This window comes from Perna viridis, chromosome 9 (assembly GCF_037379345.1).
Source record: "Perna viridis isolate PV_CMFRI_1.1 ecotype Kerala chromosome 9, ASM3737934v1, whole genome shotgun sequence".
In the NCBI taxonomy this organism is placed as follows: Eukaryota; Metazoa; Mollusca; class Bivalvia; order Mytilida; family Mytilidae; genus Perna; species Perna viridis.
The window spans coordinates 39,678,281-39,822,459 of NC_142453.1; the positions used below are offsets into that span (position 1 = coordinate 39,678,281).

Consider the following 144,179-nt stretch of genomic DNA (forward strand, 5'->3'; position numbering starts at 1 on the left):
AATATGAGCTCGTCGTGTAAATCGTCAGTATTTGAAACATTTTCTGTAAACGTTACATTAAATTTCATTTAGTAGTGTAGAAGGAGATAAGTTAAAGGCACCCAATATCATCAATGGTAAAGGTCAGGCTTTTCTGCGGAACCCTAAACAATATATATATTCATTCAGATAAGAATTTGAAATAAGAGGTGCCCATCTTCAATCTGTGAAAGTGTCATTGAATTCCAGTGTTGTAGGAGGTTTTGGGGATACAAGATACCAGATAGGTACCCTATAATCATTATAGATAAAACAGATCCCCTTGAAAACAACAATATTCATATCAAAATCTGAGACGAAAGTTCTCATCTTCAACATTTGATTTATAATCTGTAAATGTGCCATACAATTCCATTCAGTATTGAATAAAGAGTATGGATTACGAGTTTGGTACCCCAATCATCAAAAGTTTTGTCCATATTTTAAGTCCAGAAAATAATCGATATATAAAAGTGGGAAACTTATACGAAATTAAGAAAATATGATGACTAAACCCACCATTTTTATTAGGAACATAGTTAAGTATCTCAATATATAAAATATTACATTTGTTTCGAATTCTTTATTAAAATAACAAATACAAATAGGCAATAAAACTACTTATCATAGAAAAGTGCCATCAGCTGTTCTTGAATCAAATGTATAATTCTGCTTACCACAATGGAGATTTTGGTTCTTCATTTCCTCTGAAATTATAATATAAAATCATCTTTGACGATAACACAAACTAAAGAAGCTTTTCTGACAAGGCCAGTTGAATTGTTTGTTTTACTTCCAGCAAACGATTTTGCTCACAATAATGTAGAGCTGTTTTTCCAATTGAATCCTTTCCTTTGGGATTAGCTCCCATTGTTACAAGATCATAAACAAAAGATACAGCGTCAACCTGACTGTCAACAGAACATGATTTACAGGCGGAAATCAGAAGCCTCGTTTTTTCCTCATCTGTCATCCAGTCATTACCAGCCTTTGTTATTTTAAGGAGATAATCGGTCGCAGATTTGTAGTCTTCAAGTTGAATACAAGATAAAATTTCTGACTGACGCTTGTCTTTCTGTATTTTACTGTCTGTCAGAAACACAACAAGTTCTTTAATAGATGACATTGTCAGACTTTATATTCTCTCCTTATTGTTTCTGCTTTGATATGAATTAGGATGAGCTTTTATTTATAGATGTAATTTTAGCCATATGGCTACCGACTAAATAGGAAAGGTCAGTAACTGTCATTCACATTCCATTTAGTATGACGCAAACAAAAAATATTAAATGCCAGCATAGGACTGCGTTTTTTTTTGCACATTTTTGTCAGTTATTTAATAGTAAACAAAGTGTTCCTATAATTGTAAAAAAGTTAATTTACAATAATCAAATTAATATATTGTTTAAAATAAAGAAAAAGCTTATATAAAAATGGCACAATGGGAACCCATATATATTGGAAATCTGCAAATATTTCAGTATTTAAAAAAAAAATAACTGCATCTCAGAAGGCGAGTTCGTTTCCTTTTTTTCGAATATTTTACATACGTTTTAACACATGTTACTATTCAACATAAGTTTATAATGAACAGCAACAAGAATTCAAGGAGAAAGACAAGAGAAACAAACCAAAAAAATACACAGTTTGTATAACATGGTATAACATGGTATATGAAAATGGCAAACCGGTCTTATTGCTAGAATTACATTTTAGTGGTAATTTGGAAGAAAATTTGTTTAGGTTTCTACTCTCTGTCATTTCACCAAAAGTTAACCATCAACGTTACGGCTAGGTTATTTTTTTTACATACTTTGAACGCTGCATTTTGTCAGAAATACAAAAATACTATCTTTATTTTAATTGTTTGTTATTATACTTGAAAACACGTCACTCTTTTGATGTTTAAAAACATATACAAATCATTAAACTATAAGCACATGGCACTTAACTTTGTTTTTAAGATTAAGTTTGTCTGTCGTCTAAACTCCTAGTGACGACGATTCCTTTTAAAAAGATAATCCATGGCACTATATTATGTTTCATATCAACCTCTGTGTATCAAATTATAGGTCAGAGAAATTGAGAAATAAATAACACTTTCTATTTCTATCTGTGAATAACGTTTTCAACTACTAAGAAGACAACCTTAAACTGGTTCAGCCCCATCCTTTGTTTTGTCCTTATTTTTCTTTTTCCATCGAAAGTCACATAGAAGTAATCAGGGGTTTACTCTATACTATTCAAAATATGTATTATATTTCTATATCAATGTGTTTTTGTATATGTTCCAGTATCTTCTGTGTTGATTTCGTGACGGTTTATTTTATTGCTTCGTTTAAGTTCTGTTAACTGAGTTTTTACTTCCCATTTATTGGTGTTACCCTTGATTTTCATTTTTCATGCATTTGTACATGTAGTTTAATTTTGTAAGAGTAAACACAGTAACCACGATTCTAGCAGAAATCAAAAGAATATTATCCAGGGCCAAATACCAGACATGGAAAACAGACAGAAACAACAAAGAAATATACAATATAGGTACATTGTCGAAAATTATTGAAGATATGTGATGAGGCGACGAAACGGGTAGGAAATGAGAGGCTCCGCCGAGCTATTTCCCCCGTTCCAAGCCGAATACACATATCTTCAATAATTTTCGACAATGTACCTATATTGTTTTTATCCTGTTATATTAATAGTTTTGTGCGTGTGTACATTTTTAAAATAAAATTTTAAAATGCATATCCCCTGAGGAGCCCCGATCGTTAAACCCAAAGAAAAAAATTAATACGCATGGCGCATGACTCAGTAAACATTGAAATTCAATCCGCACCATATAATCCGTCAAAGCTGTTTGAAGAAAATAAGCAATGTATCAAAATTTATTTAATTCCAAGAGACAAATAAGTAAAATGAACAATAAATACAAATATTTTGAATGTTGTAAAGTCGATTCTAAGAACATTAAAGTTTTGAATTTTGCGAGGAATGTGGAAGCTGACTTGTTTCTGTTTGGTATATGGCAGTAGAGTTCAGGGATAAAATTTGTGCACTAGTTTCTTTGGGATTTGAAATATTTGTTGAGATTTTTGAAGAAGAGGAGGCAGTTGTATGGGCAGATCTATAATGTAGTGTTCCCCGGATTCATTATCTTGGGGTTTAGGCAGTAATAAATCCAAGACCATAACAGTTTCCTGGTCATTTGTCTCTTCAAGAGTTTTATCATATTGTAATGCTTCAATTTCTTTAAGTGGGGACCAGTTTATGTTAAATTGTGACGGACACTCTGGCTCCGAGTCCGACATGACTGAAATGACAGGGGAAGTCGTCTGCAAACTGATAATGAATCAAATCTGAACGAGATTTGGGATTTGCCATATATATGACGGGGGAAAAATACAAACAAAATCATTATTTGGTTTTAATAAAATCTTTTATTTCATTCAGGTGAAAACGAAACAAAACAGCAAAAAAAAAGATTCACCGGATATGCAATCGCAATTAGTGATGACGTCAATCTTGTAGTAACATAACCCTGTTCCAGAAGCTTATTAGTTAGAGTTCTAGCGCGATACAAAAAGTCTGCGTAGTTTCGGCAAGCTCTGGCATAACGTATGAGTTGTGATATGAATACTCCATACGCAGGAGCCGAAGGGATGTTGCCATAGATGAAAGGAAAGTTGACAATTCTAAATGAAAAGTGATCACTTTTGTCGTAAAGTTTGGTTAATAGTTTTCAACATTCGACATGTTGCATATATGTTGAATTACCGTTTCAAAATTGCAGTGAAACGTGAAAAACAGCTAAGGGTATTTGAACAAAAATAATTCATTACAAAGTGTAAATACCATTGTAACAAAATATATAAGGGTGAGTGGCAAATTACAGTTTCGAAAGTAATTGAATTTGCTTGAGTTAATGTTCAAATGTAAGAAACGAAATTACCACATACCTCGATCAAATATATAATTTTAAATCTTATTTTTTATAATTAATATGCAGTCTTTTCTAGCTAAATATTTATTTATTATCCACCTTTGTAACATTGTTTTTGCAGATGTATAAAGATTTCAACAGAAGAGTACCAAGGTCGAATGTGATGTTGAACAAGATGGTTCAAATTGGAATTCCGCTTTACGGGCAGTAAATCCTTGGACAAAATCACATAATTTACTTGTAATGAAATGCTAATCCTTTAAATATCGGCTTTTATCAAAAGTCAAAATACAGGTACAAAAAACAGACATACTACACATAACATAAACTAACCAAATTCATACATACAAAGACAAAAAGTAAATGAACAACTCGGACAACAAAAACAAAGAAATGTGAATCATCTTCTGATGATAGCAACCATGTATCACCATACGAGAAGGATAAATATTGGTCTTCAATTGAAGATAAATGATTCACTTTTTTACTTGTGAGGTTACGGAAAAGTGCATTTAAAATAAGTAAATGGAAACATTTAATTGTATCCGAGCGATGAGCGTGGCAAACAAGTGATAATCTTCACAAAAACCTTCATTAGCGAGATATATTGTACTACAAGTATTTTCACCTGAGAAGTGTCAATAATCTCATTAGGTGTCTCATTTCTGATTTCTGCACATTTTCATAAAAGGAGTTTGTACGCTAAGGTCCGTTTTTGGCCCCCCCCCATTTCAGAAAATATAATTTATGACCAACATAGAGATTAAAAGAAGAAAACGATGGCCAAATATTTCAATTTTGTCATATGCCTTGTATTTTAATCGTAGGATCACCTAAGTCCATCTTATTAGACGTCAAAACACCATAGAAACGGAAAAAGAGGATAAATATGCGATTTTCGTCACAAACTTCTTCTTTTTTAAATGCCTCCGCCAACGTGACCCACAGAAAACAAAATTACTTTGGACACTTCTCGTAACGCACAATCATATTCAAAAGACATTATCGTGGGTCACGTTGGCGGGGACCCTCGAAAGTTTAAAAAACGTAGCTGAAAAATGGACTTTGTTTACTATCATAATAATATCGGAACGTAATCGGTGACGGGACGGCACTTTTCCGAAGCGATGTCAACATACACGTCTGATTGGTAAGTGACTACAATATTAACTGATTAAGGATTTTCACCGCCAGAATTGATTAATATTTTATGGAATCCATATTCAGGTAGTTTTTAGCATGTTATAATCAAACACGACATAGAAAATGGGGTGAACTAATATTTTTATGGGGAATTAATGTGGGGACAAAAACACGGTCTTTCGTTTTTTCTTGCAAGATCTTTTATTTTCTGAAAAGATCCTGATCATGTATTACTCAGCTTCTTTGAAAATTTTATGGAGGTTATTTCAACCGAAAAGACCTTTTATTTTTTTTTATGTTAGAGTTGGGGGTCTGTTTTGCAGACGACAAATTTGCGACCGGAATCATGATTGCAAGTTGTTCGTCCCTGGGGTGTAGTGTGTCCGAGAGTTACAGAATCGCTAAATATTATTTCCTACAAGCGGCCGTAGTTTGAATATACATATAAGATATCATAAAATGTTTATATTTATGTTTATATTTACCGAAAGTATAAATAGTAGATATATCGTACTGAGTTGTTAATAAGACGCAATGGCGTAGTGGTTAGCGTGTACGTCTGTGAAGCAGACAATGTCGGTTCGAATCTCAATGTTGGCATTTTTTTTTACTACGTATTTACTATGTATTTGTATTTGATATAAAATAATATCTATCGACATTTTTCATGAAATAATTGCAGCAGTGACTCGCTAATTGCAGTGAAAAAAAAATTCGACTTTTAATATATGATGCTTGTAAATATTCTGTCTTGCAGAATACATAAATGCGACAAGATTCGATAATGCATTTTTTTCGTCCCATGGGTGTACATTTTTAAGTGAAATCTGAAAATTATTTATTTCTGCAAATGATTACAAGAGATGTTATGTACCGAAAGTACGGATAAGTACATATTCTTCACGTATAATTGGTTAGTTCGTCGTGGCGATGTGGTTTAGTGTGACCAACTACAAAGCGAGCGATAGCGGTTCGAGTCTCGATGCCGGATGTTTTTTCCATATTCAACTGTGGACATATTTTTACTATTTATATATTGTATTATAGATTATACGAATTTAACTGGAATCAACATGGTGAAATAAAGAGATCAATATTTGCTGTTGTTCTGTTTGAGGATGTCTGGTTTACCTTATATGACATCGATGGTAACTAATTAATATAAGATGCTTTTCTTATAGGGACTGACCATGTTGTACATTATATTTGAGGGGTGTTGAGAGGGTGGGAACCCGGGAATTAGGGGGTGTCGGAACCGGGAGTTAAGGGAACGGGAAAAAATGGGGAGGTCGAGAACCGGGAAGTAAAATGGAAGGGAACTGCTGACCCCCTGTGCACCACTTAAGTGTTATTTTAAAGAGGTGTTTAGGGGACGGGAACCGGGATGGGCGGAGCGAACAAGGAGATGGAACCTGGAAATAAGGGGACAGGAAACGAGAGTGAAGGTGGCAAGAACTGCTGACCCCGTGTCCACTTCCTGAATTCATTTTCTTGATGAAAATCACTGAGTTTTTAAGAGTTTGCAAGATCGAAGCCTGTATAAAAAAATTGATATTTAAACAAAACAAACAAAAAACATACCGTCATTTATTAATTACTGTATAGTATACAAAATATCATTGCAATAAATCATAGACTTACTACAAAGTATTACATATACATTGTAATTTCAACAAAAAGTATGCATAAGATAGGATACGATTTAATAAATGTCTCATGTAAGTAGATTGATTTTGAAGGACCTAACCAACATGGAATTCATGGGGAGCTAAAGTAATTGTTTACATGAACTGCTTTAAAACTGGAAACCCCTAAGAAGGGAAAATTGCTTTATTGTCAGTGGGTCATTCTTTTTTGTCTAGACCTACATGTACGCGTTTGATATTAATTGCTATGTAGGTACAATGTACATGTGGATGACATACAGACAGAATCTGATATTCGGGTTTAACCATGAAAATTTGCCACACTTTAGAAATCCGTCTGTCCGTCCATCCGTAACAAAATCTTGTATTATAAAATAGCCTTTTCATATTTAGCATGCGGGTATATCACATTAAGACGATGTTTACATGGGTATGTGGTTATATCATAAGACCAAAATACATTGTATGTTGCATACCATAGCCTTCGACCTTGCACTTTGAACTGATGGTCAAATCATTAGTTTATATGGAATTTACGCGTCCGGAATGAAACTTCTTTGCCTTATAAGATATCCTTTTGATATTTGGCATGTTGATAGATCACATTATGGCGATATTTTCCGTAATATGGATGTTTCCTGTCAACCCTTTAATGACCTTATGATTAAATATTCGATTTTTGCACACAAAAACATAGAGACATGTGTTACTAGCCTTAAAGAATTTCTAGTTATGTGTTTTGGTTTCGAAAAATTAAATACAATATTAAAAAAATACTGCTTTAATAGAGTGCTTTGTTTCTTTATAGTTCATCCTGACATGCCAATTTAACGAAACTATAGCTGTGTCATATGTTTAAAACACATCTGAAGGAAAAAGATCGACACGCTGTATCAAATTCTAATCTAAGATCCCATTTAGAGACAATTCTGAATAAACGTATTATGATGGAGATAGAATTTATTCCAAATGCAGAACTAGAGTTCGTCGCGAAATCAAGGCAAATTCGGTCGAAGATATGATTTTTGCGAATGATAGTTTTGAAAATGAAGATTCGGGAACTAAAACAGCAGAATCTGATATAAGTCCTAAAACGATTCAACTACAGATAGCCTCAACTGCAAAATCACATCGCAGATGTATAGTGTGCAAAAAGCAAAATACCAGCAGACACCACTTGACTGTAGTGGCAAACGAGGCTAAAACTCAAGCGTTTATTGATAAAGGATATTTTATTGCCACAAATAGCAGATGTTGCTCGAATCATTTAATAGGAAAATATTTTAAGCAAGATGCTTTAAATGTCTTGAAGGAAACATCACAGACAACATTTCTAAATAGAACTGACATAAATGATTTGCTCACAAGAACACGCTCGATGTTAAAAGATGTCGGAAAGTTGAATTTTGACGTCCAACTAGCATTATCAGATGAGGATTTCGTCAATTTAACTGCTTTGACTAGAAGTCAGTTTGACGTTGTTGCCTTGCATGTTAAAGACTTGAGGAATTCCGGTGTACGTTCAGTGCGTACGTGCCTGGGCATTTTGTTGGTGAAGCTTCGAACTGGCTTATCAAATGCAATCTTGGAAACTCTCTTCAGCCTGAAATCACATCAAATTCGTAGAGCTGTTCATTCTGCACAGGAATCTCTTATCAAAAACTTTGTGCCATTATTTCTAGGATTCAACCACGTGAGCCATGCTGAGTTTGTGGAAAAACACACAACACCCACAGCAAAAACATTATTTGCTGGTAATCAAGATGATGAGGCTGTATTGGTCCTAGACGGAACTTACATTTATATACAAAAAAGTTCCTATCACCAGTTCCAGAAACGTACCTACATTTTGCATAAGAACAGACCTCTGGTAAAGCCCATGCTAATAGTTGGTTCCGATGGTTATATTTTGAGTGTGCATGGCCCGTATTTTGCAGACGGTCATAACAATGATGCATCAATTACGAAACACATGTTTCAAACTAATGCAGAAGACATAAAGCAGTGGATTAAAGACGGAATTGTCTTAGTCGTAGACAGAGGTTTTAGTCATGCTCAAACCTTTCTTGAAAATATGAACTTAAATGTTGAGATGCCATGTTACATCAAAAAAAGGGGAGAAGCAACACTCTACAGAGGATGCTAATTCATCCCGTCTTATCACTAAAGTAAGATGGGTCGTTGGGCGAATTAAACAATGGCGCTTTTTAGACATGTTGTATCGAACCATTTCGTCCCTCACATAGGAGACTTTGTAAGGATTTGTGCAGCTTTGATAAACAGCTTCCGTGCTCCTTTGATTAATGACTTCGGAAATGATGAACTGGGGCAAATAATGGTAGAAAGAGCACAACAAACAAACCGTATACAACAAATTGTAGAAGAGAACAGTCTTATCTATACAGAGGTTAACGGAACTGAAATGTGCTAGATTTTCCTAGGCTAAGCTAATCAGAGACATAACTATGGGTGTATACCAACTCAAGCTAGCGCCAAGGTATACAGAGAGTCATCTGTCTGATGATAACTTTGTTCTCCAAACATGCAAGGATAGACCAAACTTGCTTAGAGTTAAATTGTCATCGAGATATTCCTCGTCTAAGGTCTATAGTTTGTGGATCGAGTTCAGCGATGACGACATCACAGGCTGGTATTGTACCTGCAAAGTCGGTGCACGAGTTGTTGGGTGCTGTGCGCACATTTCTTCCACTATCTGGTATCTAGGTTATAGTAGATGGCAACAACAACCAATTCCATCTTGTCGATTCTCGTACTTTATTATCAATGCTAGAGATATGCCACCGCTTGAAACAGAGTCAGATTCAGAGAGCGATGGACCAATCGAGGAATGACACGTCAGTGATATTGATAAAGAATGCAAATGTCAGTTTACATTAAAGCCCCTTTACACATATAGTGGAAATACATTTAAATTAACTTTTTAAAGTTCATGTATGATTAGAGGAGTTATTGCCTATATAAAGTTAATTGCTTTTCCTTGCGTCCCCGCTGTTGAGGACATAGAAATACCGGCGTTCATCCGTCCGTCAAAAAATAAAATACTTTGAGACCCGGAATGATGATACAAAGTAAGACGTATATTGGATTATCTTTGGTCTTTTGATATATTCAAAACAAATCACATTATTCCCGCAAAAGAACTTATGGAGGGTAATAGGATTCACCCGATCTGTCCGTATTGTGCTGTTTACTTCTGCTACATGTGGACTACAATGCTATAAAGATATTGTGAGGAGTTAATTTTCGGGCAAAACATTTTTTTGTCTGTCCGTCTGTTTGTTATGGGATAATTTAGTCATATTTCGTTATTATTTCCATACATGTATCTGTCTTTTTCAAGTATCCAACCTTCCTTTATCAAAAACATAAATTTATGTTATATACTGAATTGCTTTTTTTATTTCCCCCTACATTTAATAGTACTCTATGCTGATGATTCTGAATTCCAGACATTCCATGATTGTATCAAACTCTGAAAACACTCAGCATAAAATAAAAGAACACGGAAGCAAATCGTTTTTAATAATTCTGTATTCAACAAGAGATTTGTTATGTCTGTTAGTATCCCAAGAAATTAAAAATAGCAAAAAAGCTAACAAACAAAACATAAACTAAGCTAAACAAATACATGTAAATATGACGTTCCTTGATATGTTGTATAATTCTCGAGTATCACTGTATCGTGTACATGCACATTTATTCTATAACCTCCTTTTTCAAATAAGCAAAATACATAGTTGCAAACGTCAAGGGGATATATAACTCAGCCTTAAATATTGAGTCAATTTTAACATTTTTATGAACCATATACATTTAAGTGATTGACCGATACTTGTTATTATGAACATGATCAATGAGTTTTTAAAATGACGTTGGCCATTTAATGAAGCATATGCATTTTTCGGAAATCTACATACTATAAAATGCATATGATACATGTATTGCATGTCTCATAGCTCTAAAAAACAATATTCAAGAATTCGCAGTTTTTTAGTCCATGTGATATTATCTAACCCAATAAAAAGAATGTTTTCAGCATAGAATTAGATGTAACCATTATTGACATAATATACTCATGGTTGCTATGGAGATTTTTTTTCTAATCACCATGGAAACCAATGTTGCCTGGTTTAGTTCGGAATAATAGAATTATAAATTTAGATAGTGATCTTATAAAAATACATCATAAAGCTTTATTCATTTTAGAACATGCGAAACTAAATCATAATAATGGTTCGTTGCTATGATAATTAATGGTTGCTATGTAATCTTTTGGGTAACCATGGAAGACCTTGTTCCTAGGAATAGTTGTTTACAATATAAATTGAGTTTATATTATTGTAGTAAAACTGATGTAATAAAAATACATTGTTTAACACTCAATAAAAATATATAGGCAACATGAAAGAAATGATAGTTGGTTGCCATGAAAATGAATGGTTGCTATGCAAAACAAATGGGTTTTTTTGGGAAAAAGTTGATTCTCTGTTGTAAATGCCATTTACAAAATCCAAGTAATTACTCCACATTAAGGTAGTTATCATATATTCTCATAACATGACGTAATCCATTGATATTGGCCAATATCTGAAATTAAGAAGGGTTTTCCCCAAGTGTCAAGGTATACATTAAAATCCGTTGCTAGGCAACCAAAGATTTTCATAAACAAGAAAAAATTGTCACTTTGGAGGGCTACTATACCTTGCCTTTTAATATGGAATATTTGAAGTTATTTGAAGAGGGGGCCAAAAACGGTCCTTATTGTATTAAACTCAGACCGTCTTGCAGTTCACAGAACAACGTGAAATTACTAGCACGTGTCTCGTACGCCGACAGTACCGTTTTACACTTTAGAAAAAATATGTAAACCTCCTGCTAAATCTAGATTCTACAGTTTGCTACACTTTGTTAGGATGTCATGCACCACTATCAAAAGAAATCAAGCATGGATATGTGACCTGTATGATATTTACATGTATTTGTTAAAGATAGTGTCATGATTGCGAATGAGGCAGTCATCCACCATAAACCAAGCAACAAAAAATAAAACTTCTAAAAGATGTCACCCGTACAACGTTTTAATACCAGAAGTTATTCACCGAACAGAACGCCAAATTAAGTTTTTGGTCTTAAGGTGTCATTCCAAGGTCATCAATGTAACAAAACATTAAGACATGAAAGATGTACAAACAAAATTCATTGAAAAGGAATTTGAAATTCTTTGCATACTCTTTACCCTAAACCGACTTTGTCCAATGTAGGCCATGTATTATATATATACTACGCAAAATAGACGTATAAAATAAAAATTCATACTTAATAAAGCCTTAAAAAAGCAAACATCGTTGACAAAAATATATCTGAAAAAATAATAAAATCTATCCTTTACTTCAGAATTAAACCAAGGACACAATCCGATATTTATTGTAAATCCTAATGCACTAAAGTAGAAGGATGGAAATTGTATATGTTATCTCGAACTTTGTGATGTAATGTCATCGCTCAAGATAATGACAAACAATAATTGTATTTGAATAAGACAGAGAGATAGCAAACACACTAATAGTAGGAGAAAATGATACAAATACACATATGTCTTAAACTACATACGATTACGATTAAACCAATCATGGTTTTCGTTGTTTCACTTGTGTACATTAGCTATTAAAAGAATAGGCCTGCAGCAGCGCTAAGCTTGTCGTAAAAGGCGACTAAATAGTGCTCATAACCCTAGCTGAGGGCTAGGGCGCTCTGCCCACAGAGCAACTGGGATGTGTGCCCCAGGTGGTGGAATGGGGTACCTCTGGCGTGTTACATGCTGGGGTTGTCAGGCTATAATACGGAAAACCTGACCGCAAACCATAGTGGTGCACCGTGTTGGGAAAGATGCCACGTTCCTTGCACGTTAAAGAACCCTACTGTGGTATTCTCCCGGAGTAGGAACCATAGGGCTCCGCCACAGGATGCTAAATTGCCCGACCCTACCCACCTCTCCCTATTTCCAGTGGCAATCAAAATTTGTCGACCCCATTGTCCTTGTGTCTCATCCATTTTTCAACAAACAAACAAACAAACTTGTGTACATTAAAAGCAATTGTTTATACGTCAATTAGTGGATGAAAATTAGACACAACATACTGGACAGTTAAGTAACTGATTAAAGTAACATATGACGCACATTTAAAATTCTAATTATATTGTCATCAACAAAAGTCTTTTTTTTAAATAAAATAAAATATCATCCATAACTAGATTGAATGATATACACATACAATAAGATACAAGAGATAATACGAACACATTACTGTATACTGTATGATATACGACATCAACGAAACAAAGTGAAAAAAAAAAAAAAAAACAAAAAAAACAAAACAAAACAAAACAAAAAATAGCTGATCTGATCCAAAAGAAGGAACATCGTTTTGCCACATTCCAGTTCCGCTATAAAGATGACGTATTGTCTTGAAACTCGGGGATTTTATACATCGTGTCTTCTACCCTAAGGAACTAGAAATAAAGGACACTACAGACAATGTTAAGTAAGCATCACATCTGGACTTACACTGAAGGAAAACTCGTGCCCAAATTATACGACAAACGCGACAACTTCTCATTCCATATTGTTGACAGTCTTTCATCAGTGGAAACACCTGCGTATGGAGTTTATATATCACAACTTGTACATTAGGCCAGATTTATAACATATAGACTTCTGGAATAGTGTAATGTCACAAGATTCAAGCCATCACGACAGAAATTTTATGGTTGTCATCATCGTGAATATTTACGGTGTATCCATCTGAACTAATTTGTTTACTTTGTCATAGTTTTTCTTTCCTGTTTTGTTTGCCCAAGACACGACATTTTATGAGCTACTTATGAGCTAAAAGCAGAGGATGCTAAGCCCATCGGTGCACATAATCTATGCTCCCAAATTTCAGTGGAGCCCGGATTGCCTTTACCTTTGTTTCTTTGCACGTATAAATTTGTTTTTTTTGGTATTCTTTGTTGTGTGTTTCTGCTTTCCCTGCCTGGTTTTTATCTCTGGAATATATTCTTTGATTTCCACTCGAATCTTTTTTTTTATTACTATTTCAAGTTGAATATTAAAGACCATACATGGAAAACAGACATACACAAGAAAGAACATAAAGTAACTAAAATCATACATACAAAGTAACAAAAGCAAATGAGCAACTCTGACTCCACTAAAAGCTGGGAGCATGGACCAGGTGCACCGGTAGGGTAAGCGTCCTCTACTTTTCCGAGTTGCTCATAAAAAGTCAAGTTCGGGGTAGACAAACGAGGAAAGCAAAACTATGACCCGTAGAATACAAACTTCGAATAATAATACATAGAATAACTGGTGGTCAGAGAAGTCTGACTTCTGGCTTAGTGAATTCCATAGGGGAACTTTGGTCCACTAGCACTTACACTGACTCGGCCATTGCTTATTACATTCAAAAGTATTATTTATATTAGCATTGAAAATTTCAATATGCTTTCCATGTGTTTCGATGAGTAAACTCTCATCAGCACCTTAAGAATAAAATACAAACTCTGAATCCAAAATTTAATTGTAAACAATAAAATATCCAAATCCAGCAACAAGAGGTCTTATATAACACAAAAACAAAACCGACATTATAATATAACCCCTTAAAAGAGCAAAAAGCAAAACTAAAACAAACATACACCACCTCAAATATAAAGACGAATAAAAGAGCGATAAAATATCTTTCAATTAAAAAAATACATTAAATGAATAAATGACATTGAAACTGTACCAGCATTTAGGGGTGAAATTAATGTTGTTTGTTAAAGAATCAGTAAAAATTAGAATGTTACGATACCTTAACATGTGTTAACATATGCACTGATCAATATATAAACCTGATATAAACCCACGAGTTTTACAAACATGTTTAATAAATTTCTCACTCTTACAGTAAAAAGTGATAAAATGTGAGCAAAACGTGAAAAGGTGCTATTTACGTGGGCTTTGTAATTCTGTTTGTAAATACCAACCAACATGCAAATTGTCAGACATCGGACGAAACCTTTTTTCTTTATATCTTTACACTCCCAAGTTTTAGTTAATCCGATCAATCAGATTAAAAGCAGTCAGGTGCTTATCTTGTTAAATTCTCAGTATATAAAGCACCAACAGACAAGTACCAGCAAACACTTGAACCATTCTGTGAAAATGTCAACAATAGCAGCATTAGTAAGACTGGTTACAGAAAATAAAGCACACATCAAGAACTGCACGAAGAACATAGAAGACCACATCATTTCAGGTGATTATAACGTAGCAATGGATAATTTAAAACGAATATCGAAACTGGACAACACTAGGCTAACTAAGGACATGAAAACAAATTTTCTCATTATTATATGTAAAACGTGTCCAGTCAAGCGTCAAAATGATGCAGCATCACTAATTTACTATCTGCTGTCACATGGAGCAAATGCAGAGGCTGAAGACTTCACCGGGAAATCAGCTATTGAGTATTGCGAGGAAAAAGGACTAGGACAAATTAAGGCAATATTCACTTTAACACTTACAGAGGAACTTCTAAATACACTTTTCTTTGCGTAGGATTAAATGAAGAAAACACATATCATGTATGAAATTACCATTGTCGCCATTGATGCTTCCTAGTACCTAACTGAACAGATTACAAATCTATGAATAACATAAAGCATGACTGATTGTGTCATTTTTCACGAAAAAGATGCATTGGTTGGAAGTAAAGATTCTATTTCTGATAATCTGGAAGATGATGAACGGCAAAACTGTTGAGGCAAGGCATCACTTTTACACGATGATAACGTGTTTATTTGTTCTGTATCAGTGACATAATATCGTTTTTTCCATGATTTTTCATCAGTTTGTAAATAAAACTTATATCGTCATGTACTTACGTATCAATGATTCGTTTATTATTAGATTTACATTAACCAAATCAAAATGATTGAAAAAAAAAAAAAAATCCAAAGAAATACATTGTCTACCTGCATTGCAAATTGTTATATTATGACAAAAGGTATCATAATTAAACGTCAATTATGACAATCACATCACTCTGATTGTTCATGGAGGAGTTGCATATTTGATGTTTGTTTTTATTTGTTTTATTTTACTGTCGAACTAGGCGAGGAAAAAAACAAAAACAAAACAAAACAAAACGGAAAAACAAACACATAAAACACAAAAAAAAACAAAGACAAAGACATAAACCATAAACAAAACTTATGCAGAACAGTACAAAAAAAAATAAAAGTCAAAACAATAAAAAAAATGCAAAACTCAGGAAGAAAAAAAAATATGCAGATGATATTGTTACTTATTATGCGCTTATTGTTACTTATGTAACATTTTTGTTACATGAATTCTATCGGAATGACTTTTGTTTTCAAACAACAATTCCACATGAGAAATGCATATTAATTGTCCATACTGACATAACAACACATTTAACAAAGTCAAGTTTACAAAGTCCTTGCCAATTATGTTAATAGAATTTTTGATTTATTTGATATATGGCTTATACAAAAATTCTGAATGTTCTGGTTGTTAACAGGTATAACACTTTATTATTGGCACTGCAGCTTACAGCAACTTGAAGGGGATACTTACGAGATTAAAAATCCTGAAAATGTAGACCAACCGTTTGGAAACATATAGTACCCTAAACCAAGTGATTTTATACAAACTTGACCCCCTTTTTGCATATAAACAACGACAGTTTGACTTGCAGGCATGTTTTTGTAGTTGTCGCGTCCACCATGACTCTTTGCCATTTCCTTTCCATCATAATCGAGATAAGTATGAAAATATTTCCCTTTCCGAGTTAAAATTGTCCATGAAAATGAGAAGAGGCCTTTGACGGGTGCTGTAAAAAGTCCTTTACTCCTCTCATCGTATGCTTTGTAATTCTCTCTATAGACAAAAACATATTCTGTCTTTAGATAAAAGTTTTGAAATCTTATTTTACTAATAAATCAATGCAGTTGCTAGCTGTGGAATACCGCGCTATTGAAATAAACTTCTCTTTGTAGAAGAAGTCCTCTGATTATAAGTTTCGATTTAGGTTCTCTTGATGACACTATGCACGTCATGTAGGTATTTATTTCATTTACAAGTTTATCATTACGTTCCACTAGTTGTAGCTGATACTGCATACTTTTCACCAGGTCTGCATTTCTGTTGCATGTTCTCTGTCCATCTATTCGAAGAAAAACCCCAACCAATAGTACAATGTACATTATCTTAAAACCAGTAAACGAAGCAGAGAAAATGTATTTGATAAAATGCAAGTTATCGATCAATCAGTTTAACAACCATGACTTAAATAAATCAAGCAAGGAGGCAAGCAATCACACAATGCACCTAAACATAGATATTTACAGTGATTGGTTTTGTTATTTTAGGCATTCATAGAGTTGTTGTATTATCGAAAAGATCGAGTTGTCTTTCTTTTTGCTTAGTGAGTTTGTCTTATTATCAATTTCATCAAGCTAAATAGATTTCGGAAAAATGCTATAATTTCGATTTATTCATTTTTGAATGTTGTGAAAATGAATTTAAATTGAAATTCCATAGTTATCCACCAATTCCAGACCAATAATCTTACCTTTAAAATCAATTTATTTCTCGCCGGGCTTAGATTTTCGGTTGATTTCCATTCGGTAAAAATTGTGTTTTTCATTTGATATTTAAATGAAAATATGGATTTGTAATTATGATATCATGTTAACAATTGCATGTCAAATTTAACACAATGACATGTCTTTAATCATCATGTAATCATAAACTAGTGAATATTTTGACTATATAACGAAAATCAAGGCAATTTGGTCTGCAAACATATTTCAAACAAAAAAATCAAAATACATACAAGGTGTTGTTTCCTTGGGTAAAGAGTCCATTTTCATGGTTTAAAAATAGAGTATGTTTTAACACAACCAAATATATAATTATCCAGAGATAAGGCATCATAACAATAAAATAACTATATAATTGCTATATTCATTGAGTTAAGCAATAAAATTAAGAAAAATATATGGTGGTGGGAGAAAACATTTGCGAATAGAGATTTCAAATACCAATAATCGTAAAACAGTTTGCTTAACCCAATTGAAGGTTCTATTTGAATAAAACTAAAATGAATATCTATGATATTTATCCTTATATTACAACAAGGACTATTGTCAAATATTTAACAGATTGAATACTAAATTGATATGTCATACAATATTTACATAGAAAAAAAATTTCTTATGTTTTCTAATATATGAATTCACATGTTAAGAACAAATATGGAAATATGGAAATAAATTTCGTTAAATCATATTATTTACTCATTTTTTATGAAAAATGGAAGAAAGAACGGATATAGTGAAACGCAACAAATGCATCATTGTATAGGGTATATGAGTCTCCTCATGTGACTCAATGGTTTCATGAAAATGGGTCCTCGTCTACCATTCAAATGTATGGATTCGTCAATATCATAGCATTGAGTTCAATATAAAAAAGCAAAATATCTGTTTGTGTAAAAATACTGATAAAAATGACAAATAATTAGTTATTAAAAATAAAAAAAAATGTTAAGAAAAGCATAAAACAGATGATTTTACATTTTAATGGAGTATTTCGATTTCCCAGAAGTAACTCATAAAATTCAGAGCGATCTCCGGAAATTCAGGAAGGAAAACAGAACGAGACTTATAAACTCTATTGACTTTCTATAAATAGTAAATACGTAAGGAGATCACCAAAAAGGTTTTCAGTAAGTGTAAACACAACTTCAAATAAGCTCTTTGAGGCCTTCACAACAAAAAGTAAGATTAAGTAGTCCTAAACATCTTATTAATATATATAGTTTTTAATGGCGGTCTTTAGCATATGAAAAGTATATCACAAAAGCAGGTTTTTGAGATGCATTCCATTCCAAATAAAAATCATATGTTACAATTTGTACTGTGTATAGAAGGTATAATATCAACTCAATGAACAGGATCATCGGAGTTATCGTTCTTACGAATCTCTTATTAACTGGTACTTTGAACACTACACATATCAATTTTCACTTAACAGTTTGGTCATCTCATCAAAAGTTCCGAATCCTCTGAATGGGATAATTGTTGTTTGGATCCTGAACTTCATATTGTAAGTACTTAGTTCTAATACTCTAGTCAGAGGTTAATTTTCTAAGATTTTAAGATTTTAATTTTAATTCTTTATCATTTTTTTTCTTTTCTGTACCTTTGTATATTGCTTGTGGTTCAAGAGTTTTGTAGGATGTCTTGTTTTCTGTACCTTTGTATATTGCTTGTGGTTCAAGAAGTTTGTAGGATGTCTTGTTTCCTGTACCTTTGTATATTGCTTGTGGTTCAGGGATTTTGTGGGATGTCTTGTTTTCTGTATATTTGTATTTTGCGTTTAGTACAGGGATTTTGTGGGATGTCTTGTTTGCATTATCTTTAGTCTTTAAATATAACTATATTTTGTTCAGCACACTACATTTTGTATGTACACCGTTTCTTTTTTCATGTTTATACGTTTCGTGGAATTGTATTTTGTCCTGTTTTTCGGTTCTTTGGTATTTTTGTCGATTTATTGTGAACAAAATAAAATTAAATAAAACAGAATAAATAATAAAAGGCAATATTCATCAGGTTGTCATTAGTTTTGTTCTAATTATATGTTTCAATCACTTTTATTTTGATAAGAAGTTTATCAACTTTATTTTTATCAATACGTTTTTTTAAGTTGTTGAATTGAATGTGTTCTAACAGGCGTTTTCTTACAGTTTTAAGATGTATAAAACATAGATTATAAAAGTTAATTGTAGTTAAAACGTTTTGTAACAATCGTAAGGTGAATCATACATTCAAGTGTTTACGAGCAGATAGCTATATATTCATTTGATTTGAAGTATTTTTAATTAAAACCAACATACAATACATAAATAAAATATTTAATTAATTCAGGAAACAGTAAGTGCGTCAATCTGACACTCACTATGACCATGCCATGGCAACATACGCCTTATAACAGGTGGTACTTTCATTAAGACTGCAGTAGGTAGAGGGTCTGCGATAAAGTTACATTGCAGACCTGGTCCACATTCACAATGGCCATTCGTCTTAGCCCAATAACTGCAAGAATCTCCTTCCTTTTTATATTTCTCACACCATCCACCTACGACAGAAAATATGGAAATAAAAATAATGATCTCAAATTATGAATGATAAGATCCAAGCATTCGATTCTAATAATCGGGTTTTCAATACAAAAAGCCAAAAACAACACACTTGTCTGTAGAAAAAAAAAAAACGTTGAGCGGTCGTGAATCTATAGCACTTGCAGTTAATAAAAGACGATAGTAGATTGACCTTGTCTTATAGATTTTATTATTGTCAAAACATGAATTTTTTAATCTGAATCTACGTGTACCTTCTGTTATAAATAGAATTAGAAATACAAATAATTTTATCCCTGTCTATCGGTACTCTAATACGTTTCTAAAAATCGATTTCACAACGAGTTTTTTGTTGTTGTTGACAAACCTTGAAATATTTTATGCTCTTGAATCTGAGGAGGAATAAGAACATCAGTTCCGTCATCTCTCTTGCTGACGAGCAGAGGTCCTTCGTGATAATAACAACATTCATCAGCAGCACATTCCGTATTATGTCGACATTGCGTCTGGGTTAGATACAAGATTTATAAATATATTAACAAAACTAGAAAATGTATTTATAAATTCAGACGCTCCAAACTCTTGGTGGCTCTGATTTCTCTTTTCTATATTGTTTTGCTAATAAACATGACCGGCTATAACATGTACGTGTTTTGTTCAAATATATATTTTCTAGAATGAGTCTAGTTTGGCTGAACGAAATGATACTTTTAGGTTTAAAAATGAATGAATGTTGGATATCGCAGAATATTATCTTAGATTTTGTAGTTTTAATAACGTTGATTTTGAATTTGAATTACCCGGCTTGATATTTTGCAATATTCAAATTTAACGAGTTAAATTTTCTTTCTCTTTGATACCTTTGGACTATATGACCGCATCATATGCAGCATTTGCCATGGGGAACGACCGATCAAATTATGTCGACATAACGTCCCAATCAATCACCAACAAATTACAGCAGCGAATATTTCATATCATTAGTTCATATTACATCCTTTCTTGGTGTGATATCTAAAAATCATTACGGAGAAAGCTCTTAAACATATTTTCATTTAAAACATGAACCACCCCAACTCATATATAACCATTAATTTTGTTTGCTTAATTATTAATGAAATATCACACAAAATAGTATTATTCCGTCTCAACATTCAAATATATCCAACCACCATACGTTATCCCAATTACCATGATCACTGTAGTAACAACGGGAAGGTAAACTCAACAGTAACGTGTGAGTTACCAACACTTTGAAATAGCTCCAAGTGATAGTTTTGCGTTAGGGTAATGCGAAATAAACCGGGATCCACCGGAGCAAAAACAGAATATATAAATTGACACAATTGGGATCAATAAAAGAAAATAGATTTGTATCATTTTATCAATGAAAATAAACACTCATGAAAAAACCATGTTTGCTCTTCAATAACATTACCAGCCTCACAAAAATATAGCCACGGTGGTAGTATTAAAACTTAAGTACTTTTATTTTTTAAGATAAGAAAGAGAACCATTTTTAAAAATTTATGCAAAACTGTCATACGCGTCAATTTGATGTGCATTTTATTTGTTTACGTTACAGGTTAAGAGTTACATTTTCTTGGCATACGTTGAGAAATAATATATTTCAAGAGCTGCTCGCAACAGTAAAAATATAGAATTCAAGAATGTTTAACAACGGTTCTTTCTTTTAAAGGCAATACCTACTTCATATTATGAAATTGTTAAATAACACAGCAGAATGACTATAGCCGCAGTGAGTGTGATATGGAAGTCAATTTACTGTACAAGAGTAATCAAGGGAACCAAAGTTATAACATATCAAAAGAATGTATTCCAGGGACAAAGACCAGACATGGAAAACCGACATACGCAACAAAGAGCATAAAGTAAATAAAATCATACATACAAAGTAACAAAAGCAAATGAGTACCTCGGACTCCACTAAAAACATGGAGCATGGAACAGGAGCACCGGTAGGGTAAGCGTCCTCTGCTTTTTTAGAAACATCCGCCGATAATGCGAATACTATCAGCGTACACCATTGCTGTTAGTATTATTTGTGTATTTAAAACGAATGTAATATGAAAAAGAATGTTATGGGAGTTTAAATTTAAATATTAGGGAAGCTTTGGTGTGGTTTGTTCATGAATCTTAATGAATAAGAAGTAAACATTTTTTTAAATAGTATTTCATTGGCTGGGAGGGTCCATAGTGCACCCCAGTCATCAATATCCTAATGGTTTTCAAATACTTTTTAGTATTTTTTTTGTGACACAATTGTTCGAGCGTCTTAGTCTTCCAAGGATATCATGTGTAAAGAATGATACTTGAATATGTCGATTTACTTCGTTTTTAGAAAGTTAAAGTTAGAAGAATTAAAAGATTTAACACAAAATTGTTTTTTGACTCAATGAGGTATAAGATGTAACAAAAACAAATATATAAACAAATAACAAACAATCAAACAAACAAAATATAAATGCTAAATTTTGTTGTGACATAATGATTCATAAAGGGAATGCATAAGGGTACATGTACCAAAAATTATATTTTGGTCAAACAGGGGGACTGATGGTAAAATGTATAAAAGGCGATGATAAATATAAAGGGGGATATTTTTTAAAAGAGGTTAAGAAATAGCTTTAAAAACATATCGTAAGCTGAAGGTGTATGTGTGAGACCATTAGATGTTAACTCAAGTATAAATGATATGATAAGAAAACTATCCTACCCTAAAAGACATTTTAAAGAAACAATCGTGTATTTATCAGTACTTAGTAAAGTTTCCGTTCTTAAATATAGTGTTTGTTTAGGATTTTTCAGCTTTTTCAGCGTTTTTAATTAATGAATCGCTTACCTCTGACAACGCTAAGGCTATTACAGATACAAAAAGTAAAAACAGCTCTTTCCACATAGTGTTAGCTTGTTCGATCTGAGGAATCTAATCTTAACTTGGTTTAAATAGAGATTGGATGTTTAACGTTCCCCATGTTGTCACGTAATAGATAAGAATTAAGACAGAAAGTTGAAATATTGTAATGTCCCGTTCAGTTCATGGTTTTATGTCCTTCAAGTGTGCAAGTTACAACATTTTGAAGACACGGGACAGGAAAAGTATTGAATGATGAACACATTTCAGAGACTCTTTTTCACATTGTCTTAAAAACTTAACGCACAGAAACTGTACCACAATCTTCATGCTACCGCAATATGAAATCTCAAAACACGAAATGCTTTAATTTAAATATTCTTATCTTCATTGATTCCTATCTTTTACTCCTTATTCTGTTTAATATTTTTGTTAATTTTTATATAAGAATTATGATGTTGAATTGTTAAAATGTTGAATTACGACTTTATAAAAACACCCCATGACCCATGTTGGTGAAAAAAAAGATGCCTAGTGGAAATTACTAACTTCATACAGGCTAAATAGCTTTTTACATCTTAAAAGAACAAAACTGCAGACAATGTGTTTACATATATATGCATGCAGTGATCATGATGCATTACTGTATTATTATATGTTATGTTATATTTGTTAATCTTGAACACAAACGGCAATGTGATGTAAATAAGACATGTCAGTAAGATAGGAATGCCTGTAAAACGTTTTGTTATTGTAGCATTTCAACAGAAGGATGCAAATCTATAAAACTTAAAATTAGCTCATATAAAGTAAATGATCTTATTTTGGACTATAAAATTAGTAGTAAATACGCATTTCGAACTCGCGAATTCAGTAACCACCAAGCTATTACACTTTGTTTTGCATTTAAAAAAGACAAAATATATTATTTATCATAGTTAAAACAAATAATCAATATATATATAGTCATTATCCCCCAAAATGTAATACTAATTATCATACAGTTATTAAATGGGTTCGATGCAATAGACCAGAATATTTGTCCTGAGGTACTGAGAATGATCAAGTGTTTTGGTCTATTGCATCCAACCCATTTAATATCTGCCTTATTACCTAATTTAACTATGAGATATAATAAAAAATGGAAATGGGAAATATGTCAAAGAGACAACCATTCGACCAGGAATAGGAAATTTACCGCTCCATGTTCACGAATTGGCAGAGAGAGTCACATCTACGTTTTTACACACGAGTTTTTTTGTGTGTAAATTCCAATTCAATGAAGCGCTTAAGAAAAGTTCAACCAATCAAAAGGCTTAGATAAAGGTCATTATGGGGTCAGTGCAATAGACTCCTCAAGGAGACTATTGCACCATGCAATAGTACATTGACAGTGCAATAGATCGCCCTGTCCTGAATAAATTTTGAAAATAGAGAAAAATATGTGTATATTTAATAAACAAGATAAAACCTTATAATTAGGTTATAATCTTTGTTATAAAATGTCATAGGTTTGTTTCTTGTAATCTGCCTAGATTTTCATACTTTTCTTAGCATACCCAAAAAAGTATAAGCTTTTACCAAATTTGATTAGCATCGTCATATGTACTTCCAAAATGGTAAAGAACACTCCCCCAATATATAAATAATGTATTGCCTATTTCTAAGGTGCTACGATTTTTCTGTATTTATAACTTTCAGTTTTTTTTATGTTTTTTTTCTCGTACTTGTTCTTCATAATGGGGATAGGAAACAATATTACCAGAAGAATCCAGTTTACCGAGTTGATTCGTACATGTTACTATCTTGATTACTTATACCGAAAAAAAAAACACAGCTCACTGGTAGAACCTATAGAACGAACAACCCTGGTATGTTATAGAAAGTGTTATTGAGCTAAAATGGGAAGTATTCAACTATGTTGCATTCTTGTTACCCGAATAATGCCCACTGAAAGAGTCTAAATTTTACTTTAAACCATCTTTGTGTGTCAACTCATAAAAGTAGTTGACTTTGACTATTGTTTTCATTTAAGGATTAAAAAGGATGGGTCTGGACAATGGGTAGCTTTACATTGTTCTGTCTGAAATATAAGGTAATTTAGACGTAATTGTTTCATCTTTAAATGAAGGCGAAAAACATGTGCCTTTTAATATTTTTAATCGAATCAAGAACCACATAGAAAATTGCACTTTCAGTATTACTACAAAGTTCAAGGCTGTGTTTGCAATAAATATTACATATCCTTGTTGAACAAACCATCAAAAAATGTCTTAATCAAAGATTACAAATAAGAAGTTCGCATCCAATTGTCATCTCAAAATGTTATTTTCTTAAACGAATCTTTAATACTAAAATCATGCTATCGTACTATGTAACACCCATATTTTGTATTCTAATGAAGCCCTAGTTTCTAAGCAGTAAAAGTCCTGATTAAGTCATATTTCTTAAGTAATAAATATGTCTTAACTAAAAGAGAATGATAAAAAAGCATCTTTATTATAGCAGTTAGTTTAGAGATGCATAGTGGTAAATGTATATACGATATTAGACATATTAGCTAAATGGTGACATGTAACATGATGTAACAATGTGATACGATGGCACAAATATGGTTAGATTAAACTTTGCCCAGTGATGTTCCTTCCGACTTCATGTTCAAAGAATTAGATTATTGATTGCTCGTGTAAAAGGTCGAATGCATGTTTTGGGGTCGTATTTCATTCATAATAATGAATTTTATAAGATAACAGATACCGAACGTAAAACGTTAGCACATAATTTATTATGCAGGTGATGCTGAATGCTTTTGTAGAAAGAGTAATCAAGGGAACCAAGGTTATAGCGGTAATCAAAAGAATGTAATCCAGGGACAAAGACCAGACATGGAAAACGGACATACACAACAAAGAACATAAAGTAACTAAAATCATATATACAAAGTAACAAAAGTAAATGAGCACAACTCGGACTCCACTACAAACTGGGAGCATGGACCAGATGCACCGGTAGAGTGAGCGTCCTCTGCTTTTCTAGAAACACCCGCCGAGTTGCTCATAAAAAGTCAAGTCCGGGGTAGACAAACGAGGAAAGGTGAACTATGACCCGTTGAATAAATATTTCCAAAGAATTAGATTATTGATTGCTCGTGTTAAAGGTCGAATGCGTGTTTTGGGAACGTATTTCATTCATAATAATGAATTTTATAAGATAAGGGAAAGTATTATTAGCTTTTTAGTAAATAAACGAATAATATCTTTAAAATATGAATACGATATGATATTCCCTCATATTCATGAAAGAAGCTTCACAATTATGTTTAAAATGGCTTTTTGCAATGGATTTGATAGGGATAGTTTGATGTTTGATCGTATTATACGCTTACATTTGGTTGAAGTCTGTTTTTGATATGATACGCCTGACAATAATACATCTATACTTCTGTGAAATTGGAATAGTTCAGCTTTTTTAAATGTAGAAACACTGAATTTAAAAAAAAAATGTATAGTTTTGCAAATGGTTTACAATGTTATTTATATAGCATAATAGAAAAAAAAACAATATCTAAGGCAGAACATTGAACATATCTTATGGATGTATGGATACACTATACATCGTTATGGTGTATCAATCTGTACCATGAAAACTGATTTATTCAACGGGTCATAGTTTTCCTTTCCTCGTTTGTTTACCCCGGACTTGACTGTTTATGAGCAACTCGGCGGGTGTTTCTAGAAAAGTAGAGGACGCTTACCGTAGCGGTGTACCTGGTCCATATTCCAAGTTTTTTTTTGTGGATTCCGACTTGCTCATTTGCTTTTGTTACTTTGTATGTATGATTTTAGTTACTTTATGTTCTTTGTTGTGTATGTCTATTTTCCATGTCTGGTCTTTGTCCCTGGATTACATTCTTTTGATTACCGCATAACATTGGTTCTCTTGATTACTCTTTCATTAGAAACTCTTCAACACTCACTTGATTGAGTAACATCGAGTTGTATATGTTGTGTACAGTTTAGTGGCATCGTTTATGAATAATCTAGGATTATTGCTTGAATATTATTGCAATAACACTTATATTATATAATAATGTTTACACATTATTTTATTAGGAAAATTTTGTGATACTTCGTAGAGTGCGATTGGATCAACATTGACATAAAAAGGGAAGTGATAAAATACTTAATTAAAATTATTGACTTTCAGTTATGTACAAATTATAACAAACATGCCTTTGCTATTCTGAAAGCCATCAAAACAGGAAGATATTCAAAATAATGTGTTTTGTAAATTTAATTATTGTTCGCACGACTTTATAATAACAACTATCAAAACAATAATTAAACCATCTGGTTTAAATATGATATCCATATTTAAATTTAATATGGTTTGAACGTTTCTAAGCATATCGTGCAGCAGTTTACAGATTATTCTTCACACCTGGCTTTTTTAGGTCAACTTTTTTTCCCTCAACAACAATCATGCTTTCTTCTTAGTTCATGTGTATTGACAAGTTCATATTGAATACACAACGTGGATAGAAAACAGCGGTAATATATAAAAACAATCTGAAACATTTAAAGTAAACACGTGAAGCATGGTTAATGAATCTTTAAATAATGACATTGTTGCATTTGAGTCTATTTGTATTATGTATATTAGTACGGATCTCTTGATATAGTACGATATAAAATTCAAAATGTCCCTGAACAGAAATAATATGAAAAGGATAAACACGTTTTTTTTTTTTTTTTTTTAAAGAAAGAGTAATCAAGGGAACCAAGGTTATAGCGGTAATTAAAAGAATGTAATCCAGGGACAAAGACCAGACATGGAAAACAGACATACACAAGAAAGAACATAAAATAACTAAAATCATACATACAAAGTAACAAAAGCAAATGAGCAACTCGGACTCCACTAAAAACTGGAACATTGACCAGGTGCATCGGTAGGGTAAGCGTCCTCTGCTTTATAGAAACACCCGCCGAGTTCCTCATAAAAAGTCAAGTCCGGAGTAGACAAACGAGGAAAGGAAAACTATCGAAAAAAAACGTACTTTTTAGAAAACCTTTATGAAAATTAAATAACAATGAACTACATTCTACAATAGCTTTATTTAAGGAGAGGCTGATGTATCAATCTGGCATTCACTATGGCCACCCCAAATCATCATTCGTTTGACTATTGGTGGTAACTTCATTAGAACGGCAGTGGGTGGTGGTATGGTCGGGTCTTTGATAAAAGTACACTTCAGTCCTGGAGCACATTCACAATGACCGTTCATTTTACCAATACCACTGCAATATTCACCTTCCTTCTTGTATTTTTCACACCATCCACCTAAAACATACATACATGTACTTTTCACACCAACTACTTAAAAATATATACCTACCTTAAACATATCTACACGTATTTTTCCCACCATCCCCCTAAAGCATATACACATGTATTTTTCACACCATCCAGCTAAAACATAGCCACGTATTTTTCACACCATCCACCTAAAGCGCATATACACATGTATTTTTCACACCATCCAGCTAAAACATAGCCACGTATTTTTCACACCATTCACCTAAAGCGCATTCAAATGTATTTTTCACACCATCCAGATTAAACATGTATTCACATATTTCAAACACCTTCCACCCAAAGCATATAAACATGTTTTTTTTTTCACATCATCTACTTTAAACATATATATATATATATATATATACGCATTTTTCACACCACCATCCAACTTAAACATGTATGCATGTATTTTTCAAGATTGTTTTTAGCAAAAAGCAACGTTAATAAAATGTTAATATTTTTTTATTACTGTTGTTGAAATAAACATACAAAACATGAGAAAGGTTTAACTAAGACACAATAATCAGAAAAAAATAACAAACCTTGAACCATGCCAGAAAATACAGGCATCAGGACATCTCTTTTACTGACAACCATTGGTCCCTCATGGTAGTAACAGCATTCGTCTGAACCACATTCTGAATTGTGTCTGCATTGAGTCTACAATTATTGGAATAGTTGGTACATTGTACAACAACTAATGTGTAGGTTTCTCTTCGAACAACACACAAAGTAATCAATCTACATTTCATAAGAATTGGACATAGTCTAAGTACAAAACGCCTTTGTTTCATAAGTAACAGAGTCTTGTCTCAGTTGTTTTGATGCCAATCACTGAGTTCCCTGGTAATGCATAGTTAAAATTGTAATAAAGCATACGACCCAAGAGAAAATTAGAAAAAATAAAAACAAAACAAAAGCAAACAAATAAATAAACAAAACAAACAAAAAACAAAACAAAACAAAAACAAAACAAAAAAACCCAACAAAATAAAAATCAAAACAAAACCAAACCAAACAAAACAAACAAAACACAAAAATACAACAAAAGTACAAACGTTTGTTATTGAGTTATACGTCATAGAGACCAAATGGAATCTCCTTCTTGTCAATTTCCCGAGTAAGGCTAAAAGAATGAGTCAGACCTTAACGTATGTAACGTCTTCGGGTAAACTCTTTAGAAAAGACTTGATTAAGATAGTTTCCAAACCTATGCTTGTTTGGTGGTAAAATATCTCCTTTAAAGCGGAAGAAGGGACTGTGCAACTTGTGTTTTTTTGCTGGAATAAGTGTTGATAAGTCTTCATAAGCAATTCATTTTTGTGAAATAATATCGTTTCTTCATCTGCTATATTTCAAATAATAAAACAGTATATTTAATGTATGGTATTTGATTAACATCCTTGATTTTTCTGTATGTCTTTAGAGGAAATGAGTGGTGAAAATAAATAAAAAAGACCGAAATAAATGAAAGATATCCCTCTATAACCCTAAATTATAAATCATTGCTAGCATAAATTGGATCTAAATTTCTGAATTTTTAGGAGTAATCAAGAGAACCAAGATTTGAGCGAAAATCATAAGAATGCAATCAAGAAACGGAGACCACACATTGAAAACAGACACACACAACAAAGAACATAAATAACCATAATAATGCATACAAAGTAACAAAAGTAAATGAGCAACCCGGAATCCACTAAAAATTTGGACCAGGTGTTTTCGTAGGTCAGGGTAAGCGTCCTCTGCCTTTTTGGAGATACCTGTTGAGTTGCTCATAAAACCTAAATCCAGGATAGACGAAAGAGGGTAGGTAAACTATGACACGTTGAACTTTGAAATCTCGAATAAAAACATAATTAAAATTATTTAAGGTTTAAAAATGACATATGTTCTAGTTCAAAGTTAAAGCTCAAGAAAGCGTTTATGTGCTATCGAGTTAAAACAGCCTATATGTAAACCTCGAGTAGAATAAGGGTAATATCCAGCATAATATATCGTCTCTGTTTTCAAAGCTAGGCCAGATTTTTGGATTTTGACGTATTTGAACCATCCCATTATCGGTATTTTATAACCTATCCTTAAGTGGTTTTGCCTACCTATAAAGGTATTCATTGTTCACTTTAACTAAATTAGATGTCAAACCATTATGGAGAAGATAAAATATATTAAAGGTTATAAGGCCACATAGAATATAACAAGAATTGGTGAATATGCCAAACAGACAATCACCCAACCGCTATAAACAGCCTGCAAATGTCTCAAGAAAAAATGTTAATCATTCATTTCAAAAATTTTTTAAAGCAAAAAAATTGGCTTGTTTTGTCTTCTTATAATTGAAAAGTTCTACCTAATTTTAACGATTGCGTTAGAACGTCACAATATCAACAATCGATTATTAAATTTTGTTACCTTTTGAGCTGAAGTTATGGCTACTGCTGCCACGACAAGTACAATAAGTTCATGCCACATCTTGTTCCTTTGTTCGTTTAGTGTGGTACAAATAAAATCTTGATATAAATAGAGACCCAACGTACACCGCTCCTAAAGTACGTAATAGATAAGAATTTCAACATATCGTTCAAGTCGTGCCCATGGTCACTGTCCATTAACAGTTCCGAACAATAATATAATAGAAAGGCAGATGTGAAAATATATTTATTGTCCATGTCGCTTTTGAAATGTTCCTCTTTTAAGTACATTCTTTCATTTGTAAATTCGAGTCTGGTATATAATTTATTTAATATGTGAAGCTTTTTTTGTCACATAAATAATGTATACTTATTATTATGTAATAATGTATTAAAATCTTCTTACTTATTTGAAAATAAAATCTGTGGATGTGAGATTACTTCTTACAACATACATTTATCGAAATGTATGGTATTTCTATGATTGGTATGTTTTTATGTGTATTGCCTTTTTATGTTGATACATGTTTCAAGATCACGTGTTTAACTTGATATGTAAACTTTTAACTTAAATAGGACAATCATGGATCAATATGCTTCCATTTTGATACATAAAATAATCATGATACACAAGACTGTCATACAAAATGCCATAAAAGTAATTTACATTGTTACAAACGTGATGACTTTTCACTCAGAATTGTCAACTTTTCTTTCATCCGTGGCAACATCCCTTCGGCACCTGCGTATGGAGTGTTCATATCACAACTCGTACGTTATGCCAGAGCTTGACTCTTTGTATTGCGCTAGAACTCTAACAAATAGGCTTCTGAAACAGGGTTATGTTGCTACAAGATTGAAGTCATCACTGCAGAAGTTTTATAGTCGTCATCATGAATTCGTGGATCGATATGGTGTATCCATCTGCACCATGAAAACTGATTTATTCAACGGGTCATAGTTTTCCTTTCCTCGTTTGTCTACTCCGGACTTGACTTTTTATGAGCAACTCGGCGGGTGTTTCTAGAAAATCAGAGGACGCTTACCCTGCCAGTGTACCTGGTCCATGCTCCCAGTTTTTTGTGGAGTCCGAGTTGCTCATTATTTGCTTTTGTTACTTTGTATGTATGATTTTAGTTACTTTATGTTCTTTGTTGTGTATGTCTGTTTTCCATGTCTGGGCTTTGTCCCTGGATTACATTCTTTTGATTACCGCTATAACCTTGGTTCCCTTGATTACTCTTTCAATCGAACTACAATACGTTCGTGTTTCAGATCCGTACAATATTTAATCTTATTGAGTATGACCGTAACATGTATTAAGGCGTTGCTTTCTAGGGAAAAACAAAGGGTCGCACGTTCAAAGCTGGTAGTCCTTAGTCCAACTACATGTGTAAATATACAAATATAGATTGTTAAAAAACTTTTGTGAAAATGCATATAATTCAAACAAGTTCACTCTGATAGGATGCTATATTCAGCTGACCTCTTTGAAATTTCTGGATTAAGTGTTCCCCAGATGGCCGAATAGACCGAATGAGAAAACAAATTCAAATTAAGCTTGTTTCATTCAAAGAATTCAATAATTACTTAATGTATCTTTTTCTGTCTTCATTGTATCGTAAGTAGGCTGTGCAGGCTTTGATTAAAGAGGTCTTTGTACGAAGACTAGGTATATATCAAGTAACAGATATGTCTCCAATCTTGACAATGATAATATTAATGTCTTACGATTATGTCCATGGTTAATTTGGACATTTTGTATTATAAACACTGCAGTTAAAACTGAATATACGGAAGTTTAAAACATGATATAGAACAACTCGACCCATGCACAAATCATCCTACGTCTACTAGGACCAAGTACGTCATTGAACTTATACATTACTGACGCTCCAAACCTATACATTTAAGTAAAATGTTTTGAAAGTCTAGTATATATTCATAACGAGGATTAATATTGGAAGGATGCCGTGTGATATGACAACACGTTTTTATAGGCAATGGAAGTCAATACCAATCTAAAGTATATAGGTTTCTAATGAAAACGTAGTCATGAGGAAGATATCAGGTTATGAAGGATCAAATAAATTCATATGTGTAATCTGCAACGTTATTTACAAACGTACTTGACAGGTTTATATGACATATATTTTCTTATTGGCTAATAGATGACCAAGCCTAAAACATTTAGTATATGATGTGATGTTGACTGCTGTATTGCTCAGAGAAACATCATCCTATTCAAAATACACCTGTTTGTTACAAGATTAAATCGACTATTATTCTGAAGAAAATCTGAAAATATATGAAAATGTATTATATAAGAGAAAATCATTGAAATATTGTGTGAATATACATGTACATGTATCAAAACTTAGCCCTAGCATATTTAAACAAATATACATGTAGTAATGTACAGACATATATAAAGGCGAATAAAGCTAGTAATGTTCCTCATGTTCCTTATAACACAAATACGTTAGAGAGTTCAAATTTTACATGTACACTCATGCAGTGTGTCTTAAACATATCACATTTACCCCAAATACTAAGCTGCTACATACTTTAGTTTTCTTAAAAACCTTCTGTATTCATTTATGCAGATTTCGGAGATTGACAAGTCATAACAAATTTCTAATGTAAGGAAATATTACCACGAAATTGTTGGATATGGAATATTTTCTACGATACCATACAAAAAGGGGGTAACCATGTTTTGTTCAGCGGAAAAAGGAGACATCTTTAACACAATTATTAACTTTTCTGCAAGTTATGTTATAAATAACTACAATATTCCATGAAAAGTGTTTTTATTTTTCAAAAAATAAGAAACTTAAAGCGTAGTGTGCTATTGTAACTAAATCGGTTGTTCACACGTATCCGTCCCATGTCAACGTATCTGAGGTCGCCAGTGCGTTTGTTTCAATGTCGACGCTATGTGAAAAATTATATGGTTTAGAAAATGCAAAAGTGCAGTGGCATGCGCTATGTCGATTTAGCTGATTTATACTTCATTTGAAAGAGCTCATTTCATTTTACCAGAAAACTGCTGCGGGAATTTATCTTTTGGTAGCGTTTTGTTTTAATATTCGTTAAAATACAATGAATCGCCCAATACTTCATCTCGTGCAAGTTACGAGCCATTGTTTACTTCCGTGTAGATTTTTCAGACTTCCAGCAACACTTTTTTAAAAATGTACATATTCATTGGCCTACCATTAAAATTTGGGTATACAAATTTGTCATCTTCCCACTGCACTTTTGACATTTATGTGGTCTGACCAAGGTTTGATTAACCGATCACGTGACTCATTTGTATTGCGCATTTTGACATTTTGTTGATCTTTTTGTGTTTAGGAAGTTTCATTTTATGCACTTGTATACTTAAAATAGGAATATCGACGAAATTTCACGTATTAAAATGAGCTTAAAAGTATATAACAATTTAAGACATTTCTCATTAACACACCAGCGTCTACATCCGGTACGCTTATTTTTTGTTTTTTTTTTTTAAATGGACAACCGTTTACCTATCTTTTCTCGCCCCTTTTGGCCAAAGTGCAAAATAATAAAAATCATTACCTCTCTAACTAACATATGAATACAAAATATCTGCGAGAGATAAACAATCTAAGGCAAACATAGAGGTATGTACTTTTGTCATTTAATGAATCTGTTAATAAAATAATTGTATTATTTTTTTTTCTAATTTTATGTCAGCACAATAAACATGAGAAAAAAGGTGTTGCCTTCGACGGCACATTTAAATATATTTACGCTTTGTCTCATTTCTCATTTTTTAAGTAGAATTAAATACAATTTACCACAAAATATTATTGACGATATCTGGTTCTTATCTTTTTATAAAATGTATACGAATAGATTACGACTACAATGCATGCATGCATAAAACAGAATAATTAAATTACAATGTCAACAAAATTTTGCTATATTGGTTAAGCAATTCACGTACAAGTTTTCCAGTCTATCGAATAAGCATAGTGTTTATGATCTTTAATTTAACCGTAATAAGATATTGTTAGAAAACTTTAAACCGTCCTCATTTTAGGACAAATAATGCTTATCACTGGTTGTTTAAAAAAGCCTCGATTTAATAGTATGTCGCTTGACTTTTTAAAAACAAATTCATTGAATTTACTTTCGGTTTATTAGTGTAAATCTGTTAATATTGGTGCAATATTTGTATTTTAAGACCTTATGTAATAAAATGATGAGTGTACATAATAGATATTGATAAAAATGATTCAGTATTGGAGGTTTTTCGTCTTTTGCGTTATCTTGGGAAAAAATCGAAAAAATATTGTTCTTCAGATTTTAATTTTCAATATAATCAGTTCAATGCAGTTGCAATAGTACCACAGACAGAAGTAGATCGAGGAGATTTGAGATTCATTGTAGAACCAAGGAATACATTAGAACACCTTGTTTCAGGTAAGATATCGGACTCTGATAAATTCATATGTAAATATTCGTGCATAATATTAGAACGAACAGCAATTATTCTTAACCTAAAGGAACCAAATATTCATGGCGAAGCAAGGTTACTCGATCCTTATGGAGAGTTAAGAAGTAGACTTGGCCTACATCATCGATTATGCGCTCCAGACCCTATAAATATACTAGACCATATCAAATCACATTATTATCGACAGTTCAGCAGGCATGAACCATACTTTATCTTTCTGTTTTCTTTCTACATCCCATGCACTCTCAAGAACCATAACTGTGTCAAACTTGTCGATATGTTTACTACAGAACGAAATGATCACATCATTATTTCTCACGAAGACGTTTACTGGGACACAATGGAAAAGGAAGCTTTAAAAATATTATTTAACAGTCCAAATATTATTTACATAAACCCTCAATCGTTTATTCAAATGAAAATGGAGGACGACTTGGATACATATTTGATGCCTTTTGACGATGAAGAACCAACATTTTCGAGGAGAACTTTAATACGTCGACGGAAAATACGTAAGAGACTGATATATAACCTTGTGCATTCTGATGGTAAAAATAGAAAAACGAAATTAAGGCTACCAATATTCTACAATGAAGAACATAGGGAAAATTGTGACGTTGTTTTTAAAACCTTGTGTCCGTAGTAAATATAGTTTTGGGCCGATTATATACAATATATATTCAAACTAATAACATACTGGTTCTGATAGAGAACAACCGCATTTTGACATTATTCTACGTGTTTGTACTTATCAACGTATGACTGCCTACCGCCACATAACACATTCAAGCATTGCGCAAAGGGATCGTGTGTTGTGTGCTATCATACTTAGTTAGCATCCACGGAATAGAATTTTCACAACTATATTTTTAAACTATAATAGTATATTCAAAAGAATGATCATGGAATGATTGCTTCAAAATAGTAATTTAAAATAATAACTACATAGGTAATAAGTATTATTTGTGCTGATAGAAACGACTAATTATGCCCTACGTCACGAAATAGACTTGTATAAACCAATCTTGGAAAGGTGTTTTTATTTTATTTTTTTTCAGTTTACATTGAATAGATACCGGCGCTCTTAAAATTTTATATATTGCCACCAATTTTATAATAACATTTCGTTCTTCAAATCCGAGTGGCATTGAAGATCATAGCTTAGAATACACATCGTTTCAAAAATATTTTAAAAATGATCATGATGTATAAGGAACAACAAAAGAATTAGTCATTTAAAACATACACAACTGATTTTGTTTTGTATATCGAGATTCAACCATGTTCAGAGAAATGTATAATTATCAGGGCCTTTATTTCGAGGATTTTCTTCAATATTTAACTTGAAAATACTATTTTGTTGCAATTCATTGTCACATAAGAATATGAATAGTACACATATGTTTTAAAGAATATGCCATGTATACAGAATCGTGTGAACTTCCCATCTTGTGAATCTTTAAAAAAAGTTCTATTTGATTTACTTAACTAGCAGTCCATGTAAGAATCATGCAAAATAAGGGAAAATGATTCATGCATAAAAAGGCTACAATGGTGTTTCTTCTTAATTTGTTTATTTTGATCCTACAGTAATAAAAGCTTCCATTGATCATTTGAGTAATAATTTGACTGTTTATAAGGCGAAAAGTATGGGAAAGTCCTCCTGCAAGGGATCCATCCCTGATTTCACTCTGTTTTGTTTTTGTACAGTATACATAATTAAGGAATCACTTCAAATTTTTCAACTTTCACCATTTTCGAAAGAGTAATCAAGGGAACCAAGGTTATCGCGGTAATCAAAAGAATGTAATCCAAGGACAAAGACCAGACATGGAAAACTGACACACACAACAAAGAACATAAAGTAACTAAAATCATACATACAAAGTAACAAAAGTAAATGATCAACTCGGACTCCACTAAGTTTTTAAGATTAACACCCATCACAGATGTCATTTTAATACTATCAATAAGGAAAAAATTTCTATTTTTTTTTTAAATCAAACGAATCTAATGGGGATTACTTTCTTTTATATGTCATCATTTATGTGTCATCCGTCCGTTAATTGAACGGGGGAAAGCTGCTAGTTATGATGTAGTTCGAAATTGCTCTGAATTCCAACGGCTGATTTGGCCGTGGGCATCAAATCAAAAACACGAAATTTAGGTGCGCGCTTCGAATCTAAAATTCACTACTTTAAAGTTACAATTAGGTATGTGAAGAAAGTTATAATATCTACAATATTATGCACAAGCTTTTCTGCAGTAATTGGTGTTTTGAGAATGGCCATTTAAAAAAAAATAGCAAATTATCGAGATTTTGAACGTTTCGATGTTTCAGATTACGTAGTCGAATTGTGAAATTGTGTACAGTTTGAACGTGGCAATAGTGTTGTTTGATTTTAGTGCAATAACAAACAACTGTCTTTCGTTGAATTTACAGAATTTTGATTTTAATACTAGCAAAATCACGTGTTGTTTATGGCAAATTAGCCATTGGACGTCAGATCAATGTCGGAATGGGTAGCCTTGAAATCCAATCTCTGCACCTTCTTATTTAAAATGCAACTAATTCTGTCAGTATATCGATACATGTATAACTTTTATTTGATTTCTTTTCTCAGCAAAAAGAAACAGCAAAAAAAAAGAAATATCTTTGAACTTTCAGGATGTGGAATGGTTATTTAGAAAGGTAAATATATAATACTGCCTTCCAAGAAATTCATCCAATCCTGATATATTTTATTACCCTAAAACGCTTTTCATATATGTAAAGTTCTACTTACCTTCTCAATAACCACGACAGAAAATATGTATGTAGTTATCTCCCTTGATTAATATTCCGCGAAGCCTGGATGTTAATCACGTTCTGATTGGTCAATTTATACAATAGTGGCTAGACATAATTATTTTAGGCTCTGCATCCATTGTTTTGGCTAGGCATAACCCTATTTTTGACTAGGCATAAATACTTTTGGCTAGGAATAAATAGTTTTGACTAGGTATAACCAATAAATTGACGCATCGAATGTAATGAATAAATATTTGGACATTTCAAAATGTACCAGTACGCCACAAAATGTACTAGTACGTCACATTTTAGTTCTTTGACTTTGGGTTGAACGAGCAAACGCTGTATTTTCTCATGAAATAATGAGAACTTGACATAGTTGCTGCATATAAGTCTTTTATACGAGCAAACCCAACACAAATCTAAAAAAAATGAGAAAATATTTTTGAATAACGTATTAAGCTGCAATTTTACAACGCATACTTGATGCTGGAACTTGCCTAAACTACGCAGCATTTTTGTACCGCACTAGTCATCTTACAATTATGCTTCTGAAACGGGTTTATGTTGCTACCAGATTTCGGTCATTTCTACAAAAGTTTAACGGTCGCCATCCTGAACCAGTGAACTTGAATCAATATGCACCATGAGAAACTGGTACAGAAAACACATACACTTCTGGAAAACCTGATGTTACTCATGGCAATTTTTGGGAGTTAGGAATACTGCTTTTTTTATTGTTGAATAAAAGAGTTCTATTAAAGTTTTTTAATCGTCTTTCATTATTCTATTTAAGAATGGTATAAATATATATTTATTGTATTATAATCTATTTGTTTTTCATGTTTACATAGATGGTGAGACGTTAATAAACAATCTATCTATCTATTACATTACTAGTGGTTTAGTTACTTGTTGTGACTTCATTGATCTTAATCTTTTGATCTTGATAAAATAAATTACGATAAAAAAAGGTCACTTGACACAAATATCTGGGTTGACAATATTTGCTTTTCCACATTTAACCTCTGACAAAGTTCGTAATATGGGCTTCATTTTCCTTGTGTTTTATTTCTATTTAGATTCTTTTTGCCTTTTCAATGTGGCTGTCATTCACTTGTCAATTAATATCGCATAAAACATCGTACACCAGTATTAGATATTATGTGTAAATGTTCGAAAGAATCAAGCAAAATGGGAAAAACCAGAAACATTCAAGCCAAACCAAAACAATCTGGTAATGTCACTCAAGGATACTTTATCCATTTGAATAGACCATTATTTGATCTCTTCATCACTGGCTTTGCTCAGCAATCTTTCAATAGAATGTTAGAAAAATGAGGTTTTAGAACAGAGTTATTTGCCCTTGAAATGTTCATTTTCAGTGCATTTCCATGAAATTGTAATTCAATGATCCAGTATGATATGGCAAATCTTTTTTTTTTATTCTGATGGTGCAAATAGTCAAATTACATTATCAAAATGATGGGATTTTTCATACCATGTTTCATTTACTGCCTGATTCTTACAGGGACTAACACTTAATATTAGCAATAATTTAAGTTTATACAATGTAGTGACCGACATTGACCATAATTTTATTTTTATTTTTGGGTTGGGCGTTCGCTTTGTTTTTATTATTATTATTATTATTATTATTATTATTATTTCTTTGTGCAAACTCTTCTTCATTTAACAAAGTTAGAAAGTCACATGTATTATTGGTTCCCTGATGTAAAATAGTCATTTAAAGAAATTACAAAGTCTAGTTTTTACATAATTGATAATTGTATCTAAATACTTTAAAGAATTTAAGACTGATAATAGGTGTTTTTTAAAACATGTATGATGTTAGTGGTGAAATCGCTAGCTTCCTATTGCTTACCCTACCAGTGCACCTAATCCATGCTCCCAGTAATTAGTGGAGTCCGAGTTGCTCATTTACTTTTGTTACTTGGTATGTCTTATATTAGTTATTTTATCCTTTTTTTTTGTCGTGTGTGTCTGTTTTCGATGTCGGGTCTTTGCCCCTAGATTACATTCTTTTAATTTCCAATAGAATCTTGGTTCCATTGATTACTCCTCAAGAGAAAAAAAACAAGACGAAAGACTTGTAATGTATAACTACATGATTAATCTTTAATGAACAAGATATTTATATTTCCACCAACAAATTAATTGTGTACTTTAATCGACAACATATTTGTCCAGTGTGGTGGACGTGTTTTTCAACAAACGGTCGGAATTCCAATGGGAACAAATTGTGCTCCTTTACTTGTTGACCTATTCCGTCACTCTTATGAGGCTGACTTTATAAATGATTTGATCAGAAAGAAAGAATATCATTTGGCTAGATCCTTCAATCTCAGTTTACGCTATATAGATGACGTATTATCTTTAAACAATCCTAATTTCGGGGATTTGATACATCGCATCTACCCAAAAGAACTTGAGATAAAGGATACTACAGACACTGTGAAGTCAGCCTCATATCTTGACCTACACTTAGAAATCGATGGTAAAGGAAAACTATTGACCAAACTTTACGACAAACGTGATGACTTTTCATTCAGAATTGTCAACTTTCCTTTCATCTGTGGCAACATCCCTTCGGCTCCTGCGTATGGAGTGTTCATATCACAACTCAAACCTTATGTCAGAGCTTGCCGAAACTTCACAGACTTTTTGTATCGCGCTAGAACTCTAACAAATAGGCTTCTGGAACAGGGTTGTGTTGCTACAAGATTGAAGTCATCAGTGCAGAAGTTTTATGGTCGTCATCATGAACTCGTGGATCGTTATGGTGTATCCATCAGCACCATGAAAACTGATTTATTCAATGGGTCATAGTTTTCCTTTCCTCGTTTGTCTACCCCGGACTTGACTTTGTATGAGCAACTCGGTGGGTGTTTCTAGAAAAGCAGAGGACGCTTAACCTACCGGTGCACCTGGTCCATGCTCCCAGTTTTTAGTGGAGTCCAAGTTGCTCATTTACTTTTGTTACTTTGTATGTATGATTTTAGTTACTTTATATGTTCTTTGTTGTATGTGTCTGTTTTCCATGTCTGGTCTTTTCCCTGGATTACATTCTTTTGATTACTGCTATAACCTTGGTTCCCTTTATTAATCTTTTGCTTGCACAAGTTGGTTAACCTATAATTGAAAATTCATCCCATTATCTTTTAGAACGAACACAGAAATTACCTCCTGTTCCACACAACGCAGTGGAAACAGTTCTCATTTTATTACAAAAAGGGAAAAAACATGTCTGTACATTTTATAAGTGCACGTTTCTTCATTTGTTGTTTAACCTAATCTCCATAATGATTTCTAAAAATGCCCCTTTCTTAGGATTATACTGGAATTTCTCATGCATCTATAGACAATTTCACTTTCGGCGACCGGTGCTGCACTGGAGTCTGCTAACTCAGGATTGTTAGCTGACATATGTAGAATCTGCAATTTCGATCTTAATACGACCTTAGATGTCCTGATGGAAAGGTAGATCTTAATCCACCAGTTGAAATAAAGCCTAGAGAACATAGAGGACACCAGTTATTATTACATGTATAGAAAAACTAAAATACATGTCACAAACATAAACAATATCTCATATGCTCGATATGAAAAAATGTTACGTTAATATGTGATTAACCATAGATAAATCAATTATTACGTAAACATGAAACATGACACATTTTAACAAAAAAATTGCCAGTCAGAAAACACCGAATTAAAAGGGGTGGAAACCTGTATCATAATTCCACGCGAAAACCATCTGAAGAGAATTACTCTGAAAACATGTGAAAATTCATATAACAAAAAATAAAAAAATGACCGTAACAAGTTTGATATGTAAAATTAATTTGAAACGTCTGAACTGGTGTAGAGGCGGCAAGAAGTAAGCAATATACTATTTGGTTAATTCTTTCCCCAAATTAAAAAAAATCCCTCTATACGCTGTAACCCGGAAAATTACACTACGATGACGTATTGGAAAGTAGGATTTAAATTGCATAACTGAAAAAAAATACGTTCGAATGATGTGTTACCTTTAACATATGTATTGAGGCTCACAGTTTTCAACTATTTCATCATTATAGATGGTTGATGTTTTTACTCCTTTCTTTCTATTTTTTCTTTCCGTTTGGAAAGTTGATATTTTTTTCTTTTTCTGGCGTCTTTGAATTCTGTGCGAATAGTAGTCTTCATCAAAATCTGAATTAGTGTCATATTCCAGTTTTTGTCGAAAAAGGAGACTTGGCTGCACATAAAACATATTTTGGGTGTTTCGTAGTATTTGCAAGGCCTCATTTTTATTCGTGTCCCAGAAAACTTTGTCGTTGGAAACTAGAAGAAATTCGCTTTTGTTCCTTATAAACAGTTCAAGAAGGTTGACACATTTATGAATTTCTACGGTGCATGGAATATAAAAGGAAAACAAAAAGATAAAGTATGGTTCCCGTTTACCGAACTTCCTTAAGTAATGAAGTTTTAATCGTTCGAGAATGTTTATAGGGTCACAACGACATAAACCATAAGGTAGTTTCATTTGTTTCCTCAAGTCCCCATTTGGATCCAATAATCTTGCCTCGCCATGAATATTTGGATCTTTAAGATTAAGAATAATTGCATCTCGTTCAAATATGATGCTGGAACATTTGCAAATGAATTTTTCGGAGTCCCATAAATTGTCCTTTGCAATTAAATGTTCCAATACATTCCTTGGTTCTACGATAAATTGAAAATTTCTATGAGATATTTCTGCCTTAGAAATTACTGCTGCTGTGATGTACTGCTGGTTGCCGAATCCAAAGTCAGAGGAGTGATAGCTTTGGGCTTTGATTCCAAGGAAACGCAAAAGGCGAAAAATCTCTATGACGGAGTTAAGATCAGTGATGTCTAAACTTTCTCTAGCCATTGCTTCCTTTAACGTTTTTCACTGAGGATATGTTCGACAATTAAGCAATTCAAATACTTAATTGAGTTAATTTAATAGAAGTGTTTACAAAAGAGTAATCAAGGGATGACATCCTATTTAAACATGATGCTTTCTGGTTAAAGCGTTGTTTGCTTAATAATTTGAATGTAAAATATATATAAATGTCTGAGAAGGTTTGTAACATTCACATTTCAGTCCTTATATATGTCCGTTAACTCGGTAGTAGTAGTTTCGTTTCTAGTCATAACTTACTTTTTCTTTCGATTAGCCTTAAGTCTAAAATAAATATTGTTATATATTTAACTTTGGAATTTCCAAAAAACCTATTTACATTTTGAAACGAAAACAAAAATTAAACTGGTATTCGATTTTTGAAAAACATAAATTGTCCAACTTCAATAATTGTTTTCCAATTTAAATGGTTATCTGGGCCTGAAATAAACTTAATAAAAGGTAATAGAAAATTATGATATAAATTATATGAGGATATTGTTTACATTAAAGGGGAAAATTAAAAAAAAGTAACACAGAAGTCGGGTTTCCATGCCTGGTCTTTGTCCCTGGATTGCATTCTTTAGATTACCGCTGTAACCTTGGTTCCCTTGATTACTCTTTAAAGACAATTGAGACGTGTCATAAATTAAATACGGTATTTGAACTTGTTTAACTATTGAAAACAGAAAAAAATCGATCTTCAAATGCAAAGTCCTTTTTGAGAATTCCCTTACCCATTAATATCTCATAGCTTATTTGGTATATTACCAAATATTAAAAATCGCTTGTAATTTTATTAAAGTAGTAAAGAGTGTTCTGAAAACTTGACTTTTCAATTACCGACATAAAGAGGTAATTCTAACCTACTTGAAGCGCGTACGTTGATTAATTCAAAATTGAAAAAAAAATACGATCGTCTTCATCATCGATAATATACCTTTCCCCCTTAACTACAATGAAAAGGGACTGATAAGGTTCATGTAGTACACAATTTTTTCTACACCTGCTTTAGTTTTGGCGTGTCCAATATTGTGAAGACAAAGGATTTCTACTTGTTTGTATCTTCCAAATGGTACAAAAGTGTTTCACATGACGAGCGTGATAATTACCGTGTTACCTTTTCATGAAACCGTTAGATCTGGGCTAGACAGCCCCTGGGTCCATCTGAGTATGGTTTGGTTTTCCTCCGGTCTACTAATTACCATCCTGTGAAAATTTCATTTCGAGATTTTTCCAGTGGGTATTCAAATGGCTTTTGAAAGCTTCCACAGTTTTGGATTCAACCATGATTGTTAATAGGTTGTTTTATACATCCACAATTCTTTTTCAATTTTTTTCATGTGGGACATGGTCGATGATATTTATGATCTTGTAAGTTTCCACCGTATCTGCTTTTAATCTCCTGTGTTGAAGTGAGGGAAGTCCTAGGTATCTTAGGCGATCTGAGTAGCTTAAATGACTTATGTTTCTATCGAGTTTTGTGGCACGTCCTTGGACATTTTCTATTTGATCTTCCTCTTTTTGTAGACAATTGACCAAAATGCAATGATGAGGGCGTACTATACTTTTATACAGATTAAAAACATACCTTAGTCCATATAAGTAAAGCTTTGTTTTATCATCCTCACCCGTTGATTTGCCTTCTTTGTTTGTATATTAATTTGGCACTGAAATTTTGGCTTATCATCTATTACAATCCCCGTCTTTCTCTTTGTTCATTATTGTACGATCGCCTCTACCATTTTGAATTGGTAATTTGTATTCTGCCCCAAATGAACATGTTTGCATTTTGATTTATTGAATTTCAAGAGCCACTTGTCAGGAACAATTTACCAGGTTGTCACACTAGTAGGCCATATATTTTCTGAAACTGCTAAAATGCACTGAACATACACCGAATATACAGAACATAAAATTTCAAGTGAAATCAAGTTATTCAGTGCAAATTCAGTGCGTTTAACCTGGTTCGTGTTCGGTGTATCCAATATATCGTTCCGTGTGTTCATTAATCCTCTTCAAATTAAATTCAGTATGTTCAATATCTGTTCATTAATGTTCAGTAATTGAGTCCAGTACTAAACAAGAGTCTGTTCAGTGTGATACAGTATATGAAAATAGTATCTTTGGATCTCCAATTAAATAGTACATAATGTACATGCACGCAAAGTTACAAATACCAGGTACACAATCATCTTGTTTGTTAATATTTTGCTTGTTTTGCTTGCTTGTATTTGTTTTTTTTTTTTCGTTTTATTGTTGGTATTTTTTAATTGTGCATATTTTTGTTTTTGTTAAATTGTAATGCCGAGTAATCTTTAAAATATTCCGCGTGCATTCATTTAAGATATAATTAATTAAAGTTGATTACAATATCTATATCTGGGGCGCAGTATGTTGGTTTCGATTAAAAAAAATGCCAATTTAATTCAAACGATAACTAGACGAATTAAATCTGAACTGTACATATACATGTTCTGTTTTCAAAATGTCCAAATTAACTTATTTAGTGTCATTTTATTTTGCGTACTGTACTCAATTTATGGAGTCACGTCAGTTTTGTTTTTAACATGTGTCACGGATTGCCAAACCGTGCGAAGATAAAAGAAGCCGCCCACTCTATCAACAATAAAGCCTTACAGGTCTTTTTAAAATCTAACCAGATCTGCAATACAAAGGTTACAATATGACAGAAATGAAAAGTTATAATCTTAAATTTAAAATGATATGTTTATATATATATTTTTTTAATTTAAGGTTTTTTTTGTGTTTCTCAGAGAAACCTACCAAGCAAATAAGTGCGTTTTAGGTTTAAGTTACAAGAACTGATTCTATCAAGTATCTATTTAAGATACTGAATATCAAATTTTGTTTAAATATTTACACATGTAGATCTAATTGTCTAATTTTAAGTGAGTTTCTCACACCTTTTTTCACATTGAATTAGGACAAGAAAACTTTTTTAGACCTTTTTCTTGCATTAATTTTCTATATATGCAAAAAGGTCGATATCAAACATATAAATGTAACCTTATTATTCTTAATATTATATTTTCTATTATAATAATCCATTTCATGTATATTGAAATATGCTTCTTTCATTTAAACTTATAAATGTCTGGTATTACGCTTTCAAATGACTCAAAAATTAAGTTAAATTTAGATGTGGGTGCCTTCGCCTACAAATTGAGGCAGGAAGATGGCAAGATTTCTCAGACAATATCGTTTTTGTACACGGTGTACCTCACATGATATCAATGATGAGTACCATTAAGTTATAATATGTTTACTTACCAGTTTATTGCCATTCATATTCAAATACTTTTCAAATAATTTGCAATTTTTTTTTCTCACAGGATATTGCTGTACTTAGAAATATAGCTAAATTTGTGAAGATAATTTTAACGAAGGTCGTACCTCAAGGTTAATTTCATTACATGTACAATTGTTTACACATGCACTTTATGTAATATTATCAATGTTTGTAAATTTTCTCCGTAACTGTTTATAGTTTTTGAGAATAAAGTTAAAGTAAAAGTAAAGCTTCCGCCCGCCTACTAATCTGTTGGCATTTTCAAATTTTTAATTTATCTCATTTGTGTTTTTTCTCATAAATATTCTATATTATTCCCTAAATTAAAATTTTAATTATTTTATTAATAATAAATAATCATAAGTTTTCCTCCATTTATTAAATTTTAATTAATTACATAGTGTAATTATATCTAATTTAAGGGAGGTAACTCAATCTGATTAAATGTTTAGTTCTAGTATAAATATAATGTTAATCTGTCGTAATTGTGTGCACTTAACAATACTAGAAATATATTTTTTTTTCCTTGACAGAAAATAATGAACACTACTGAATTGATGGTGAGTGAAGCTACTGAATTTACTAAAGTTGCTTTTGACAATTTTGAAATTAAATTTATTCAGAATGTTCAGTAAATGTTAAATAGGAAATGGCCGATTCAGTACAAAAATGGGCTACTAGTGTCAACATCGTTTTGAAGGTTGAGTCGGTTTTTCTCTTTGTTGACTACTGCATAGACCTTAGTACCATCTGCAAAAGTATTGCGTAATTTTGTACCATGTCAGGTAGGTCGTTTATGTAATTGGTAAACAGTATGGGTCCTAAAACTCTACCTTGTGGGAATCCACTGGTAATTCCGCTATGCAATTTGTTTAATAATCTTTGATGATCCTAGATATTAGGTGACTTTGATTTCTTAAGATGTTTTTGGATTTCATTGTTTAAAATGTACTGTAGATACAGTTTTGTCTGTTGTCAGATCAAGATTGGGTGCATTTTCTTGGTCATTTTCTATAACAAATACATTCTGGAAAAATATTCATCATCTCAGGTTTTATCTTATCATCTGATAAATGTCCCGTCTTTACCTACTATACTAGGTATATTTTCCTTGGGTTTAGTCTTCCAATGAACTTCAAAAAAAATTACTGTCCTTCTTCATGTTGATGGTAATTGATCGTTCATATTCGTACTTGGCTATTCTCACATAATAGTTTGCTTCTCTCTTTACTAATTCTTATTGTATTTTGATTTGTGGATTTCTGCTGTAAATATTTGTCATAATTTCCTTTTCTTTCTGAGTGCAGTTCTGTTTTCAAGGGGTATCATACTTTCTTGGTATAACTTTGCTCACTGGTATATTTACTTAAGTTTTTGATAATAGATCGGCAACACTGTTCCAAAGATCATCTGGGGCTAACTTTAAAACCCAGTCTGCACTTCCAAGTTCTTGGTTGATGTTTGTATAGTATTCTTTAAAAAAACACAAACTTTGTTCAGAATGCTTTTCGTTCTTGCTTCCAAAGCTAAAATTAAGTATTCCAACATTTCATGATAACTGTTAACCTAACGGAGCGTTGTGATCGATACTGTTCATTGTGCCCTCCTCGTTTGTAAGAATGAGATTTGATAAGCTTGGTTGATCATCTGCCCTAAATCGTTTTAAAAAATCTAGTTGATACATGTATATTATTTGCTCCAACACTGGTATTATTATTTTCCCAATTCGGGGATATTGAAGTCGGTAATCATAGTTGATTTTGCCAATCTTTGTGATGGACAGGATTTCTTTTTTTTTCTTTTATACAGATTTAATCTACTGTACTTGGACTTCTTTAAACACGCAAAACTTACAGTTTATTTCTGTTTTTAAAGTATATTCCCATTTGAACATACTCTACATTTAAAAATGGAATTATATCCACTTTATAAGAGTATAAGTCCTCTCTTACATATAAAAAGTATTATCTTTCTGTTGCGATGCCCTTTTGTGCGACAAAAAAATGTAATTTTTCTATTTTCCATTCCAAATTGGAAATATCACTCTCATTTCCGATTTTTGGTATATCTAGGTGAGGGTAATGATATCATATAAAAATCTGATATTAAACTGATCAGCCCATCTTTCTCGTTCATAAAACTATTCACATTTGAGTATAAAACCTTGACCTGCTCATTTTTTACAGTGCTGGTCAAAATATTAAAAGTATTTGCTTAAGCATATGCCATTATTTTGAACCGTGTCAACATTTAGACCACCAACTACAGTCTCGTCTTCATTGTGTGATATTGATAGGTCTGTAGAAGCTAATTGATCATTCATTGCATCAACTTGTTGATCAAACCATGGGGCCAATATGTGCTGTGACTGTTGAGACATGGTAGTTTCCATGTTCTGATGTATTCATCTTTGGTTCATATGCTCTTTTCTGTTTATTGTGTTTTGGTTTTAACTGCTTCTTTTCTTTTTTTTTCTTGTCTCTGTTGAATGGTAAGATCTTTTGAAACTATAACCTTACATGTACATAATCTGTGTGATGAAGGAACATCTTTTAATTTTGTCGCATTATCTAATATGATCTTGCCGTGCTTTGTTGTTGTTGAAATTAATTTTGAGTGGTCTGATCTGATTTCCAGGTTTATCAGCAGGATGTCCTAATCTTAACAGTGCCTTTACATCTGGTGTTGGAAAATTAACCAGTTCACTTAGTTCTTTTACTACGTTTTCGTCAAAAGAATTTCGATTCACTCTTAAGCTATTTTCATCACTTTCCTGGACTTTAAAACATATAAAATTCATTGCCCTTGTTTTCTGATTCTCGACTTTTCTTTGTTCTTTCGCACATTTTCCTGTTTTCTTTTCCTCTAATTTTATCTCATCTACAAGTGATGGTTTGAATGAGGTAACTTCATCACTGACATTAGAATTAATACCTTTCTTCATAACAGGCATAACATCTTCAAGTTAAGCTAATCTCTAGTTAGTTGTGTCTTCAATAGATTTCAATTGAGATGATATCCCAATCAGACCCGGAAAGTTTATGTAACAGATGTTACATGTCCATTTCATACTTCAAGGCGTATCTTCAGATAGTGCAATAGCCATTGAATGTGGTGCTATGATGCACTTTAAACAAGAATTCAGTTCTTAGTAAGTAAGTAAGTGACACTTCACACTTAGGACATGCATTGCTACCCACACTGCTTCTCTTGTTATTTCTGATTGGTGCACAATACCCCAGTGATATACCGTATGGTAAATATGAATGTACAGTAAAATACTATATGATAATGTGTTTTTAGTATCAGTCACAAAGTGGAATACCGTATGAAAATTTAAATTGGTGTTTCCAGAGTACACACAGTGATTTACCGTATTGAACGTTTGATTTCGTTCTGCCACTTTGCACACAATGATATACCATACGATATACACTTGAACAAAAGATTGCATCTACCCCAAAGAGCTTACGAGATAAGGGATACTAGACACACTGTAAATTCAGCCTCATATCTTGAACTACACTTAGAAATCGATGGTAAGGAACACTATTGACAAATCTTAACGACAAACGTGATGAACATTTATTCAGAATTGTCAAATTTCCTTTAATATTTGACAATATTCCTTCAGCACCAGCGTATGGAGTTTCATATCACAACTCATACGTTATGCCAGAGCTTGCCGTATTTTTGCAGACTTTTTGCTAGACTTCATACAATTAGGCCTCTGAAACAGGGTTATGTTGCTACAAAAATGAAATCACTACAGAAGTTTTATGGTCGTCATCATGAACTCAGGGATCGTTACGGTGTATCCATCTGCACCATGAATACTGATTTGTGCAACGTGTCATATTTTTTTCCTCTTTCCTCGTTTGTCTACCCCGGATTTGACTTTTTTTTAGGAACTCTGCGGGTGTTTCCAGAAAAACAGAGAACGCTCAGTCTACAGGTGCACCTGGCCCATGCTCCCAGTTTTTAGTGGAGTCCGAGTTGCTCATTAACTTTTGTTAGAATGTAGTTCATTTGTATTATTTCAGTTACTTTATATTCTTTGTTGTGTTTGTTTGTTTCTCATGTCTGGTCTTTGTCCCTAGAATATTTTCTCTTGATTTCCGCTAGAATCTTTGTTCTCTCGATGTATTTTCGCAAGTCCGTATAGCATTTTAAAAGTCTTATTTCGGCATGAGTTTCATTGCATACTTGCAGAACTTTCCAGTTATATCCACTCATTCTTGCATGTATTTATTTAGATCCAATAGATTGTCATTCATAATTAGACGTTCTAAAGTATCCTTGGGTTCTAAAACACATATCAAATTCCCACTTATTATTTCTGTCTCTGACACTATTGTAGTTGTAATGATCTGTTGGGTCAAAGAGTAATCAAGGGAACCAAGGTTATAGCGGTAATCAAAAGAATGTATTCCAGGGACAAAGACCAGACATGGAAAACAGACATACACAACAAAGAACATAAAGTAACTAAAATAAAAAATGAATTCCAATGAATGAAATCGTTTTGCTGAGTCTCCGAGTTCTCGCAAAAAGTGAAAAATCTCACCAATGTCGTTTTTGTCGATGTTGTATAGCCATCTATTCATAATGCTAATAACTCCGTCAAAAACGTTTTTTCGAGAAAATATAGACATGAATATTTCGACACCTTATGCATTGCGATAGATAAAACATGGCTTCATGCTTCAGAAATACCAATTATACAATGATTTAAGTAAAAACATTGTGTTTCCCTATAAACAAAAAAAAAGCTTTAACTTAAAACAAAACAAACGCAAAACAAAACAAAAAAATTCAACAAATGAAATTATAAAATAAACAACATTATTTTGAATTATTCCCATCAAAATGGACATGAAAGTTAATTAATAGATACTTCAAGAATGATTTCTATCAACTATATACATAAATACAATATGTGGAAGATGTCATTGATATAAGCTAATGGAAACAAAATTATGTTTGACTTTAACTTATATCGTGCGTTTCACTGTCAAGACATACAAACGTCTCATCATAATTGATAGCCGGTATTCTTACTTTCATTCATATATTTATTATGTTCATTTGGTAAGTTAGTACTTTTTTTCTTTTTTGCAGTCTTGGAGTTCTTTGCGAAAAGTGTTCTTCTTCATCAAAATATGATTTGTTGTGGTCATATTCCGCTTTTGTCGAAACAGGTGCCTTTGATGTAAATATAACATATTTGGAGTATTTCGAAGTACTTGCAAAGCCTAACATTTATTCTTGTATCTGAAAACCTTTTCGTTAGAAACCATGAGAAACTTCTTTGTGCGTATTAACATTTTTTCATGAAGTTTGACACAATTTTGAATTTCTGCATGGGTATGTAGAAGGAAAATAAAAAGTTATAGTGCGGTTTCGTTTTACCGAATTTACGTAAACAATGAAGTTTAATTTGACCAAGAATGTCAACTGCGTCAAAACGACATAAACTATAAAGCAGTTTCATTTGCTGCCTCAAATCTCCTTTTGAATCCAATAAACTTGCTTCGCCATGAATATCCAGATCTTGAAGAGTAAGTTGAAATGCAATTCGTTAAACTGTGATGCACGAATATTTGCATATAAATATATTGGAGTTCCAGAAAATGACATCTGCAACAATTAAATATTAATATATTCCTCGGTTCTACAATAAAGCCAGCATTTTCGGTTTGGAAATTACAGCTGCTGTGGTTTACTGTCGGTTGTTGAATCCAAAATCTGTGCATTCGGGCGTTTATTCCAAAAAGGCGAAAAATTGCTCAGGTCGGCAATGTCTAAACATTCTGTGATTACACTCATTGATTAGGTCTACGTTCCCCTACTTTAATTAAGATTTTACAGGAAAGCAAATCAAGTAGATGACTGAGTCATAATATCAAATGTAGAAATTATCTAGGACTTTTCAACAATTTATTGACGACCATCGGCTTTTCCGAAACATAAACAAAGTTAACTATTTCATAGTAAAAATTAGCACGGCTATATATTGAACATAAAAAAAACTATTTCCAAATCGGAAACCGAAAGTACATTTAAACCGTGTTTCGATTTTTCAAAAACATAAATCGTTCAATCTACTACAACAATAACAAAGTTAATTATCCAATTACAAATATAATGCAGGGTTCATGTATCACCGATTTAAGTAACGTCTGACCAAAAATCATGTAAAACAGTCTGGACGTTTTGATATAACCGTGAAATTGTTAAACAATTTTAACTATTGTGAACCCTAGTAAGTATCCAATGATGATTTTAGAGGTTTAAGAAAATATTTCCATTAAAGGGTTATTTTCTGTAATATTGAAAACAGATATAGAACTGTTGACATTTAGTGTATTGATTATACTTAACATTTTATATATATATATATATATATATAAAATGTTAAGTTATGTTAATAGCCAAAATTGATGTCTATATAAAACAATAACTTGGATATCAATTGTATATGATTTACACAAAAATATGTTTAATTTTTGTCAACTAGAAATGTAGATGAAAAGTGAAAAAAAACATTTATAGTTTCAAAAAGCTACATATACCAGATCGATATACCATTTGATCGTATTATTCTTAAGAGATTTTATAAAAAAAATATCAATGACATCATACTATAAATAGTGAAGTCGTGTATCTTGGTTAGAAAATCAATTTCTTTTTTCAGTAAATTGAATGATGGGAAATAATTATGAACCAACCATTTATTTGTTGCTTGACGTAAGAACCAACCAATACAAGGTTCAGATAGCACCTATGGCAGAGGTGATTATGGCCGTGAGAAACATACCAAACAAACAATTCCTTTCGGGTCTACTTATTTTATAAATTTGCGCAGTGTTCGTCCCTTCTGTCTTCAGATATATATTCCATGTATTTTGATCTCCCTCAAAAAGCTTAACCAAACCTAACCAAGAACGATAATTCTTGCGAATTGTCAATGTTATACACAATCTATATATATTATCTCGAAAGTTTAACATCGAATGACAAACTAACACTGGTTATATAATCAAATGGGTGGGTGTTGCATGAATTAGAACCAGTCTATTTTTTATAAAGACTGCCTCTATAATAATTAAGTCTTCTCAAAGTCGGAAGTAAGTATTATCGAAATACGGTAAAAAATAACGTCATCTGAATAGAATCTTTGAACCCCCACTAATTATGGAAGTTTAAGGTGTTTCGTTTGATTTTTATAATATAGTTGCGAGTTATGTTTATCTGTGTTGGTTTATGAAAATATTATATTACATTTTTTTTGCAATTATAGCATTCATTAATTAATCAAAAATTGATGTTTAACTAGCCATAAAACATGGTTTTACCGACCATTTCACTTTGAAATGCCTGTATAAAGTCAGGCACATGTGGTTAATTTTACTTTTTCAGTTGATCATTGGTTTTGCAAGTTTATGTATTTCCCTTTTCCAACTTATGGTTGTGAGTTTAGTCATTTGCTGATACCTTTAAATACTTAAACGTTACATGCAGCAGTACATATATAAGTTATAAATGAGAGGAAATCATTTGATTACAAAAAGTCGTGAGTACATTTATTTATTTATTACAAAGCCTGTATATAGCGCTTATCTATTCCAAAATACTCCAAGTGCTTAACAGAAGTAAACCATACTATAAAAATCACAATACACATAACGGAATGATACAATAAAAAAATGAAAACGAAACAAAATCCAAAAAGTTAAAAATTAGTAAAATAATTATACATGTTATGTACATATTTATTAGAGACGTCCTGTGTATGCTCCATGTGTTTTAACGTTGGTTTTTTTCTCTTGAAAACACCAAAATATTACTTTTCTAAGTACAAATCGTTACTGTCATATTATATATGATGGAGTTTTTGTATTGTGTGAAGGTAATAATTAGGATAGAAAGGATGCAGAAATGTTTTTATACAATTTGTTTATGTGGCACGATATGAGTACAGTTCAGCTTGGTAAACAGTTCGACGAGAATGTCATTAACAAACCCAGACGTAAACAATAATCAATACAGCTATCGGCCAACTATCTTTTCCATGTCACATTTTACACCAGATAATATATTACGTAAATTTTGTAATCTTACCCCGATCAGAATATCAGCATAGTGTAGAAAATCCGCCTGAAACACATCCATTTTCTTTTGACACCCCACCGATTGATGTTTATATAAGACCTCAAGCTTATATGTCCGGCTCACTTACTATGTACCACCATCATCAAACCTATAGGTCACTACCTTCAACCACATTCGCCCTCAAGGAGTGTGTCTTACAAACCATATTATGTCATACACATCGAATACAGTCCACAATTGCATTAAAAAAAAATAGAAAGAGAAAACACAGTAAAATGTGCACTTCAGTGATATGAACACAACGTTATCCATCATACCTAACTGAAGTAGTATTTGGATAGTCTTGAGCAGTATGGGCGATGTGAGCTAATTAGGATGAGTGGCATAGAAGAGAACGGTGCCGAAACACTACTGATATAGTTTTTAACATTGTCAAAAGTATTGATATAGAATACTCAGAAGGTGATATTATCCGATCCCATCGTGTTGGCAATACTATCATAGATTATTGCTCGGCCATACCGATGTAACATCTCCAAATTATTGTACGAGTCAAAGATCCGTGGATGAAAAAGCGTATCCTTCAGTTAAGTTTCGACCGTTCAAAAAACAAAATTATATCGGGCAAACATAGACGGTGAATGGCAAAAATTCCATGAAGGAAAGGTTTGATAGAATCGTTGTAATCAACACCAAATCAGCCTTTCATATAAGTCATTGAAATACATGTTTTTTCGTCTAAATCTTGAGATTCTTTTCACACATCTTCATATACATCTTTTTTCTTAATATAGCATTAAAGTAGAAGACTATATTATGGTGCAAGACATAAATATCGGAAATAATCTGTTTCATATTAATTAAACTAAAATTGAAAAATAATAATTTTCTTTTCTTCATAAATTAATCGCGGTATATTATTAGAGAATTTTAATTTCCAGCGCCTATGGGCGCCACCACGCATTCGGTATATAAAGTGGAAGTAAATAGGTAATCCATTACGATGTCCGACGAAAGCGCAATTTTGGGACTTTCCCATATAATTTCAACCCAAAATATGTAGAATAAGGGATAGAGGCACAACGTGTAAGCAAATGTCAGACAACATTGACGAGCAACGGGATTTGCAGCTAGAAAACTAGCATTTTTGAGGAAAATTTAATAGCTACTTCCAAAGATTATTCGTGTTGCTGGACAAAAAAGACTTTTTGAATATTTCTCTTTAACCATTTGTGCAATCGCAAGCTTTACAAAAAGCATGTTTTGGTGATTTGAAAAAAAACAGGATCTTTGAAATATTTACGGAATATTCTTTGTTTACATATTAATATGCAATACGTGTATCAGTACCAAACCGTCTTAGTGACTCATGAGCTAATCGGAAGCTATCGGAAAAAATCAATAAAGTCTGCTTATGATCTTCCTTAAGACAGAAGATTTCTGCAAAATACCTATTCACATACATTTCAAAGATTTCGAATTTTGCATAGCCTTGTGCATTTTACAAAAGCGTATTTTGCATTCAAGTTATCCATTTTTGTTTACACGGGTATGATTTTTCATAAGAGCCTAGCTTAATGCAAAGGTAATTTTCCCTTTTAAAAATGCTGCATAAATTAATGTAGGTTACCCGTTTGTTTTTACATTATGATTTCCTTTACTTTTTGATTTTTCACTTCTCCACTATTACCTTCGTAGTAAAATTGTTCACTCAAGCGATGAACAAACAATTTCACTAAAATAAGATTGGCTTCAGGCACAGACAATCAATCGTCTGGCACTCATTTTCTACACTGAACTGAAATCAAAGTATACACGTTAAAGCAACCTATATTCTGTATATAATTTTTGTTGTTTGCATTTATGTATTACATTTTTCTACACTGACACTAAACTCTTTACCTTATTTTGGTGATATGCAGCATAAATCCATGTTAAAGAATATAATTCACCTTATTTCTTACACAATGTGATCACAGTGTTGTGCATCAAGTTCTTGTGTATTCAAGCTACTCTCAATAAGCTTACCTTTATCGCAATTATCCCACCAATTTCACTGACAAATTCATCGTCTGATTTCATTACAACTAGTAGTACCGGTTTCGTACCTTTCACCGGGGTGGGACTTCCCTGATAAGACATTATTAGATATTACTGTCCTGTTACTGGATCCGTCAAGCGTAAAACATAGTTTTATGATAGAGATGATTACGACGAATACCGACAGCTATTTTCAGAAACAGATTGACAACGAGTGTTGATGTCTGACGATATTGACAATATTTTTCCGAATTTTCAAATGTCATTTTCGAATCGATACCAAACAAATACTAATAGGTGACGGAAAGCAGACCCAAGATGGCTGGTGAATGATCTGAGGAGATGTATTCGTAAATTGACGCGTATGCACTAAAAAGCACGATGTAGAAACCGTGATAGCAATAGGACGAAACTCAGGCGTATATGAAACTTTGTAATTTGAGAAAAATAACAGTTTCCTCATTCAATTTATTTTTAAGGTAATACGAAAGGCAACCACCTATCAACGAAATCATGGTGGCACATATGCAATCAAATATCATGCATAAAGCAACGTCAAGTAGGAGTACCACATTTGTAAAAAAATGGTAACCTTATCACCGACGAAACTGTCAAAGCTTTTTAAAGCTTTTTCGTCATAGAATTAGGTGACTAGTTCTCATTTCCCTAATCCTTCTGCAGGAAGAAATGAGATCAAGATCTATCATCAGATTTCACATCTCAGTAGAATTTCAAAATGAATGCAACGTTGTGTTTACAAACCGATATACCATTATTTGAGAGACAACCGAACAATTACTCACCACCATTGTGGATTCACTAACGGAGATCCAGCTACAAATCAAATGATCGATATTTCAAATTCCTTCGGCCAGACTTTCAGCAATGGTCAAGAAATTTGCGAGGTTTTTTTTTACCTTTCTAAGGCCTTTGATGGTGTCTGGCATGAAGGTTTATTGTTTAAGTTATAGCAGCATGGTATAGTCAGGCGCGTTTTGCACTGGATTAGTAGCTGTTTAACTGAAAGATTCCAGCGCGGTGTTTTAAACAATTGTTTTTTTTTTTCAAGTTGGAAACCAGTGAGAGCTGGAGTTCAGCAGGGATCCATACTAATTCCTTTTTTTATTTCTTATCATTATAAACGATACCGTTATGGATGTCCATACATGTACTAAACTATTTGCCCACGACACTAGTCTATATGTTATAATAGAGACTCCAGATATCACGGCGCTTGCATTGAATAGAGACACCAAGAAAATATATCAATGGGCTACGCGATGGTTTGTTCTATTTAATCCTAAATAAAAAACAACAGAAGCGATGCTGATATCACGTAAACCCGTTCGACAGGGTCACCCCCTCTACAGATAAATAATTTTGATATTCAGGAAGTGTTACGTCACAAACTCCTGTGTGTTTATGTCCATGATGATGTACGATTCTTGAAATAACCATTTTGAGTATATCATTAAAAAGCTTACATTTGGATCAATTCTCTTCGGCGTATCCGATTTACGATCTGTTTACACTTGTTGATGTCACAAAATCGCAAATACGGGGGTGGCGTATTGGACAATGGTCTTCAAAATTTTACTTAACAAGAGTAAAAGAGTCCAGATAGAAGCGTTTCGTATCGTAACTAGTGGCATATCACTAGATAATTTATATTGTGAAACCGGATGGAAAAATTCCGTCGATAGAAGAAAAAAAAATTCACCCGTGATGATATGTAAGATGATGAATGTTGCTACCTCGAGTATTTTATTTCCCTTTTTCCAAATGCACACTAAGACGTCCATTTTATGTGTCAGTCACACAACTTATCCAAGATACGTAAAAGGACGTCTTTTTATTTAAACTATATCCTACCATCTACTTTATTAGATGTAGAATGTACTCCTTGTAGTCACTCGAAATTTGAGATCGCTGAGAATACTTAAATCGCGTATTAATGTATCTTATAATAAAACACGACCATCGTACTATTACATTGGTAGTAGACTTGGTTTGATCTTGCGTGCCAGGTTGCGCATGAACAGCAGTTCTCTCAACGAGCATATGTTCAGGCGAAACCACTCCGAACTGTTCATGTGACCAGGATGAGACAAGCAACCATTTCTTACTTGAATGCAAAAGTTTTCAAAAATCACTACCCAAACTTTGAGTTTTCAGGTTGATATTTCTGTCCTTTGTAAGGGATTTGGTGCTCTTGCATCAGAACACAATACTTAATTATTCTTAAAGGTGCAATCTTATCTTTTAAAAAAGTAAATTAACACTAGTGTTGTCTGTTGTTTCCTTTTAATCTTTCTACCGCATTTCATCATATTTTTTCTTTTTTTTACCTACATGTCTATCTTCCTTTTCACAAAGTATGTTTTGTATTTCACTATTCCATAAATATACATGTGAAACGAAACTGCTTCAACGTGCTATTATTTGTTATATGAAAAGTTGAGGCTTGTTACTAAAATTTATAATGTATTACTGTTGTTTTAATTATAAACGATGATTTTTTAAAATAAAATCTGTTTATACAAATAGAAAAAAATTAACCATTAAAGTGAATATCATATAATTTTGATTTTAAGATTAAATGAAATATGTGACGCTTAAAAATAAAACATAAATCCAAAAATAGAAGTGAACATTAACGTTAAGTACAGGTATACTTTTGTGAAATTGCGAAAATAATAAAAAATAATAAAACTAAAATAAAATTTTAAGAAAACTGCTGTGAAAAAGGAATAAGTATATCATATAGAAAAGATCAAATTATTATCACAGTCCTTTAAACAAAATTATGATCACAGTCATTCAAACATCACAGTACGCAAACTAAAATATGAGTTTTTAACAGAAGAGAGAAAGTGATTGTTCTTCGCGTAAATGAAATGGAAGGTAGTCTCATAGTGTAGTACCAGCTCGTTCAAATCGTAGTTCACCATATGTGTTAGCTGTGTATGGTTTAATTGATTCCTCAAACTACTTAGGTGTTTTTCTTTGTAATGTCTTAAAAGCATAAAGTAAAATTTCAAAATGAAATCTTCTTTGCACGGGAAGCCAGTGAAGCTGTTTTGTTTTTAGTAATCAGTATTGCTGCAATGCTTTGAACGCGTTGCAGTATCCGATGGTATTATTATTTTAAAACGGCGCTGACCTGTTGTTCAATGCTCAAATTGTTATAGAAAAACACACCTAGCTCTTTACAAAGTTTAATTGGCTTAAGATGGTGCCATTAAAAGGAAGATTGGAACTTGATATCTGTTTCGGAGCAAACACGATCAGCGAGCTCTGTTTTGTCTTCATTCAGTTTTAATAGGTTTGAAGACATCCAATCCCTAATATTTGATAGACAACCAATAAACGTTCTGATTATCCCAATCACCCTCTGGTTTGATTACGTGATATGCTTGTGTGTCATCAGTGTAAGAGTTATATAACATGTTATGTCACTTGCATATTTAACTGACTGGCTTCGCATACACAAAATATAGTATAGATCTTAAAACAGAACCATGCAGAACTCCGAAAGAATAACTAATACGTATACGTTCTAATAACATATCATGGGTGATGACATCGAATGCAGCCGACATAAGAAGTACAACGGAACAGTTTGTGTAAAGTGCTTAGAAAATGTCGTGATGTAAACGCAGTAAAGCAGTTTCTGTAAACGCAGAAAAGCAGTCTCTGTAAACGCAGAAAAACAGTTTCTGTAAACGCAGAAAAGCAGTCTCTGTAAAAACAGAAAATCAGTCTCTGTAAAAGGCTTTGATCGCTATGCAGATTGTATATCGTCATGTATACGTACACGTTTCGATTTATTGAAGTGGTCATATCGAGAAGCAACAACGTTTTCTGAAACCTTCGACAATAATGATAGATTGGACCCATGTTTTTAATACATATATAGACATTGGATCAGTTTCACACTGTTTCGATGAAGCAAACTGTAAAATTTTGGAAAGTCCCTATAGAGATGTTTGCTCGATAAAAGATAAGCGATCGCCTTTACACTTATTGTCGGTTCTCATTGTTCGCGCAAAGTTATCAGGTTGTTGTTAGATGCGCTTAGATTAATCCGATTCGTTTTATCTTTTTCGGCAAAAACTGAAAGAATAATGTTCTTTTTTTATTCCTGATAAGTAGTTATCAACTCGATGCATCTGTTGATGAATAGACAAGTTTGTTTTCCACATGAGACGTTTCTTCTTGTGCCTATCCCTTTGCATCCCGGATCTCTATTGGGTGTCATTTGGTATTTCATCGAATTCTTATCTCCTTTGACACAAAGGGTGCGTGTTTGTCTATAACTGATTTAACGCTTGTATACATTTAACAGGTTTCGAGCGTTTTCTTGATATACTGTAAAGGGATATCAGATTCCAAAAAAATTTACCAATATCCGCCAAATCAATTTCTCGATATTTCGGTGTCACATTTTTACGATATTTTGGTGGTTTTGAATTTCTGAGATTTGCAATAAATGTTTAAAGGTCACAGTGTAACCATTGTTCTACGGGTTTAAACTTTAGAATCGGACTGTTCTATTTTTTGTCCAATAATAATAATAATAATAATAATAATAATAATAATAATAATAATAATAAAACTTTATTTTGAGAGAGTAACACAATTAGTATACAAGAACTAATCTTCCCTGAGGCCCTCATGCAACATGAATGGAGTCAGGTCAGTAATTATATACAAACAAGTCTGTTTATAAACATGACAAAATAGTAAAAGGAAACAAAACAAAAAAAACAAAACAAAAAAAAACAAAAAACAAAAACAAAAAACAAACAAACAAACAAACAAACAAACAAAATAAAACAAAACAAAAGTCACTTATACCATTATGTATTGTTGTTATAAAATGCATAGAATCAGCTGTGTTGGCAAATCAGTTGTCACTCAAATACTGCTTGAGTGTATGTTTAAAGCAATTTGTCTTTGAAATATTACATAATGTACTGGGTAATTCATTCCATAAAATTGAACCGGAATATTCAAACGATTTTCTGTAAAGTTCATTTTTGGTTTTTGTGACTACAAATATTTTGGTTTTTTTACTTCTGTTTAGAAACATAGTCGAACTTATCTATAAGATATTTTGGACCTTTAACTATTATTTGCATAAGCAAATGTTTATGATATTCAATCCTATGGTCAACATTCATAATACCAAGTTGTCTGAATAATGTGGCAGAGGTTGACATATGATCAGCATCTAGTATCAATCTATCTATTCTCTTCTGTAGTTTCAATATTCTACATGTTCTATTCAAATTCACATTACATGTACTACATCCACCCCATATAATACAACAGTAATCTATCAGAGGTAGTATATAGCAATTATAGAAAGTTGTCATTGCTTTTACACTTAAATTTTGACAGTAAATGAATTTCAGAAGACATTTTTTTACGAATGAGTCTATTTGTCAATTTTTACACCAAGTAGTGTTTCGCATGATGACATTTTTATAATTTCCGATAGAATTTTTAGTTCTTGTTGACAAGTTTGTGATAGCAATCTTTGTCTTGTCCCAATTAACATAAATTTAGTTTTGTTTGTATTAATGTACATGTTATTATTCTTACACCACTTTTCTATATTAAATAGCTCTGCAAGTCATTGATATTTCTCCCTTGATATATGCGAAGTAGTATCATCTGCATATAAGTCAGTTTTACAGCTATTAACACATAGGGATAAGTCATTGATGAATAATACAAATAGCAGAGACCCAATATTCGAACCTGTGGAGCACCATGTTTAATTTCTCTCTTCTCTGATGAGACATTATGAATGTATACTTGTTGTGTTTTTCCACTTAAATTGGAATTTAGGAAATTTACAGATTTATCACAAAATTGATACATTTTCAGTTTTCTACATAGAATATCATGATGCACTACATCAAAGGCTTTTTTTAAAATCTACGAGTACAACTATGGTAATATTACCATTTTGCATCTCTTGTAACCATTGATTGACAGGAATGGTTTAGTCGGAACACAGATAAAAACTTGTAAAATGTGGTCAGAGACATGCCTTTCTAAGAGTTTAGATAGAGTAAGCAAGACTGAAATTGGCCTGTAATTATTAGCTGATGTCCTTTCACCAGCTTTGAAAACAGGAGTCACTTTTGCATTTATTTTTAGTGTCTGTGGGTATAAACCAGTATCAATCATTCTATTAAAAATATACGTAAGAGGAGATGTAATATAAGGTGCATATAATTTTAAGATTTTTGGACTAAAAGTATCACTACTAGAGGACTTACTTAAATCTAATTTGAGCGGTGCATTATAGATTTTATCAAGTTTCACTGGTGGCATTGTAAATTGTTTTTGAGTATTGATTTTCTTTTTTCACAAAGTTATGAAGATTTTCAAAATTATCAGTAGTGTAACTTATTTCCCTTCTAATTTTGTATACACAAGAAGCGAAAAAATCATTAAAAGCATTTGCCAGTTCTTTTGTTTCAGTAATACATGAAGGGTCACTTTCATATTCAATTCCATGAAAAGGGATACCTTGTAGATCACACAGAAATTTCTGTAAGTTATAGTGATATGCCTGTTCTTTCTATTTTGCATTTTATCTTTCCTAGTAACACAAACAGGATAATGATCACTTATTGCAAAATGACTAAGATAACTTTTCACATCGAGGTTTTTGTTAAGAATGACGGCAACATCATCTTGTTTTCGATTTTACCTCGCAATGTGAAGAAAATTGTAATCATTTGGTGTAATTTATGCCATAATACTTTTACAAACATCGCTTTCGAGCCATGTTTCAGTCAATGGAAAAATGACAATGCTACTTGTTGTGACATAAAACAACATCAGACGTAATAGAAATGGTGCAACACAAATAAACCAAATCATATATAAATAAACAAATTCTACATATACATAGATTGAATTCAAGTGATCCTCCGAACGATTCAGTTGTTCCTGCTTCTTTAAAAAATACCCGCATTGCCTCTCGTAGAAGGTTCAAGTTCGATGAAAGAAGTCGAATATCTATAATATTTGCAGTCCGTTTGTAATTTTAAAAATGGAAAGTCCATATCAATCAAACAGGATATCATAATGAACGTGCCATTTTTTCAATGATCTTTTCGGCAGCACTTGCTTGCCCCAATAGTTTTTGCTCCAGCCGCCCATGCCATAATATATACCCAATTTGGGGGGTATATTATAATTTCTATTTCTCCTAACCATATCTTTTCCGAGACAAGTCGACATAGGAACGTCCACACCATGTGTTGAAGGCATAATGATGTCTGGTATTGCTGTGTTTTTTCTTGTTGGATTGTTTGCCTTCTTTTTAAAACTCTGCAATAGTTAAGATGACTAGAAAAAAAGTATACGTAGACGAAAAAATATACCACACATTGATATTCATTTGTACTACTTCGAGGGAAAAATATGGCGACTGTCGCTTGGCATAGAGCTTAGTTTAAATTCAGTTTTAAGATAATGAAACCTGAATGACTTAAATCTAGGCGATTGACTTAACTTCTGAAATCAGTAATATGATTGTATCATTTTACCCAAAACCTTTCAATTAACAGAATTATATCACACGAAGTTATTTTGTATGCTTACACGTGACTTATTTTGTATGTTTTATACAATCATACTAATAGGCGTTATGCCCATTCACCGCTTTATAACATGGTCTTAAATAAGGCGCTATTTGAAAGGTGAGAAATGTAGTCACTTAATGAAGGAGTTTGGTATCTGTCTAGCAAACGACGACAATAGATATTTTACCATATATTCTATTGGTTTAAAATGTGTTTGTAGTCAGCCTCACAGAAAACACAGTAAACGGTCAGCACAGTTGCGGTCTACAACTTGTGCCCAGAAAAATGCCTACACTCTCTTTCAACACTTGGCAGCTACTGCATGAAAAACAGCACATTTGAATTAAAATCAAGGTCAAACCTTGAATTCAAGATCATTCAAGGAAGTCTCACACCCTTAGTGATAATCCCATAGGACAAATAAAGAAAATGAAATAATGACAAATTTGACAACTAGATGACCTTATTCATAACTGAAAATGTCAGAGGTTGTAATATGTCATTCATTTTGTAAAGAGACATGTATCAGTGTATTTAGTGTGACTTAGTAGCCTGATGCGTGGTATTTTAATATATTTACAATTGTAATAGCGAGTTCTATATATTTGTTATTTTTTAATTGATTTAAAAAAAATAAGTGTTACAACACCATTACCGAACACTAATCCGAATAAAAATCAAGTCAAGGCTAAAATAAATCTGACAAAATATATATTACATCGCCGAAGCAGCTGCTACCGCAAAGGTCCTGACTTAGTACAAAGGTATATTTTCAAGATGCTTGATTTATTTTATCGGCGTTACAATGGACAATGGAAACAATTTGTGCTCCTCTTCTTGCTGACATACTCCTTCACGATTATAATGCTGACTTAATAAATAATCTGGTCCAAAAGAAGAAACATCGTTTAGCCAGACCCTTTGATCTCAGTTTCCCTTGTAAGGATGACGGCGATATCATCCATCGCAATTCACGACTAAGGATATTACACTACATACACTCTGACGTCATCCTCATATCTTGACCTACACTTAGAAATCCATGGTAAAGGAAAACTATTGGCCAAACTTTACGACAAAGGAGATGACTTTTTATTCAGAGTTGTCAAACTCTCTTTCATCTGCGGCAACATCCCTTCAGAACCTGCGTATGGAGTGTTCATATCACAACTCATACGTTATGCCAGAGCTTGCCGAAACTACGCAGACTTTTTATATCGCGCTATGATTCGAACAAATAGGCATCTGGAACAGGGTTATGTTGCTACAAGATTGAAATAATCACGTCAGAAGTTTTATGGTCGTCATCACGGTGTATACATCTGCACGGTGAAAATTGATTTGTTCAACGTGTCATAGTTTTCCTTTCCTCTATCCTTAAGTCTACCCCGGACTTGACTTTTTATGAGCAACTCGGCGGATGTTTCTAGAAAAACAGAGGACGCTTACGCTACCGGTGCACCTGGTCCATGCTCCCAGTTTAAGTGGATTCTGGGTTGCTAATTCATGCTTTTGGTACTTTGTATGTATGATTTTAGTTACTTTATATTCTTTGCTGTGTCTGTTTTCCATGTCTGGTCTTTGTCCCTGGATTACATTCTTTTGATTACCGCTATAACTTTGGTTCCCTTGTTTATTCCCTCATATCTTGACCTACAGTTAGAGATCGATGGTAAAGGAAAAACTCTTCACCTTTTTAAACGACATACGCGATGACGTTTAATTCCGTATTGTCAACTTCCATTGATTTGAGGCAACATCCCTTCAGAACATCTGTATGGAATTTTCACATCAAATCCCCTCATACGTGATGCCATAATTTGTCGTAACTACGCAGACTTTAAAGTTTGCATTTTATGCGACATAGGGCAAGTCAACTCCAGTACACACACAAGTGTTGCCTTGAAACTTTAGAATTTAGATGCGACTTCTTACAATTAGGCTTCTGAAACAGGGTTATGTTGCTACAAGATGGAAGTAATCACGTCAGAAGTTTTATGGTCGTCATCATGAAATCGGTGTACCCATCTGCACCATAAAAACTGATTTGTTCAATTATTTATTATTTTTTATTTTTTCTTTCGCTGCCCTGGACGTGATTTTTAAGAGCAACTCGTTGGGTATTTTTAGAAAGGCAGAGGACGCTTATCCTACATGTACCTTGTCCATGCTCCCAATTTGTAGTGTAGTCATACTTGCTCATTTACCTTTCTTGCTTTATACGTATTAGTTTGGTTACTTTATGTCTTGTGTTGTGTTTGTGTGTTTCCTGGTCTTTGTCTTTTGACTGCATTTAAAGATTTTTTAATCACAATTTTTGTTCTTTTATATGAAAGAAATTAAACAAATTGTCAAATTGTATATAATAATTATCTATTTATTTGTAACGTAACCACAAATAATACAAAAACGTATATTTTCTTGGGAATCAGAAAGACAAATTAATTATAATATGAAATCAAAATATATTAAAAAGAACTAATGATAAACTTCCATCATAAATATTAATTATCACATACACAAAACTGAATAAATAAATACTTAATTAATAAATCATGTTCATTTATTCATGTCAAAAATCACTTAAGATACCGTTTAAATATTGAGCACTGACGCTTGTTCAAGATAAACTTACATCAAGTCTTGAAAATCAGTCTTTGTGTTATCAAATGACCAATTGTTCGATTGCTATTGCTCACTTCTATACTGTATTGACAGTTGAGCACGTGTAAACTATAATAAAACAGTTTTTTTTGTTTTTTTAGTTATGTTTTAGTTCCGATTCCACTTCATTTTAAAAACATATTTGGTTTACATAATATTTTGTCCATTTCGTTCTCATATATATTTGGAAAGTTGAAAGGAGTTTACTTTCAAATGATTTCTAGATAAAGCATTTTGACAGAGGCACACATTTTCTTCCAAGACTTGTTTTCTTTTACCAAATATATGTACGGACGATCAAAGATTCATGGAAATACTGATCTATGAAATACTTTAAATATCTTATGAAAAGAATAAAACAAAATAAAAAAAAAATTATGTAATTTGATAGACGGATATTCTAACTAAAAATGTACCTATAAATTATTCTCAAACACGTGAGAACAACTTCTACTGAACATGTTAAAATAGTTGACGTATTTCAGTTATCTCATATTGACCTGATTGGTAGGTCATTCCAGGTCTTCCCCTTTAGGTGTAAACGTATTCAATGTCTTCATTTAGTAGAATTCGTTACCAGATCAATGTACTTTCACATCATCTCATGGATATAAAGCTATTAAAATCATTCATCAAACTCATGTTTTAATTGTAACTTTGTTTCTTCAATAGCATTTAGCTCTGCGTTGAATCCTCCATCTGAAGCTATTTTCGAAGCTTTAGCAATACATTCTACAGCTTCTAATCTATTACCAGTCAAGTGAAAAAGCCTCGCCTTTGCAATATTAAAGAACATTTGTAATCTTATCTCAGCATCGTTAGTGTCATAACAACTAAGCAAGCGATTGGATTCTTTTATGATTTCTTCTGAACATTCAAATCCAGTTATAAATCGTCCCCGCATTCCAATACCAAGGTAACAATAAAGTAAACGCACAACAAACCGTCGAGACCAGAAAAGTCGAATATCTTCTTGTTTGCTGGCAAGAATATGACAAGCTTTATTTGTAAGGTTATGAATTTTACTTGTGATTGTTTCCTGCTCGTGTTCATACCAAGCCCGTTGATAAAGCACAATTTTGTAGTACAAGTCAACTGTTTCAAGACATGGGTCTACAGACATTTCCTCATAATAAGCTTCTTTTATTATTTCTTCCCCTCTTTTTCTATCTTTCGCAAAAGACAGAATGACAGCTTGTCGACCATACAACATACATCTAGATAAAGCAGGACATGTAGTATTTGGTATTACCTCGTTTATTTTATCAAAATGTGGGTTATCAAAGGGAATCTCATTTGTTTTGTTTGCCATACTGTCGATTGTCAATGCGGCAAAGACAATGTATTGGTCACATAATTTTCGTTTCTGGAGATTCGGGATTTCTTGTATACTAAGCAGTATACCCTGGGCAAAACCTGCCAGATAATCTATAGGGTTTTGTAATTGCAAAGATTGTAAGAGACGTTTATATTTAATGAAATCGTCTTGAATGCATTGTCTATTACCCACAGGAGCTCTTTGTACAGCTACGGGCATTTGTGTTTGTCTACCTTGATAAATCTTATATAAATCTTTAGCCCACTCCTGCCCTTGCTCGCTAGAATTATACAAAACATATACAACATTGCTTAATTTTGGACACTTTTCTAAAACTTTATCCACGGTAAGGAGACGCACATTATTGTTTCTTTCACATCTGTAACAATTTTCTATTTCAGAATATCCTTCCTTGTCGATAATACTTTTTGCTTTCAGTGTTTTAGCAAACTTAATGGCCTGACTAGGATTTAGCTGAAATAAATACTCCTTCAACACTAATTTTTCTACTGGACTCAACAATTTGTTTTGATTATTCGAAGTAGAGTTTGCAATTGGAGAAGGTTTCCTGGGTACAAGTGGTCTTTGCGGAAACCTGGGAGGTTGGTTTGCGATCCATTTCGATAGTCCTGAAACCATAAATTAATTTTACTTAAATAATGTATATGACAAATGCATCATTAATTGTTTAATATTGAAAGTGCTAACTGCTGGTGGCCCAAAGGTCCCCAAGTGTACTCGCAAACACCGGTAGTCATACTTGTCTGACATATATATATATATTATGTTTATTCATCCACATTTATAGTATTATGAAATGTAAAACCTCCAAATGACTTAGGCATCAAATTGTATACTACACATGGTAGAATATCGCCCTGCAAGATATTTCGATATGTTTGCTTATGAGTACTTTATGTACCAAAATGTTTTACGATTAAGATCTTAATATGTATTTGGTCCCAAGGATGCTGAAGACAGGTTACCCCTTGGACACATGTTACCGAAATTTGCGATATTCAAATATTTGTACTCTTGTATTTTATTATTTGGTACTGATTTTGCAGGAATAAATTTTATATATGATAACAAATAAGGGGAATTTCAAATGTTTAATGTGACATGACAAACGTAATGACTTTATGGTTCAATACTTACTATGACTAAAACGCCTAAAGTTTTTCCATTTCCAAATTACTAGAAGGTCTAGAAGTAAAAACAACAATTATTGCAACTGGTGTTTTATAAAATACGCTCATAATATGAAGTGAATTTAAATTGTTTGTCTTACATGCAGGAGAATTTTTTTTATGTTGCAGTTTACATGCTTGTATCAAGTACAATTTTGTGCATGGATGTCAATGATAACAATAGGTTCCCAGGACCCTGAATCGCTCACCGTGTTAAAGTTTTGCTTTAACCAGAGCAATAAATTTAACAAAATTGTCCAACAATTTTGACTGAACAAGTCTTTAGTAGGACAATCTTAAGGATCATTTCAGCGATTGAAAGTTTCTTTCTTTCTATTATAATTTTCAAGATTTTTGCTGAAAACTGTAAAAAAATCATTTTTCATCTTTCAAGGGCAATAACTCTTACAAGGAGTCGAAGGCCTTATAATAAAGGTCATTTCTTCAATTGAAATAATTATGCTAAACCTAACGGTTTTGGAGATATATACAAAAAGAAAAAAAAACTGCTGTCTGTCCACTAGGTTCACTTCTTAGTAACGGCAATAACCCCAACATGGTATAAATGAAAATTTGACTGAAGATAGATCTAATCATGCTGATCACTTTTGCACACGAGACAGAATTTGGCTAAACCTAACGGTTTTGGAGATATATATGCGAAAAACTACTGTCCGACCCCTATGTTCTATTGTAAGTAATGGCGGCCATGTTTTCGACGGATTAAAAATCCCTACATATGTTCTAATCAGGATACCAAGAAACAGTCACACCAAGTGTGGTCCAAATTTATCAAGTGGTGAAAGAAATAACATTCAGTTTAGCAAAAAAGGGCAATAACTCTAATATGGCATAACAGATCAAAATGAAAATATGACCACAGATAGATCTCATCATGCTAAACACTTTTACGACGACGGACACCTAGTTATAGCTCACATCGGCCAGGTGAGCTAAAAGGAGTTGTTATTTAATTTAAATATTATATATGCAACCCAGTCAGAAGGTTGTTAGTATTTTACGCACTTATAATTCTATTACAAGACGTCATAATATTCTCCATACATGTCCTTTCTCCATACATGTCCATTCTCCATACATGTCCTTTCTCCTTCCACAGTATGAAAGGTGATATGTATTTACTAATTGTATTTAGTTTTGCTGCATCTGTTACGTATCACCTCATCCGCTTTTTTCCCTAATGTTTAAAAACGCTTTACATGCGTTAAATTGTACCACAAAAAATTCTCTATGGATGTTCAAAATATGAAAATGGAGGATTTATTACTAAATTACATGACACAAATATACATTTACGGCTTTGTTAAGAAAATAACTTGCTTTTGTATTGTAAATTACCCTGCACAATTATCTGAGTTTAATCAACATACATATACACTGCTCCATCGGATCAAATTGATACAGGGAAGATAACGTAAACTTATACAAGGCTCTATCATACATAATAACACCTAGATGAACTGTCCCGTACTACCATACATCGTGTACTAAGTTACAGCCCTAGATTAATCCTACGAGGAGGAATGACCCGGCCAGCAAAAGCTATATTTTTATATAGCCTAGCTGGCTGAGTGATCTAGGGCGCTGGACTTTGTGCAGGCGGTGTTGCCAAAAATGTCACAGCGGTACGAGTTCGAGTCCCGCGGAGGGACAGTTCTAACATCGTTGGGAATTTTTCAGACATATATATATATATTTTCTTGAAGGTTTGTTTCTATCCAACAAAAAGCCTGTTCACATGATCTACTGATGGTTTAGTTTATGTGTTATAATCATATTTAGCATGCAACAATGTCTCAAAAATACATCGTGTCTAGTCCTTATTCAGGTTTACTTGTTTTGCCATAATAAACAAAAAAAGGATGCTTATTCCCACCCCAAAATATATGCCTTGATTTGTTTAAATGTTCCGTGCAGAGAACATTTCTGAGTTATGAGCGTAATGCTTGTTTACTTACTGATGATGACAATAGTAGATAGAAAAACAGTCACAAATTCTGCAGCAGATTTTCTATGTGCCTCTAAAATGATGACATTAAAAATACTATTATTCAAAACATACTTCCTGTCATCGTATCGTTACAATCATATACTCAAATCAGTGGCATTTCTTGTTTGATATTAAACATGTCTATTCGAAGAGAGCATATTTTGTTAAATAAAATAAAAAAAACCCCAACTATATAACTATAATACTTGCTGTTTATCGAAACTTGTTCGCCTCTTGTAAAACGGCCAACAAGAATATATTTCTGATGTTTAAAGAACGTCACCCGTAGTTAATTACAAACATGGAACTTGATCGTGCATGGTCAGATGACTTTTTGTTAACTGACAGTAAGACGTATGTATGAAACGGCCGAATGACAGTAAGGCGTGTGTATCAAAAATGAATTTTACCTAGTCTTTGGATGTTGTACTTGTTATCATCTAATACTACAAATCTCTTAGGTATTCGAAATCTAAACAAATGACAATTTCAAAGCATTTAAACATCGAAGATTTCATCAAATTATCGAGATAAAATCGCAAGTTTCATTTTCTATCAATAAAGTTTAAAAAACTATTGCTTCATAAATTCTTTCAGGCCCTGAGCGGGTTCAATATATAACTACTAATTCTTTTTTAAAAGAAGACAAATCTAAACGTAAATTTGTGTACAATTGCTTGAACAGCAGTGCAACAATCTGACAATTGTACATTGAATAATGTAATATTGCAATACACAGACTGTCAAAAATATTCAAAATACACGAAATAAGCTGTTAATAAAAATTGAAACAGGTCTAAAAAGTGGTTTTCTTACTCCCTGCCTTCATTCTTTTGATTACCGCTATAACCTTGTTTCCCTTGATTACTGTTTCACTGTTTTTTTTTTTGGTCCTCTGTCAGCTCTAGATTTAATTTTGGCAAACAAAAAGAGGTGTGTCTTTAAATACTTTAGATCTTCTATACAATAAAAAATGTTCTGAAAAACCTAAATCATTCTTTAGGTGAACAAAAGAATATGCTCCGGCGTGATTGAAATAGTCATTTAAGAATATTACTCACTTTCTCGAATCAGATAAATCTATAACTGTCGAGCTGTTACTAAGGTCTTCATGTTGTCCTGTAAGACAGTTTACATATGTGTATAATGCTAACAATAGTATAATGAAAAAGAAATGAAACGATTTCTGTAATTCTTTGAACAAATTATATGCCTTTGTATATAGATGCAGTGAAGTATTTCAGCGCGACCAAACTCTGCAATACAAATTTACAAATGAATATAAAAAAAGACATAACCGGAAATGCTTCCGTGGTGCTTTACTTCTATTGGACGATATGTAAATAGATGTATATATCTAAAATGTTTTTATATGCATCCGTATGCACAAATACTAATAGAAAATGAATGAGAAATGAAACACACACAAACATTCTTAAATTGAAATAATATTACCATTGTATGTAGTACTTTCTTTACGATAGCAGGAACAATCTTCTTTAGATGGAATACAATAATCGTTCTTTGGTGTATTTACAAATGCAAAACCTTTATTTTCATCACATTTACAAAGCACGTCAGTTTGAGTTGTTCCTTTTGAGTGGGTTATCTGCCCGTCCTCGTCACATGTCGATTTTTGATAGGCACAGTCACTTTGTTGACTTCTATGAAATATAAACGGTTGGTATTTACTGGGATCACATTTTTCGCGGTCGTATCCTGGTCGGAACACATATTTGTAACCTTTAAGTAAACACAATAGAGAATATCATAGATACAATTTCATTGCATATTGATGTTTTAGTACTTTCATCCGAAATATGCATTGTCAAATTATGATAGAAAAATGCGAAATGTGATGACAAATCGGGTAATGTAAGGATCATTCAAACTTTCTATTTACATTAATTTTTGAAAATTCTTTTGTAATATCTAAGATATATTGATGCATATATTATAATTGCTTTTGCTTTAGAATTCCGGAACGAACTATTTTTGTTTAGTCCGCCTTTATTGTCATATCTGAATGGAAAGCTGTGAATAAAATATTATAGTGTTAATATTTTAAAGCGCTAAGTTAAACAATATGTTCACTTATTTTTCATAAATGAGGAATCTAATGCATAACTTACCTAGCCCAACTGGTCTAGAGCGATAACATTTTTGTTCGTAGCGATTTTCGAGGACATTTTTTAGACATGCAAAATGTGTTGAAGGGTTACACACTGCTTTTGAATAAATTGTCCAATGGCTTTGGTCCGGGCATACAAACTCGTATCCATAAAGAACGTCTGTTAGTATACTCTAAAAGTAAAACAAAAACAATACGATAAAGCACATTGCTGACAAACAATGAGTTTGATGAATTGAAGAATGAAGAGTAAAAAGATAAGAGATTAAACACGGGATAAGATGTGAAAAATGTTTTTGTTTTAATAAGACAATATTTTATATAGTTAAAGTTCATTTTCACTTGCATGGTATATATTTTTGTGATCTTGTTAATGATAATGAAAATCGAACAATATCGTACTAGAATTTTAATAATGCAGTTTATATGTTTTCAAAAGTTTACATATATGGTTATCGTTACGATTGATTTATAGATGCCAATGGTTGTTGATATTGAGAGTTAAGCACAATATGGGCGAATAAATATTAAAGTTTCAATATTTCACAAACAAGCAAATCAAACGACAAATACATTGTACAAGGACATAAAATTGCATAATCAAAACCCGGCGGAATATGCTCGAAATGTTCAAGAAATCCGGATTGATCCGTCGGTCCTGTTTCAAAAAGTTCGACTAATAAAATCACTCAAATTTCGGAAATGTGTTAAAAATCCCTAAGAAATGTTTCATTTTGAGAGTTTTTTTTTATAAACGCCCATCATGTTCTTTTGAAGGTTCGTGGTTACATTACTTTTCCATTTAATTGCGCTCTAGAGAAGATTGAGGCTTGAAACTATATGCACTTATACATCAAATGATGTGTGCATAAACATAGACTGTTTCTCTTAATATAAAGAATAAACTCTTTTCCACATTCTTGAATAATATAATTATTTCCTTCAAAAACGAACGTTAAGGTTAAAACATAGTTATATACTACAGAAAGGAGCTAAAAGGGGGAATAAGATCAACTATGGGTACATGTAAAGAATTATGCAAAATAGCGAAAGAGGGGTTTGGTCAAAGTACAATTATTTCATTTTTTTTTTTAGATTTCATACACTTCGGACTACGTTTTGATCAGCGCTAAGAATAATAAGGGATAATAAACTAAGGTTTCTTCAAGTGCGTTTGAGATTTCATCAGTTTTTTATTAGAAAGAAATGCATATATAAATCATACCTGCAAAACAATTAACACTATAGCCATACATTAAACAAGGCTCTCACATCTCTCAAATAGTTTCCAATCTAGACAAAATAAGAAAAAAATACATGTTAAAATTCATCAACACTAGATCAAAATTATAGTTTTTTTCTAGTTTTGCCAAACGTCAAATACATACATAATTTGGTAATTTACGTTTAATTCTTATGCTAAAATGTTGTATTTAAAATAGATAAAATACAACAACAGGAACCCTTTACTGAAAACGGAGTACTTTACGTATGATTCAAAATAATATTTATAGCAGGTATGAGAGCAAATATGATACATCACATTTTACAAAACTTGATCATTATACAATATATGGTGAAGAGACTTCAAAATGAAATTTGTCCTGTGTTTTTTACGGACGTTTTGTTTTATTTAATCATAAACTTGGAAGGTATAATTTGTCAACATCACTACATGCATAAGTGTCATAAGGTTCAATGGGTTTATCTTTCTACATTCCATGCTAGGGTATATAAATTTATTCAATAATCATTCATGAAAGTACTACTGCATTTTGATATAAAAATAACAATTCAAATGGAAAATACTTTACACAAACCTATTTTGCATGATAAGAAAGCACTCATAAGAGAAATGATGTAAATAACAAATAGAGCAACTAAAAATCTCTTCTGAGTTGAACTTTGTTTCAAAGTCCTGATTACATGCTACAGTATCTAGTCCATAAATGAAAACAGTTTTCACATACCCAATTATGAAGCGAAGTAACAAGCACAAATATCGACTATTGCGCTAAGCACAATATTCCAATGTCTATATGAAATGAGAACCCGTTATAAGATTAAAAAAAAAATCAAACGTTCCACAGATATTCACAAGTCAAAAACATCGTAATATTTGCACTGTAAAATTAATTTCCGTTAACCTAAACAACTTTTTTAAGTACAAAAAGTAGATATAACTGACCGAACCATTAAATTAACATTTATTTACACTAAAGGTAATCCGTTAATATATAAAACAGTTTCTCTATACTCATTTATATTTTTCAATTAAAAAAAATAATCACCTGTTGTCATAACGAACTTATAACGTATACTCCGGACTTGACTTTTTATGAACTCAGCGGCTGTTTCTAGAAAAGCAGAGGACGCTTACCCTACCGGTGCACCTGGTCCATGCTCCCAGTTTTAAGTGGAGTCCGAGTTGCTCATTTGCTTTTGTTACTTTGCATGTATGATTGTAGTTACTTTATGTTCTTTGTAGTATATGTTTGTCTTCTATGTCTGGTCTTAGTCCCTGGATTACATTTTTTTGAGTTCCACTATAACCTTGGTTCCCTTGATTACTCTTATACCCAACAGTTTAACAAAAATCATACAAATCAATTGATGGAAGGAAAATGTTTACTACACATTCCTTATCAACTACATAATATAGTGGATATTTGCGTTGTATAGAAAAAAATCAACAACAATTGTCAAAACGATTGAAAAATGCAGCTTACAGTTTCAAATAATAACATATTAGTTATTATATAACAAAACCTTTCGATCAATAAAAACACAGAAATACAGAGTAAACGAAAAATAAAATGAAGTAACACAAACTAGTCACTATACGCATATAACTATAAAATGGCACAACGCCAACGATTTAAATGCAAAATATTGTACGGATTTGCAATTCTTACATCTTTTCCTTTCGAATATATGTCAGTCATAAGATGATTGAATATTTTTGATATTTCTATATAAAACAATTATATTAAAATTTTACAGAAAACGGAGAATAATTTTGAGTATCCTTGGCAAAGTATTTGTAAGAGTAATTACGGAAAACAAGATTCTAGCGGACTATTTATCATATACTTTGGCATTTTAGAATACGAAACTTTTGTATAACATTGTTGGAAATTAATTGTAAAAATAAGCTAAGACCTATATCTGCTGTCACAAGATGAACGACAATACAAAACATAAATGCATATGCTATACATAAGCAAGAAGTTAAATAATCTAGTAATAAGACTGTGAATAGTATAAGATTACGATAGAACATGTTTCTTCATCCTACATGCTGTTTAATTGAAGTAAAATATATTTTTAGACTAACAAACGTGCTACCAATAACATTCCTCCTACTGTATATACACGTACACAGAAGTGTTAATCAAATAGAAGGTAGTAATGTTAGAATATAACACGTGCTATATTTGTTCCATTTTGGATAAATATAGAACATGTTCAATAAACTGTAAAAAAAAAAAAACAAACAGTATAAGCTAGAGAATAGTAAATGAAAATGTACCGTATTTTTACTGGATCATGTGTGTGCGTAATGAAATGATTTATCGATGGTTTAGCAAAGATCAATACTTCAATAGCAGTAAGGCATCATGAATGGCAAAGATAAAAGCATGGATGTTTACTAACATCATCACTTATTATTGTTTCTGCAAATAACTTGCATTAAGCGTTACATATCTTATATCTCAGTTTAATCAGAATCAGTCACGTGGTAGATGATAGTAGCATACAGTAGGTAAGAAAGTGATAATGACAGACGAAGAATATTGATCATATTCCTCCGTTGGCACGAAGTACGCAAGCTCGCAATAAAAAATAGTAATCAGGGAAACCAAGATTACAGCGGAAATTAAAAGAACGAAATCCATGAACAAAGACCAGAAAAAAGACACACGCAACAAAGAACATAAAACGAAAATAATACAACGTACAACGAAGCAAAAGTAAATGAGCAACTTGGACTCCAGTAAAAACTAGGAGCATGGACCAGATTCACAAGTGCGGTAAGTCTTCTCTGTTTGTTTTTAGAAACACCCGCCAAGTTGTTCATAAAAATTCAGGTCTGGGTGGAAGAAAAAAGAAAATAAAACTATGACCCATTGACAATCGGTTGTTATAGTGCTGTCGGATACACTATAGCGATCCACGAGATCATGAATTGAAACTATCTGTTTTATTGAGTTACGTAGTGGGTGTCGCAGCAGGGCAGGTATATTCTGAGCACATTATGTCACTGTTGTTTCTCTTGCTCGAGTTCATATTACTGGACCTTTAGATAATTGTGTGACGTATTATTTCCTTATCGTTAGTAATTAATATAATTGCTTTATTGAGTTTTCTTTAGTAATTATAGATCATTTGTTTTTTTTTCACATTCAGCCCATGTACTTCAATTTTGTCGTGTTCACTTTTTACATATACAATGTAATTATACTCGGAAAGCGTTTGATGAATGTTCAAACTAAATCAATTTACCACCAATTGTAAATGATGAATCAAAAGATCTTGTAGACTGCTCACTAATATTATGTTGTATCTCATTATGCGGTATTAAAGATATTCATGTCATGCTGTAAACTAACATAGTACAACATCAAAATTTAAAACCACAACACACATAATTTTGACGCTTATCCTACCGGTGTACCTGGTCCATGCTCCCAGTTTTTAGTGGAGTCCGAGTTGCTCATTTACTTTTGTTACTTTGGATGTAGGATTTTAGTTACTTTATGTTCTTTGTTGTGAATGTCTGTTTTCCATGCCTGGTCTTTGTCCCTGGATTACATTCGTTTGATTGCCGCTATAACCTTGGTTCCCTTGATTACTCTTTGATATCTGCATAACTATTTTTTTCATATCAATCATCGTCTTGTTGGGTATGGGTACACCGCCTAAGCGGCAGAGCCATGTCTCCTCGTAGGATAAATATAGGGTTGTTACTTAGTGCACGATGTATGGTATTGCAGGGCAGCTTGTATAGGTTTTATTATATAGGATAGAGGATCAAATTCAGGATACATGTTACAGCAATAGAGAATATACATATTCTCTATGCGACTAAGAATGTGACTCTATTCGCTACAATGCTCCACCAGATCATAATGATACAGGGAATATAACGTAAGCATGTAGGCCTCTGAAACATTTCCTACAAATTTTCGACGACTAACCACAGTATTAAAATCATTTTTAATGTGTAGACACATAAATATTAAAGCAAGCTTCCGATAATTTAATTGTTGTGATACCTAACACATGCTATTGCAATCAATACTATAATCCTGCCGTGCCTATGATGGTGAAATTTATTCAAAATAGATCGAAGAAGAACACATTCAATTAACGACATAAACAATTCAATACAAAATATGTAAAAAAATAGTGAAAGAGGCAAATATTGCATGTAAAACTGTACCTTACTTTTCCGGAATATTGTGTGTACAGATGAAATAAAAGATCGATTGTTGGTATAGATCGATAATCCACGTCATTCATTGAAGTAGAAGAAAGGCGACATAAATAGGATCAGTGTTTACTCGCATCCTCACTTATTATTTCAGCAAATAAATGCCTTCGATATATTTTTTTAACGAACAACATACATCTCAATTCAAACAGGAATACTTATGAAGTTGATAATATGTGCTGTGTATCGGTAAGTAATTAGTTATTCACAGAAGAAGAATACTTATCATATATCTCCTTGGAAACAAATTACATTACAAAGGCAAAATATCCATTAGACCGTATAGCTATATTTCTAAAACAAAATATAAAGTCTTGTTCTAATAGTAGTTAAAATAAAATGAATACCACTTTGTCACATGTTAATGTGTTCAATAATCAATGTGCTTTCCTTTAAAAAACTTTATTCATTTCAGAATAATGTTGCTTATTTCACGCATTCCAGTTCCCTTACAAACAAAACCTTCCATACAAGAGGTCACGATGACTTAAGTTGCAAATCATCAAACTTAATATATGGATTAGAATGCAACTTATGTGGTTTAGTTGTCAGAGAAACGGAAGATTGATTAAACAAAAGAATGTGCGGTCATCGTTCGGGAATTAACACCGCCAAATTCCCGACAGTTTATCAACAGTTTAATCAACACGATCATTCAATCCTCTCTATGAAAGTTCGTATTTTAGAAAAAAATTACCATCCTACGAATAGTCCCGTTCTTAGTACAAACTATCGTAGGGAACAAGAGGAGTACTGGATACGCAGACTATGTAGTTCAATACCTTACGGATGCAATGACAGCATCAAAAGTATAGGAAATCTTGCAAGCCAATATAACAATAGCATAAATGTGATGAATTTATTTAACAAAAATCCAAGACGGGAAAGGAGTCATGGCCATTGCCATTATATGTCACTTAAGTTACATGATGTCTCCATAGATGGTCTCCTTCCTTTCATACAAAAACCGATTGGACTTCAACACATTAGAACCAAACGTTTTTCAATACCTCTCACTTTACTACACTCCATTTACAAAACAAGTCTTGACACTCCTGTTTCTGACCCCACCTCATTATTATACATACTTGTTGCCATCATTTTGGATATTGGTTTCCAAAGACTCTTAAAACCAGTTTGTGTGAAAAGTCAAGATGAAGAAAAACGATAAAGTTTTTCCACTACCGTTTGTCAACAAAGGTATAGATACAATCAATTTGGCTAGCATCCCCCCCCCCCATCGCAATAACATTACCAACAATATTCCAAACAATATTACCAACAATATTCCTTATTTCAAAGACAAATCCATACCAATTATTTCAGATTCCTATACTTCACCATTGCATCCAAAATTTTCAATTATAAAAGGCTATTTTAGAACCTCGAGATTGAGGACTTCAAGGCTAAACCACCTGACTGTTCTTGCAAAAACTCTCCATTCAAATATTGATCTTCTGGTCACGTCGTTGCAGGAAATTTAACCATCATCGAATACAAATCGCTGCATAATATCCTTTCTAAAGGTCCCAAGTACCGTGAACCACGCTCCATAAATTGGAATTATCAACTTTAAAGTTCTTCATGGATGCCGTCGAGGACTATGCAAGAAAATGGATAACACGAGAACAAGAAGACATTGATTCTCTGTCAGAGTGGTTTAAGGCCGTGAGGTCTTTAATTTTGAAACGAACGAAATTTTTAAGTAGGTCAATGAGTGCAAGGCTACATAGGTTTTCAAAGACCCCGACGTAGCAAAAACATTGTCTACTATACACGACAAATATGTTGTCGTCCCAGCATACAAAGCCCAAAACAACATTGTTTTTGTCTGCAAAACGTTTTACGTCCAATGTTTATTGCCAGAGGAAGACGTGGAAAATAATAGCAGTGATAAGACTTATACTGCTACCACACTCTCCAAAGAAGAGATTGTGGAAAACCGTAACAAAAGATTGTGATTTACCGTCTATGTACTGGATTCCAAACTCCACAAGAATCCATACAAACAACGTTTCATAGCTGGATCTGGAAAATGTACGACCAAACCTCTTTCAAAACTTTTAATTTCTATACTCACAAGAGGGTCTACAGTCCTACCACAATACTTGTTACTCCTGTAGTGGTATTAATTCAATGTGGATCCTGAAAAATTCGAAAGATCTTTTGGAGACAATCAGTTCAAGACTTTTATCTGAATATAATAGCATTAAAACCTATGATTTTTCAACACTGTATACTTCTATTCCCCATACTCAGTTAAAATCCCGACTTAAAAACATTATACATCGTTGTTTTTTTCCAAAAAATATGGTACACCTATTTAGAAATATGTAGTTCTTGGTACAGACTCCTCGTACTTTGTATGATATATTTCCAAATCATCTTCCAAATATATAGAGGAAGACGTTTACAAAATGCTGGAATTTTTAATCTACAACATATTTGTCCAGTGTGGTGGACATATTTTTTCAACAAACAGTCGGCATTCCAATGGGAACAATTTGTGCTCCTTTACTTGCTGACATTTTCCTTCACTCTCATGAGGCTGACTTTATAGCTGATCTGATCCGAAAGAAAGAATATCGTTTAGCTAGACCCTTTAATCTCAGTTTCCGAAATAGAGATGACGTTTTATTTTTAAACAATCCTAAATTCGGGGATTTGATACATCGAATCTACCCCAAAGAACTTGAGGTAAAGGATACTACAGACTCTGTGAAGTCAATCTCATATTTTGACCTACACTTAGAAATCGATGATAAAGGAAAACTATTGACCAAACTTTACGACAAACGTAATGAGTTTTCATTCAAAATTGTCAATTTTCCATCCATTTGTGGCAACATCACCTGCGTATGGAGTTTTAATATAATACGTGATGCATGACCTTGCCGAAACTATGCAGACTTATTTTGTATCGCGTTAGACTTCTTACAATAAGGCTTCTGGAACAGGGTTAGGTAGCTACAAATTTGAATTTATCACTAAAGAAGTTTTTATGGTCGTCATTATGACCTCAATGATTGTAACGGTGTATCCGTCTGCACCATGAAAACTGATTTGTTCATTGTGTCATAGTTTTCCAATATTAGCCATGACAAATTGTTTATTTCACCCACGAACGAGATAAATAACGCGACGTGTGTGACGTTACATTAAAACATTTCATGACGTTGTGTGAAATCAAAGGCGTTTCGGTGAAAAAGTGTTTTGAAATGGCATACTTTACACAAAATCAATATCACAAGAATGAGAAAAAGAACCAAAAAGCGTTTGAAATTACAATACTAGGGAATCTCAGACAAAAATTACTACTCGGGAACGTACCACGATATTCCTGATTCTGAAAAAAAAATTCATATCAGGAATAATCGAAGTATTTATATCCATGTTTCGTAATTATAGTAGATACATTTCAGATGGAAATACTAGAAATAAATATGCTAGAATAACATAGCGCTTTTTGTGATTTCCGTTTTATCGAATATAATATATGTGCTTGATATAGAAAATCTAAATATGTTGATAGTCACATTATGTTGGTGAAAGATAATAAATATCTTAAGTGGAGTCCGAGTTGCTCATTTCCTTGTGTTACATTATATGTATCATTTTCGTTACTTCATGTTCTTTGTTGTGCTTGTCTGTTTTTTATGACTGGTCTTTGTCTCTGGATTACATTCATTGATTTCCGTTAGAAACTAGATTCCCTTGATTACTCTTTGAAACTATACAGCAACTTACAGACTGGACAATAATGCCATGGTCCAAGCAATAAATATTACATATCGGATATTACATGTCTGTTGCAGTTGTCACTTCTTTGAAGCTTGATTCTTTCAACGATTATTCCAAAAAAAAAGAAACGCAAGTTGCCTCAGAACTTTTATTATCAGTTCCGTTACAAAAATAGAACACTCTAGAAACAACGCGACGACCTGGATTTACCAACAGTAATCTAATATATTTCAGCATTTAGAGGTTTTGTCCCTCTACGCTCATACGCGTTTCTCTGAATATCGGTCATTGCATCGATTGTTGAATATAATTGTTAATTCAACAGTTTGTCCAAAACAAATCTAACAACAATATTTTCGAGAAGTACAAGAGTAATCCAGGGAACCAAGGTTATATCGGTATGTGTTTAAATTGTATAACATTAACAAATGTGTTTAAATCATGTTAGTTGCAAATATACACATCTATATATACGTCCGCTTCTTTATTTAGAGAACATATAACATATTTATATATAGCAAATTACAATAAACATACGTTGCAGATACCTTTCTATACGATTAGGTTGAAAAATAGACAAGTTTGAGATTTGAGTACGGACCGTCTTGATGCAAGAGTCCTAAATTGAGATTAGATTTATTCCCCTCTCATGAGTTTTTTTCAAATTAGTTAGTTTATAGGTTTCCAAGCTCAATAAAAAAAGGTGAACGTTAATAACAAATTGAGAAATTCTTTTGTATACCTCTTTATTTCTAACTGATGTTGATGCTAACAAACATGCGGCGATAAATCGTGTAAAAATGTCAAAATGTTGTATCATACAATGTTTACGTAAATATTAGTTTACAGGAAGAATCAGATAAATTCCGCATATATTTATGAATATTTCCTGCTAATCGAATCACAATGGTGAATTACATGTATAGTATTATACGCGTTAAAGAAATGAAAGTGAAAGATTTAGCCTTAAGTAAGCAAAACCAACTTTCACTTTAATGATAAAAATATATCGATTGTTCAGTCTGTATAAATGTGTGAAAATCATTTAGGTTGTATATATATACGTCAGCTTCCTTATTTAAAATATTTATATACAGAACATGTTGTTAAAATCATTAGTCAGACATTGCCATTTCTATGAAAAGCTACGTTTCGATAATATCAATGAGGAATAGATTTAATGAATGTAAACAAATACAATTTTCGGAAAATATAATTTGGATGAATAATGAAATTGAAACTGTACCTTTCTTTTCCTGAATCTAGTGTGTACATATTGAACGATTGAAATCCTCGTAATGATCGATATATCTCTTCGTAAATTAAAGAAGAAATAATGCGATAATTGCTTCGACAATAAAGATTCCAGGACACGAATTCTGTTTATTTTGCACTTAAGACTAAAATCTTAGGGCTAAGAAGTATTTTCCTATAACTGATTTAACGAAAGGATGTAACGAGAATAGCAATAAGAAAAAATCATTGTAGTTATCTTTCTTTTTACGATAGAGGTTAAGTAATAGAAATATTTTATTTTTGTGAAACTGAGCCCGAAAAAATAATATATATATCATATGCCGTGGTAGAGAGTACATTTCGTTTTTAGTGCTTTTATGAATAGTTAACGGTTGGTTAGTCAGAACTTGAAGAACGGTGAAATATATTTTGGCAGTGATGGGACACACACACACACACACACACACAGAAAAAGAAATAGGAATGCCATGAATGATGACTTTAGAGGTACTTATCCAAAATAGTTTTGTCCTTTACATGTAATTTAAAAAAAGAAAATATTTATATATAGCTATCATTCAGACCAGAGGTAGTTCTAGGATTATATCAAGGGATGTAGTACCGATGTAATGACTGAAGTAAATAGACTTACTGGTTTTGAAATACGATATAAAACAAGAAAATAAAATACGTCTACAACACGCTGGGTATCCTAACACAACAAAATGGAGCAGGGATTTTATGTAAGAGTAGACCAAGGTTATAGCGGTAATCAAAAGAATGCAATCCAGGGACAAAGACCAGACATGGAAAACAGACATTCACAACAAAGAACATAAAGTAACTAAAATCCTACATCCAAAGTAACAAAAGTAAATGAGCAACTCGGACTCCACTAAAAACTGTGAGCATGGACAAAGTGCACCGGCAGGGTAAGCGTCCTCTGCTTTTCTAGAAACACCCGCCGAGTTGCTCATAAAAAGTCAAGTCCGGGGTAGACAAACGTGGAAAGGAAAACTATGACCCGTTGAATACATCAGTTTTCATGGTGCTGATGGATACACCATAACGATCCACGAGTTCATGATGACGACCATACAACTTCTTTAGTGATGATCTCAATCTTGTAACAACATAAACCTGTTCCAGAAGCCTATTTGTTAGAGTTCTAGCGCGATACAAAAAGTCTGCGTAGTTTCGGCAAGCTCTGGCATAACGTACGAGTTGTGATATGAACACTCCATACGCAGGAGCCGAAGGGATGTTGCCACAAATGAAAGGAAAGTTAACAATTCTGAATGAAAAGTCATCACGTTTGTCGTAAAATTCGGTCAATAGTTTTCCTTTACCATCGATTTCTAAGTGTAGGTCAAAATATGAGGCTGACTTCACAGTGTCTGTAGTATCCTTTATCTCATGATCTTTTGGGTAGATGCGATGTATCAAATCCCCGAAATTAGGATTGTTTAAAGATAATACGTCATCTATATACCAGAAACTGAGATTGAAGGATCTAGTCAAACAATATTCTTTCTTTCTGATTAGATCAAATATAAAGTCAGCCTCATAAGAGTGAAGGACTAGGTCAGCAAGTAAAGGAGCACAATTTGTTCCCATTGGAATGCCGACCGTTTGTTTAAAAACACGTCCACCACACTGGACAAATATGTTGTCGATTAAAAATTCCAGCATTTTGTAAACATCTTCCTCTGTATATTTGGAAGATGATTTGGAATTATTTCTTACAAAGTATGAGGAATCTGTACCAAGAACTATATATTTGTATCTAGGTGTACCATCTTTTTTGGAAAAACAACGATGTATAATAATTCGCCATTTGTTTGAGCAAGCTTGAAAATAATATCTTTTTAATTGTAGTCGGAGATTTACTTTTTTTTATTTGACAACTTGCATTGTCAAGTTATGGGGAAATATTGAATATTAATTGTTTTAAATTTCACGAGTAAAAAAAGTTAGCACTAATTTTTTTTCTGATTTTTTTCTTCAATCATGCTTTAAATCAACTTTCACGACTCTTTGCGTTAAGAAATGGAAAGCATGCACGATTTGAAATAAGGAAGTTGATAAATCCCATAGTAAGTTAAGGAAATATCAGTAACGTCACAGCATACCACGAGGTAGAAGTTTGACACACTGATATAGCTGTTTGTTCAGTGTTTGTGTTATGGTATGACCTTTTTTTTTAATTTGTTTATTTTATGAAGTATAAACATTTATCAATTAGCAGATATTTTGCATTTCGGGACGAAAATACTCGTAAAAATAGAATAATGTTATTCAATTCGGATGTTGTATGCGAATTCTAACTCACAGATCACTAATCCGGTATGTCTTTGTAGCAGGAGAGACAGGTATTATAGTAGCGGATTAAGTTGGCGGAAGGTACGTTGAAAATGGGTAAAACATATTTTTTATTACTTAAGATTGATGAAGTTTACCACAATTTTCTCCCCCGGAAAAAATCCGAGTCTCAATCTGCTTTCCATAAAATAAGATGAACCCCCATTTGAAATCTGTGATCCGCCACATATGTCTCATAAACATATCCCTAAAAATCTGCTTCACTACAAAATGTATAAATTGTAATAATTTATCAAAAACTCGATAATCTTTGGTTGATACTTTTGATAGGTTTAGTTTTCAAGGAGAATATAATTCAACTGAATAGTGAATTTTGATGAAACGTAATAGTAAAATACTTCATGTTTATACTTCATAAAAAAATAGTATTTTTTTGTCATAAAAACCAGTAGCTATGATAACATACTGAAAAGTTTTTTTACAGAATTTAAGTAGAAATAAGAGGTTGCCATTCCAAAATTAACACTGATTCAAATACTGTTTTATAAAATATCAGGCTCTATGTGACTAGTACAGGATGAGAGTATGCATGGAGGAGACTGTTGGAAATAATAACACCATTTTCGCTTCATTATGTCGCAACTTTAGTTCCTAAAGTCCGTACAAAAATAAGTTTTTTTTATGAAAATCAACCAGCTGATGTTGATAACAGAACCTAATACGACAGGGACAAAAACGTTTGGGATACCTTTCTTCATTTTAATTACACGTGTTTACCATTATATATATATTACATTTGTCTATGTATAAATGCATAACTTTATTTAAACAATATATCCACCAAATTTCAACTTATAATTTTAAGTTTGAAAAAAAAAATAGACAAGGTCAAATTAGTGTGCGTAAGTGTGCGCCTATATGTAACTGCAACACGTTAGGTTAGAATTGTGGAAGTCAGAATATATATATATATATATATATATATATATATGTATATATAAAGGTCTGAAAAATTCTCAACTCAAATTGATACAGGGAAGATATATAAAGGTATAGACAGGTCTGAAAAATTCCCAACGATGTTAGAACTGTCAAATTTGCGATGCAAATTTTTGGTCGTTCCCTCCGCGGGACTCGAACTCGTACTGCTGTGACATCTATGGCAACACCGCCTGCACAAAGTCCAGCGCCCTAGACCACTCGGCCAGCTAGGCTATATAAAAATATAGCTTTCGCTGGTCGGGTCATTCCTCCTCGTTGGATTAATCTAGGGCTGTAACTTAGTACACGATGTATGTTGGTACGGGACAGTTCATTTAGATGTTAACATGTAGGATAGAGGATCAAATTAATGATGCATGTCACAACAAATCAATATTATACAACGTCTCAGAATGTGACGACTCTGTTTGCTACACTGCTCCATCGGTTCAAATTGATACAGGGAAGATATATAAACGTATAGAAAGGTCTGAAAAATTCCCAACGATGTTAGAACTGTCAAATTTGCGATGCAAATTTTTGGTTGTTCCATCCGCGGGACTCGAGCTCGTACTGCTGTGACATCTATGCAACACCGCCTGCACAAAGTCCAGCGCCCTAGACCACTCGGCCAGCTAGGCTATATAAAAATATAGCTTTCGCTGGTCGGGTCATTCCTCCTCGTTGGATTAATCTAGGGCTGTAACGTAGTACACGATGCATGGTGGTACGGGACAGTTCATTTAGATGTTAACATGTAGGATAAAGGATCAAATTAATGATGCATGTCACAACAAATCAATATTATACAACGTCTCAGAATGAGACGTGGTATATATATATATATATATATATATATATATATATATATATATATATATATATATATATATATATATATTAAATGAATTGCAAGTTTTTTATTTAACGATTTAGCGCCAATTCCAGAATAAATTGGACCAGCCTATGTAGTTAAGTATTTATTATTCATAATAATTGCCATAATGCTGACAACTATTTGTATTTCCCAATATCATAAAATTATATTCTTTCATATTGGCATATATATTTAAATCTTTAGTTTTGATACAATTTGTACAAAAGTCTTGGAAGGGTTTGGTGTCATAAAAATCCTATTACATTCAAAATGAGGTGATGTCAATGAGCTGATGACGTTACAAATATTGTGACGTTGCATAAGACAACAAAGTCTAACATGCATTTTTTATCTTCAAAGGTAGACCAGCGGTTCATAGTAAGCATTACAGTACTTGTACTAAAACATGCACTGAAAGGATACTGTAAAATACAGTACCGAAAACGTACTAAAACATACAGTACTAAAACTGTTGTGTAAAATTTAGTAACGAAACAGTACTTGTAAAATTCAGCAATAAAACAATTCTCGTACGTTACGGTAAATGTAACGTCAAATATGATACTCTACTGTTTCAGTAGTAATTACAACAGTAAAATAACAGTAAAAACCAGAAATGTTTAAGTCTAACATTGGTAAATTGTAGCGAACCGAATATGCATTTCTCACAAGATTACCAAGATAAGGAATTCAAGCTTCAAAAATAAAGCACTAGCAAGTGAAATCCCTCAAAGGAAAAAAAAACAAAAAAAAACGGGAGTGACAACAGATGCTCCGGGAGGCCAATCATGTCCTGCTCAATCAATGGCAAGCTTAATATTGCAAGTGAGTATACGCCGGTGATAGTCTTGCACCAATAATGCAGTTCCCGAAACGAGTAAGAAAGAAGTGTCATACAAACTGTTCATACCAGGGTTAAATCATTTATCTCAACAAAAGTATCATTATGTTAACATAATAAACAAATACGTCTGCTTTTATCAACTGTTATTTATAAAAGCCGAAAATTGGTCTGGAACTTTATTATGGATAGCAATAAATCGTGCCTACAAATTTACATCGTGCCAATTTGTTTTACTTTAATAGGCAAGCGCCAATTTGGGAAACGGCACCCGTTAAGGTTTTTAATGCACCTACCTAACACATGGCTAATTTTGGTATAGACTGGAAGAAAAATCATCATAGCTTAAGATTTGATTGGTCGTAAAAGTTTTTTTTAAAATTCCCGCGACATCAAAGACATGTCGACAAGCTTGTAATTATACAGTGAAATTTATTTCAATATTTTTGTAAACTATTGATGCTGAATTATTTCTTTTCTTAATAGAAAGATAAAACATTGTCATTGAAAGGAGAAATAATCAAATGCAACGACATGCTTGGTTTTTCAAGCCTTTAAAATAAATAGAAGTGAAGTTGTCTTCCGGATTGTTTTTCGTGTTTATCCTGGCCTCGTTTAATTCATTGCGTATATTGAAACATTCGTTAAAAAGAAATACTATTTTCGTATTATGATCGAGTTTCAGTCCCGTTGAATGCATACCCTGACTCTGAAAGGTATACAAAACCAATAAATTCAAACAGTAGATTATAATCGCTTATCAACTGATATTTTTTTTTAAACTTTTATAAATGAATTAAGGCAGGAATGGTGATATATATATATAATGTTACTTATTGAATTTGATCCATTCGATGACATTTTTTCAAATATAATTAGGCATCATAAAATATATTACAAGACTCATACAAGTAAACGACACCTTACATTCTTTGTTTTCCATGTCTGGTCTTTGTCCCTGGATTACATTCTTTTTATTTCCGACAGAATTTTGGTTCCTTTGATTACTCTTGAATCTCCATCGAGTTTTCCATTATCATTTAAATTGTAAACAATTTACTCTACTCTTTTGGGTACATGTCCAAACCGACTGCTTTTCTAGAAACACCCACCGAGTTGCTCATAAAAGTGAACAAACGAGGAAAGGAAAACTATGCTATATGTAGCAGTTCATATTCCTTGTTGTTTGTGTCTGTTTTCCCACTCTAGTCTTCATCCATGGATTGCATTCTTTGTTTCCTTGATTACTAATTCATTAAGATTTCACAACTTACTGCATTCACAGACATAATAAATAAAGTGGTTTGATTCTTTTACACACAGTTTCGGAAGAACTATTAGTCTGGCACTTTTGAAATCAACGATTCAAAGATTGTTTCTCTATTTCAAGGTTTGGAACACACTACCATCATATAATTTAAAAAAAAATGCATTTCATTCCAGTTATATATTTTGATATAATGTTTGGAGGCATATCTATCTCCGCGATATTTTACTTTCTTCTCGGCATGTGACAGTGACAAATGATTGCTGTAGCCCCGTAATCGTCAAAAGTTTTGACTCACATAATAAAAAAAACAGAAAGCACTATTCATGTAATCTGAAAAATACACCAGGCGAGCTTTATGTGCATTAAGTATGGCGGATGAATTCCAAGTTATTGTGAACGTCAACGACCCAAAATCCTAAATCTATTTCGTTATATCACAAGCGGACTATTGTGTGGATACTAAAAAATAAGTATATTTTTACTCACAAGGGAACGTTGTACACTGCAGGTAAATACGTTAATCAAAGTTACTAGTTAATATTTTGTTCCGGGTTCTGTGTGTAAGTTTTGAAACATATATATATATATATATATATATATATATATATATATATATATATATATATATATATATATATATATATATATATATATAGATTAAATCGGTGACCAACTTTGTTGTTTATCTTTTTATACTTCTTGTGGACGACTAGCAAAGTTAAACACAGAGAGCACTTAACAAATCATGCATATATATTATTTGAATACGCTTTTTCTAACAACTTTAATCCGAGCAATCTGCTAATTTCAACAAAAAAAAACAAAAGAAAAAAAAAAACAAAAACAAAAACAAAAACAAAAAACAAAACAAAGAAGAAAAACACAAGACACAAGACAAAACAAAACAAAACAACAAATAAAAACAGCCTACAAAAAAGCCACTGGACGATATTTGTTAAATGTACATTAGCCATACACACAATCATGAAATGATGAAAGAGTTATAAACACATCACTTTCAATCAAACTTAATTCATACACAATTAGATAAAACTTAACACAAAGAGCAATTTGCATATATAGTAGCAAAACAAAATACCAATCATATACAATTGCAAATATCTGCATGTTATACGAAAGTTTCAAGGCGTAACCTCCCATCATCATCGTTTTGTATATTGAGGAATTTTACGATTCAAATGTAAATTACATGCAATGGTATGTGAAAGGAGTCTCTGTTTTGTTGTCCCATGTTATATAAACTGTATAAAGCATCATGGTTTTAGAATTTTGTCCTGTAGAACATATCCGTAAATGATATATAATATATATGCAGTTTGTTGTCAGACAAGTATATCAGTTGGATTTGTGAATACCCTAGGGAACTTATGGTCCGCCAAAACTTGATTAATGTTTTTGTTGTTTTTCTTTCTGCTATCATAAATTAATTTATTATGTTAACCAGTTCATTTGACACACATTCTTATGAAACTTATTTATAAGAACCTTGTAAAATGTATGTAACTTATAATAATGTAACTTATCTGACAGTTGTTTTACTTCCATCAATTTTAATCATCTCCTAGTTGTCGGTCGTGTTAACATTTTCTAATAAGTTTCATACATGTAAATACGCCCTGTATTCCTAGACTTAACTAAAACACACATAAGCAAAAATGCTTCAGGGAAAAGTGGTAATACTTTTCAAGTTCAAACTTCCGTTTATTTGTTAAACCAAAACTCTTATGAGATCTGCCTAATTTGAGTGTTCGAAGAGATTTGCAAATTCAATTGATTAATGCTATATGAATTATCATTTTCTGTTTAAAGACGAGTCTACAAAGTTAGACAACAATAAATACACAAAAACGCCCCAGCATCAAAGTATTCCTGTAATTAAAGATGTAATTATCGGGTAATATTCCCTCAATATAGATATCGCTAGGTATACAGACATTTTAATTAATTATAGGGTAAAGCGTTATATAATTTATGTTGATTTTGACTCATGTGATATCACTTGACATTTTTCATTCATACAGACTTCCTATTTGAGTTTCTGGATATAAACTATTTCTTCCCTTTTAAAATACCCGACTTCATGGAAATGCATTATTTGTAACTGTCAAAAACAATTTGGGAACGGTATTTTAAAACAGTCTAATTTATATTTATCCAACGCTTTTGTGTAGATATGACAGCAAAGGGCGTAAAATTACCAACTTAAATTTAAATGTTTTTATGATGATGGATTATAAGGAGCGGATATCACGTTTAAACTGAAACCTTTTCTATGGTCTATTTACATATTAAGAATTTGTTTCAAAAGTACCTCACTAATTGGATACAAAATTATAGACAATCCAAAATATGAAGAAACAAAACAAAACAAAACAAATCAAGACAAAAAACAAAAACAGATTGGAAAAAGACTTACCAAGAATAAGATCAGGTGCTCCTGAAGGGTAAGATTGCTTTCCACTTCATCAACACCGTCACAAATTAACGAATCAAACCCGGTTAGCAAAAATGATTATTTTAGCATTATTTCTAGATACAAAAGAAATTCGTCTGGTCTTTGTATCCCATGGTATCAATTTCGATATTTCTAATTTTGAAATGGATTAGAACTCAATTGAATCGGACATTGTTCATTCCATAATTCTGCTAGTCAATGTTCTGCACTTAAGTTATTTGTTCGAAAGAAGTTTCCACTGCATCTTTTCTGAAAGAGGTTCCGGTAGTTTACTTGTGACAAGTTGTCGTTGTGGACCATAGAGATCTAATTGCAAAATAAGTGTTATTGTACACTGAATGAAAGCAAAGAAGAAAAGGGGCTTCAAGACTTACTCTTATTTGACACGTTTTATTTTGTTGTTTAAACCATTTTTTTGTTTTTGTTTGGAAAAAGAATAAATATATGCATTGCCAGAAAGAGAGTATAGTATTTTATTATATTCATTACCATTAATGCAATTCTGAAATTTACACATTGCTTGTCTTCGGAACCGACTCTGCAACAGATGACAATGTAGATACATTTAATCCTCTTTTTTTTTGTCTAACTTTGACTTTTAGATGTTAATGACTTTGTATTGTTTTTGAAATAATTATCGGCGACACTCATTCTTATTTTACATTATTCTTTTCGCGACATTTCACATTCGTATGATAAATATTTATGTTAATCATTCTGGACACCACTGACTTGCACATGCATGTTGCATAAGTTTTATTCTTCCTCGTGGCAACTTTGCCGCCGTTTGCGCTTTGTTAGCTACTATATACATTAATCAAGAGTTCATGAGTCAATATACGTCTTTAATGAAATAAAGAACTTGCAATTGATTTAAACCGAACGCTTGCAAATCACAAATGATAAAAAAAAACTGGATGTACATTTTATTTCTTATTTCAGTTATAGATATAACAATTCTAAAGAATGATGTTTTTACTCACTATCATTTACATATGAGCGGTCATCGAGAAATACTAAATATAAACATTGTACTAAACGTGATACATTTTAATAATAAATTATGTGGCACTAATCACAACTAGTCAAATTTCGTATGACATGTAATACATACGCTTTAACAGTCAAGAAACTCTGTCCATATCTGAATATCATATCGGGACATTTTGTGCATAAAATGATGAATTAAACACTTTGCAATCTGTAGTAAGTGTGAAAAGAGAAAAACTCATTAGTTTATCGTGTCAGTCTCTTAAAAGGTTCAAGATAGTAGTACTTTAGCCATGACATCTTGCAACACATGATACTGGAAACTGATGCCCTGACTGACCCGATCATAACAGAATCGACAGCATCAAATGTCGTCCTCTTTGTGGTGATCTAAAAAAACGCATTGCTACTGTCCCTGCATACTTCTACTGAATGAAATATACATTTGTTGTCCAAAACAAGCGGGTTAAGCAACGCACAAATAACGAGCAGCTCTTCCGTCTCGGTCTATGAAAGTGACGAATAATTGTTGTAGTCTCGTAATCGTCGCAAATTTGGACTCACATTTTGCAAATTCAAAGCACTGCACATGCAGTGCAAATAGTACATCAGGCGAGCTTTATCTGAACTTGGTATAGTACATGTCGTGCCTGTCTTCTTAAAGTCAACATCCCGAAATCCTAAGGCAAATGTGATGTCTAAGTTCAGCAATGATCAAGAAACCTTCAAAGACGTAATTTTTTCTTTTGGAAACGCAGCCTTTATATATCGCAGGTAGATTATAAGGTAATGAATATTCACTATTTCTCTGTAATCAAGAATATTTCTATTTGATATTTTGTTCCGGGTGTAGAGTGTAAAATTTTAAATCGGTATTTGGGTCAAATGACTGACCATTTATTTGTTTATCTTTAAATTTTGAACGACTTATATAGTTAAAAAGTGAAAGTAACTTACACCTCAGACATGCAGCAGAGTGACCTAAAATCAGACCATGATAACTAGAGAGTAACACACACATCCTCCTCAATTCACCTATATACATGCATATTGCTACACTTGCTTATATTATTTAATATATATACTTACTCTATATCATATACTTATTCAGAACAGACTTGAGTTATATATATTACATAAAGAACATGACAAGCCACAATCTTTATCACTTGCAGTATCAACATTCAATCTATATACTCCCAAACGCTTAGTACACCGCTCCGTACATAAAGGAAAAACGTTTGGATGAAGTAGCATGGGACTTTCATGCCTAACGGTTGCAATGATAACTTCAAAGGTGTGGGAAATTTGTCGTGTGCTCAATGCAGTGATTTCAATATTAAAATGTCTTCTAGACAACGATCCATTGTATAAATGTTCTCGTAGTCCTTATTGGACATCTATGTAACATATTGTGTCGGAGGAGCAACATAGCTAAATTTTATCACTAATAACGATGCAAACACTTTTTCAATTTTGCAAGGTTTTAAACACAATACCAGAGTGGATGTGTAGATGTTAAATTTTACATTTGGAATATAATTTAAAAAAAAATTATCTTCATGATTTTATTTGCCTATGTTTGGTGATTTTCTATCATTTTTTGTCTTAGGTTGACTCGAGCATAGTACTGCTACATTTTGTAATTGATTTGATATCGTCAAAATAGATAATAATTGACATCTTTAAGTTGACAAGTAATCAAGAAAACCGAGATTCGAGCGATAATCAAAAATTTATATTTCGAGGACACATCCCAAACTGGCAAAAAACGACAACAAACAACACATAACACGAAATAACAAACACAACCCCAACAAAGTAAAGGAAGTAAATAAATAACCCTGACTCAACTAAAAACCGGGAGCATAGACAGGATCTGTTGGACGCTGTAAATTGAATTATATTTGACTGTGATATCTTGCGTGATTGGTAATGATTTGATATGCTTTGCTTTATCTAAGTAATGGATAAGGCAGTTTATGTCATAATGATTCTGTTAGTTAAAACTTTTGACAAAATTAATGTATATGAACTCATTCCTCAATCATGGATACTTAATGAGTAGCAGGTCGGAGAAAGAATAAGTGTCGTCAAGAATTATGTTCACGTCCTGACCTGTAGAGTACATGGTCTTTTAATATTCCCCTTGTTATCAGCCCGAGACCTTAATTTCGGACTCGATGGGTTTAGACCGAGGGCCGATATCAATTGAGGGCTGACAACAAGGAAAATATTAAAAAGGTCATGTTTCAATCTGTTTTTCGCATATTGTTTATATCAGTAATTAATTATTTACCATTTTTCCTTTTAATTAAAGAAAAATCATATAAGACTAGCGGATAGAGTGCGCGATCCATAATTTCCAACTGACAACGTTGCAACAAATCGACTGTACCGTCACCGACGAACAAAATATTGTTTTGAACATGTGACTTCTGTGAAGCTCACAAGTGGGCAGATATTGCCCACATAAACTGTTATTTCCCTGAGGGCAGATAACATACAGCAACCAATGCCTTAATATCATATATAAAAACGATATTATTTCAACGTAATATGTGATAATATATGGTTATTGTATGAATACTTAGGAATATTATTCCGAGTAGAATTTTATGCATGCGTTTACGAGTGCTGTATAAATTCTACGAGGGATAATATTCCCAAGTTTTCATGCAATAACGCTTTTAATTAATATAATTAAATCTTGTTTAAAATGAACTTTAGTTACGTCACAACTTTTAACTATAATTGCACTGGTGAAGTATGGAAATTAAGTGCACGCCGACTTTTCTTTGCTTTATATGGGGAAATTATATTACAGTACAATAAATCAATATATAGAACGCTTGATATACAAAATGATGTTTACTTAAGTAAAATTAGTTGTAAGGGAAGATTTAAGATAAATTATGTTAATTGTGGACCTTGTGATATCCCATGACAATTATCGGTTTGCAGAACTACTTCCTTATTGAATTCTTTTGAAATAATGAATTCTTTCTTTTTCCGATACTCGACCAAATGGAAGTTTAATTTTGTAATTGAAGATCAAAATATTTGACAATTAGTCAAAAATATGAAATATATCTTATTGATATTTAAATTATGCTTTTGTGCGTTTAAGAAGAACCGAGGGTGTAAAATTACCAACGTAACGTTTTTTATCTTGAAATCTAGGCCTTCTTCTCTTTTTGACACTGCACCTAATACTTTCATGTAGAATGTTAAGTCTTAAAACAGTTGGAATGAACATCTTCCTCCCGTTTCTTAGCATGGTCAAAATGGTCCCCCGAACTCATTTTTCAGGATATAATCATCATACTTGGATAACATGTGGATGTTATCATGTTCTATTAGAAAATCAATCTGAATACTGTTTCATGTACCTAAGCGGAAGACCCAATAAATAAACATAAACATGTATTTTGTTATCAAACCATACAGGAGTTATATGCCTTGAAGTATCATACTTATTTCTAAAAAAAATATATGATCGCGTACAGCAGTTTTAGAGAAATGGGTCCTTCATCAATGATCTTTGGTTCATGTGACCTTTTATTTGAATCCATGGTCAAATGTCATAGAGTGCTAGAAAGCATTCTCTATGCAAACTTCAGGCCTTGATATTAAGAAAACGATCAGAGATAAGTGCATGCATACAGGTATGCAATGACTCTCGATCAGCCCTACATTTTGGGACAACGTTTACATCTGTCAGACCGTCTGTTCAAACGTTATGACAATTTAAATGTTTTGCAGAATCCGGTCCATTATTATATGACCTTGACCTCGTTCGTTTTTTTCAAGGTTAAGTTATCCTCAGGTGTAAATTGGTAGTTTCATGTCTCTACGAAACAACGTTTCTAAAGTTCGTTATTGCATCTTAATTTAATAATGATTGTGCTCAAAATGATCTCTGCAATTTCCCAAGTTGTTCTGTAATTTTGTTGCATATCATCTGTTAATTACTAGTTAATTACCAGCAGTTTTCAGATTTCAGATATCTTTTTTAGTTTTGGATCTATTGAATTTTTATTTCTTCAGAGCGGGGGTACATATTTTAAAATCCACAATAGACATACAAATTATAATCACACAAATAAAAGATCTGCTCAAGTATAACTGTCAAATAACCAAGGAGCAATATATATATAAAAATTCAAAAAAACTACATACTACAACTACTTAAAATTTTCATATTTCCAATCACTTTGTATATTTCATCAATACGTATTTACATAATTTATATTGCATCATTTTTTCAACTTCGTCGAAGGGGGTCATGTGATATATCATTTTGAAGGTCTAAATGAGCACATTTCACTAATTAAGTGATACATGATTGAAGAGTAGGGTCATTAAATGCAAAAAAATAATAAAGCTCTTGATAGGTAAGGTTGTTGCAGATCAAATGAAAGGTCTTAAAGCGTACATTCGAAAAACAATGTTTTGATTGCAAAAACTATGTTATCTATATAGTTAGGTTGTCCCATATCAAATTAAAGGTCATAACGTGTACATTATAAATATCAATTTTATTATACGAAAAAAGAACTCAGTTGGGTTTATAAGTGCAAAATGCTAAAGTTCACATAAAGTAGGTTTGTTGTATATCAAATGAAAGGTCGTCTGGTTTCTATTACAACAATCATGATAGAGAAACATCGACAATTGCATTTGTCTAGGTTACCAAGTGCAGAAAACAAACTTATGAAGAAGGTTGCCGTTATGCATCAAACCAAATGTCTTTACATGTACATTGCAAAGAGATAGTTGTCAAGGGAAAGACTTTTCAATTGTTTAGCAAACAATTGGCATACTGTTTATTGAAGACGTATTCAAATAAAGGTCTCAAATTAAGTATCCATGTCCTGAATATAGAGATCTCTAGGTATACAGATATTTTAGTTAATTATACGGTAACGCATTATAAAATTTATGTTGATTTTGGCTCATGTGATATCACTTGACCATTGTCGTTCATACAGACTTCATTCTTTGAGTTCTTTGAGTTTACAACTAATTGTAGTTAAATTACATTTCAATTTGAATGCTTTTTATGATGACCGATTACCAGGAGTGGATATCACATTTAAATTATATTTTTGGTATGGTTTATTTTCATATAAGAAGTTTTTTTCCACAAAATAATTCCCTTATTGGATACTATATTGCAGACAATCCGGCATTCGATTTTATTATATTAACCAAAACACACACAAACACACGCACAAAAAATAAGAATAAAAAAAAAAAAAAAAAAAAAAAAAAAAAAAAAAAAATTGCCTAAGACTTTCTTTTGACAGAATCGTCGTTTGTTGGCAACTACATTGCTGTAGCGTAACTCCTACTGGATTTTTTTTTTGCAATATGATGGGTGCCGTAGACAAAGCAGCAGATGCACACAATATCGGAGTACCGGTTGTAACTCTCTGAGATTGTTGGTTCTTATGCTAGTGCTTTTTGACTGTTTTATGTAATACATTACATTTTTTGTATGTTCTTCTGTTCTTGGATTTTGATGTATCTGATTTGTCCAATTGTTGCGCTTTTTGGTATTGCTTTCTGGTATTTTTAGTAAAAGACGTCCTTTATCATTGCAATATCTTTCTAGTTTTTGTTCCTATTTAGAATGTAAACATTCAACAGAAAGTAACTTGCAGCTCAGACATCAAACAAAACAAACCTATGATAATCAGAGAGTAGCAAACACACTATTTCCAATTCAGTTAATACATGAATACATGAACATAAAATATAAATTAAGTTTTTCAGTTTTTGTCAGTATTGTAATTAATTGTAAAATTCAAATTTCGTTTACTCTATATCGCATACCCTATTTCATATCACATTACTACTCGGAAAATACGTGCGATATAGTTAAAATATATATGATAAAATGAACATCAACATACAAAATGTGTATCGCATCCCTTATCACTTGGGACCCTTATATATGAAACGTTTTGTTATACGGTGTGTGATTTTCGCATGTTACATCCAACTGTGTGCCCCAGGTGGTGGAATGGGGTACCCCTGGCGTGTTACATGCTGGGGTTGTCAGGCTATAATACGGAAAACCTGAACCGCAAACCATAGTGGTGCACCGTGTTGGGAAAGATGCCACGTTCCTCGCATGTTAAAGAACCCTGCTGTGGTATTCGATAGGAGTAGGAACCTTTGCGCTCCGCCACAGGAGGCTAAATTGCCCGACCTTGCCCATCCTCCCTTTTTCCAGTGGCAATCAAAGTTTGTCGACCCTATTATCCTTGTGACCCATCCTTTTTTTCATTTCATGTTCATTTCATCAATTTCATGTTCATTGTCTGAATATAGCTGAAATATTGCTGCTCGGACGTTAATCCCCAACAAACAACGTAACATCCAATATTTATATAACGTTATATGAAAAAAATATTCTAAACGATTTTTATTTTTGTATATTATCGAGTAAGTTGTAAGGAACGCTTGATAGAAATCATATTGAAAATATGGCCTGTGTGAAATATCGTGACAATTCTTGTTTTTGAGCTCTTTGAAAACTATTTATATTTTCTTTTCTAAAATACTCGACTCCGGAACTTCATTTTTGTAAGTGAATGTAAAAAACAACTGACATTTTGAATATATATATATATATTTGATGTTAAAATTACGTGTTAGTGCATATAAAACAAATAAGGACCTTCAAGTAGCATGTGGTTGCTGACAGATATTATAATACTTTCCCCTATGATTAAAGCTAGAATTGCTTCAACATTTAGTATGATCAGATTGTATTTGAACTGAAGACTCAATAAGGATAAAATCATAGTGCGTTGTTTCATTGACCACTGTTTTCGGCTTAATGACCTATCGTTAAAATGACTTTTTTACGATGATTGATTATATGGACATGATAACTGTCCGTAGTGGTCATTAACAATTGTTTCTATGTGCATGTTATTTTTTGTTATTAATGCTTCGTCCGGAAGTCTTGTTATATATTGACCTTTCACATACACAAAATAATCATTTAATTGATGATTTCTTTCAGTTGTTTCGTCTTTAGATGCTATATATCCATTATTTTGACCAGTTATCAATACATGCAACCATAAAAATACACAAAGTACATGCTTCTATTATAATTGTATTGAATCTTTACCAATGTAAAACTAGAATTCTGTAAATTGTAGTCAAGTATATATTATAAAGCTAGAAAAAGTATGGATATTAGATGAAAGATCATAAACATATTTGATTATTACAAGAAGTACATACGTTGTTATAGTCAAAGAAAAATTGTCCATCTAATTATATTATACCAATATACTGTGAGTTTGTAGTAAAACGAGTTTTCAAACTAACAATATGTTCTTCTCTTAAGCTTAAGTTAGCATTAGTCTATCGTGCCATTCTTTTAAATGGTTCAAGATAGTTGCACTTCAGCCATGACATTTTGTAACACATGATCTTAGTGACTGATGCCCTAACCGATCCGATCATAACAGACTGGACGGCAGCAAATGTCGTCCGCTTGGAATTGATTTCGAAGAACTCATTTCTGCTGTCTCCACATGCTTCATCTGAGTGGAATATGCATTTGTTCTCCAAAACTAGTGGATTTAATAACGCACACAGAACGAGAAGTTCTTTCGTCTCGGTCTGTGAAAGTGACGAATAATTGTTGTAGTCTCGTAATCGTCGCAAATTTGGACTCACATTTTTTAAATCCAAAGCACTGCACATGCAATCCAAATAGTACATCAGGCGAGCTTTATCTGAATTTGGTACAGTACATGTCGTGCCTGTCTTCTTAACGTCAACATCTCGAAATCCTAAGGCAAATGCCATGTCTAAGTTCAGGTATTATCAACAAACGTTCAAAGATGTATCAATAAAGTTTTTTTTTTTGAAACGCAACGTTTATATATCTCAGGTAGATTATGAGGTAATGAATATTCACTATTTCTCTGTAATTAAGAATATTTCTATGTAATTTTTGTTCCGGGTGTAGTGTGTGAATTTTCTAATCGGTATTTGGGTCAAATGATTGACCAATTTTTTTTATTTATCTTTATATTTGGAACGACTTATATAGTTAAAAAGTGAAAGTAACTTACACCTCAACATGCAGCAGCGTGACCTAAAATCAAACCATAATAACTAGAGAGATACACACACATCCTCTTCCATTCATCTATATACATGCATATTGCTAATAATAAAAAAATAAAATACACTTATTTATATTATTTACTATATATAACTTACTCTATATCACATCCTCACTCGGAACACACTTGAGTTATAGTTAAAAATATATGATATACAGAACTTGACAAGCCACAATCTGTATCACTTACAGTATCAACCCTCGATCTATATACGCCCAAACTCTTAGTACACCGTTCCGTACATAAAGGAGAAGTTATTGGATAATGGAACATGGAACTTTAATGCCTTATGATTGCAATGATAAAATCAAAGGTGTGGGGAATTTGTCATGTGCAGTAACTTTAATTTTAAAATGTCTTCTATACAACGATCCATTGTATCAATGTTCCCGTAGTCCTTATTGGACCTCTGTGTGACATTATATGTCGGAGGAGCAACATAGTGAAATCTTATCACTAATAACGATGCAAACACTTTTTCAATTTTGCAAATTTTCATGATGTGGAGATATTAAATTTTCACATTTTGAGTGTAATTTAAAAAAGAATAGTTTTATCTTCATCATTTTATTTGCCTATGTTTAGTTAAATTCTAACGTTTTCGTCTGAGTTTGACTCAAACATAGGACTGCTCCATTGTAATTGATTTGATATCTTTGTGACTTTGCCGTGACAAAGACACCGTGTGTTGACAACTACATTTTTCTAGCTTTACTCCTACAGGATCTTTTTTTTTTCATGCAGAGAAAAGCTTGGTACTAGTTGAATGATCTAGTCTATTAGTCAACCAAAATTTGACATCTTTAAACGGTCAACCAGTCAATGATGACAACCCCGTCCAAGTAGCGTATTAAGCCATTCGAGCCCTTCTCGATGTTAGTCGATATGAACGTCAAAAAAGACAAAAAGTGACATCTTTAATTTTACAAGTAATCAAGAGAACCGAGATTCGAGGGATAACTAATATATATATATTTCAAGGACACATCCCAAACTGGGAAAAACAGCCACAAACGAAAAATAACAAACATAACCCCCACAAAGTAAAGGAAGTTATTGAATAACCCTGACTCAACTAAACATCGGTAGCATAGACAGTACCTGTTGGACGCTGTAAATTGAATTATATCCTACTATGAAATCTTGCGTGTTCGGTAATGATTTGATAAACTTTGCTTTATATAAGTGATGAAAAGGGCAATTAATACCAACATGATTCTATTGATTTTCTCTTTAAACACAATTAAACCTATTGAAATAACGGGTACGTTTACATATCTCAGGTAGAAAATAAGCTATTGGATATTCATAATTTCTTTTGCAATCGATACTATTTCTTTTCAAATATTTTGTTCTGGTTTAGAAGGTAAACCCTCAACAGAAAGTAACTTGCAACTCAGACATCAAACAAAACAAACCTATGATAATCAGAGAGTAGCAAACACACTATCTTCAATTCAGCTTAATACATAAATACATGAACATAAAATATAAATTCAGTTGCATTGTAAGTGATTGTAAAATTCAAATATCGTTTACTCTATATCGCATACACTATTTCACATCACTACTCGGGAAATACGTGAGATATAGTTAAAATATATATGATAAAATGAACATCAACATACAAAATGTGTATCGCATCCCTTATCACTTGGGACCCTTATATATGAAACGTGTGATTATACGGTGTGTGATTTTCGCATGTAACATCCAATATATATATAACATTATATGAAGAAATATTCTAAACGATTTTTTTTTGTATATTATCGAGTAAGTTTTAAGGAAAGGCTTGATAGAAATCATGTGTGAAATTTCGTGACAATGTTTGTTTTTAAGATCTTTGGAAATTATTCATATTTTCTTTCTAAAATACTCGACTCCAGAACTTCATTTTTGTAAGTGAAGGTAAAAAACAATCGACGTTTTGTCAAACGTTTTTTTAATATATCTCTTTGATATTTAAATTACACTTTAGTGTAGATAAACAAACATGGACCTTAAAGTAGCCTGCATTTGCTGACTGATATTATAATACTTCCATCTAGAATTGCTTCAACATTTAGTTTGATCAGATTGTATTCGAACTGAAGACTTAATTAGGATAAAATCATAGTGTGTTGTTCAAAACTATTTTAATACTTCATATTTGTTTCATAACCTGTCCATTTGATCTAAATTTGAATGTTTCCTTTTTCACTGACCACTGTTTTCGGCTTAATAACATATCGTTTAAATTACTTTTTACGATGATTGATTATATGAGCATAATAATTGTCCGTAGTGGTCATTTACAATTGTTCCCATATGCGTGTTATTTTTGTTATTAATGCTGTGTCCGGAAGTTTTTCATTTTTGATTAATGTTCTTTCACTGGTTTCCTTTTAATCATTTCCCCTTAACAATCGAAGTCTATAAGATATTTATTTTATTGATATTTTTTTTCCAGTTGTTTCGTCATTAGATGCTATTTATCCATGATTCTTGACCAGTTATCACTACCTGCAACCATAAAAATACACAAAGTACATACTTTTATTATTTATAATTGAATTGAACCTTTACCAATGTAAAACTAGAATTTTGTGAAGTTTAGTCAAAAATATATTATAAAGCTAGAAAAAGTATGGATATTAGATGAAAGATCATAAATATATTTGATTACCAAAGGAAGTAAGTACGTTGTTATAGTCAAAGAAAAAAAATGTCCATCTAAGAATATAATACCGACATACAGTGAGTTTGTATAAAAAGAGTTACCAAAAAAAAACTATATGTTCTTCTCTTAAGTCAGTGGTAAACGAATAATTAGCATTTGTCTATCGTGACATTCTTTTAAATGCTTCAAGATGCCATGACATTTTGTAACACATGATCTTAGTGACTGATGCCCTAACCGATACGATCATAACAGACTGGACGGCAGCAAATGTCGTCCGCTTGGAATTAATTTCGAAGAACTCATTGTTGCTGTCTCCACACGCTTCATCTGAGTGGAATATGCATTTGTTTTCCAACACCAGCCGATTTAATAACACACACAGAGAAGTTTGTTCGTCTCCGCCTGTAAAAGTGACGAAAAATGGCTGTAGTCCCATAATCGCCGAAGGTTTGTACTCACGTTTGTCAAATCAAGAGCACAGAAAATGCAATCCAGATAATACATCAGTCGCGCTTTATCTGCATTAGGTACAGTAACTGAGCGTCCAGTACTTTTGACATCTACATCTCCAAATCCTAAGGAAAATGCCATATCGTCATTTTATTAATGTCACAGGTGGGCATTTTTGTTGAGAATAAATTCTAAAGATATTTTTAACAGAGCAGCGTGTGTATGTCTTAGGTAGAAAACGCGAATATTCACTAGTTCTATGTAATGATGATTTCTAGTTAATATTTTGTTCCGGTTACAAATCTATATTTAGATTAAAAAATTAAATAGGTGACCAACATTTTGCTTATCAAAATATTTTGAACAATAGATGATTAAGAAGGCAAACAAACGAACCGTCACACATCACACGAATGCAGTACTTGAAAATAAACATTGAAATCTACAATAGTTCAAACGTACTCCCGTACAACGTATTAAACATTATTTTCATCTTATACCTCAATTTATCATCAACCATTAACCAAACGAACAAATAAACAAACCAACAACAAAAACTATTATATCCTTGTTTTCAGACCTTTAAGAAAATAATGTGCTTTTCTGTTAAATTTTAATTTCTATCATGTTTACTATTAAATGCTTGTTTGTTTTTGTAAAGACGTATCACAATACGACCTTTTGAGGAACTTAGTGCCTATATCCATATAAATTCAACTATATGACCTTGCAATATTTTTTTCAAAACATCACTTGATAATTTATCCAACTTCTTTTCCAGTCGGAGTTTCTTATTTACATTTTTTACTTTGTATGTATTATTTTCGTTATTTATGTTCTTTGTTGTGTATGTCTGTTTTCCAAGTCTGGTATTTGTCCCTGGATTACATTCTTCTGATTACCGCTATAACCTTGGTTCCCTTGATTACTCATTTTATCACACGTAATATTTTGGTACTATCAAATATTGAAGGACCGGTCTATGAATTGTTTATATAGTGCGAGTCGAACAAGTTATGTATATTAAGCTATAAAGACATGAACATGCTAAAAATTGTTTAAGCAGAGAATTAGTTGTTTCGTGTAATTTATTGAATAGTTCATCCCCATGCATTTGCTGCTTTCTGAAAAAAGTAACAGTGATACTATTTGATTTACTCAACATGCTTTGGAGCAGAATACATTTTTTGCTTATTGTTTCATGATATTTCCTTGGTATTGATTTTTATATTAAGAGGAAAACACAATAATTTTGGTAAAAAATATTAAGACATCTGATGAACCATTATTTCTCGTATAAAAATCTCCAAAATAAAAATCAATCCGTGGGTTATGTGTATTTTATTTATCGCTCTAATTACTTACAATATGAAAGCAAACCTGTATGAATTAAGTTATACAGTGCCATTGCATTATTTCTTTAGTTTGTAAAGACCAGATGCTAACACCCTGAATGACTATATTCTATGTGTGTATCATTCAAATATGCTAACACCATTAGATGGCTATTTCTATAAATTAATAAAAAAGTCTTCTAGCTATTGTTATAAGCCACTTCCATATTAAATGATGTTTATGTGATATATCACTGTGTGTTTTGTCCTTTTTGTGTATATTCAAATGAAATAGATATGATATAAAAGAAACATTTCAAATATAATCATAAGAATTAAGTATTTGATTTCTGATGTTTTATCGGCAAGTTAAAGTGTTGATCAGTCACATCTTTTTTATATGAAGTGATAGAGTAAAAACAAAATAGAAATGCGCTAGGAAATGTGCTAGCCAAATTTGGAAAGCGGAGGGTTGTGATCATGCCAGAATACTTTTGCCCTTCGTATTTTTTTTGCGCCTCTCCCAAGTCTGGATAGACTATTCTGGTCTCTGTATGTTTTGCCTCGTTTTCACTTTCAGTTAATCTTTATTTTGCTGGAGTCTATGAGGGGAACTTCCATGCTGTGTCGATGTATAGTGTTGTTATGGGGTCAGCTACAACCTGCCCTGTGGTATGCGCGTGTCCTTATTATTCATTGAAGACACATTGGTGGCTTTGAGCTGACATTTGTTCCCGGTTGGGTTTTTTCTCTTTGACATATTTACCATATTTATTCTTGTTCAGCTGCTCTGTTTCAATGGCTACGTAGATAGATGCAGAAGAACGGCAGTATTTTATAGTCGAGACAGAAAATATTGTGGTGAACCCGATAGTGTTAAATGTGAAATTATATCAAGATCTTCAAAATAAGCCTTTTAATGTTTATCAGGGCCGTCGCAGACGATTTGACTTATTATTGTCATTGAATATTATCAAATTATTTTAAGTAGCATGACTGAAATCACAATAGAAATATAAGGCAGTTATAACAATTAAAAAAAAAATAAGATACCGATAAAACTGCATTCGACTCACTGTCAGTTTACCTTTTACATTACCCTCATCTATGTATGTGTGAATGTATATACCCGGCATAAATGTGCTACATTAATAATCCTAAATCACCGGCACGTAACTTAATAAGCTGGTATCGTTCAAGAAGATATAAATCAGACTTTAAAAATGTGCAAAAGTATAATTAGCACAAGTTGTAAACAATTGTAGTTACTACACACTGTGACTTTTCCTTGAATCTGATGCACCGATAGGGTAAGCTTCCTATGTTTTTTTCTAGAAACACCCGCCGAATTGCTTATAAAAAGTCAAGTCCGGTGTAGACGGAAGAGGAAAGGAAAACTATGACACGTTAAACAAATCAGTTTTCAGTGCGCAGATGGATACACCATGAGTTCATGATGACGACCATAAAACTTATGTAGTGACGACTTCAATTTTGTAGCAACATAACTAAGTTCCAGAAGCCTACTTGTTAGAAGTCTAGCGCGATACAAAAATGTCTGCATAGTTTCGGCAAGCTCTTGCATAACGTATGAGTTGTGATAGTTAACTTTATATGCAGGTGCTGAAGGGATGGTGTCACAGATGAAAGGATTTTGAATGAAAAGTCATCACGTTTGTCGTAAAGTTTGGCCTATAGTTTTCTTTTACCATTGATTTCTTGACCAAGTGTTGGTTAGGATATGAGACAACTGACTTCATAGTCTCTGTCGTATCCTTTATCGCAAGTATTTGGGGTAGATTCGATGTATCAAATCCCTGCATTTAGGATTGTTTAAAAATAATACGTCATCTAAATAGCGGAAACTGAGATTAAAGGATCAAGCTAAAAGATTGTTTTTTCGGTCAGCCTCATATAAGTGAAGGAATAGGACAGCAAGTAGAGGAGCACAGTTTGTTCCCATTGGAATGCCGATCGTTTGTTGAAAACGCGTCCACGACACAAATATGTTGTCGATTAAGTATCATCATTTTATAAACATCTTCTGATAATTTGGAAGATGATTTGGAGTTATTTCTTACAAAGTACTAGGAATCTCTACCAAGAACTATCTATTTGTATCTAGGTAAAACAACGATGTACAATGTTTTAAGTCAGGATTTTATCTGAGTATGGGGAATAGAAGTATACAGTTTTGAAAAAAGCATAGGTTTTAATGCTATTATATTCTGATAATAGTCTTGAACTGATAGTCTCCAAATGATCTTTCGAAATTTTCAGGATCCATATTGAGTTCATTCAACCACGGGAGTAACAAGTGCTATGGTAGGACTACAGTCCCTCTTTGACAGCTGTGAGTATAGAAGTTAAAAAAGTTTTGAAAGAGGTTTGTTGGTACATTTTGCAGATCCAGGTATGTAACTTTGTTTGTATAGATTATTGTGGAGTTTGGGAATCCAGTGCATAGATGGTATATCACAATCATCGTCATTGGTAGCGAGACCAAAAGAGTATAGCACATACTCATGGTTTTCCAGAGTCTCTTCTTTTGGAGAGTGTAGTAGCAGTATAGTAACACTTTATTATCAACCATGTATCTCTAATGTTTATTTTTCGACAGTTAAAATGATACATGTTAAAATAAACAAATACTAGAATGTAATGAAGCTTGTTTGATTTCAGAGTATTTTATTTGTTATTTGATAATGTACTTAAATAAACAGACAGTGGAATTTATGATCACATTAAATACATTCAAAGAAACATTTACAGAAAATTATTTATACATTTAAATAGTATATTTATGCAGGTCTTTTATATATTGTCGCCTTGACGTATAGCAGAGTAAGGATTCAAATATCCACTGCTCTCAGCTGTTAAAGCTGTGTATGAAAGTGGTTCAATCACAATAGTTGTATTAAGATTTGGTACTGAACGACTTTGGTCATGTTCCTTTTGTGTCAGCAAGTCATTCGAATCTTGTGTCTGTGGGTCAGTATATATAGGCATAGCATTACTTAATTGTTTATCAAGTGCTGCATCATATGTGTCATTAAAATGAGCTGCTGCTTTAGATCGTTTGTAGTTCCGTACTAACAATGTAATGGATATCGATGATAGGACGACTACAAACACGACCATTCCCGACATTATTCTGGACATTATTACGTGCCTGAAATCGATTTTTATTTTACGTCAACATGATCATCACACTTAAAAAAAAAATAAATGTCTACATACATTTTTTAAGAATAAACAACGCATTAAGTATCTAAAATAGCTGATGATATGATTAGCTGAAACACATGAAATAAATACAATTTGTTAAAGATATTAAGATGAAAAAACCAGGCAGATCATATTATATGATCGGCACATATGACTGTAGATTGGCGATCATACCATATTTCCTGTTTTATACATAGTAAAGGTGTAGGGGCATGAGGCTATAATTATAGACCACATTATCAAATTAGTTGAAATAACATAAAAAAATGCCAAATACGAAAATTGAAACATTTAAAAGTTTTCTGGTTTTAATTCATTGTAATGACGCCACATTTGTGCCACTTAAAACAGAACAGTACAGAATAAATTATGCAATAACCGTACCTGGAGATTGTGTCATATTTACTTAAAGTACAGTTTAGTCCGGTGAGGCCAGTATTACATACACATCCATACGCAGGATTGCAGTGCTGGTTTATGTTACAGGTGCAGGTTTTGGTACACTTAGGTCCATATTTTTTGGGTAAACATGTTTCGGTACAGTTTTTACCATACATGCCAATAGGACACTCTAAAATAGTGAAGAATATTTGGGTCTGATATACACTATTCAAATTACACGTGAATGATTCAATTTTTTTCATACGTGCCGGGGAATATTCATGAAAAAGGTAAGTGTAATATTTACTTGAATATCATGTCTTCAGTATTGAAATTATTCAGTGAAAGGTGTTCCATGCACATGAAAGAGATGCCATCGGAAATTGACATTCAGAAGTTTCAGATGTATATGGATGAATCGAAATGTTTCAATACATTTGTGAGGTGAATATCAAAATATTCCACGGTAAACAGGCAAAACAAATACAGAAGCATAAGCTGTTCAAATACGTCAAGACAAAAGAAAAACACATGGTCTTAGCATGAACACATGGCATAGAGCTGATCCAAATACAAAATCTATAAGAACGATTAAACATATTACACATAAAAACTACAGACAAAGAAAAAGATGTCACACACACAAAAAAATAATAATAAAACGCAAGCGATATGTATCTGGAACACAAAAACAAATACAAAACAAACAAACAAGCAAACAAAACGTGAGCGACATTAGATTCTCTGGAAGCTAAGCATGTACAAAATAGAAAATTAGGATTAAGGGGGAAAAGAACCTCACATAAAAATAACGTAATAAACATATGAAACGAAGGAATTTTGGTATTTCATGAATTAGTGACACAAATGTACGTTCAATAACTTAAACAACTCAAACATTTGAAGTTACATTTAGATCAAAATGTATCAGACTTTAGAGCCCCCATGGTATAAAGCATATAATTCAAAATTATGTAAACGCAATCTTATGTTCTTGGACAATTTTTTTGCTCTAATTCACTAATGGCTAAAATATTGACTGCAATGACCATGCTCAGTCAAAGTATAACAGAGGCAAACAAAACATGTCTACATTAACGCCTTGTTTTTTTTTTTGTTTTACCCAGCTATATAAAATGTTCATTAAAAACACAATTTGTCCAATTAAATAAATAATTGCATTGGAGAATACAGTAGATATGCGTTATTGCCTAACTGCATACATTTTTTTCTTTCAAACTGTTCCGACGGAACAATTTTGAGCCATTCATGTTTCAGACAACATACCAATGTAAGACAGCACTGATGCTTTCTCCCCTTCAGTAAATGAGTTATAGAAACCTTACAGCGATGACTATTGAAGCAAGAATAAACTTGGTTTTGAAATTTTGATGATGTGATGAGCGTCTTCGTACATTTAAACATAGACGTTTGTGTGTTTTACATTGCTATAATTTCACCTTGACAAGTTCCATTCATGTTAAAGTAATCTGGACAGCATTCAATAATTTTCTCATGGTCACAAAAAAGTCTATCCACCCTGAAAATACAACGTTTATACTAACAATATTAAATAGCTTGCTTTCATTGTGACGGAAAGTGCATTGTTTTTTCCTTATTATACCAAACGTATCTACTCCCAATGCCGATACTAAAAGATTAAGGTACGACGTGAAGATGTTTGAGGTTTTTCCCATCGTTGTAAAGGTCAAACACTGATAAACGCTGGATCAATCTCAATAAAATCGATATCTGAACTTTGACTTAAACATCAGTAAAACCATACAAGAACACAAAATAAAAGAAGATATCCAATGAAAACTAAATACACATTTGAAACACAAGAAAAAAGAAACAGACTAAACAAACAAACACATCTAAAAAAACTAAAAAAAGGGTGAGTTGAGATCTCATTTTGCCCTTATTTAATTGTTTAAACCTTAAATCAGTAAAGGCTTGTTTAATAACTTATAAAAGGTAGTTCATAAAATAGTTTTTGCTATGGAAAACTATTCAAAAACAAAAATTGAACAAAAAACAAACAAACAAACAAACGAACAAACAAAAAACAAAAAACAAAAAACAAAAACAAAAAAACAAAAAACAAAACAAAAAAACAAAAAAAACTAAAAACATAACAAAACAAAAACTTACAAAAAACTAACACCTGTTCGGAAAATGAACAAAAAAATAAAGTGGCAACACTTGATTTTAAACATAACGTAATCCTTGAACTAGTACCTACTTGCATGTGGATTTCCGTGGACAGACATTTAGTCCTTTTGGGTCAAGAAACGAACAAATCCGAATGAAAAGAGATAATGCAATTGAAAACTTTAACATGATCAGTTTAGGAAATAATGACTGTTCAGCCAAAAGATCAGAATTAAAATACAAACAAAAATAAAATAGGTACATTTCAATCAGTTTCTATTCAACATTTCCCGGTTTCCTGTGTGAGTAACACTGAGTTTCCGGGGTTAAAAACGTCATGAATAAATTAAATGTACTGTGAATATTTTCGGGGAAACATTGCCATAATTTATCTGATGTTATGGGAATTCTTAATTATTATTTAATATTTTGTGACACATATTCACTGCGGTAATCAAAAGAATGAATCCAGGGACAAAGACCAGACATGGAAAACAGACATACACAACAAAGAACATAAAGTAACTAAAATCATACATATAAAGTAACAAAAGCAAATGAGCAACTGTGCACCGGTATGGTAAGCGTCCTCTGCCTTTTCTAGAAACACCCGCCGAGTTGCTCACAAAAGGTCAAGTCCGGGGTAGACAAACGAGGAAAGGAAAACTATGACACGTTGAATAAATCAGTTTTTATGGCGTAGATGGATACACCATAACGATCAACGAGTTCATGATGACGACCATAAAACTTCTGTAGTGATTACTTTAATCTTGTAGCAATATACCCCTGTTCCAGAAGCCTATTTGTTAGAGTCCTAGCGCGATACAAAAAGTCTGCATAGTTTCGGCAAGCTCTGGCATAACGTATGAGTTGTGATAAGAACATTCCATAAGCAGGTGCCGAAGGGATGTTGCCATAGATGAAAGGAAAGTTGACAATTCTGAATGAAAAGTCATCACGTTTGTCGTTAAAGTTTGGTCAATAGTTTTCCTTTACCATCGATTTCCAAGTGTAGGTCAAGATATGAGGCTGACTTCACAGTGTTTGTAGTATCCTTTATCTCAAGTTCTTTTGGGTAGATGCGATGTATCAAATCCCCGAAATTAGGATTGTTTAAAGATAATACGTCATCTATATAGCGGAAACTGAGATTGAAGGATCTAGCGAAACCATATTCTTTCTTTCTGATCAGATCAGCTATAAAGTCAGCCTCATAAGAGTGAAGGAAAAGGTCAGCAAGTAAAGGAACACAATTTGTTCCCATTGGAATGCCGACTGTTTGTTGAAAAACACGTCCACCACACTGGACAAATATGTTGTCGATTAAAAATTCCAGCATTTTGTAAACATCTTCCTCTGTATATTTGGAAGATGACTGGGTATTATCTCTTAGAATGTATGAGGAATCTCTACCAATAACTATTCGTGAAGGTTCGTGGATGTTAATCGGTATTGTTTACTAACACACACCTAGGAAGACAAATCTTGTGTGTTGGTAGAACCCGCTTTTGGATATCAATTTAGTTTTTGTTTGCTTAAAGAATTGGCGTTCATAAGAGCTGTGATTTACGTGTGTGGTAGTATTATATTTTTTTTTATGTATTTGCCAAAGGGAATTTCAATTCTTTTAAGCTAAGAAGTTGTTATTTCCAAGTATGAACAGGCGAGTTCAAATACCTGTAGATGTGATTTTATATTATATCAGTTAAAGCAAATTTATATGCTATTAGTTATTTATATATAACACTTTCATAAAATGATAATTATATAAAATTGGATGCAATTATTATATGTAATATTAATAAGAAAGCATAACAAAACGCAGGCAAAAGAAACCTGACAGTGAATAAAAAAAAATGGTTGTCATGAATGGGTGAGTCTCTTCAGATTTTTGAAATGCTTATGTTAATACATGTATTCGTAATAATATGGTATATGTATATGAATCAAGCCAATAAAATCTGTATTTTGTTCATTCAATTCTTGCTGATTTTTAATAATATACATAACATGGAAACTATAATACATTTGTTGTCGATTTGATATAGTACAAAATGTGGATTGCATCAACTTCTCTCAAATCTCATAACAAAGTTAGGTAGAAATGGGGTTCAATTCCAAGATCTGTATGATATTTAGCTACTTTGATCTTTCCATATGTGACAGTAGTATACTTAAATATTGAAACAGAAAGTAATGTTCTATATTTTCTGCAATATAACTGTAAAAGAAATGTTTGCTGCCACATCATACAGAACCTTTAATTTCATTCTTCATTAAATTTACTTTAGATTTGCGTAGCTGCTGCAGATTGGTGGTAGTTCTGTACTAAGAGCACTATAGACATTGATGAATAGAGGAATTAAACACGACTATTCCCGTCATGTCCCGGAAATTACGAAGTGCCTTAAATCAAATAGATTTTATAATAACACTCTCGTAAAAAAGTAATGCATAATTTAAACAAACATCTCACCTACAAATCTTACAAAAAATAATTTGTATAATTATATACAATGTGCAGTCGTACAATTAACAAAATCACTTTCTGTATACGTTTAATATATCCATTTAATAGCAATTATTGCTTATTAGATAATTGGTTTTAAATTGACTGCTGATGTACGTGCTCTCTGTATCGTTAAGTTTAAGAAGTTTTCTGGGCTACACCCACAGAGCTAATTTATATGCCACAGTTTATAACACTTTTTCTTGGTAATTGGATTTAGAAATTTATATCGATATATTACTAGTAACATTGAGGGCGGTTCGTAGAGGCAATCAACTTGAATAAGGTAAAATACATTTGTGGATAAAAGGAAGCAATCAAGCTGAAAAATAATTTTGTTTCAACGAATAACAAAAAGCAAAAAAGACAATGTCAAATTGGAGTCAAAAGGCTGATACCCATTGGTTATCTGTAGCAACGACATAAATCGCAAATTGCTGTACATAAGATAAAAAGCACCCTGTAGTATCGGAAAGAAAAATCCTCAACCGGGGGAGGGGGGGGGGTGCTGGTCAAAGAGGATGCCTTTCCATTGTTTGCTATATACAGTACTTGTTTGGGGAAAACTTCCCTTATATGGTGTTTGGGGGAATGGCGAATGGGGGAAGGGGAATGGGGGTTGGAAATCGGGATTTAATATGGGGTTTGGATTCCAAAAGTGGACAAAGGGGGACTTTGTTTTAAAAAGTATTTTGGAAGTGGAAATATGTTAAATTAAACTTAAAATTAAAGTTTGAATGTTGAAGAATTTTGTGTTGAATTGATAGTGTAAATATTTGATAAGAAATATGCAATTGGGATTCAATGATGGGGTGGAGATTTTTCTAAGGGGAATGAGGGATACTCAATGGTGGATGGAGATATGGACAATGGGGATGGTATATAGTGTAAGTGGTACAAAATTTAGTAATAAATATCTCTTAACTTTCTCATGGAAAAAAAAAAAAAAAAAAAAAAAAAAAAAAACCGCTAACATATGGTTTCATTTCCTTATTAATTATGTACTTTCCGCTGTAGCAAGGGGTTCATGTATAGCTAAGGGTTAAATTAATAATATTAATATAAAAATATGTTTTTGTTGTTTTTTTTTAAATATAAGATACTAGTTTTGACACAATGAGGGGTTCCATTCATTATGATTGATTCACAAACTAGCTTCTGTCTGTCATTCTGGTAGAACTGATAATTAGTGAATAATGGTTACCACAGTATGCAATCAATTTCTGACTCTCGCCATAATATGAAGATCCAATTCCGTATTTAACGATTATCATTTAAAGTAAAAGGTTAAATATTTATTAATCGTTACGCATTAAAATGATTTAAAAAAAATAGAAATACATGTTTGAATCCATATGAACTGGACGATCTTCACAAAATTGAATGTGAATGTAATTTTATCAAAAGTCTTAAAGCACAATGTCATGTCAAAATGATGAATATTGTTTTGAACAGTTATTGGCATAACATTAGAACGACTTTCTATGGTTGAGCTTATAATGCGGAAAAGAATCTCCACAACTTTTGTAGCGTTTCATTCTTGGTATGTTTCCATGGTAAGTAGCAGAGTAAGGACTCAGATAATCACTCCGATCAGGTGTAAGAGTCATATAAGGCGTGAGATATTCATCAACGGTGTACGGTATATTAATTATTGGTAAAGACAGATATCTCCCCCTCTGTATTTGAACAGGACGTAGTAGTATTGTATGTTGTTCTGTTGTAACTGGTACATGGATATCCACTTGTTCAGCTGGAATTTCATCATATGGATTAATTTCGTCGTAACCATCTTCACTATTGTTATCTGTTAGATTAGTGGCTTGTTTTCGGAAAAGGCGCATGAGTGTAAATACAATAAGTGCAATAATGATGAGAAATCCTACAGCTGATGACACTGACATGGTTAATATTGTTTTCCTTAAAATCAAGAATATACGTTAAAAAATATATTTCAATGCCTTGTAACACTATCAATATTAAACTGATTTATAAAATTAAATCTTTCAATAGAGGCAGATAAAAACACCAACAATTCAGGTAAATATATGTAAAGTTACGCGCAAATGTTTTATCTGAATATGTAACATTTCAAACGAGCAACAAATTGTATGCAAGTTATACAAGGGGAAATGTTGATGCAATTGTATGCATCCAAATCTAACCTTCATTTTTTCCTAAATTTGGTGAATTATATTAATTTTTTTTTTAATTTGAAAAGAATGCATCAACTTTATTAGACATTACACAATAAAGAAAACAATAACCTATCAAATAATTAATTTACCTGGATAAAGTTCCATTTTTATACCCACTGGAACTACGACAAAGTGTTGCATTACTGTCACAGAAACACTTTCCCGATTTCAAATTGCAGTTATATCCCTTTCCACACAGACATACTCCAGAACAGTTGGTATCTGCTTTTTCATTATAATACGTATCAGGACAGTCTGATGAAGTAATAAAATATTAATTTTGTTCTTTTACATATGCGGAACATTGACATTCGTTAATAAAATTGATTAATTTAGTTTCAATACTGCAAATCATGAATTATTTGTTAAGATTTTCGCTATATTCGCAGTAAGACATGTAACGCGTATGCAGTTAACAGTCGTTAATATTGTCTCTGTAGAGAATGATCGCGAATAGGAAATACACAAAAGAAGATTGACTGCCGATATGGCAAAAAGAAGGACACCCAACGAGCACATAGGTTTTCATGGTAATACAATCACCTGGATATTCTTTTACATCCGCTTTTTCCGTCTGATCACTGACGTGACATTTCCCATTTACATGGTCACATACTACACTATCTTGACACTCGCAAGTTTTAGAACAGTTGACTCCGTACATTCCATTATCACATTCTTCGACAAAAAGAAAACGTTTAGTTTCCCTTAATTCTTAATATAATTATAACATTGCATAGAAGTTTAATTAAACTGTTATAATAGACATATAACAAACATACATGTATATAAACATCCATATGGTTAAAAAATTGTGTGCCCGTTATTCACCACACATAGAAACAAAGTTTTTAGCTTTGTATAAACTAATATTGTTTACACGTTGGAATATTAAAGTATTCAAAAAGTAAAGTAAAAAATAAATGAAACCTACTTTCCGCACAGACGCGACCTATCCACCCTGCAAGACAGGTACAGTGTCCGGATATTGGATTACAGCCAGCATTGTTTGCACATATACACCGTTCTTGACAGTTGTATCCGTAAGATCCTGCCTGACAAACTGTGGATAAAAACTCCATTTAGTATTAATATCATTGAAAAGGGATTTTTAACACACATGTTTTTTCTTGCGTTCAACAAATTACAATGGCAACTGATTAGTATTTAAAATGGCTCGAACGTAGTTTTAGCTAGGAAAATTGTAAGAAATACTCTAGTAAAAAAAGAAAAAAAATACCCAATATGGTCACTAATTCAAAGTCAAAGGAAAAAGAAGATATAACATTTATTGATATGATATAAAGTCCATATAATCTTATATGTTCTATCTTAAAAGTACATGTACCATTAGAACAATTGACTCCATTGTAACCAGGGAGACAGACACAGCCTCTGGCTGGATCACAATTCTGATGTGAATTACAAGTACACTTCATAGTACATTTTACACCGTACCAACCAGGTAAACATTTTTCCTTACAATTTTTACCGAACGTCCCTGGCAAACAATCTATTAATGATAATTAAGATTTAAAGGTAATATTCATATCGTTATGTATATCATAGCTTATATATGAATATTAAACCAATGAAAAAATAAACAATTGTCATTACCACTGATTTCATTGTTTGTTTTCATTCGTCGAAGTATTTCCAATTCAACTTTTGAATTATTCCGTGTCATAAAAAATGGCCGGATAAAAGAAAGTTCAAAGACTTGTCTTTTTATTTCTAGTTCATCTTATTATTAAAATTACACTTATTATACCCATTTCTTGTAAGCATATAACTTATGATATTCATACTTTATCTTATTACCTATACAAATGTCATTCTGTTCAAAGTAGTCAGGACAACATTCCAGAATCCACTGAAGGGAACCTCTATTTGACCTGACACAAATTACGATAATGACATTACATGTAGCTCTATGTAATGGTAAGGTCCAGTTTGTTCATTTTATTCATTTCCTTTTTGCTATATAGTTTAATAAATACACACTTCTATCCTCCTAATAAGGAGAAACAAATTTAATTTCTCTCATAGTATGTGAGCGGCCGTGTCTTTTTTCTCTTTACGTTACTCTTTCAAACTGCAATTTTCCATAACGTATTTTTTACAATATTTATGGTTACTTAGCGGGAACACATTTTGTGCAAGGGTTTTTACTTATGATAATTTAAACTTTACACTTTACAATTTAAGTCATTAATTGAACTAATGTATAAAAGATAAAAGTATAACTTACTCTGCCCTCTTCGTGCATACATTTGGATCGTTCGAATTTAAAAAGAAGCCACTCCGAGCCATTAGATACACATGGAATAACAGGTACCTCATAGTTAAATTCCAATAGATTCCAATTCATCTGAAGTCATAAACTGCATAAAAAAACTTCCTCTGATTTACAACGAATGTTTAAAATGTTTAAAATGGTAAGACTTGGTACTATCGATAAATGACAGGATAAGAAACTTTTATTTGAATATACTAAATGTTTCCTTATTTCTTCAATATTGCCGTAAAAATGAACAAAGTTTTCTCTTTTAATTTGTCAAATATATTCTAAGAATCGTTTGAATTATTGAGATCTACACAAGGCTGAAGGTCTATTGAGATAGATTAGTTTCTAGATGATTTAAATATACCTAGCTATAGCATTAAATAAAATCATTTGTATATCGATTAATATTTCCTTTTTCACAGGTTTACATTCCACAACAACGGCTGTTAGAACGATCTATTATTCCAATATTTTGTTGTATCGGAAACGATACATGTTTTGTGCGTACACAATGTTTATGTAGATGTGACACAAAAAGTTCATTACCATAACAACCAGCACAATCATAAAAAAATATTATTCACCAAGAAATTTGATTTTTAAACCATTACATGTCAGCCTTACTGGCATTAATTATATTGAAATATATCATAAGACGAACTATTTGCTCGTCTGTATAATAGAAAATGAGCAGTAAGAGAAGAGACTTACTGCTCTAACTTGTATATATTTATATTTTCAATTCCTGTTTTAATCCATTTTGAATCCATGGTGCGTACTATATGATCTGTATCTCTAAAATACGGCACCTAATGCAGTAGACTAGAAATATCTTCGAGTATAAATCAGTAGAACTATATTTTTAAAATAATTCCGATGCAAATCATGTTTTTATTTTTATTTGTTGTGTAAGCAACACTTAGTACATAGATTTTATTTGACATAATCATCGTTTGTTATCATTTCAGTTTTAAAGTGGTCATTTACAGACTGCGTACGTAAGTTATGTAGATGATAAAGAACAAGTAATTTCTGTTTGTTATCGTAGATACATAGATTGTAAAGACCTAACCTGTTTAAGCTCTAGTAATAAGGTTTGTGAGTGTCCATGTATTTCATTCTTAGTATGGGTTTGTTCTGTCTACTCAAATTGGTGTTTGCGGTATTAAGCAGTGCGATTGGGATTACAGAGAAAAAGAATGATTAAGAATCTGCAAGCCACGTAGACTGATATGGAGACTGTCAAAGTATGATCATTATTATTGTAAATCGATAATGTGCATTTATGTTTTTAATTAATATTTTCCTATATTTGATAATACATTTTTTGTCACAAATCTTTTTAATATACTTTTTATCACTTCACTTCTAGAAAAGCAGAGGACGCTAACCCTACTGGTGCACCTGGTCCTTGCTCCCAGTTTTTAGTGGAGTCCGAGTTGCTCATTTACTTTTGTTACTTTGTATGTATAATTTTAGTTACTTTATGTTCTTTGTTGTGTATGTCTGTTTTCCATGTCTGGTCTTTGTCCCTGGATTACATTCTTTTGATTACCGCTATTACCTTGGTTCCCTTGATTACTCTTTCATGTATATAGATTTGTCAACGGAACAGTATTCCTTTAATTTGAAAACTTCAGATATAGACGTAGGAAATAAAGCAGTGATCTGACCTATACTGCCACTACACTCTCCAAAGAGGAGATTAGTTCTATTCACTCTTGGTCTCTCTACCAAAGACGATGATTTTGATTTACCGTCTATGTACTGGATTCCTAAACTCCACAGAAGTCCATACAAACAACACTACATAGCAAAATGTACCACCAAACCCCATTTAAAACTGTTAACCTCTATACTCGCATGTGACAAAGAGGGTCTCCTTGGCACATATGTGTATAACAGTGACAGGTATAATTTTTCATTCCGAAACAAACACTTTTCTTGGTATATTTCGTGACGAAAGGTGAAATAGAATTACTATATACTATATACTTCGTATTTTGCTCCATATTTCACTTGTGCTCTTGGAACCGGAAACTTCATGTTAAAAAAAAGTTCTACAAAGGTTTGTTTTTTGTTTTGTTTTGGTTTTTTTTATCCTTTTAACGTTATCTTTGATACCAACTTGGTGTCCCTTTTAATTGCCTTGATTGCAATTAATTTTGTATAAGATGTAAGCATGTATTCATAAAAAAGTCAAACTCAAAGACACGCAACAGACATATGTACTATAAATCCGGCATACTCCTTTTGTTATCACTAAAAAACTTGTATTTTAAATATGGGCATAACAATTTGCTGTGTTGATACAAAACATGTTTTTTTTCAATATATATGTACTGATTTACCAAATTGTTGATAAAGAATAAAAATGAACTTTGATTGATAGTCAGGCCACAAATAGAACCAAGTATTCAATCAGATTACTTTAAATGTATAAAATAACCAGGACATTGCCACAATTAAAAATCAACTTAATTTGCGTTATTAATGGCTATTTACAGGAAATAATAAGGTTTTATACAAGGAAACATTAATACATTGTTGTGATGAATAAGGTCAAGTATTCATTTGTGAAATGTTGATTTATATCTTTGAAAAAAAACTCTTGATTATGACCCAAACTATTGGGTAAATTATTAATATTTCATACTTTCGTTCAAACTCTTTTTATCCTATTCTTCATAAAAGAAAAATAAAGTTAAATTTGATGACACTGACAAAATATGTTGTGTTTATAGCAACTAAAAATGTGGTCACATCAAAAGCATGTTGATTCCAAGCTTTATTTAAATTAATACATTACAAACACAAAACATACTATTTCTGTACTGATTCATGTTAGTACTGATGTGACAACCTACACAGCATTTCTTCTCTGTGTTAAATAAATGTACAACACTTACAATCTATACAGTCTCTAGAACGACTACACATTTTATAAAACCACTGTATTAACCTTTTTAACAGTATTTGAAAAAAAATACTATTTCCAATGAACATGTGATTTGAATAAAGTTATTTCTGTTTGTTTTTGTATTGAATATGATTTACTTCAGGGAAATACTACTCTAGCGTTTCTAATTTTATGTGTTTTAAATCAAACGATTTGCAGGAACTAACATCTGATGAAACATAAGAACATTTTAATAAAAAATGTACCGTCATGCCATGAAAACCTATATCTAAAAGTTCATTAACCACAAATAAAACTTGGTGCAAAAAGGTCAAATGAACCCACCTAGTACATTTTTACATGTAAGCTGGAGACAAAATACAAAAGATATATATATTTTCTGGATTATACACCTGTATTTTGATACTGTATTGTTGCATAAACTGGAAATGTTTGGTGTAAGTTAAAATAGTTTGAAATGGTTTAATTCATTGTATACAGAAAGCAATGTGTTGGTTTGAATGGTATTTTATCAGAAGTAAGTATTACTGTAGGTGTTTTACATAGATCTATCCTTTGACGCCTGTTTCTTTAAATGTTATTTGTCAATGACTATAGATTGTTTAGTTCATTCACATGCAACTATTTATGCTTATGATACATCACAAGATGTTGCTGATCAATGTGAAAATATAATTGACAGAAAAAAATGAAGATGTTGTAAATGAACTCAGTGCATGCTTATTTGGAATTTAAAAAATATGCTGAAAAATGTTTATTTGCATAGTAGATATTGTACAAGAAACTGTTAAAATATCTTAGAAGTTTAATGTCTACAAAAGCTCTACTTAAAGTATACAATACTTTTTTGTCCCCACATTTTAATTATTGTACTGTGTGGGCCAACTCATAAAGTGTACGTAATGTACTACAAAATAACTACACTTTACTTCAGCTTTTACTTCGTAACATGAACTTTTATGCATGTGACTATTAGGTACAAAAAAGTAGTTGTTCACTGGACAGTGCTACATTGTCACCATCATTGCAGTGTAAAAAGGTAAGTATTGAGATTTATGATGATTTGAGCTTTAAGCCAAACTGATGATTTTACTTTCCATAGTGCATACTCTCATTGATTCAATCTAAATAAAAAAACTCAATAAATAAATAAAAACTAATACTATCATGGTTAACAGTGACGGGTATAATGTTAATCATTCCGAAACAAACACTTTTCTGAGTATATTTCGCGACTTACCGCTAGAGTTGTCTCTCTTTTATTTAATCTGAAGATAGTTCGCATATATGCATGACGTGTTAGTACCAACGAGTCGCTTATTGGCTTAAATCGTGCGTAACAAATCCTTACGGGAAATCCCGGGACGATTTGTTTACAAACAAAGTTCGTAAGTTCCCGTCGAACTCCGGTGACAATTGTCTGCTTGATCAACTTCTCAGTATTGTATGTTGTTCGCGTAAAATAAATCCGAGATATCCGAACTTACGCCGAAATGCATTCTGGGTTCTTCGGTTTTTGGACAAACCAATTAAACGTAAAAAAACAACTCCTAGCGACCCGATCACTGTAAACATAGCCGACTTGTAACAATGTAAATATTGGGACCGAGAATTAAAATCTCACCTGAATTTAACGATTCAATGTTTAGGGAGAAGCGGTTTGGCTAAACGAACGAGTATGTCTTTTAATACAATTTAAACGACGGAAGTTGTCAATAAAGTCGTTGAAAATATTTTTATTCAAATTTTAACAGTATCTTATTTATGTGACGCCGAATATAGTAAATCCGGCATACAACCTTTGTCATCATCAAAGTTCTTGTCTTATAATTATGATTACGATCAAATAATGGACGTTAAATATATGTTCTGATTTACCAAAATGATAATAAAAGGTAAAAAAATCATGATAGTCAAGCCACAAATAGAACCAAACCCTCAACCATATTACTTGAAATGTATAAAGTAGCAAGAAAATTTTCACAAAAGAGATCAAATAAACTATATGTTCAACTGTCATATTAGAAAGTGTAATTTGTAGTTGTTGACAGGAAATAATTTAGTTTTATACGCGGAAACAATATATAATTTGTCGTGAGAAATAAGGTCAAGTATTCATATCAGCAATGCTAGTTTATCAAAAACAATCTCTCTTGCTGGTGACCCTATTGGAAATAGTATTGATGTTGTATACTTTTTCTTATATATTCATTAAGGAAACAAAAAAAAAATAGTAAAATTTTATGACACTGAAAAAATATGTTGTGTGAACAAGCAACTACACATGTAGTTCCTCTAAAACGTGTTGAATTGGAACTACTTTTAAATGAACACTTTTCAAATACAAACATAATATTTTAACATAAATAACTGACATGTCAACCATTACATGCAAAGCATGTCTACACTGTGTATAATAACTGTATAACACTTACAAAAACAACAGTCAAAGGAAAGACTACATCTTTTATCAAACTATCGAAACAATATTTTAAAAGAAATTGTACAAGTTCCAATATATGATTTGAATGAAATATATCTAAATTTAAAGAAGATATGTTACGACTTCTAGTAGAGTTGTACAGTATAAATTCTCTGTGGTAAAAACAGACAATTATAACTACGCAAGGGTTTGGAATTTTGTGATTTAAATCATATGATTTAGGGAAACTAGTATCGGATGAAACGTGGTAGCATTTTGATAAACAAAAATGTACAGGCATGTCATGAAAGCCTGTATAAATGTCCATAAAATAAAATTAAATTTATTGTAAATAGGTCAAATAATCCCACATATTGCATTTGGAAGCTTGAGACAAAATACAAAAGATATATTTATATTCTGGATTATACATCTGTATTGATCCCAATTTTTCTCGTCGTCTTTTTTTATTATATGATCTCGGGTTGTTATAATTATCATAGTTTATCACATGGATCCATTTTGAAATATCAAAAAATGTACAAAAAATATGTCACTGAATTCCATTTAATTGCATAAATAGCCAAGACAATAGTTACACCAGGCGTCGGTTTCACAAAAAGTCGTAAGTGTGAAATTGATCGTAATCGTAAATCATGACGTCAGAATGCTATTTTAGTTTACTTACGATCAACTTTACACTTCCGACTTTTTGTGAAATTGAGACCAGGACGTCATATTTCAATTGCATTAAACTTAAGTTTAAACATAGGTTTTCAGATGTACCATTATTCCTACAACTTGAATAGGCTGTGATCATGGACTACAAATATCAAATCTGATGTAATACTGTTATTATTGTCTAAAACATAGTACAATATGTACATGTAAAGAAAATAAATGTTATGTTGCTTTAGTTTAATGTAATGACGTCACAATTGTGTTATAATTATACGTCAGTTAACGAAGACTGCAAAAATGTAAATTTTCTTGTTCATTTCTAAGCGCTTTAGATCAATTTACACACCATGAAGTACACTCATATTTTTAACATAATATATTAAACGTGTTATCTATATCATAATGAATATAATCATTAAGTATGACGTTGTTTCTAGGTTGTGATCAGAATTCTTTGACATAAACGTGACGCCATTCTTCATTGTGCGGCTGAAACTTTTCGTGGAGTAATGTAGGTAACTATTGGATAATCCTTTTTTTATACTATTTTATTTGATTCATTCGTGTTTCGGTTTCATTGTTCTGTTTTTTCGTTATCTTTCCTGCCATGGATTATGTGTATATTCGAGTTATAATAGATAAAGATCGTCCAATGTCTAACAATATACTGGTTACATGTTCATGCAGTATATCATAGCATTGAACAAAAAACCAACCAACCAAAAAGCATGTAACAAATGAAACGAAGGAACAAATTATATACAAATTAACAATCAATTCTCTTAGCATTGTTCTCAAAACTCCTCTATGTCACAATAAACGTCCTCTGTGGCCTCACTGATGCTTGCACAGTTTCGAGCCTCTACATTGTCATCAATACTTGAAGTGACGGTGGTAGTGTCCTGATTGTTACTGCCGTGTCCGGTTGGAACAACTTCCATCCGAGTTTGATCTTTGACCTTCCTTGTTAGACGAATAGATCTCATAACGACCTCTTTTACTTGGATTACCACCACGACAAGGACAACTAGTCCAGTAACAGCTGCTGTCATTAGAATGTATACAGTAGTCAACGATGACTTATCTTCAAAGTGTAAAAAAGAGAGTTAGTTAACACAAAAATATGAAACGACTGAAAACAATGTTAAATTAGAGTCTGGTTTTTAAGTCTAGTTCATTCTGATTATTTTCGGGACACTTAATACATAACCGTTCAAAGTTTTGATATATTTTTATAGATATGAAACATTAATAGTAAAGTGAATGTGTCGATGTGACAAAACGTCGTGTGTCAGCGAATATCTAGTTTTAAAAACTATGTTTTCTCTTTGAAAATACAAATGAGTGACCTAACATATATCTGGAAAACAAGGTCATAAGGTTATGAGTGTCATAAATTTAAAAATAAAATGGCTAAATTAATATCTGCTTTTGATTTTGTGTAACTTGTTGTTTTTGTTTGTTAGTTCTTTTTCATAAAGACATTTATATATTGCAAGTAGTGTCAACTGGAATATCACAGAATATACTTTAATTTACATTATATGCGTTGTAGAGAAGTTTGATGACTTTGCATTTCGTCGCCAAATTATAAAATCACACACTGTAGTATTCAGTTCTTTACTAAACAACTTGACAAATATAAGGGACATGAATATCATGCTTTTAAATAATTTATCTTCATAATTTTCATGAGACTCCACTTCACCATCGGTACATCTACCGGTTATTGATTCACAAATACCATCAGTATTACAGACACAAGTCTGGGAACAGTTTGATCCATACATTCTTTTATCACATCCTAAGGAATGAAAAACAAAATAAGACTTAGAAAAGTCGGTAAATTTTAATTTTCGGAATTTGTGTTCGTATATTAGTTCAACGAACTTGTGAAAAACGTCTGCTGCAGATTCCTGTGAAATTTTGGTATATTAATTAACATTATATATGAGGATAACGAGCAAAAAAATGTGTTGTAACGTGACTACATTGTATTGGAGACAATGTGACACTAAGAAAAAACTGGAAATGCATATCTGTATTTTCTCACAAAGTTCATGTATTTCAAATATAAATTTAAATGATAAGCTTTTAGAGATATATTTATTCACCTGCTAAACGAAAAATTTTAAAGAAAAAACAAAATATTTGTATTATATTAACTTAGCAACCTGTATTGTGTATATTAGGCCCATGAGAATGGAGCAATGCTGCACACAATATAACATTCGATTACCAATAATTTCGAATTTAGAATAATATTAATAAGATTATCCATATAATTCACATATGTTAGTGAACAATATAATAAAAAAACACATTAGCGCTTTTTGTACAAAGATTATTTTCTCATTCCAACTAGAAATGGTACCGAAAACGAATTTACTATGTACTGGAACTTGTTTTTTAAGTAGACTTCATGCAACTGTTCTGTTATTGTAAATATAGATAATATGTAAACTGACTGTCGGTGCAAAAGCGTCCCGTCCATCCAGGAGGACAGATACACTGCCCAGACATTGGATGACAGCCTGCATTGTTCGCACAGATGCACTCTTGCTGACATTCATCTCCGTATTTCCCAACTGGACACACTGAAAGAATGTTTAAGATTTATATATAACGACAGATCCGCAATAGTGATTAAAGTAAAGTATAGTACGCATGTACAAGTATGATATATATTAGCGTATTTGGTAATTCAAAATAACAATATCTTCGACTTATCGGTCTTTATGTAATATTTGATTCAGTAAAAAAGGTTAGTATGTGTAGTTCAATAATTATCATAGCATGTTTAACTATATGTTCTTTAAGCCTTAGTGGAACACACAAAAGTTCATTCGATCGTCTTCATGATATGTTTATGCCGTAAAGATTAAATGTAAACTTAAAAAAAAACAATTATTATTGTTGACATAAAGTAAAAAATCATCACGTCTTTAAACTCAGAACATACACGTATATAACATTATAAACTTACCTGAAGAACAATTTTCTCCAGTAAATCCGGCATTACACACACAACCACGTTCTGGTTCACAATGTTGTGTTTGGCTACATGTACATGTCCTGGAACACTTAGGTCCGAACTTCCCTGGTATACATGGGTTCTCACAGTTTCTACCATATTTACCAGGTGGACATTCTAGAAAAGAACACAATTATGATTATACGATTATACCTATACATTCTGGACGGTATACAACTATATATTTCTGTTTAGTACTGGATTGGTCCACTCAAACAAGAAGAACGATATCAACACATAAATATGTGATGTTGTATGCTGATATCTAAATTCTTCAAAAAGTTTCTTCTTAATATGTTTGAGTGGGGAGCATATGCTTGTTCCATTAACTTCTTTTACAGCTATTCATCACTTCAATGTATACCTTCTAGATTTCATTGAAATGCCTGATTTGGTCATTAAACAATTATCCTTAAAACTGATATTCATGTAAATGCTTTTACATGTAACAAAGTAGCATCGTAGTTCATCAATGTATTGGTTGCAGCGCCAGGTCTAGCCGTAAACCAATTTAATTCAGATTTAATTCAAAATACACTATAATTATAGTTTCAATATCAACTAACTTCGTGTGTTTTTGTTATCAATATTGGCTTTTCATAACTGTACTATCGAGTTATCTGTTGGCTGCTCGTTGTTTTTATCTTACACTTAATTACATAATATCATCTTTTGAAATATCTGTTTTAAAAGTTACCTTGGCATTTGTCATTCTTTTCGAAGTAATCTGGACAACACTCAATTGCTAATGAGGTTCCATTGACGCTGAAAAAGGATGACGTGATTACACCATTTGTGTCGGTGAAGGTTGTATCATACGAATTACAAAAAAGACACTTCGACAGAAATATAGAAATATGAAATAATAATAAAATTAATGATAATAATAAGACTAAATATAGTAAATCTGTAATGAAAAAGACAGCCACATACCCACAGAGATGTAAATACTAAACCAATTACAAATAGGATGAAGGGATTGCTTATATTTAACATTAGAGATTGTTAAAATGTGTATTTTTGAAATGAAAATTGGAACAGGCAAAATATCTCTTAATAAGTATAAAATAACATATTTTGACTTTGCTATGCAATGTGTAATCTAAATTTTATATTTAAAAATATTGCTGGTTGAAGAAAATTGTAATTTTCGTTCATGCACTATTTCAAAAATCATTGATATATTTGCGCTCACAACTTTTGAAATTTAATGTGTTAACTTTTGCAGTTTTGATTATCCCCCTTTGAAAATATTCTGACACCATTAGAGTATCGCTCGCTAACAAACGGAGATTTTGGTATCTTGTATATGAAGATAAAATTAAGTGATTTGCATAGCACGAAAGAAGGACGTTATATGTAAAATTTAGCATATTAAGAATGTTGATATATCGTCTCTTCGGTTGAGTAGACCACGTACAAACAAATATTCAAATATGAACAAAAGAACAACAACAATAATTATAATAATAAGTAAGGTAACAAAACATTAAACTTTAAAATTATAAACATTATTTGCATAAAAAGCGCTTTTATAGTGGGCCATGGTATAATTTATCTATTACTTACTTTAAAGTTCCAAACAGTTTCCTAGGGCACACATTTGGTCCATTGGGGTCTAGAAACGAACATATCCGAAATAACACCAATATGTTAAATAACACATGTGTCATCATCTATGCTAGAAACGAGTGCATGTATGAAATCATTGAAAATTTTGCACAAAACTGTTCACAAATATACATATATACTTTAAAATTTAAATTCCATTTAGTTCGCAAGCCAAATGTAAAATATAGCAAATAAATTTCATTTACCCTGAAATAGTACTATTGATTTCTATCAAATGTTTCCTGTTTTTGTTTTTATAAAAAGCGTTATGACGTTTGTAAAAAAAATGGCACCTAATTCTAAAGTCCTTAAGCAGAATGTCATCTGGTTCGTGTTTGTGTTTTCTGCTTTTGTCATATATATTATAACGTATCGGTCCCTCATTGTTGCTTATTAGTTATTAGTCATTTGAATTTTAAACGTAAATGTGAAGCATGATCAACATGTACATATAACACAGTCCAATGTATCCGTTTTAGTGATTCTGTTACTGTTGAAAGTTTTTATCTAATTTCAATGTTAAAAGCAGTTTAATTGTCATCCTAAAGAAAGAGTGTACAAAGTAAATCGGATAAGCAGATCTTGCATGATGTTAAACCCTCCCATTTCACGTACATAATGCCCCTATCACCATCTCAAACATCAATACACACAATAATTGATTGTTTGACCATTATAATTAAATCCTATGCTATATTGTTACATTGTCTATCTGAGTTTACTGAGAGCAATTTTGAGAAAAATATATATATATGTCTATATGGATAATGTGAATACCGAATAAAAACTTATCACAGCGTCAACAAATGAACAATCGTAAGTATAATCCGATAATAGTCTAACAATATCAATGTGAAAAATATATAGAGAGTGATCATATACTTTAGCTTTGTACGGAGTTTCCTTGGAAATATTTGTATTTTGTATATTTTCGTCACAGTAACACTTTGTCACCTAAAGTTTTGAGTAAACGTGAGTGAATTAAGTAAACGTAAAAGTTAATATTACTACTATCACAAAAAATTAACAGACGGTGCAAGCAATAGACAACTATTCAATATATTTATCGAATAAGAGTGACGATAATTATTAAACATTTGTTTATACATAACTAATTCATTCGTGAAAGAAGTTTTAGGCAAACATAAGTAGAAAAGAAATAAATGCAAAATAAGAAAGAGAAAAAACAAAATAAAAAACGAAAAGAAGAAAACAAATAAAGAAAGACGAAAAATCAAAACGCATTCATTGCTCTAATTTTTTTAATTGCTTAAACTGTTACTGCTTAATGTACAATTGGATTAGGAGTAACAAAAGGATCGTTTTTTTTCAATGGGACATAAAACCATGGGCATTCGATCACCAAGAGACATTAGACTTACTACAGTGAAAAAGATATACATGTAAAAGATCACAGAACGTATTGTTTATTTCTTATAATTATCTCGAGAAATATGTTTGTATTGACTGAAGACGAAAAATACATGAAAAGATTCGAAAGATACAAATACTACAGCTGTATACATTAACAGTGCTATTAATTAATGCATGAGACAGGAATACGAATGAAGTCAGCTAATTAATACTTACTGGTGCCACGTTCGATTATTCTCTTGATTTGCTATACACCCAGCTGGAGCCATTGAATGTTCAAAATCAACAAATTCCATTTCCTGCTATTGAGTGTGAGGAACAAATTAGGATCGTTTCTTTAACGGAACATCAATGTTTGACAGAAATACTGATATATGTACTCCAGTGGAAAAAAGTTCAAAGTTAACAATGTAAGAGTAATGAAGGGAACCAAGGTTATAGCGGTAATCAAAAGAATGTAATCCAGGGACAAAGACCAGACATAGAAAGCAGACATGCACAACAAAGAACATAAAGTAACTAAAATCATACATGCAAAGTAACAAAAGTAAATGAGTCGCAATGAATGCGTTTTGATTTTTCGTCTTTCTTTATTTGTTTTCTTCTTTTCGTTTTTTATTTTGTTTTTTCTCTTTCTTATTTTGCATTTATTTCTTTTCTACTTATGTTTGCCTAAAACTTCTTTCACGAATGATTTAGTTATGTATAAACAAATGTTTAATAATTATCGTCACTCTTATTCGATAAATATATTGAATAGTTGTCTATTGCTTGCACCGTCTGTTAATTTTTTGTGATAGTAGTAATATTAACTTTTACGTTTACTAAATTCACTCACGTTTACTCAAAACTTTAGGTGACAAAGTGTTACTGTGACGAAAATATACAAAATACAAATATTTCCAAGGAAACTCCGTACAAAGCTAAAGTATATGATCACTCTCTATATATTTTTCACATTGATATTGTTAGACTATTATCGGATTATACTTACGATTGTTCATTTGTTGACGCTGTGATAAGTTTTTTATTCGGTATTCACATTATCCATATAGACATATATATATATTTTTCTCAAAATTGCTCTCAGTAAACTCAGATAGACAATGTAACAATATAGCATAAGATTTAATTATAATGGTCAAACAATCAATTATTGTGTGTATTGATGTTTGAGATGGTGATAGGGGCATTATGTACGTGAAATAGGAGGGTTTAACATCATGCAAGATCTGCTTATCCGATTTACTTTGTACACTCTTTCTTTAGGATGACAATTAAACTACTTTTAACATTGAAATTAGATAAAAACTTTCAACAGTAACAGAATCACTAAAACGGATACATTGGACTGTGTTATATGTACATGTTGATCATGCTTCACATTTACGTTTAAAATTCAAATGACTAATAACTAATAAGCAACAATGAGGGACCGATACGTTATAATATATATGACAAAAGCAGAAAACACAAACACGAACCAGATGACATTCTGCTTAAGGACTTTAGAATTAGGTGCCATTTTTTTTACAAACGTCATAACGCTTTTTATAAAAACAAAAACAGGAAACATTTGACAGAAATCAATAGTACTATTTCAGGGTAAATGAAATTTATTTGCTATATTTTACATTTGGCTTGCGAACTAAATGGAATTTAAATTTTAAAGTATATATGTATATTTGTGAATAGTTTTGTGCAAAATTTTCAATGATTTCATACATGCACTCGTTTCTAGCATAGATGATGACACATGTGTTATTTAACATATTGGTGTTATTTCGGATATGTTCGTTTCTAGACCCCAATGGACCAAATGTGTGCCCTAGGAAACTGTTTGGAACTTTAAAGTAAGTAATAGATAAATTATACCATGGCCCACTATAAAAGCGCTTTTTATGCAAATAATGTTTATAATTTTAAAGTTTAATGTTTTGTTACCTTACTTATTATTATAATTATTGTTGTTGTTCTTTTGTTCATATTTGAATATTTGTTTGTACGTGGTCTACTCAACCGAAGAGACGATATATCAACATTCTTAATATGCTAAATTTTACATATAACGTCCTTCTTTCGTGCTATGCAAATCACTTAATTTTATCTTCATATACAAGATACCAAAATTTCCGTTTGTTAGCGAGCGATACTCTAATGGTGTCAGAATATTTTCAAAGGGGGATAATCAAAAATGCAAAAGTTAACACATTAAATTTCAAAAGTTGTGAGCGCAAATATATCAATGATTTTTGAAATAGTGCATGAACGAAAATTACAATTTTCTTCAACCAGCAATATTTTTAAATATAAAATTTAGATTACACATTGCATAGCAAAGTCAAAATATGTTATTTTATACTTATTAAGAGATATTTTACCTGTTCCAATTTTCATTTCAAAAATACACATTTTAACAATCTCTAATGTTAAATATAAGCAATCCCTTCATCCTATTTGTAATTGGTTTAGTATTTACATCTCTGTGGGTATGTGGCTGTCTTTTTCATTACAGATTTACTATATTTAGTCTTATTATTATCATTAATTTTATTATTATTTCATATTTCTATATTTCTGTCGAAGTGTCTTTTTTGTAATTCGTATGATACAACCTTCACCGACACAAATGGTGTAATCACGTCATCCTTTTTCAGCGTCAATGGAACCTCATTAGCAATTGAGTGTTGTCCAGATTACTTCAAAAAGAATGACAAATGCCAAGGTAACTTTTAAAACAGATATTTCAAAAGATGATATTATGTAATTAAGTGTAAGATAAAAACAACGAGCAGCCAACAGATAACTCGATAGTACAGTTATGAAAAGCCAATATTGATAACAAAAACACACGAAGTTAGTTGATATTGAAACTATAATTATAGTGTATTTTGAATTAAATCTGAATTAAATTGTTTTACGGCTAGACCTGGCGCTGCAACCAATACATTGATGAACTACGATGCTACTTTGTTACATGTAAAAGCATTTACATGAATATCAGTTTTAAGGATAATTGTTTAATGACCAAATCAGGCATTTCAATGAAATCTAGAAGGTATACATTGAAGTGATGAATAGCTGTAAAAGAAGTTAATGGAACAAGCATATGCTCCTCACTCAAACATATTAAGAAGAAACTTTTTGAAGAATTTAGATATCAGCATACAACATCACATATTTATGTGTTGATATCGTTCTTCTTGTTTGAATGGACCAATCCAGTACTAAACAGAAATATATAGTTGTATACCGTCCAGATTGTATAGGTATAATCGTATAATCATAATTGTGTTCTTTTCTAGAATGTCCACCTGGTAAATATGGTAGAAACTGTGAGAACCCATGTATACCAGGGAAGTTCGGACCTAAGTGTTCCAGGACATGTACATGTAGCCAAACACAACATTGTGAACCAGAACGTGGTTGTGTGTGTAATGCCGGATTTACTGGAGAAAATTGTTCTTCAGGTAAGTTTATAATGTTATATACGTGTATGTTCTGAGTTTAAAGACGTGATGATTTTTTACTTTATGTAAACAATAATAATTGTTTTTTTTTTTTAAGTTTACATTTAATCTTTACGGCATAAACATATCATGAAGACGATCGAATGAACTTTTGTGTGTTCCACTAAGGCTTAAAGAACATACAGTTAAACATGCTATGATAATTATTGAACTACACATACTAACCTTTTTTACTGAATCAAATATTACATAAAGACCGATAAGTCGAAGATATTGTTATTTTGAATTACCAAATACGCTAATATATATCATACTTGTACATGCGTACTATACTTTACTTTAATCACTATTGCGGATCTGTCGTTATATATAAATCTTAAACATTCTTTCAGTGTGTCCAGTTGGGAAATACGGAGATGAATGTCAGCAAGAGTGCATCTGTGCGAACAATGCAGGCTGTCATCCAATGTCTGGGCAGTGTATCTGTCCTCCTGGATGGACGGGACGCTTTTGCACCGACAGTCAGTTTACATATTATCTATATTTACAATAACAGAACAGTTACATGAAGTCTACTTATAAAACAAGTTCCAGTACATAGTAAATTCGTTTTCGGTACCATTTCTAGTTGGAATGAGGGAATAATCTTTGTACAAAAAGGGCTAATGTGTTTTTTATTATATTGTTCACTAACATATGTGAATTATATGGATAATCTTATTAATATTATTCTGAATTCGAAATTATTGGTAATCGAATGTTATACTGTGTTCAGCATTGCTCCATTCCCATGGACCTAATATACACAATACAGGTTGCTAAGTTAATATAATACAAATATTTTATTTTTTCTATTAAATTTTTCGTTTAGCAGGTGAATAAATATATCTCTAAAAGCTTATCATTTAAATTAAGATTTGAAATACATGAACTTTGTAAGAAAATACAGATATGCATTTCAAGTGTTTTCTTAGTGTCACATTGTCTCCAATACAATGTAGTCACGTTACAACATATTTTTTGCTTGTTATCCTCATATATAATGTTAATTAATATACCAAGATTTCACAGGAATCTGCAGCAGACGTTTTTCACGAGTTCGTTGAACTGATATACGAACACAAATTCCGAAAATTAAAATTTACCGACTAAGTCTTATTTTGTTTTTCATTCCTTAGGATGTGATAAAGGAAGGTATGGATCAAACTGCTCCCAGACTTGTGTCTGTAATACTGATGGTATTTGTGAATCAATAACCGGTAGATGTACCGATGGTGAAGTGGACTCTCATGAAAATTATGAAGGTAAATTATTTAAAAGCATGATATTCATGTACCTTATATTTGTTGTTTAGTAAAGAACTGAATACTAAATTGTGTGATTTAATAATTTGGCGACGAAATGCAAAGTCATAACTGCTCTACAACGCATATAATGTAAATTAAAGTATATTCTTTGATATTCCAGTTGACACTACTTGCAATATATAAATATCTTTATGAAAAAGAACTAACAAACAAAAACAACAAGCAACACAAAATAAAAAGCAGATATTAATTTAGCCTTTTTATTTTTAAATTTATGACACTCACAACCTTATGATCTTGTTTTCCAGATATATGTTAGGTCACTCAGTTGTATTTTCAATTAGAAAACATAGTTTTTAAAACTAGATATTCGCTGACACACGACGTTTTGTCACATCGACACATTCATTTTACTGTTAATGTTTCATATCTATAAAAATATATCAAAACTTTGAACGGTTATGTATTAAGTGTCCCGAAAATAATCAGAATGAACTAGACTTAAATTTCAGACTCTAATTTAACATTGTTTTCAGTTGTTTCATATTTTTGTGTAAACTAACTCTTTTTTTTACACTTTGAAGATAAGTCATCGTTGACTACTGTATACATTCTAATGACAGCAGCTGTTACTGGACTAGTTGTCCTTGTCGTGGTTGTAATCAAAGTAAAAGAGGTCGTTATGAGATCTATTTGTCTAACAAGGAAGGTCAAAGATCAAACTCGGATGGAAGTTGTTCCAACCGGACACGGCAGTAACAATCAGGACACTACCACCGTCACTTCAAGTATTGATGACAATGTAGAGGCTCGCAACGGTGCAAGCATCAGTGAGGCCACAGAGGACGTTTATTGTGAAATAGAGGAGTTTTGAGAACAATGTTAAGAGCATTGATTGTTAATTTGTATATAATTTGTTCCTTCGTTTCATTTGTTACATGCTTTTTGGTTGGTTGGTTTTTTTTTCAATGCTATGATATACGGCATGAACATGTAACCTGTATATTTTTAGACATTGGGCGATCTTTATCTATTATAACTCGAATGTACACATAATCCATAGCAGGAAAGATAACGAAAAAAACAGAACAATGAAACCGAAACACGAACGAATCAAATCGAATAGTATAAAAAAAGATTATCCAATAGTTACCTACATTACTCCACGAAAAGTTTCAGCCGCACAATGAAGAATGGCGTCACGTTTATGTTAATTCTGATCACAACCTAGAAACAACGTAATACTTAATGATTATATTCATTATGATATAGATAATACGTTTAATATATTATGTTAAAAATACGAATGTACTTCATGGTGTGTAAATTGATCTAAATCGGTTAGGAATGAACAAGAAAATTCACATTTTTGCAGTCTTCGTTAACTGACGTATAATTATAACACATTTGTGACGTTATTACATTAAACTAAAGCAACATAACATTTATTTTCCTTACATGTACATATTGTACTATGTTTTAGACAATAATAACAGTATAACATCAGATTTGATATTTGTAGTCCATGATCACAGCCTATTCAAGTTGTAGGAATAATTGTACATCTGAAAACCTATGTTTAAACTTAAGTTTAATGCAATTGAAATATGACGTCCTGGTCTCGATTTCACAAAAAGTCGGAAGTGTAAAGTTGATCGTAAGTAATGACGTCATAAACTAAAATAGCATTCTGACGTCATGATTTACGATCAATTTCACACTTACGACTTTTTGTGAAACCGACGCCTGGTGTAACTATTGTCTTGGCTATTTATGCAATTAAATGGAATTCAGTGACATATTTTGTTGCATATTTTTTGATATTTCAAAATGGATCCATATGATAAACTATGATAATTATAACAACCCGAGATCATATAATAAAAAAAGACGACGAGAAAAATGGGGATCAATACAGATGTATAATCCAGAAAATAAATATATCTTTTGTATTTTGTCTCAAGCTTCCAAATGCAATATGTGGGATTATTTGACCTATTTACAATAAATATAATTTAATTTTATAGACATTTATACAGGCTTTCGTGACATGCCTGTACATTTTTGTTTATCAAAATGCTACCACCTTTCATGAGATACTAGTTCCCCTAAATCATGATTTAATCACAAAATTCCAAACCCTTGAGTAGTTATAATTGTCTGTATTTACTACAGAGAATTTAGACTGTACAACTCTACTAGAAGTCGTAACATATCTTGTTTAAATTAAGATATTTTTCATTCAAATCATATATTGGAAATTGTATAACTTCTTTTAAAATATTGTTTCGATAGTTTGATAAAAGATGTAGTCTTTCCTTTGACTGTTGTTTTTGTAAGTGTTATACAGTTATTATACACAGTGTAGACATGCTTTGCATGTAATGGTTGACATGCCAGTTATATATGTTAAAATATTATGTTTGTATTTGAAGTGTTCATTTAAAAGTAGTTCCAATTCAACACATTTTAGAGGAACTACATTTGTAGTTGCTTGTTAACACAACATATTTTTTTCAGTGTCATAAAACTTTTTTTTGTTTCCTTAATGAATATATGAGAAAAAAGTATACAACATCAATACTATTTCCAATAGGGTCACCAGCAAGAGAGATTGTTTTTGATAAACTAGCATTGCTGATATGAATACTTGACCTTATTCCTCACGACAAATTATAAATTGTTTCCGCGTATAAAACTAAATTATTTCCTGTCAACAACGACAAATTACACTTTCTAATGATAGTTGAACATGTAGTATATTTGATCTCTTTCGTGAAAATTTTCTTGCTACTTTATACATTTCAAGTAATTTGGTTGAGGGTTTGGGTCTATTTGTGGCCTGACTATCATGATTGTTTTACCTTTTATTATCATTTTGGTAAATCAGAACATATATTTAACGTCCATTATTTGATCGTAATCATAATTATAAGACAAGAACTTTGATGATGACAAAGGTTGTATGCCGGATTTACTATACTCGGCGTCACATAAATAAGATACTGTTAAAATTTGAATAAAAATAGTTTCTTTATTCACACCTACCGTCGTTTAAATTGTATTAAAAGACTTGCTCGTTCGTTTAGCCAAACGGCTTCTCCCTAAACATTGAATCGTTAAATTCCGGTGAGATTTTAATTCTCGGTCCCAATATTTACATTGTTACAAGTCGGCTATGTTTACAGTGATCAGGTTGCCAGGAGATGTTTTTTACGTTTAATTGGTTTGTCCAAAAACCGAAGAACCCAGAATGCATTTCGGCGTAGGTTCGGATATCTCGGATTCATTTTACGCGAACAACGTACAATACTGAGAAGTTCATCAAGCAGACAATTGTCACCGGAGTTCGACGGGAACTTACGAACTTTGTTTGTAAACAAATCGTCCCGTAGAAACCAACATGGCGGAAAATAGTATGGGATTTCCCGTAAGGATTTGTTACGCACGATTTAAGCCAATAAGCGACTCGTTGGTACTAACGCGTCATGCATAAATGCGAACTATCTTCAGATTTAATAAAAGAGAGACAACGGTTTAAAAAGTAGAACTTTAATTTTAAAATGTGCTGTATGTGACGTCGAGTATAGTACATATGTTTGTTGCTTGTCTTTGAGATTGTTTTAATGATGAATACATGTTTACATCTTAAACTCATAGAAATTTACTTGTAATCAGGGCAATTAAAAGGGAAACCATGTTTATTTAAAAGATGACGTAAAAAGGACGCAAAATAGGTTTATAATACTACTAAAGATTTTTTAGCGAGATTCTTATTTCCCGGTTCTAACAGTACAACTGAAATATGAAGCAAAATACAAAGTTTGCACATTGATAACTACCAGGAAGATTTTAACAATAGTGATAAAGTTCTTTTGAACTAAATATACTCAGAAAAGTGTTTGTTTCGGAATGATTAACATTATACCTGTCACTGTATTAGTTTTTATTTTAATGGTATGACTTTTTTAATTGAGTTTTTTTTATTTAGATTGAATCAATGAGAGTATGCACTATGGAAAGTAAAATCATCAGTTTGGTTTAAAGCTCAAATCATCATAAATCTCAATACTTACCTTTTTACACTGCAGTGATGGTGACAATGTAGCACTGTCCAGTGAACAACTACTTTTTTGTACCTAATAGTCACAAGCATAAAAGTTCATGTTACGAAGTAAAAGCTGAAGTAAAGTGTAGTTATTTTGTAGTACATTACGTACACTTTATTAAATGGCCTACACAGTACAATAATTAAAATGTGGGGACAAAAAAGTATTGTATACTTTAAGTAGAGCTTTTGTAGACATTAAACTTCTAAGATATTTTAACAGTTTCTTGTACAATATCAACTATGCAAATAAACATTTTTCAGCATTTTTTTTTAATTCCAAATAAGCATGCACTGAGTTCATTTACAACATCTTCATTTTTTTTCTGTCAATTATATTTTCACATTGATCAGCAACATCTTGTGATGTATCATAAGCATAAATAGTTGCATGTGAATGAACTAAACAATCTATAGTCATTGACAAATAACATTTAAAGAAACAGGCGTCAAAGGATAGATCTATGTAAAACACCTACAGTAATACTTACTTCTGATAAAATACCATTCAAACCAACACATTGCTTTCTGTATACCATGAATTAAACCATTTTAAACTATTTTAACTTACACCAAACATTTCCAGTTTATGCAACAATACAGTATGGTCAACCGTATCAAAATACAGGTGTATAATCTTTTGTATTTTGTCTCCAGCTTACATGTAAAAATGTACTAGGTGGGTTCATTTGACCTTTTTGCACCAAGTTTTATTTGTGGTTAATGAACTTTTAGATATAGGTTTTCATGGCATGACGGTACATTTTTTATTAAAATGTTCTTATGTTTCATCAGATGTTAGTTCCTGCAAATCGTTTGATTTAAAACACATAAAATTAGAAACGCTAGAGTAGTATTTCCCTGAAGTAAATCATATTCAATACAAAAACAAACAGAAATAATTTTATTCAAATCACATGTTCATTAGAAATAGTATTTCTTTTCAAATACTGTTAAAAAGGTTAATACAATGGTTTTATAAAATGCGTAGTCATTCCAGAGACTGTATAGATTGTAAGTGTGTACATTTATTTAACACAGAGAAGAAATGCTGTGTAGGTTGTCAAATCAGTACTAACATGAATCAGTACAGAAATAGTATGTTTTGCGTTTGTAATGTATTAATTTAAATAAAGTTTGGAATCAACATGCTTTTGATGTGACCACATTTTTAGTTGCTCTAAACACAACATATTTTGTCAGTGTCATCATATTTAACTTTATTTTTCTTTTATGAAGAATAGGATAAAAAGAGTTTGAACGAAAGTATGAAATATTAATAATTTACCCAATAGTTTGGGTCATAATCAAGAGTTTTTTTTTCAAAGATATAAATCAACCTTTCACAAATGAAAACTTGACCTTATTCATCACAACAATGTATTAATGTTTCCTTGTATAAAACCTTATTATTTCCTGTAAATATCCATTAATAACGCAAATTAATTTGATTTTTAATTGTGGCAATGTCCTGGTTATTTTATACATTTAAAGTAATCTGATTGAATACTTGGTTCTATTTGTGGCCTGACTATCAATCAAAGCTCATTTTTATTCTTTATCAACATTTTGGTAAATCAGTACATATATATTGAAAAAAGAACATATTTTGTATCAACACAGCAAATTGTTATGCCTATATTTAAAATACAAGTTTTTTGGTGATAACAAAAGGAGTATGCCGGATTTATAGTACATATGTCTGTTACGTGTCTTTGAGTTTGACTTTTTTATGAATACATGCTTACATCTTATACAAAATTAATTGTATTCAAGGCAATTAAAAGGGACACCAAGTTGGTATCAAAGATAACGTAAAAAGGATAAAAAAAACAAAACAAAACAAAAAACAAACGTTTGTAGAAATTTTTTTTAACATGAAGTTTCCGGTTCCAAGAGCACAAGTGAAATATGGAGCAAAAATGAAGTATATAGTATATAGTAATTCTATTTCACCTTTCGTCACGAAATATACCAAGAAAAGTGTCTGTTTCGGAATGAAAACAACAATCATCACGGATATCGAATCTGTGTTTGAAATTTTGTAAACAATATTGTTTTAAAAAACAACTCGAAGTGAGAAAAAGAATCAAACAGATTCTTCCATGTGCAATAAAAAAAACAAAAACAAAAACAAAAATCGAACAAAAATAACAAACAACAAACAGTCATTCAGGATTCTTCAACAAGATGTACGCTTATTTTTGATACAACGTGTATTAATATCATTGCAGCTATTAGAACGTTTCTTCTGGGTCCGGTGGTCATGACAAATTACTGAGTATGGACTCAAATAATCATTCCGTTTGTTAGTAAGTGTTAGATATGGTGCAAGGTTACCACCAGAAGTTTGAGTTATCTCTACACCAACAGATGGTAGAAACCGTGCTCTTTGTTGTGTTAGATCCAGAATATGACTGTCTGGTATTTCTTCCTGTATTTCATCATATAGATTGACTTAATGGTAAGTGTGATGGTTGTTATTTTCAGTTTGTTGGGAAGTTTGCCTTAAATAAAATTGCCGCCGTAGATAAAGAAAAATCATTCCTGCTGCAGCAATAACAAATAGTCCAGAAACTGTTAATAATGCTACAAAATAGATTCTCTGAAAAAAAATGCGACAAATACTTACATGTGTTTAAGAAAATTACGCAACTAATGAATTTGAATTGAAACGGGGATGTGTTGCCAACAGACAAGAATATTAATCTATAAATATCTACAGTTGTAACCATAACATGGTTATACGGAGTGTGTGGTCTCAATATGACTATCAACCATCAAGCATGTAGATGTCTTTTATAAGTTAACCTGTAATGAGCAGCGGAGCGGATGTTTTCTGTAGAAGCAGGAACGTCTCAACATTCTGGAGCATTTTAAATTGCTTCATTTTAAAGAGTTTTTCATTGGTCTTAGGTGTAAGCATTTGATGTACGGTTCGGCATTTTCGTTTACCCTTTTTATTCGACGCTCAAGGTTTTTTTTCTCGATTGCTAATGCTCGATTTGTTATTCACTTTTAATTGAAAGAAAAGCTTTAAGGACTTTTTAGTCCATACATATACAAATTATATGTTGCTAAACTTGCCAGTTTAAAAAAAAAACAAAACAAAAACAAACAAAAAAAAAAAAAAACAAAAAATACAAAAAAAAACAAAAAAACAAAAACAAAAAACAAAAAAAAAAACATAGTGAGTAGATTTAAAGTAGATTATTTCCTACTAAAACAATATGAAGCGAATAATGTATTACGTATAAACTGCAATTTCCTCATTCTTTCTCTGGTGTAAATGCCATAATCAGAATGGTTGTTTTACCTAAAAATATTCTTATTGGAATACGCTTTACATTGTGCCGGAGAATTACATTCATACTTTCCTGAAGTAGTGTTGCAACTGAACCATTTCTTTGAACACTGACATACCCCTGAACAGTTACTTTCAGTCTTGATCTGGTAAAATCTCTCAACACATTCTGAAACATAAGGAATAGTATGATACGAAGATATTTGTTGAAATCTATGGGCTAGACCGTGTCGTATTAAATGATAACACATAGATATGAACATTTAGTGTTGATATGCACGTAAATGTAAATGTATTTTTCATCTAATATCTTTCTTTATATTTTAAGCTATATGAAAAAAAAATTAAAATGAGTCAGTTGCTTTTTTGCACTTCATTTTCAAATGTTCGTACATTTGTCTTGTTGACTGGAAAACAAAAAACCAAAAAAACATGGCCCAGTAAACGCCAAAAAAAACAAAAAAACACGTGTTTATAATTTAGTCCCGGACAAAAGAGTAATCAAGTGAACCAAGATTATAGGGTAATCAAAAGAATGTAATCCAGGGACAAAGACCAGACATGGAACACATACATACACAACAAAGAACATAAAGTAACTAAAATCATTCATACGAAGTAACAAAAGTAAACTCGGACTCCACTAAAAACTGGGAGCATGGACCAGGTGCACCGGTAGGGTAAGCGTCCTCTGCTTTTCTAGAAACACCCGCCGAGTTGCTCATAAAAAGTCAAGTCCGGGGTAGACAAACAAAGAAAGGAAAACTATGATCCGTTGAATAAATCAGTTTTCATGGTGCTGATGGATACACCATAACGATCCACGAGTTCATGATAACGACCATAAAACTTCTGTAATGATGACTTCAATCTTGTAGCAACATTACCCTGTTCAAGAAGCCTATTTGTTAAAGTTCTAGCGCGATACAAAAAGTATGCGTAGTTTCGGCAAGCTCTGGCATAACGTATGCGTTGTGATATGAATACTCCATACGCAGGAGCCGAAGGGATGTTGCCTTAGATGAAAGGAAAGTTGACAATTCTGAATGAAAAGTCATCACGTTTGTCGTAAAGTTTGGTCAATAGTTTTCCCTTACCATTGA

At 32.2% G+C, this 144,179-nt stretch overlaps 8 protein-coding genes, 1 long non-coding RNA gene and 1 pseudogene across 20 annotated transcripts; 3 read left to right on the forward strand and 7 right to left on the reverse strand.

Moving 5' to 3' along the window:
• The first annotated feature begins 6,144 nt into the window (after nucleotides 1-6,144).
• Nucleotides 6,145-10,169, forward strand: LOC148608470 (uncharacterized; annotated as a pseudogene). Its single transcript, XR_015915087.1, has 2 exons — nucleotides 6,145-6,249; nucleotides 7,556-10,169. The product of XR_015915087.1 is annotated as an uncharacterized LOC148608470 (transcript).
• Nucleotides 10,170-13,931: 3,762 nt separating this feature from the next.
• On the reverse strand, nucleotides 13,932-17,043 carry LOC148608471 (uncharacterized). The gene is given in 1 exon segment (XM_088543590.1): nucleotides 13,932-17,043. A coding segment is annotated over 1 exon segment (633 nt). The 3' UTR covers nucleotides 13,932-16,410.
• Nucleotides 17,044-19,744: 2,701 nt separating this feature from the next.
• LOC148608472 (uncharacterized) lies at nucleotides 19,745-23,007 on the reverse strand. The gene is made up of 3 exons (XM_088546116.1): nucleotides 22,849-23,007; nucleotides 20,353-20,491; nucleotides 19,745-19,984 (listed from the first exon to the last, which is right to left on the reverse strand). The coding sequence occupies exons 1-3, from the start codon at nucleotides 22,903-22,905 to the stop codon at nucleotides 19,770-19,772; spliced, it is 411 nt and encodes a 136-aa protein (XP_088402242.1). The 5' UTR covers nucleotides 22,906-23,007; the 3' UTR covers nucleotides 19,745-19,769.
• Nucleotides 23,008-27,958: 4,951 nt separating this feature from the next.
• On the reverse strand, nucleotides 27,959-30,765 carry LOC148608473 (uncharacterized). The gene is made up of 3 exons (XM_088544673.1): nucleotides 30,634-30,765; nucleotides 28,764-28,881; nucleotides 27,959-28,203 (listed from the first exon to the last, which is right to left on the reverse strand). The coding sequence occupies exons 1-3, from the start codon at nucleotides 30,691-30,693 to the stop codon at nucleotides 27,980-27,982; spliced, it is 402 nt and encodes a 133-aa protein (XP_088400799.1). The 5' UTR covers nucleotides 30,694-30,765; the 3' UTR covers nucleotides 27,959-27,979.
• Nucleotides 30,766-34,773: 4,008 nt separating this feature from the next.
• On the forward strand, nucleotides 34,774-51,884 carry LOC148608474 (uncharacterized). Its single transcript, XR_015915071.1, has 3 exons — nucleotides 34,774-35,087; nucleotides 37,746-37,813; nucleotides 51,280-51,884. It is a non-coding gene; the product is annotated as an uncharacterized LOC148608474 (long non-coding RNA).
• A 14,406-nt stretch (nucleotides 51,885-66,290) lies between these two features.
• Nucleotides 66,291-90,590, reverse strand: LOC148608475 (uncharacterized). 7 transcript variants are annotated; one of them, XR_015914888.1, is made up of 10 exons: nucleotides 90,492-90,589; nucleotides 74,466-74,533; nucleotides 73,242-73,413; nucleotides 72,565-72,852; nucleotides 72,171-72,228; nucleotides 71,520-71,581; nucleotides 71,078-71,140; nucleotides 69,067-69,114; nucleotides 67,007-68,537; nucleotides 66,292-66,659 (listed from the first exon to the last, which is right to left on the reverse strand). XR_015914888.1 is itself a non-coding variant. In XM_088543653.1 (9 exons), exons 2-9 carry the CDS (start codon nucleotides 74,490-74,492, stop codon nucleotides 67,216-67,218), a joined length of 2,040 nt encoding a protein of 679 aa, XP_088399779.1. In that variant the 5' UTR covers nucleotides 74,493-74,533; nucleotides 90,492-90,589; the 3' UTR covers nucleotides 66,291-67,215. The 7 variants fall into 7 exon arrangements, 6 of the variants coding, with proteins under 6 accessions (XP_088399779.1, XP_088399782.1, XP_088399781.1 ...); XM_088543653.1 differs by having other exon boundaries at nucleotides 66,291-68,537; XM_088543656.1 differs by lacking the exon at nucleotides 90,492-90,589 and adding an exon at nucleotides 83,725-84,178 and having other exon boundaries at nucleotides 66,291-68,537.
• An 18,211-nt stretch (nucleotides 90,591-108,801) lies between these two features.
• Nucleotides 108,802-112,062, reverse strand: LOC148608476 (uncharacterized). Its single transcript, XM_088545563.1, has 4 exons — nucleotides 111,940-112,062; nucleotides 111,155-111,234; nucleotides 109,698-109,884; nucleotides 108,802-109,257 (listed from the first exon to the last, which is right to left on the reverse strand). Exons 1-4 carry the CDS (start codon nucleotides 112,035-112,037, stop codon nucleotides 108,900-108,902), a joined length of 723 nt encoding a protein of 240 aa, XP_088401689.1. The 5' UTR covers nucleotides 112,038-112,062; the 3' UTR covers nucleotides 108,802-108,899.
• Nucleotides 112,063-115,633: 3,571 nt separating this feature from the next.
• LOC148608477 (uncharacterized) lies at nucleotides 115,634-119,384 on the reverse strand. 3 transcript variants are annotated; one of them, XM_088546545.1, is made up of 8 exons: nucleotides 119,210-119,384; nucleotides 118,810-118,929; nucleotides 118,380-118,453; nucleotides 117,907-118,071; nucleotides 117,493-117,621; nucleotides 117,102-117,236; nucleotides 116,648-116,813; nucleotides 115,634-116,280 (listed from the first exon to the last, which is right to left on the reverse strand). In XM_088546545.1, exons 2-8 carry the CDS (start codon nucleotides 118,899-118,901, stop codon nucleotides 115,830-115,832), a joined length of 1,212 nt encoding a protein of 403 aa, XP_088402671.1. In that variant the 5' UTR covers nucleotides 118,902-118,929; nucleotides 119,210-119,384; the 3' UTR covers nucleotides 115,634-115,829. The 3 variants fall into 3 exon arrangements, with proteins under 3 accessions (XP_088402671.1, XP_088402670.1, XP_088402672.1); XM_088546544.1 differs by lacking the exon at nucleotides 119,210-119,384 and having other exon boundaries at nucleotides 118,810-119,192; XM_088546546.1 differs by lacking the exons at nucleotides 117,907-118,071; nucleotides 119,210-119,384 and having other exon boundaries at nucleotides 118,810-119,193.
• Nucleotides 119,385-121,620: 2,236 nt separating this feature from the next.
• LOC148608478 (uncharacterized) lies at nucleotides 121,621-129,732 on the reverse strand. Of its 3 annotated transcripts, none has more exons than XM_088545428.1 (6): nucleotides 129,472-129,731; nucleotides 128,600-128,667; nucleotides 127,855-128,019; nucleotides 127,337-127,465; nucleotides 126,613-126,672; nucleotides 121,621-125,952 (listed from the first exon to the last, which is right to left on the reverse strand). In XM_088545428.1, the coding sequence occupies exons 1-6, from the start codon at nucleotides 129,576-129,578 to the stop codon at nucleotides 125,663-125,665; spliced, it is 819 nt and encodes a 272-aa protein (XP_088401554.1). In that variant the 5' UTR covers nucleotides 129,579-129,731; the 3' UTR covers nucleotides 121,621-125,662. The 3 variants fall into 3 exon arrangements, with proteins under 3 accessions (XP_088401554.1, XP_088401553.1, XP_088401555.1); XM_088545427.1 differs by having other exon boundaries at nucleotides 121,621-125,948; nucleotides 126,543-126,672; XM_088545429.1 differs by having other exon boundaries at nucleotides 125,824-125,952; nucleotides 126,408-126,672; nucleotides 129,472-129,732.
• A 2,742-nt stretch (nucleotides 129,733-132,474) lies between these two features.
• Nucleotides 132,475-140,919, forward strand: LOC148608479 (uncharacterized). The gene is made up of 6 exons (XM_088545342.1): nucleotides 132,475-132,740; nucleotides 133,545-133,612; nucleotides 134,193-134,357; nucleotides 134,750-134,878; nucleotides 135,536-135,661; nucleotides 136,249-140,919. The coding sequence occupies exons 1-6, from the start codon at nucleotides 132,634-132,636 to the stop codon at nucleotides 136,536-136,538; spliced, it is 885 nt and encodes a 294-aa protein (XP_088401468.1). The 5' UTR covers nucleotides 132,475-132,633; the 3' UTR covers nucleotides 136,539-140,919.
• The last annotated feature ends 3,260 nt before the right edge of the window (nucleotides 140,920-144,179 follow it).

Bases quoted from the DNA above. Each gene is read 5' to 3' on its own strand.
- LOC148608472 (XM_088546116.1), bottom strand. From the start codon at position 22,905: ATGTGGAAAGAGCTGTTTTTACTTTTTGTATCTGTAATAGCCTTAGCG. The intron at 20,492-22,848 runs GTAAGCGATTCA...TATCTAACCCAG, and splicing joins TAGCCTTAGCGTTGTCAGAG to ACGCAATGTCGACATAATAC. The intron at 19,985-20,352 runs GTTTGTCAACAA...TTTCTGTCGTAG, and splicing joins AGAGCATAAAATATTTCAAG to GTGGATGGTGTGAGAAATAT.
- LOC148608473 (XM_088544673.1), bottom strand. From the start codon at position 30,693: ATGTGGCATGAACTTATTGTACTTGTCGTGGCAGCAGTAGCCATAACT. The intron at 28,882-30,633 runs GTAACAAAATTT...CAATAATTGTAG, and splicing joins CCATAACTTCAGCTCAAAAG to ACTCAATGCAGACACAATTC. The intron at 28,204-28,763 runs GTTTGTTATTTT...TGTATGTTTTAG, and splicing joins ATTTTCTGGCATGGTTCAAG to GTGGATGGTGTGAAAAATAC.
- LOC148608475 (XM_088543653.1), bottom strand. From the start codon at position 74,492: ATGGCTATAGTGTTAATTGTTTTGCAG. The intron at 73,414-74,465 runs GTATGATTTATA...TTTTACTTTTAG, and splicing joins TAGTGTTAATTGTTTTGCAG to AGTATACTAACAGACGTTCT. The intron at 69,115-71,077 runs GTAAGTAAACAA...TTTTACTTCTAG, and splicing joins ATCTACTATTGTCATCATCA to ACCTTCTAGTAATTTGGAAA.
- LOC148608476 (XM_088545563.1), bottom strand. From the start codon at position 112,037: ATGTTAAAGTTTTCAATTGCATTATCTCTTTTCATTCGGATTTGTTCG. The intron at 111,235-111,939 runs GTAGGTACTAGT...TTGTATTTTCAG, and splicing joins CCACGGAAATCCACATGCAA to GGTGGATAGACTTTTTTGTG. The intron at 109,885-111,154 runs GTGAAATTATAG...TCACTATTTTAG, and splicing joins CATGAATGGAACTTGTCAAG to AGTGTCCTATTGGCATGTAT.
- LOC148608477 (XM_088546545.1), bottom strand. From the start codon at position 118,901: ATGAGGTACCTGTTATTCCATGTGTATCTAATGGCTCGGAGTGGCTTC. The intron at 118,454-118,809 runs GTAAGTTATACT...AATTTGTGTCAG, and splicing joins GTATGCACGAAGAGGGCAGA to GTCAAATAGAGGTTCCCTTC. The intron at 116,281-116,647 runs GTAAATTAATTA...CTTGATTTTAAG, and splicing joins AAAAATGGAACTTTATCCAG to GAAAACAATATTAACCATGT.
- LOC148608478 (XM_088545427.1), bottom strand. From the start codon at position 129,578: ATGATGACACATGTGTTATTTAACATATTGGTGTTATTTCGGATATGT. The intron at 128,020-128,599 runs GTAACTTTTAAA...GTTCTTTTCTAG, and splicing joins AAAGAATGACAAATGCCAAG to AATGTCCACCTGGTAAATAT. The intron at 127,466-127,854 runs GTAAGTTTATAA...ACATTCTTTCAG, and splicing joins TGGAGAAAATTGTTCTTCAG to TGTGTCCAGTTGGGAAATAC.
- LOC148608479 (XM_088545342.1), top strand. From the start codon at position 132,634: ATGATGACACATGTGTTATTTAACATATTGGTGTTATTTCGGATATGT. The intron at 134,358-134,749 runs GTAAGTTTATAA...ACATTCTTTCAG, and splicing joins TGGAGAAAATTGTTCTTCAG to TGTGTCCAGTTGGGAAATAC. The intron at 135,662-136,248 runs GTAAATTATTTA...TACACTTTGAAG, and splicing joins CTCTCATGAAAATTATGAAG to ATAAGTCATCGTTGACTACT.